General features: G+C 34.5%; 1 protein-coding gene, 2 non-coding genes and 1 pseudogene across 3 annotated transcripts; all 4 read right to left on the reverse strand.

Moving 5' to 3' along the window:
• Positions 1–241: 241 nt before the first annotated feature.
• On the reverse strand, positions 242–349 carry LOC112781034 (small nucleolar RNA R71). The gene has a single exon (XR_003191833.1). It is a non-coding gene; the product is annotated as a small nucleolar RNA R71 (small nucleolar RNA).
• Positions 350–45,075: 44,726 nt separating this feature from the next.
• Positions 45,076–45,183, reverse strand: LOC112781632 (small nucleolar RNA R71). Its single transcript, XR_003192397.1, has one exon. It is a non-coding gene; the product is annotated as a small nucleolar RNA R71 (small nucleolar RNA).
• Positions 45,184–56,820: 11,637 nt separating this feature from the next.
• LOC112776366 (respiratory burst oxidase homolog protein B) lies at positions 56,821–77,942 on the reverse strand. The gene is made up of 12 exons (XM_025820511.3): positions 77,162–77,942; positions 76,078–76,237; positions 75,272–75,320; positions 74,996–75,109; positions 74,458–74,886; positions 64,496–64,885; positions 63,763–63,858; positions 63,561–63,676; positions 63,290–63,392; positions 62,908–62,981; positions 61,882–62,381; positions 56,821–57,053 (listed from the first exon to the last, which is right to left on the reverse strand). Exons 1-12 carry the CDS (start codon positions 77,691–77,693, stop codon positions 56,944–56,946), a joined length of 2,673 nt encoding a protein of 890 aa, XP_025676296.1. The 5' UTR covers positions 77,694–77,942; the 3' UTR covers positions 56,821–56,943.
• Positions 77,943–97,610: 19,668 nt separating this feature from the next.
• Positions 97,611–100,282, reverse strand: LOC112777363 (uncharacterized; annotated as a pseudogene).
• Between the last annotated feature and the right edge of the window lie 43,897 nt (positions 100,283–144,179).

The raw sequence follows: 144,179 nt of genomic DNA on the forward strand, positions 1-144,179 counted from the left end.
TAAGTTTCATGGACTTCCATCAGAAGATCCTTTTTAGTTCTTAACTAAATTCTTGCAAATCTGTGATACTGTTAAGACCAATGGGGTTGATCCCGAGGTCTACAGGCTTATGCTTTTCCTGTTTGGTGTAAGAGACAGAGCTAGAATATGGTTGGACTCTAAACCTAAAGATAGCCTGAACTCTTGGGATAAGCTGGTCACGGCTTTCTTAGACAAGTTCTTTCCTCCTCAAAAGCTTAGTAAGCTTAGAGTGGATGTTCAAACCTTCAGACAAAAAGAAGGTGAATCCCTCTATGAAGCTTGGGAGAGATACAAGCAACTGACCAAAAAGTGTCCTTCTGACATGCTTTTAGAATGGACTATCCTGGATATATTCTATGATGGTCTGTCTGAATTATCTAAGATGTCATTGGACCATTCTGCAGGTGGATCCATTCACCTAAAGAAAATGCCTGCAGAAGCTCAGGAACTCATTGACATGGTTGCAAATAACCAGTTCATGTACACTTCTGAAAGAAATCCTGTGAGTAATGGGACGCCTCAGAGGAAGGGAGTTCTTGAAATTGATGCTCTGAATGCCATATTGGCTCAGAACAAAATATTGACTCAGCAAGTCAATATGATTTCTCAGAGTTTGAATGGATTGCAAGATGCATCCAACAGTACTAAAGAGGCCTCTTCTGAAGAAGAAGCTTATGATCCTGAGAACCCTGCAATAGCAGATGTGAATTACATAGGTGAACCCTATGGAAACACCTATAATCCATCATGGAGAAATCATCCAAATTTCTCATGGAAGGATCAACAAAAGCCTCAACAAGGCTTTAATAATGGTGGAAGAAACAGGTTTAGCAATAGCAAGCCTTTTTCATCATCCACTCAGCAACAGACAGAGAATTCTGAGCAGAATCCATCTAGCTTAGCAAATATAGTCTCTGATCTATCTAAGGCCACTCTAAGTTTTATGAATGAAACAAGGTCCTCCATTAGAAATTTAGAGGCACAAGTGGGCCAGCTGAGTAAAAGAGTCACTGAAACTCCTCCTAGTACTCTCCCAAGTAATACAGAAGAGAATCCAAAAAGAGAGTGCAAGGCCATAACCTTACTTGGTATGGACGAACCCAGAGAGGAGGAGGAGGACATGAATCCTAGTGAGGAAGACTTCCTGGGACATTCAGTGACCAATAAGGAGTTTCCCTTTGAGGAACCAAAGGAATCTGAGGCTCATGCAGAGACCATAGAGATTCCATTCAACTTGCTTCTGTCCTTCATGAGCTCTGATAAGTATTCTTCCTCTGAAGAGAATGAAGATATTATTGAAGAGCAAGCTGCTAAGTACCTTGGTGTAATCATGAAGTTGAATGCCAAATTATTTGGTAATGAGACTTGGGAAGATGAACCTCCCTTGCTCACCAATGAACTGAATGCATTGGATAGGCAGAAATTACCTCAAAAAAAATAGGATCCTGGTAAAATCTTAATACCCTGTATCATAGGCACCATGACCTTTGAGAAGGCTCTGTGTGACCTGGGATCAGGAATAAACTTAATGCCACTCTCTGTAATGGAGAAACTTGGGATCTTTGAGGTGCAAGCTACCAGAATCTCATTAGAGATGACAGACAACTCAAGAAAACAGGCTTATGGACAAGTAGAGGACGTATTAGTAAAGGTTAAAGGCCTTTACATCCCTGCTGATTTCATAATCCTAGACACTGGGAAGGATGAGGATGAATCCATCATCCTTGGAAGACCCTTCCTAGCCACAGCAAAAGTTGTGATTGATGTGGACAGAAGAGAGTTAGTCCTTCAACTGAATGAGGACTACCTTGTATTTAAGACTCAAGGTTCTCCTTCTGTAACCATGGAGAGGAAGCATAAAAAGCTTCTCTCACTGCAGAGTCAACCAAAGCCCCCACAGTCAAAATCTAAGTTTGGTGTTGGGAGGCTACAACCAAACTCTAAGTTTGGTGTTGAACCCCCACATTCAAACTCTAAGTTTGGTGTTGGGAGGTCCCAACAATGCTCTGAACATCTGTGAGGCTTCATGAGAGCTCACTGTCAAGCTATTGACATTAAAGAAGCGCTTGTTGGAAGGCAACCCAATGTTATTTAATTATATCTATTTATTTTCTATTGTTATTTTATTTTATTTTTTAGGTTGATGATCATGTGGAGTCACAAAAACTACTGAAAAATTAGAAAACAGAATGAAAAATAGCTTTAAAAACAACTCACCCTAGAGGAAGAACTTACTGGCGTTTAAACGCCAGTAAGAAACATCAAACTGGCGTTTAATGCCAGAGAGAAGCATCAAGCTAGCGTTAAATGCCAGAAACAAGCACCAGACTGGCGTTTAACGCCATAACAGAGCATGAAAATGGCGTTTAATGCCAAAAACAAGCAGCAGTCTGGCGTTAAACGCCAGGATTGCACACTAAGGGCGTTTTGCACGCCTCAATAGAGCAGGGATGTTAAGTCCTTGACCCCACTGGATCTGTGGACCCCACAGGATCCCCAAATCTTCTTCTCTCCTCTTCACACCTTTTCATAACTCTCTTCCCTAAATACCCTTCACCAATCACCTCAATCACTCTTCCCCATCACCTCTTCACCACTCACATCCATCCGCTCTTCCCCATAAACCCCACCTACCTCCAAAATTCAAATTCTTTTCCCTCCCAAACCCAACCCTAATGGCCGAACCTAAACCTCCCCACACTCCTATATAAACCCCTCATCACCCCTTTATTTTCAAACAACACAACCCTTTCTTCTTCCCATTGGCCGAATACACACCTCTCTCCCTCTCCTCCATTTTTCTTTTTCTTCTCCTTCTTTCTTTCTTTTTTTGCTCGAGGACGAGCAAATATTTTAAGTTTGGTGTGGTAAAAGCATTGCTTTTTGTTTTTTCATAACCATTAATGGCACCTAAGACTAGAGAAACCTCAAGAAAGAGGAAAGAGAAGGCAATTGCTTCCACCTCTGAGTCATGGGAGATGGAGAGATTCATCTCAAAGGTCCATCAAGAACACTTCTATGAAGTTGTGGCCAAGAAGAAAGTAATCTCTGAGGTTCCTTTCAAGCTCAAAAAGAATGAGTGTCCGGAGATCCGACTTGAGATCCAAAGAAGAGGTTGGGAAGTTCTCACCAACCCCATTCAACAAGTCGGGATCTTAATGGTTCAAGAGTTCTATGCAAATGAATGGATCACTAGGAACCATGATCAAAGTGTGAACCCGAATCCAAAGCATTGGCTTACCATGGTTCGGGGGAAATACTTAGATTTCAGTCCGGAAAATGTAAGGCTGGCGTTTAACTTGCCAATGATGGAAGAAAACGCACGCCCCTACACTAGAAGGGTCAACTTTGATCAAAGGTTGGACCAAGTCCTCATGGATATATGTCTAGAAGGAGCTCAATGGAAAGTTGACTCAAGAGGCAAGCCGGTTCAATTGAGAATACTGGACCTTAAGCCTGTAGCTAGAGGATGGTTGAAGTTCATTCAACGCTCAATTATTCCTACTAGCAACCGGTCTAAAGTTACTATAGACCGGGCCATCATGATCCATAGTATCATGATTGGGGAGGAAGTGGAAGTTCATGAGATTATACCTCAAGAACTCTACAAGGTGGCTGACAAGTCTTTCACTTTGGCAAGGTTAGCCTTTCCTCACCTTATTTGCCACTTGTGCAATTCGACTGGAATTGACATAGAGGGAGACATCCTCATTGAAGAGGACAAGCCCATTACTAAGAAAAGGATGGAGCAAACAAGAGAGCCCACTTATGGACCTCAACAAGAGCATGAGGAAATTCCTCACCATGAAATCCCTGAGATGCCTCAAGGGATGCACTTCCCTCCACAAAATTATTGGGAGCAAATCAACACTTCCCTAGGAGAATTAAGCTCCAACATGGGACAACTAAGGATGGAGCACCAAGAGCACTCCATCATCCTCCATGAAATTAGAGAAGATCAAAGAGCTATGAGGGAGGAACAACAAAGACAAGGAAGAGACATAGAGGAGCTCAAGAGCACCATTGGTTCTTCAAGAAGAGGAAGACGCCACCCTCACTAAGGTGGACCCGTTCCATAATCTCCTTATTCTTATTTTTCTATTTTTCGTTTACTATGCTTCATGTTTAATTATGTTTCTGTCTTTACTATATGATCATTAGTGTCTAAGTGTCTATGTCTTAAAGCTATGAGTGTCCTATGAATCCATCACCTCTCTTAAATGAAAAATGTTTTAATTACAAAAGAACAAGAAGTACATGGTTTTAAATTCATCCTTGAAACTGGTTTAATTATTTTGATGTGGTGACAATACATTTTGTTTTCTGAATGAATGCTTGAACAGTGCATATGTCTTTTGAAATTGTTGTTTATGAATGTTAAATATGTTGGCTCTTGAAAGAATGATGAAAAGGATAAATGTTATTAATAATCTGAAAAATCATAAAATTGATTCTTGAAGCAAGAAAAAGCAGTGAAGAACAAAGCTTGCAGAAAAAAAAAGAAAAAAAAAAGAAAAAAATGCGAAAAAAAGAGAAAGAAAAAGAAAAAAAGCAAGCAGAAAAAGTCAAAAGCTCTTAAAACCAAAAGGCAAGAGCAAAAAGCCAATAACCCTTTAAACCAAAAGGCAAGGGTAATAAAAAGGATCCAAGGCTTTGAGCATCAGTGGATAGGAGGGCCTAAAGGAATAAAATCCTGGCCTAAGCAGCTAAACCAAGCTGTCCCTAACCATGTGCTTGTGGCGTGAAGGTGTCAAGTGAAAACTTGAGACTGAGCGGTTAAAGTCGAGGTCCAAAGCAAAAACAGAGTGTGCTTAAGAACCCTGGACACCTCTAATTGGGGACTTCAGCAAAGCTGAGTCACAATTTGAAAAGGTTCACTCAGTTATGTGTCTGTGGCATTTATGTATCCGGTGGTAATACTGGAAAACAAAGTGATTAGGGCCACGGCCAAAACTCATAAAGTAGCTGTGTTCAAGAATCAACATACTGAACTAGGAGAATCAATAACACTATCTAAATTCTAAGTTCCTATAGATGCCAACCATTCTGAACTTCAATGGATAAAGTGAGATGCCAAAACTATTCAAGAGGCAAAAAGCTACTAGTCCCACTCATCTGATTGGAGCTAAGTTTCATTGATATTTTAGAATTTATAGTATATTCTCTTCTTTTTATCCAATTTGATTTTCAGTTGCTTGGGGACAAGCAACAATTTAAGTTTGGTGTTGTGATGAGCGGATAATTTATACGCTTTTTGGCATTGTTTTTACACAGTTTTTAGTATGATTTAGTTAGTTTTTAGTATATTTTTACTAGTTTTTAAATAAAATTCACATTTTTGGACTTTACTATGAGTTTTTTTTTCTTTGATTTCAGGTATTTTCTGGCTGAAATTGAGGGACTTGAGCAAAAATCAGATTCAGAGGCTGAAGAAGGACTGCATATGCTGTTGGATTCTGACCTCCCTGCACTCAAAGTGGATTTTCTAGAGCCACAAAAATCCAAATGGCGCGCTCTTAATTGCGTTGGAAAGTAGACATCCAGGGCTTTCCAGCAATATATAATAGTCCATACTTTGCCCAAGTTTAGATGACGCAAACTGGCGTTCAACGCCAGCTTTCTACCATATTCTGGCGTTAAACGCCAGAAACAAGTTGCAAAGCAGAGTTAAACGCCAGAAACAAGTTACAAACTGGCGTTCAACTCCAAGGAAGACCTCTACACGTGAAAGCTTCAATTCTCAGCCCAAGCACACACCAAGTGGGCCTCGGAAGTGGATTTCTGCATCATTTACTTATCTCTGTAAATCCTAGTAACTAGTTTAGTATAAATAGGACTTTTTACTATTGTATTCGGGGAATCTTTGATCAGTTTTATGCTATCTTAGACCTTTATGGGGGCTGGCTATTCGGCCATGCCTGAACCTTCATCACTTATGTATTTTCAACGGTAGAGTTTCTACACACCATAGATTAAGGTGTGGAGCTCTGCTGTTCCTCATGAATTAATGCAAAGTACTATTGTTTTTCTATTCAATTTAAGCCTATTTCTTATCTAAGATATACACTTGTTCTTCAACCTGAGGAAGGTGATGATCCGTGACACTCATCATCATTCTCACCTATGAACGCGTGCCTGACAACCACTTTCGTTCTACTTGCAATAGCTTAAGTGCGTATCTCTTAGCCTCCTGGTTCATGACGCATGGTTGCCTCGCCTGACAACCGAGCCTTCCATTCCATGAGATCAGAGTCTTCGTGGTATAGGCTAGAATTATTGGCGGCCATTCTTGAGATCCGGAAAGTTTAAACCTTATCTGTGATATTCCGAGTAGGATCTGGGAAGGGATGGCTGTGACGAGTTTCAAACTTGCAAGTGCTGGGCGTAGTGACAGACGCAAAAGGATTACTGAATCCTATTCCAGTATGATCGAGAACCGACAGATGAATAGCCGTGCGGTGATAGCACATTTTGGACCATTTTCACTGAGAGGACGGGAAGTAGCCATTGACAACGGTGATGCCCTACATAAAGCTTGCCATGGAAAGGAGTAGGAATGACTGGATGAAGACAGCAGGAAAGCAGAGGTTCAGGAGGAACGAAAGCATCTCTATACGCTTATCTGAAATTCTCACCAATGGATTACATAAGTATCTCTATCCCATTTTATATTTTAATTATCAATTCACTATAACCATTTGAATCCGCCTGACTAAGATTTACAAGGTGACCATAGCTTGTTTCAAGCCGACAATCTCCGTGGGATCAACCCTTACTCACGTAAGGTCTATTACTTGGACGACCCAGTACACTTGCTGGTTAGTTGTGCGAAGTTGTGACAAAGAATTAAGATTATGAACGTGCGTATTAAGTTTTCAGCACCGTTACCAAGGAATGAACGATCACGATTTTCCACACTAATAATGCTAGCCTCAAGCAATCAGATAAACTAATTATCCAATCTGCTATTTCAGAGTTTTTTTAGTTTTATTACCTTTAGCAAGGAAAAAGGATTTCACATATGGTTAATTTGCTGCATGAGAAACACTGGCAAGGAACTAAGTTTGGTGTTCACACACCAAAATAAGTTCAAAAGCCCACAATTAAGCTTTGCATATTAACCGGGTACCTAAAGGGCTTGAAAAGCAAGCAACTTTTGAGGAGTATGCAGGAAAATAGCCAATAAATTAAAGAACCTCTGCATTATGACTCAGAAGGGGCACAACAGAAGGAAGAATGGAAAGCTGCAACCCAACAGGTTGTATTTACACTTGATCCTTGTTGTTGTGAAATGTTTTAATTCAGGGATTTCTTTATGTCTGGCTAGAAGGTTCATTCAGTTGTAAGTGGAAGTACATGTTAAAGAAAGCTATCTGCATAATCTTGTCATCCTTCATTAGCTTGAGTATTTTGTCTTGTTCCCCTTGCTATTTTAATAAAAGAAAAAAAGATTTGATTTAGAAAAGTAATTGTTCAATGTTGCAAAAGTTAGGATGAAAGTTAGTGGTGGTATGTGTTTGATTCAATTGTTAGCTCACAAAATAAATGCTGCATAATGACATGTTCTTTGAAGTCTAAGCTAGTTTGCTGCTATGAAGCCTTATATTATTGAAAATCCCTTGAAAAAGAATCAAAACAAAAAGAAAAAGAAAAAGAAAAGCCAAAAAGTGGCAAAGAAATAAACAATAAGGCTAGACACCAATAGTTTGGACTCTGGGACACATGCATGTGGTGTTTTTGTACTAGGATATGCTTGGACGAGTAAGTTCTAAGGAGTATTTCAAAACTTGGCCACTTAGATCAACTGATTTGGGATTGCCAACTGAAAGTCCACAATAAAGAGCAACCTAGCTACAAAACACTTAGTTACCCAAAGAGATGCTGGGCACCAATGATCCTAGGAAGAAAAAGGTGAGCCATGTGTCTGTGGTGAAGGAATGTTGAGTACAATTAAGCCAAAGACTGCTGCAACATTTGCCACCAAGCCTTCAATAAGTAATAAGCTCTCTAAGCAAAAGAAAGAAGGAAAAAGCTAACAAGGGAAGTAAGAAGAAAGCAAGGCATTGTAACAGCAACCTTAGTGAACCCTTGAGGAAACATTGTTTATTTAGCAGCAAGTAATAAATGAGCTACCATTGATCTGCATAAAACCCCATAAACCAAGTTCAACTATCTGCTAAATAAGGGCATCCATACTTCTCTATTTCATTCTATCTTATCTTATGTTTAGTGCTTGCTTGGGGACAAGCAAGTTTTAAGTTTGGTGTTGTGATGACAAGTCATCTTATGCTAATTTTTCAAGTATTTTTTCACTTGTTTCATTAGTTTTTATGCACTTTCTTGCATTGTAAGTAAGTAATTTGGAGTGGAATTGCATGGTTTCCTTGAATCAATCAACCACCTTTAATTGATACTAAATCATGAGGTTTAAGCTAAATTTAATTGGTTTTTGGATGATTTATAAACCGTGTGAATCTGGTGATACTTTGATTGGTTGTTTTGATTACTTGTAGGTGAAGAAAAGAAGAAAACAACAAAGTGTAGCCTAAGAAGCGTGGCCCAAGGAAGAGAAAAATGTGGCAAAAGAAAGAAAGGAAGCGTGGCACAATGAAGGAGGAAAGCCACAATGCTCTCTCCAAGAGCTCAGTGCTCTCCAAGGGAGCACAATAATGAACCAAGGAAGCAAGGCTTGGATGCTACGCTCTCCTTGAGAGCTGAGCACTATTTTGAACTAAGAAAGAAAGGGGAGAAGCATAATGATCCGCTCTTGTCAAGAGCATTATTGGGCTTCACCCAAAAATAAATTCAAGGGTAATGGTTGCCATTGCTTGCCACAAGATTCGAGCCAAGCACCTAAGGAAGGAAGGAAGCGCTACTCACCAAGGAAAATAAGCCAAAATTGGCCAAATGCATTCCCCAAGTTTCGAACTCAAGGACGCCCCACTCAAGGCATGCGCTAGCTTGATTTTCTTCACAAACAAAAAGAGCCAGCAATGTTTCCCCAAGGTTTCGAACTTGAGACCTCACCAAAGCAAGGGGAGTGCTACGCTCTTGCCAAGAGCAGAGCGCTACTTTCCTTATTCCTTGATGCATGAGGCGCAAGTGTGACACGGCCAGGGAAGCATGTCACGCACAATTTGGCACGGTCAAGGAGCTTGGAGCGCACAAGACACGCCAAGGCAAGGCAATGCTGCGCTCTCACCAGGAGCAGAGCACACCACTGGGAGCAAACACCCATGGGCCACAATTGAACCAAAATTCAATTTAAATTCAATTCTTCACCAAATTAAAAGGCCCACTCCAAATTCAAAAATCCAAAAATAGGAAGTGTATAAATAGAAGCTAGTTTGATTTAGATAGAACTTTTACTTTCTTTTAGAATTTTAACTTGTAATTTTGAGAGCTTTACTTTGATTTTGGGATCTCTGAGTTTATTTTGGAGAATTGGGAAGGAGAATTGATCTCTCTTCTTCCTTGTTCTTACCTTTGCATTCCCTACTTCTTGCCTTGGATCTTGGGTGGAGAATTGAAGAAATTCTGTTTCAATCTCACCTTGGGATTTCTTTGTTTATTTTTCTGCAAAAACTTCAGCAATTGAAATTTGAATCCAAATTCTCTTTACTGCTTTCTTCTCTACTTCTCCTGCAATTTACTTTTCCACTTCTGTTGCAATTGTTCTTGGTTGGATCAAGGAAGGATTGAGATCTAGACTTGTTCTCTAGTCTCTTCTAACCCTGAGATCTTTGACTTCTCTTGAACCATTGCAATTGATAAACATTTCATTTTCTGTTTGGTTTTCAAAGTGATTTTCCTTTTCTTGTTTAAATCTGCTGCATCTTAGTTCTTCTTCTACTTCTCTGTTAATTGTCTTTTACTTCTGCTTGTTTAATTTCTGCAATTCCATCTCCCAATTCCTTTTATAATTCAAGCAATTTACATTTCTTGTACTTTAAGATTCAGTTTTTTACATTTCTTGCAATCTAAGTTTCTGCAATTTAATTTACTTGTTCTTTAAGATTCAGCACTTTTACTTTCTGTTCTCTTTAATTTACTGCAATTCTTCCCTCTCCCTTTACAATTCATGCAATTTAGCTTCTGTCAATTACAAACCACTCAAACCAATACTTGATTCGCTTGACTAAATCAACCACTAAACTAAATTTGCTCAATCCTTCAATCCCTGTGGGATCGACCTCACTCACGTGAGTTATTATTACTTGATGCGATCCGGTCCACTTGCCGGTGAGTTTTAAGGTGATTGGAAATCGTTTTCCAAAAATATCCATCACTAGCCATCAAAATTGGGCCTCCAAGACCCTCAAAACGCGAGTCACGTGCGTTTTTAATGAAGACATGTGCGGGTACTTGTGCGCACGCACACCTGGCCGAAATCTCAGGTTGTGCGCACACATACTTCGCGATACTTTGGATGATCGTGCGACGCGCAAGATGCTATGCGCTCGCACACTTCACTTTGCTTTGCTACCTGTGCGTATGCACAAGATGCTGTGCTGACACACACACCGCTTTGCTCTTCTCCTATGTTTCTTCATGCTTCCTCCTCCTTGCATGCTCCTCTTCCATTCTCACCAAGTCATTCCTACCTTATACATCTGAAATCACTCACAAACAGCATCAAGGTATCGAGTGGAAAGCAAATGGAATAAAATAGATTAAATTAAGCATAAAAGAGCATGTTTTCATGATCAAGCATAATTTAGGAGGAAAGCTCAAAAGCATGCTATTTAAGGGAATAAGTGTAGGTTTATATGATGAAATTCTCTCAATTTCAACCAAAAATTATCGTAAAATATGGACTCATCAATTCTCCCACACTTAAACACTAGCATGTCCTCATGCTAATCACATTCAAAGGAGATGAATGAAAGGGCAAACAATTTATTTAATGTACTATCTATATGCATACAACTATCCTAGATGTTACATACTAATATCTATTCTACTAAAAGTTGTTAAAAACAAACCATGAAATTCCACAATCAATCCCAAGAAAGTCTTAGGGCCAAGGCAAATAGTCAGTGCACTATGATCAATGTCCAAAGAATTGAATTGAGATTTTCAAAACTAACAAACAAACAACTTGCAAGAAGATACAATATAAGAGATAAGAACATAGAATTGAGCGATCGAACCCCTCATCGGATGTGTATTCACTCTATTCGCTCAGTGTTTAGGGCTTAATCACTCAATTCTCCTTTAATCATGTTTTTCTAAGATTTGCAAGTCATCTAACAATCAACTAATATTTGATGCATGAAAACAAATATCATGAGGTCTTTGGAGGGTTGTAATGGAGCTAGGGTTAAGGTAGGATTAATATGGTTAAGTGGACTTAGTGAATTAGATCTTTGATTAGCTCAAGTGTCCACCTAATCCTATATCATCCTATGTACACATAACAAAACAACCTAACTACCCATTTATCTCCTATCTCACATCCACTCATAGATTTTCTTTCCAAAATACAAACATATGCATCCTTTATTTACCTTTTTATTTCATATGCTATTATGCACATGATTTGATTTGATTTCTGATTTTTTTTAATTACAAAATCAAAATTTTCTTGTTTTTGTCAATAAACAAGAGAAACATATGTCTTGAACAATGAATGCATGAGTATTTGCCCATTTTCCAAATTTTCACAATCAATACCCTATGTAACTTCATCACCAATGTTTTCCAACAATTTTCTCCCACACTTTGAGTAACATACACACACTCCATCCAAGCTAATCAAAGAAGCAATCCAAGGACATCAATGGTTTTTCGCTTTAGGAAGAATAATGTGCTTAGAATTAGAACAAAAGGGGATTTAAAGGCTCAAAAAGGGGTTATAAAGGTGAATGTAAGGGTTGGCCATATGGGTTAGTGAGTTCAATATCAAAAATGGCCTCAATCATACTAAATGCATTCAAACACCAAATATAGGACATAAAAATTTAAGCAAATCTAAGATCACAATAAAAAAAGAGTATAACACACAAGAACAAACTTTATGGTTGAATATGTGCAACCATCTATTAGAGCTCAAATCTCACAAGGTATGTTGTTCTAGCTCTTTTTCTATGTTCTATGAAAAGGATACTTCAAACAAGTTGAAAAATAATTTTTTTTTCAAATTCATTCAATGGCACGCCCTAAAAAAGATTTCATGAAATTTTCTTGTTGTTTTACAAAAATTATTCACTCTATCATGCAACATGCAAATATTTACTACCATAACTATAAGCACTAAAGAAATATATATAAACAAAGCAAGCAAAGTGCAATAAAAACAAATTGCAAAAATGAAGAAAAAGACCAAAAAGTATTTCAAAGTGTCTAAGAAAGGAATTTTACCCCTTCAAAGTTGCAGATCCTCCCCCACACTTAACTAATGCACGGTCCTTCATGCATGCTCAAAATCCGGGAGAACGATAACTTGGGGGCTCCACCTTCAGTTGGTGATCACTGACATAGGTTGATGACTTCCATCATCCTCTTCCCTAACTAACTCTGATGAAGTTTTGGGAGTTGGACTGGGGTCTCTTCCTTGTAATTTTGCCGCTATCCATTCGAAACGCTTGTGCTCAAGTCGCTCCATGTCGTGGATATCATGCAATATGTCTTGAAAGAAGTCCGGAAGAGACCGGAAAAATGGTAGATGAGTTGATGAAGTTGGTGGATTTGATGATGGTGCTTGAGGTGCTTTCCTCTTGGCGGTTTTCTTCTTTGTCGATCAATCCAAATCTCCACGTGGAATGAATTGGTTGCCTTTTGGTATCTTGAACATGACGTTCGTTGGTTGCCTCTCTACTCCCGCTGCTATAGCTAGTCGCTGGTATGGGATTTATAACCCACAAACTAATCGGCAAGTGCACTGGGTCGTACCAAGTAGTACCTCAAGTGAATGAGGGTCGATCCCACGAGGATTGATGGATTAAGCAACAATGGTTAAGTGATTTACTTAGTTAGACAAACAGAAATTGGTGTTTGAAGGTTCAAAAGCATTAACAGTAAATTCAGTAAATAAGAAAGCAAGCAGTAAACAAGTTGTGAATGATATATGGAGAAACAGTTAAGGCTTCAGAGTTATCTATTTTCCGGATTGACTTTTCTTACTAACTATTTTAATCATGCAAGATTTAATTCATGGCAAACTATAAGTGACTAAACCCTAATTCCTTAGACCTTTTTAGTCTCCTCTAAAATTCATCAACCGCCAATTCCTTGGTCACTTAATTCCAATTAGAGGGTGAAGTTCAATTCTAGTTTATTTGCCACAAAAACCCTAATTACCCAAATATAAGAAGATTATATGTCACGTATCCCGTTAAGTCCAGATAATTAGAAATTTAGGAGAATATGTTTTCAAGCTGTTGTTCAAGTAAAGAGCTTTTCCAAGTTATACAAGAACTCAATTAGAACAAGGGTCATACTTCCATTCCACCGAGGTTCATAAAATAAAGAACAAAAATAATTCTTGAATTATAAATCAGTACATGAATTAAAATAGAAAAATAATAGTATCAATCCATACAATACACAGAGCTCCTAACCTTAACAGTGGAGGTTTAGTTGCTCATGGTTCAGAGAGAAAAACTAGGATTCGTTAAAACTGTAAATTTCCGAATGAGGTAGAAGAGAAGAGAGCCCGAAGGGATGATTCTTTTCTCTTTTTATATCTAATCCTAATTAATGTAAAATATATTTCCTAAAAACTAAATAATATCTTTTCCTAATTATAAATAAAATAAAAGTTTAAATCCAAATTAATTTAATCAATCCGTGGGCCTTTGGAATGAATTGGGGACCACTTGAGTTATTGAGGTCCACGCTGAACTAGGAAATTCTCAAGTTCAATGTGGATGAGGTAGTGGCTAAACTTGTGCTTTTCTTGAGTCCACGCTGAACTTGGAAATTCTCAAGTTCAGTGTGGAGTGGCGTGCAAAACTTCCTTTGGTGCGTTGATGCTAGCACTGAACTTGAATGACTTCAAGTTCAGCGTGGAGGAGGCAGTGTGAAATGGAAGAAAAGAGTATACTATTATATATCATTGGAAATCTTTGGAAGTTAGCTTTCCAATGTCACTAGAATCACATCAATTGAATCTCTGTAACTCAAGTTATTTCTGTTTGAGTGCAAGGAGGTCGGAGTTGATAGCATCATTCTCTTTCTTCCTTTTCTGCTACAAAACTCCGTCAAATCCATCTGAATGCTACCTGAAATAAACAGGAATTGCAAACAACTCAAAGTAGCATTCATAGTGGCTAAAGGTAATTAAATCTTGATTAAACTCAACAATTTGAATGCAAATTTACTAAGAAAAGATAAAGAAGATGCTCACGCATCACAACACCAAACTTGAATTGTTGCTTGTCCTCAAGCAACCAAAATTAGTACATGATAAAGATGTGAATTTGCATGAGAGGTGAGAGTTCAGTTAGGTTCATGTCTCTTCTTGAAGTGGGGTTTACTATTGTAATTCAGAACAGTTTTGGCATCTCACTCTCCTTTGAATTAGAGGAATGTCACTGTCATTCAGAATTAGGATCCAGATCATATTATGAATTTTCTGATCTTTATACTTCAATTTAATCCTTGAACACATCAAATTTCCTTTAATTCTCTTTTCTTAGGTGCTTTGCACCTTGAGCCTAACCGTGACTTTAAATATTTTGTCTTAAACTTCACTTGACACAAAAACACCACAAGCACTTAACTGGAGAACTCTCTTTAGGTTCTTATTTTTCTTTTAGTTACTCCCAGACAGTTGGGCTCAAAGCCTTTGGCATACTCTGTTAAATACACTTGATCTCAACTCTTAGTGCTCTGTCTCAAGGATTACTTGACACAATTACACCACAAGCATATGACTATGGAAACAACTCTTTGAGCTTTTAATCATGTCTGACCTTCCTAGTCATTGATGCTAAGAGCCTTGGACCTTGCTTTTATTTTTCTTTTGCTTCAAGGATTAAGCTTTTGTTTAATTCAGAAAATTCATAGTAGTTCTCTAAATTCATATTTCTTATGCACCAACATCCCTTAATTCAAATTCAACTATGCACTGTTCATATCATGCATTCAGAATCACAAATAATACCACCACATTTAAGTAAATAAGACTACTCTTAAATATAACTCAATTTCTCATGTAATACATCACTTCTTTTCTTTTCTTTTTAATTTCAAGCTCAGTGAGCAATACGTGAGACATTTTATTTTTTTTAACTAAAAGCAAATAATAGAATGAAACTAAATCCAAGAACTGAAAGTACTAAAGATCATGCAGGCAATCAAAGCAACAGAAAATAGAAGACAACAAAATAAGAACGGAAGGGAAAATAGAATGAAATGAACTCAACCACCTCAGTTATGCTGGTGGCCATCTCATTCCTCCGACTGTGCTCCTCTAACACCAAACTTTAAAGTTTGCTTGTCCCAAGCAAAGAAAAACTCCAGGGTGTCAAAAATTCTTTTTAATTGCTCCTGTTCCTGTTCTAATCACTCTGCATGACCAAAACACATGTAAAACAAGAAAAATTCTAAAAAAAGTAAGATAAAATAATTTAAAACCAGAACTAAAATAACTATAAAATTAAAACCAAAGTAACTGCAAAACCAAGGATACTAGTAGTTGGGTTGCCTCCCAATAAGCGCTTCTTTAATGTCATTAGCTGGACACTTGATTGTTGAATTTTCTTCCTCTTCTTCCAGTTGGTTAAAAGAAATGTCTCCAAGGGGGGAGATGTGAAAATTAGTGCACCCTGACATAAATTCCTCCTGACAAGCTTTCTTGTATTGTGATTAGCTTAATTCACCTTGCTTGTTGGGGTAGAGGTTGGATTATTTTTTGCTGACCTTCTCTTTTTCATGGATATTTTCTTCTATTTCTTGATCCTAATCCCCTTTTTAGTGCTTTTCTTAGTTGCTTTCACTTCTTTGATTTCAAAACATGGGTGTTGTGTGATGGTTGGAGTGTACCCTTCATCAAGAACTTCTTGAATTGGTGGTTCAATAAACTCACCCTCTATGCCACTCTCTACTTCATTGGAGTGTAGATTCCCATAATTGTTTCATCCCTTACAACCTCCTTTGTTTGTGCATCTTCCTCTTTTTCCATGCGTGAGGGTGGAAAGTTCTCTAATTCACTGGAGTATGAATTCCTTTGATTGATTTTCTCACTTTCTTCCATAGGATCTTGTATTATATCTCTTGGGAAGGAATTTGCTTGTTCTTCTTTCTGGGGTTTGATAATCATCTGCACATATTTCTCTACATTTTTGACATTCATCCTCATATCATGTATACATTCTTTCATGAGAAGCTCAAGAGCTGAAGGTTCTTGATATGAATAAGGAGATGGTGGCTCTTGATATGAATAAGAAGGAGATAATGGTTCTTGATAAGAGTAAAAAGAGGATGGTTCTTGGTATGAATAGGTAGATGGTGGCTCTTGATATGGGTAGAAAGATGATGGTTCTTGATATGGATAGGGAGATGGTGGTTCTTGGTATGAATATAGAGATGGTGGTTCTTGATAGTTGGAACATGGAGCATTAAAGTTTCTTTAGTTTTGACTTTGCCAACCAAAATTCGGGTAGTTACTCCATCCACAATAATATAGATCACTACTTGGGTGTGAGTAGTAACCCATGTGATCTCTCTCCAAATACCAAACAGAATTAAACGCACCATGTGGTAAATAGGCAAGCAAAGAAGAAAGAACATAAAGAAAAATAAAAATAAATAAAAAAATAAAAATAAAATAAAATATAAAAGAAAATAAAAATAAAAGAAAAATAAAGTAAATAAAATAAACTGAATAATTAAGAAAATAAAATAACTAATAAGCAAAAAGGAGTATAAAATTCAAACTCAATGAGTAAAATAACTAGGAAGAATAAAAACAACTAAGGGGACACCAAACATTATTTCAGAAATTAAGAGAAAAAAATTTAAATAAAATAAATCAAAATAATTTTTTTTAATTTTAAAGAAATAAGTTAAATGAAATTAAAGCAAAAATGCCTAATCTAAGAAATCAAACAACCAGTAGTTGTCAATCACAGTCAATCCCTGACAACGGTGCCAAAAACTTAGTGCGGGATTTATAACCCACAAACTAAACGACAAGTGCACCGGGTCGTACCAAGTAGTACCTCAAGTGCATGAGGGTCAATCCCACGAGGATTGATGGATTAAGCAACAATGGTTAAGTGATTTACTTAGTTAGACAAACAGAAATTGGTGTTTGAAGGTTCAAAAGCATTAACAGTAAATTCAGTAAATAAGAAAGCAAGCAGTAAACAAGTTGTGAATGATATATGGAGAAACAGTTAAGGCTTCAGAGTTATCTATTTTCCGGATTGACTTTTCTTACTAACTATTTTAATCATGCAAGATTTAATTCATGGCAAACTATAAGTGACTAAACCCTAATTCCTTAGACCTTTTTAGTCTCCTCTAAAATTCATCAACCGCCAATTCCTTGGTCACTTAATTCCAATTAGAGGGTGAAGTTCAATTCTAGTTTATATGCCACAAAAACCCTAATTACCCAAATATAAGAGGATTATATGTCACATATCCCGTTAAGTCTAGATAATTATAAATTTAGGAGAATATGTTTTCAAGCTGTTGTTCAAGTAAAGAGCTTTTCCAAGTTATACAAGAACTCAATTAGAACAAGGGTCATACTTCCGTTTCACCCAGATTCATAAAATAAAGAACGAAAATAATTCTTGAATTATAAATCAGTACATGAATTAAAATAGAAAAATAATAGTATCAATCCATACAATAGACAGAGCTCCTAATCTTAACAGTGGAGGTTTAGTTGCTCATGGTTCAGAGAGAAAAACTAAGATTCGTTAAAACTGTAAATTTTCGAATGAGGTAGAAGGGAAGAGAGCCCGAAGGGCTGATTCTTTTCCCTTTTATATCTAATTCTAATTAATGTAAAATATATTTCCTAAAAACTAAATAATATCTTTTTCTAATTATAAATAAAATAAAAGTTTAAATCAAAATTAATTTAATCAATCCGTGCGGCCTTTGGAATGAATTGGGGACCACTTGAGTTATTGAGGTCCACGCTGAACTTGGAAATTCTCAAGTTCAGCGTGGATGAGGCAGTGGCTAAACTTGTGCTTTTCTTGAGTCCACGCTGAACTTGGAAATTCTCAAGTTCAGCGTGGAGTGGCGTGCAAAACTTCCTTTGGTGCGTTGATGCTGGCGCTGAACTTGAATGACTTCAAGTTCAGCGTGGAGGAGGCAGCATGAAATAAAAGAAAAGGATATACTATTATATATCTTTGGAAAGCTTTGGAAGTTAGCTTTCCAATGCCACTGAAATCACGTCAATCGGACCTCTGTAGTTCAAGTTATTTTAGTGCAAGGAGGTCGGGGTTGACAGCATCATTCGCTTTCTTCCTTTTCTGCTGCAAAACTCCGTCAAATCCATCCGAATGCTACCTGAAATAAACAAGAATTGCAAAAAACTCAAAGTAGCATTCATAGTGGCTAAAGGTAGTTAAATCTTGATTAAACTCAACAATTTGAATACAAATTTACCAAGAAAAGATAGAGAAGATGCTCATGCATCAATCGCATCACCATCAATGGGAAAGGAATGTTGATCTTTTTCTTTTCAATGAGTTTCCAAATCGATATGCATATCAAAGGCAAAAATGGATATTTTCTTTCTTTCCAAAATAGCCCAAATTAGCAAAGTAGCTTTAAGTCTGACATGGGTAGCGTGGGTGCTAGGAATTATATAGTCGGCCACAATTTAATGCCAAATACACGCCTTGGCATTCGAATTGGAATAAGCAATGCTAGCGGGAACATATTTTCTCCCCTTGCTATATTCCCATGATGCACCGAGATGGCCAATTTTCTTAAGAACAGGAGCCAAGGACATCCTCCCCTTGAACACATCCGCTTTGATCCTTGAATAATCATCCTTCGCAGGCAGAATGTGGGGAATCTTCAGAAGAGCTTCTAGAGCCTTGTTGGAAGTATCCAACGTCTTCCTTCGGAGAAATATGTACTCTGCATCCTAAGCTTGATAGTTAGCGTAGAATTTTCGCACCATGGACTCATTTACCTCAATGGGGTCTTGCTCAGGAAATCCCCAATGAAGCGAGGCAATCCTTTCATGGATGATCACCTTGTATTTGTTTGGAACCTTTAGTGTCCTCTCTCAATGGATTGTTCTTTTCTCAATTGCTTTATATTGGGAGTCAGCTCTTCGGTTAACCAAGGCACTTGGTCTCTCACTTTGGCGATCCATTAACCAAGTATTAGGAGGGCGAGTTGTTGGTTGCACAACCGGTGATGTGACCGGTGCTTTACCTTTTACGCGCATCCTAAAAAGGAGAATTACAAACAAAATTGAAATTCTTAATTGGAAGCACAAATAAAGTGAAGAAAAATTGAAATTCTTAATTGGAAGCTTTCAAAATAGTGTGATTTGAGATGAAATAATGTGTGTATTCCAAATGTGCACGCGGTTAGAACACACACATCGGCCGGTTGAAATGGCAATCGCACTATTAAAACAATCAAAGTTCAATGCTTCTCAATCAAGTGTTTAAGTTTCAAGCATGGAGAATTAAGATCCAAGCAAACTTAAACAAGCACAACTTAACTTAATTGAATTCTTTGAAGGAAATGGGTATTGAGGTTGTGGGCATGAAAGTTCATTATTAAAAAGGGTGCACAACAACAATAACCATTCAAGCAAAGTGGAATGTCATTTGTTCATCTTGAAGGTGTGAGAATCACATAAACAATGTGCTTAAGTTAGAGCAAAAGATATTTGATCAAGACATCAAGGAAGTGAACATTTGTAATGTGATTACTCACTTCAATTGCTAGGATGAACAATGAAAATTGAATTCAACTAAGATCAATGCATTCTCAAAAAAATCACCCATTAACAAAAAATCAAAAGTCATGTAAGACATGGGTGTTTGAAACCTCAAGTTCAAGAAATAAGGGAATGCATTGGTAAATTTAAGTTGATCATCATAAAAAATCATATTTGAAGTTGCACAAATCATAGACTATGCCAAATAAGAGAATGTTGAAAGCATATGATAGCCATCTCATATGAATCAAACAAAAGTTAACTTAGGCATTTCATCAAACAATTAATGTGCATTGTGCAAACTTATCATAATTAAGCTCAAATTCAATCAAAAGCAACCCATCAATTCAGAGATCAAACTCTTGTAATACAAATATAACTAAAGAAAGTAATAAACTCAGTCTAATCAACATGAAAAGAAAATAAAAACAATTTCAAAAATTAACATGAAAAGAAAATAAACCTGAAAATCAAAGGATGAAGAAAGTAAGATGAGAAGATGAAACAATGGCACTTGTTATAGCCACTGTGAGTTCACGGCGGTTAGCTTCGCCGGAGACACACCGGAGTTCCACAGAGGGCGGAGGAGCTCTCCGGTGGAAGAGAAAGAAAAGATAAAGAGAAGAAAGAAAGCAAGAAGGAGGAAGAATAGAGAGAAAAAGGGGTGGCGGTGGCAGACGGCGGCAGGACACTGGCGGCAGGGTCGCCAGAAGAGGCTGGGCAGATGGGCGCAGCAGCGGAGCAAGGAGAAGAAAGGAAGAAGCTGCTGGCTAAATAGGGGTTTTACCTTGTTTAACGCCTAGGTCGAGGCTTGTGCATGCGCATACAGGTCCGTGCGCACGCACAAGAAGCGAAAAAGAGGGAGATGCGGACGCACATAGCATGCGAGCACTCCCAGCAAAAGGTGCGTAAAGGAGTGTACGGGCGCACAGCACTATGCGCGCGCATAGAAAGCGTGAAAAGAGGATGCGTGCGTACGCACAAGCAGGTGCGCACGCACAAGAAGCAAAACGAAGGGGGATGCGGACGCACCAGACGTGCGAACACACCCATCATAGAGGGTGTATCAAGGTGTGCGGGCGCACAAAGCTGTGCACTCACACAGATGACTGAATTTTTTTTTTACTTGGGGAAAGGTCATGTGTGCATGCGCACACAGGTCCGTGCGCACGTACAGGAGTGAAAAGTTGCAAAGGTTCATGCGCACAAGCTGTGCCAGTGCTCCTAACAGAAAGGGTGCAAGCTGGTGTGGAAACGCACAAGCCTGTGCGCTCGCACAGAGAGTGCGAAAAGAGTGAATCAAAGATTAAACCTATCTACTCAAAGATTAAACTAATCCTAAGTGAATCAACATAACAAAAAAACAATTAAGTTAAAGAACTATAAACAAAAAGAGAAGGGTTAGAACAATGTTACCATGGTGGGGTGTCTCCCACCTAGCACTTTGGTTTAAAGTCCTAAGTTGGACTTGCATGAGTTCATTGATCATCCTTTGGAACTTCTTCAAGGAGGAAAATCTCCAACTCCTTGGCATGCTTGGTTTGAGGGTCTACCTTCTCAAGTGTCTCACTTCCCTTAGGATTTATAGCATCAATGCTAGACTTGAGGGTTGATGGAGGCGGCGAAGGTGGACCACTAGGTGTCACAAGTTGTGGAGGAGCAAGGTTGTTAGTGGCAGAGGGGAGTGTTAAATGGGACAAGACGTCGGCAAGAGTTGCCATGCAATTGTCTTGTTTCCTTTGAAATTTTTGTTGTTCTTGAATGAAGGCTTGGAGAGCGTTCTCTCCATGAGGAGGGTTGAAGTGAGTGGGATGATGGTGAAGGTTAGGTTGCTCCAAGTATGGTGATCGGTAAGGTAAATGAAGAGGAGTTGGTGGTGAGAATGGCAAAGAGACTTGAGAGCATAGTGGTTGTGTATCATGTATAGGATATGGAGCATGAACATGTAGAGGGGAAAAATTATAATGATGGTGTGTTCCACTAGGTATGAGAGGTTGATAGGCATTAGGATCATAGGGTCCATGAGAAGGTCCTTGTTGCCAAGAATAGCTTGCTTGCGACCCTCCCTCAATTTGGCCTCCCATACTTTGATGCGATCCACTGTTGATATTGTCCTCCCCTACAACATGATAACAACCAAACTCCAAATCAAAGGGGTGATAGCTCATGGTGAAAAGAAAAGATAAGGTTCAATAGTATTAACAAAAGTAATGAACAAGTGAATATATGTTCTAACTATCTCTATTTACCTAAGACTAAATAAATAAAAACGTTAGTTACTAGTACTAATAGTTAGATAGAGGCGCCATCTACCAATTAGTGTCAAGTAACAAACAAAAATCAAGTATTCACACTATTCACATATTCACAACAACTGAATTTATAGCACTCATTGCACTTAGTGTCCCCGGCAACGGCGTCAAAAACTTAATGATGGCCTAAAGTGGGTTAGGAATTTTTCTCAAAAAAGAATTGGCGTTGCAAGTATAGTCCAAACCCAACAATTGACGAACCACCAAAGTTTAGAAGGACAAATTGTCACTACTCAAAACAAATATAAACCGGGAGTTTTAATTCCCGGATCGTCTCCCAAGGACTAGTGATCAATGAGTGCACAATTTCGGTTATGATAATCAAGGGGAATTTTCAATAAAGAGATGAACAATTAAAGGAATAAAAGAACACTCAAAATTGCAATTAATGAACTAATAAAGAAATTAAAGAACTAGCTATGTAATATGAACAAGTAAGATATAAAAGTGATTGATGTATGTGTGTGTGTGTGTGTGTGTGATTCAAAGCATAAATGGATTCTTGGCTTGGGATGAGCTAGGGAATCCTTTCCTTATTGCAACCACAACTATGACAATTGTAATCGATTAATCTCACTTAGTTAACTCTTACATCGATGAGTAGGTCAAGTGAGCATAGTTGTTTTTAATCCACAAATCCTAACTCACTTACTAATTTCCTTAGCAACAAGTTAGTGTTAGTGGAAACAAGAACAATTAACAATCCAAGAATTATCACTAAATGTTGGACATTCCAACTCTAGGAACCCATATGCTCTTTTTCCCCAAGTCAAGAGGTGGAAATTTAGCCCATAATCAAACTTGACATTTCCACAAACACTTGGTGGGCATAAACATTAAACATGGAAAAATTGAGAAAATGCTTGAAACTATGAGCAACAAATGATCAAAAGCAATAATACTAACTCAAACAAGCATATAAAAATCATCAATCATCAATCATCAAAATCATTAACAAGATATCAAAATTGTAAAAAGTATATATATTAACACTATGACTTTAACTATAAGAAAGAGTATCAAAATTGTAACTATAAAGAGTAGTAATTAAGAAATACTTACAATGGAGGCAAGCAAAAATTCAAGATCAAAATGGAAAATGGCACTTGAAATGTAAAGCTAATATAAACCTTAATGGTGTTGAGAGAAAACTTAAAGAAAAACTACCTAAAACCCCCCTACTACTATCTACTACTACTCCAAATGATATGCTCTCCTTCCTTAATGTTTGCCCCCTTGCAATATGAGCTTTAGCCATCAGAATTGGGCCTCCAAGCCCCTCAAAACACGAGTCACATGCATTTTTAATGAAGGCATGTATGGGTACTTGTGCGTACGCACAAACGTGTGCGCACACATACTTGGCCGAAATCTCAGGTTGTCCGTATGCACAAGAGGTTGTGCGCACGCATACTTCACCATACTTTGGATGATCGTGCGACACGCAAGATGCTGTGCGCTCGCACACTTTGCTTTGCTTTGCTACCTGTGCGTACACACAAGATGCTGTGCACATGAACACATCGCTTTGCTCTTCTCCTTTGTTTCTTCATGCTTTCTCATCCTTGCATGCTCCTCTTCCATTCTCACCAAGCCATTTCTACCTTATACATCTGAAATCACTCACAAACAGCATCAAGGTATTGAATGGAAGGCAAATGGAATAAAATAGATTAAATTAAGTATAAAAGAGCATGTTTTCATAATCAAGCATAATTTAGGAGGAAAGCTCAAAAGCATGCTATTTAAGGGAATAAGTGTAGTTTTATACCATGAAATCCTTTCAATTTCAACAAAAAATTATCGTAAAATATGGACTCATCAGTAGCCATGAATTCCCCTTACTTCTTCTGAAATTCTGCTTGCTCTTGGAGAAAATATTGAAGGTCTTGTTGTTTTTGGGGCAAGGGTTGGAGAACTTCATCTTTGGGTGAGAAAGAAGGTTCAATGGTTGGAAGAAAGGTTGTGTAGTTGGAAGGTGTGTTATGTGGGTGAGTGTATTGAGGTGGTGTGTAAGGAGGTGATGGTTCATATGGTTGGTGGCAAGGTGCATACACATTTGGATTCCATGGAGGTAGATGGTGTGGTGCTTGAAGGTTTGGTGTTTGAAGGTTGTGTAGGGGGTACCATTCATACCTTTGGATTTGGTATGCACAAGAGGAGGGTTTGGCTCGTCGTAGTATGGGAAAGGTGATTGCCATGAGTGTTGCTCACACGCAATTGGTTACTCCCTCAATTGATTCTCCCACTCCATGATGCAATCCTAATTTGAAGTCATTATACCCTACAATATGATCACAACCAAACTCCAAGCAACAAGGGTGATAAATCATAAAGAAAGTAGGAAATAAAAGTAAAAGACATCAATAAACAAGAAATACAAGAACCTAAATATTAACAAAAATAACCAAATAACCAAAAAGTAAGCTATTTACACTATGGACATATTCACAACAACCAAAAATATAACACCAATTGCATTCCCCAGCAACGACGCCAAAAACTTGATGTGAGACTTAATATTGATCTAGAATTTCATAAAATAGAATCTCTTTGTTGTAAGTATAGCCCAAATCAACAGCTAACTCCCATCAACAAAGTTTAGATTTTTCAAATACAAATATAACCAAGAGTAATTAAACCTCGGGTCGTTCTCCCTAGGAATGCAATTGAGATGTTACACTTTCGGTTGTGAGGAAAAAGGGTTTTGAAATCAAAGAACGAAAGATTAAAAGAACTAAGAAATAAAAAAACTAAGAAATGATCAAAATTGAAATCAATGCAATCAAAAAGGAAACAAGATCAAAACTAGTAAAAATGCTATAAATGCATAAAAGAGCCTTGACTTGGGGATGAGAATTAAGGAATCCTATCATCGTCATAACCACAACTATGGCAACTATGATGAGTCAATCTCACTTCGTCAACCCCTAACATTGAGGAGTAAGTCAAGCAAGCATAATTGACCTTAATCCATAAGTCCTAGCTAACTTACTAATTTCTTAGTAAAAAGCTAGCGTCAATGGAAACAAGAGCCAACTAACTACCCAAGAATTACCACTAAATATCGGATATTATGACTCTAGTATCCTAGGAACCCAATTCCCAAGCCAAGGTGTGAAAATCTACTCAAAATTACCAAGTGGCATTTTCACAAACACTTGGTGGGCATAAAACCAAAACATGGTAAATTGCAAAAGATAATGAAAACTATAACCAAACTATTCACAAAATCAACAATAAACATGAAATCAAGCAAATAGAAATCATAAAAGACAAAATTCATCAACCAAAACTTCAAGAAATCAAAATTGCATATATTAACAAGTAACTTGAACTAAGAGCAAAATGTAACAAGAGTAGTAAAATTAAAGAGGAAATTAAAGAGTACTTACAATGAGATAGCAAAAACCAAGACCAAAATTGAACTATAAAATGCTACAATGAAAACTACATAAACCCTAAGAGAGAATTTCTATCTACACTACTCCTACTCCTAATGCATTTTTCTACCCTAAAAGACTAATCTAAAACCTAATGCCTTGATATGTGATGTTGTCCCCTTCATATAGCCTTGAAATTCAGCTTCAGCATACTCAAAATTGGGCCAAAAGTCTCCCAAAATCGCGAGCCACGTGCTTCATTAATAAAGTCATGCGTGGTACCTGTGTGTACGCACACTTGCTGATTTTTCTATTTGTGCGTATGCACAGAAGTTGTGCATGGGTGAACAGCAGGCAGAAGTCGGCTAATTAAGAAATAACTTATAGAATACGTTGTGAGTACAATCCTTAATCAGCTAAGGTCCGCCTCGTCAATTTAGAAAATTTGTCACAAATTTCAGAAATAAAAATACTGGGAGTATGAGTCCCAGGTCGTCTCCCAACGAGTTGCAGGAAAGGGTGCTATTTTATTAACTAGGAATTTTCCGAAAGTTTGAGAGTTGAGTAATGATGAATAATTGAATAATTATAAATTAAAGCAATAAAAATAAACTAATAATAATTATTGATATTCCAAATAAAAAGCCTTGACTGGGAAAATGATTAATTGGAAGCTCTATCCTTGTTGGGGTCTCTTAAGTGTAGTATTAAAAAGGTTATTGTTTTCACTTAGTTAACCCTTACTAAATAAAGGAAAGTCAAGTGATTAAGCTAACCCTTATTCACAAATCCTAGTCCTCTCCCTTAGGAAGGTCTAGCGTTAGTAAATACAGAACTAGCCAACAACATTCAATTTAACTAAGCACTTAAGCCTTCCAACTCAAGTGCTCTTAATCAACCCCCATGTCAAGTAGAAAAACTACTCCATTGACATGGATATAATACTCATAAAAATATAAGAAGACATAATAAATTAAATAAAATAAAATAGAGAATTAACAATTAATTAAAAGTAAAGGTAACTCTATATATTAATAAATTCAAAATGCAACATACTTATCTGAATAGGGTCAATGATCAACTAAAGAGAGTAAAGGAATAAAGAAACAAACTAAAGTATTGTCTTCAACGGAGGTAATAACTCTTCAACATCCAAAATCCAAAGCAAAAGCATAAACTATCAATGTAAAGCTAATCTAAATTCAGATCTAAAACTAAAAATAATCCTAATATCAATGTATCTGAATGTGTGTGGATGCGTGTTGAGTCTCTGCATGTTCCTTAGCTTTAGTCTGTGTTTTTGGACCGAAAACTGGGTCAAAACGCGGCCCGAAATCGCCCCCAGCGTATTCTGTTATTTCTGCAGATCGCGCAGGTCACGCGTACGCGTCGTCCACGCGTTCGCGTCATTTAGCGATTTTCCTTGTCACGCAAGTGCGTCGTCCACGCGTTCGTGTCATACGTGCAGACTTCAATCCACGCGTTCGCATCAGGCACGCGTTCGCATCGCTGCAATTTCTTCATTTCGCGCGCTCGCGTGAGCCATGTGCTCGCATCAGTGTTCGCTGGTCATCTCCTTAGTTTCTTGTGTTCCTTCCATTTTTGCAAGCTTTCTCTCCATTCTCTGAGCCATTCCTGCCCTATGAAGCCTGAAACTCTTAACACACGGATCACGGCATCGAATGGTATAAAGGAGAGTTAAAATGTACTAATTAAAGGTTTCTAGGAAGCAAGTTTTCAACCATAAATAGTACTAGGAAGGAATTATAAAATCATGCAATTTATATGAATAAGTAGGTAATGGCTTGATAAAAACCACTCAATTAAACATAATATAAATAATAAAATAGTGGTTTATCAACCTCCCCATACTTAAACATTAGCATTTCCTCATGCTTAGCTTAAGGAGATAAAATAAATGAGTAGGGAAATGTAAGACTCATGCAATGCAATGCAACCTATATATATGAATGCAACTACATGATTCTTGTCTACTTGGTTAAAAGTAAATAGGTTCTTCAAGACAAACATAAATCAAATTCCACTAATTCAAATTATATAGCAAAAACAGGTAAAATTGTAAGAAGACAGCTCATGAAAGCAGGGAACATAGATTTAAGCATTGAACCCTCTCTGATGGTGTATATGCACTCTAGTCACTCTAGTGTATAGGTAATCACTATTTCCTTCTCTAATCATGCTTTCTAAATTTTGTTCTTCACCTAACCAATCAACAATATTTAATGTACTAATACAAACATCATGAGGTCTTTTCAAGGTTGTAATGGGGCTAAGGTAAGGGTAAGGGTATACATATGGCTAAGTGAGCTATAAATTGAATCTTTGACTAATCTAAGCTTTCACCTAATATACATACATTCTATATAACTCTAGAATCATGCCTAGCTACCCATAATTTTCACTTTTGCATTATATACTCATGTATCAACTTTTCTTTTAACTTATATCACATATGCATTGACCTTGGAGCTTATCTTTACTTAAAATTGGGGTAATTTTGTCCCCTTATTTATTTATTTATGTACTGAATATTTTTGGATTTTTTTTAAATAAACATAACATTATCAATGCACATAGATTTTCAATTTTTCTAGTTTCACATGAGTAGGTACTCAAATTCCTATTATTTTATCATGACACATTCCCTTATAAACCCTTGTTCCCACAATCTTCCCATACTCAATTAACACACAATTTCTATCTTAAGCTAGCCAAAGATTCAATTAGGATATTTAATTATTTTTCTGCTTAAGGCTAGTAATGTGGTAAAATATAGAACAAATGGGAAAAAAGCTCAAAGTGGCTAACAAAGGTGATTGAAAGGGTAGCTTATATGGGGTAAGTGAGTTAAAACAATTAATGGCCTCAATCATATGCATGCATATAACACATTAAACATTGGACATATAGGATGAAACAAAATAAAGATTACAATCATAGAGAAGTGAACACACAAGAATAAAATTTATGGTTAAATAATGTAACCATGTAGTTAGGCTCAAAATCTTACGGGTTGTGTGTTCTTATCTTTTTAAGCTATGTTCCAATTACAACTTCAAACAAATTTAACACAAAAGTTTGATTTAAATTAGTGAAATTTTCCAAAAATAGGGTCTTAAAAAGAAACTTATTATTTTTCAATCAAGTAGAACATGCATGTAAATAACATATTTCTATGCAATTTATCCTATTCTAAATAAAAGAAAAACTAACTAAATATCCTATTTTATTGGTATTTAAGGAAAAATAAATTACCTCCGGAAGTCAGGTAATGACCAACCTCCCCACACTTAAAGCTTTGCACCATCCTCGGTGCCATCTATTAGGAACAAAGGGGGCTGGTAGCAGCATCTCCACTGTTGGGACCATCATGACTCCCTGTGCTGGTAAATGAAGTGAAGTCCAGGGTGTCTGGATCTTCTTTAGGTGGGTGGTTACCAACAAGTAGCTCCTTGAGGTATGTAAATCTACGCTTGTTACGGCGCTCTCTTTGCTTTCCTTTTCGGTCAAGCCGATCTAGCCTCTCAAGTATCTGATGGAGTAGTTGGTTTGTTGAAGGTACTTGTGATGTGGAAGAAGAGGGGATATCTTCTGCTGGTTCTGTGCTCCGGTTGATAGTGGCTGCTGGAGGTCTGATATACTTCCCGTTAGGGACGTATTGATCATCTCGTGGAATCATGGCCTTGGTGTCCCCAGCTCTATAGGAGACTCCGGCTGCTGAGACTAAATCTGAAACCAAGGCGGGAAAAGGTAGGTTTCCCACAATTTGTACGTGTCCCATAGCATGCCGAATGTGTCTTGGTAAATTAAGGTGCTGGTCTGTAAGGATACACCAAAGTAAAACAGCCATGTCTGCAGTGAAAGAGGACTCGTGAGTGCTCAGAAAGACGCAATGGGACATGATCTGTGCCCATACTCGAGCCTCCAAGGTGAGTGCTGAAGCCAATATGCCCTTAGATCGGGAACGATGGTATCCGTAGATCCATATGCTTCCAGGTTGTGCGATAACTCTGAGAACGGTGTCCCAGTCGAATTGGTATGTCTGGCGCTTAAGTGAGGTTTCTTGAAATGCATCCAATCCTTCTGGAGTAGGGGGGAGATATAAAGCTCGCTGAATGGCTTCTTCTGTTATAGGGACTTGCTTCTGACGGACATAAACAGACTGCATAGTTGGCATGTGAAAATTGGAGTAAAATTCGACTACCCATGAAAGATTAACCTGCCGTGGCTGTCTCCATAGGAATCCCCATTGTCTTCGCTCAATGTGGGGCTCAACAAATTCAACAATGTTGGTCGGGAGGACGAGAAGGTATTCGTTATTATAATTCCTTTCAGCCAGGATGGGGAACATCTGCTCACAGTAGCAGTTAGTGAACCGCGCAGTGTCCTTTGCTGGAAAGGCTTTCTCTTTTTCATCGGCCTTGATGATTCTCTTGATTCGTTTTGTTGAGGGTTTCACCGTTGTTGAAGATGGTTCCGCCACTAATGCTCTTTTTGTTCCTCTCCTTGCTGGTGGTTTGGGAGTGGCTTTCTCTTTACCTTTCTTGGTGGCCATCCTGAAAAAAGAAAAAGAAAGTAATATGTAAAGCTAAGGGTTCGAGCAAGAGAGCGAATATTATGGGTGATAATCAATGCACGGTAAAGAAGGATGTCGTTAACATATGGTCTAGACTACATGTGAAAAGTTTATCAAAGGTAATATAGCAAGTGCATGTGATGGCAATTAAATGCAAGATGTTTATTGGCATGCCGGCAAAGGCATGAGTAGCATAGATTAAGCATTCAACGTCCAAGTTAGATTACCAACCCTTTCAAACTAATAACCTGTTTGTATTGACAATTATATTTAATTAATAAAATATAAAAGGGGTTTTTTGAAAAAAACAGGCATTAAAGTAGTATAATAGAATAATGTGCAATGCCATACTGGCTTTTTCACAAACACATAGCATGCATGGTAAATATGTTATTGAAAGTAGTAAATTGAACATGCAAGCAACCCTTTAAGAAGTGATATTAATTGTCAAACAATTTTACAATAGTTCACAAGAAAAATATAGAAGAATATAATCACCTAATTAAATTTCTAACACCAATTAAAGGAATAAAAAAAAGACATAGAAAAGAAAGGAAAAGAAGATATAGATAATGAAAGTGAAAAGAAAAAGGAAAAGAAAACATAAATATAAATAAAAGTAATAATGGGAAAATAAAAAGAAAGAAGGAAAAGAACCTTGAGAATGTATGTGAAAAATAAGGGAGGAGAAAGTAAAAAGTGAGAAAGAATAGAGAAGGAAGAATGGGGAAGAAAGAAATAAGAAGGGAAAAGAAAAATTAGGATTTGGAGAAGAAAAGATATAATATTTGGCTGATCTGGATAATCTGTGGGTCGCATGTGACACAGACGTGTGGTTGACGCGGTCGCATGGTGTGCGATGTTTTTCAAGTGACGCGAACGCGTGGGTCACGCGATCGTGTGACTTGATTCGTGCTACTGGCACGAAAGCAGCCTCGCGTTCGCGTGACTCTCTGTTTCAAACTCATTTTGCCAAAATTAAGGGTGACGCGTTCGCGTGGGTGACGCGATCGCGTGAATGGCCATATTTTGGAAACGACGCAGACGCGTGAGGCACGCGGTCACGTGATAGGGCTGGTGCTTCCAGCATCATTCCAGCCCCACTCCATCGTAACTTGCTGCCATACACCTCTTTTACGTCGATTTTTAAGGGCACGCGTTCGCGTGGGTGACGCGGACGCGTGGGGAGGCTAATTTTCAAAATGACGCGGCCGCATCAGCAACGCGGTCGCGTGGGTATGTTTGTGCCTAAGGCACGCCTCCAGCCACGCTTTCGCGTGACTTTCTGTTCAATTCTCTTTTCTTCCGAATGCACCTATGACGCGGACGCGTCAGCGACGCTTACGCGTCGCGTGTGTTTTTTTTTGTGCAATATGCAAATGCAAATGCAGGCTATATGCAGCTATATGCAAAAATTATGAGAAGAGTTAATAACAAAAATTAAATAGAATAAAATAAAATAAAACTAAGACTGAAACAGAACGATCATACCATGGTGGGTTGTCTCCCACCTAGCACTTTGCTTTTACGTCCTTAAGTTAGACGTTCTTCAGACTCATTCTGCTTCTGTTGGTGGGTCTTCCAAGAGGAAGACCTCTAGTTCCTTGTGATCCTTCGTCTTTTCACCATGATAGAGCTTCAGGCGATGTCCATTGACCTTTAGAAATTTGGAGCTAGAAGGATGACACAGGTGAAAAACTCTGTATGGCTCTGCCTTCTCTACTCTATAGGGACCTTCCCATCTTGATCTCAGTTTACCTGGCATAAGCCTCAGTCTAGAGTTATAAAGAAAAACTAACTCCCCTGGTCTGAATTCTCTTCTTTTTATGTGCTTGTCATGGACAGCCTTCATCTTCTCTTTGTATCACCTGAAATTGTCATATGCTTCTAGTCGAAGATTTTTCAGTTCTGCTAGTTGCAGCTTTCTTTCAACACCAACTTCCTCAAAATTCATGTTGCACTCCCTCACAGCCCAGAAAGCCTTGTGTTCCACCTCCACTGGAAGGTGGCAAGCCTTTCCGTATACTAAGCGGAAGGGGCTCATCCCAATGGGTGTTTTGTACGCTGTTCTATATGCCCAGAGTGCATCTTGTAGCCTGGCACTCCAGTCCTTCCTATGAGGTTTTACTATCTTCTCCAAAATGCACTTAATCTCTCTGTTAGAGACTTCTGCTTGCCCATTGGTCTGGGGATGGTAAGATGTTGCTACTTTGTGAACTAACCCATGCTTCTTCAGTAATCCTGTTAGTCTCCTGTTACAAAAGTGAGTGCCTTGATTGCTCACGATTGCTCGTGGTGATCCAAAGCGAAAAATAATATGGTTTCTAACAAAGGAAATGACAGTGTTAGCATCATCAGTACGGGTAGAAATTGCTTCCACCCATTTAGAAACATAATCTACGGCTAACAATATATAAAAGTAACCATTAGAATTTGGAAATGGACCCATGAAGTCAATGCCCCAAACATCAAAAATTTCACAGAAAAGCATAATCTGTTGAGGCATCTCATCCCTCTTGGATATATTACCAAACCTTTGGCAAGGGGAACAAGATTTACAAAATTCAGCAGCATCTTTAAAAAGACTAGGCCACCAGAATCCACAGTCTAGAATTTTTCTAGCTGTTCTTTGAGGCCCAAAATGTCCTCCACTCTCAGATGAGTGGCAGGCCTCTAAAATGGACTGGAATTCTGATTGAGGCACACACCGTCTAATTACCTGGTCAGCACCATACCTCCATAAATATGGATCATCCCATATATAATATTTGGACTCGCTTTTCAGCTTGTCTCTTTGATGCTTAGTAAAATTTGGAGGAAAAGTGTGGCTAACTAGATAATTAGCTACAGGTGCATACGAAGGAACTACTTCAGATACTGCATACAAGCTATCGAATGAAAAATTATCATTTATAGGAGTGGAGGCATCCTTAATGTGCTCAAGGTGACTCAAGTGGTCTGCCACTAAATTCTGGTTACCACTCCTATCCTTAATTTCTAAATCAAATTCTTGCAGCAGCAGTATCCAACGTATTAGCCTTGGTTTGGACTCCTTTTTAGCTAGTAAATATTTTAGAGCTGCATGATCTGAGTACACTACTACCTTAGTACCAAGTAAATAGGCTCAGAATTTATCCAGAGCAAAAACAATAGCTAGAAGCTCTTTTTCAGTAGTAGTGTAATTAGATTGAGCAGCATCTAAAGTCTTAGATGCATAAGCAATTACAAAAGGATCCTTACTATCGCGCTGAGCCAGCGCTGCTCCTACTGCATGGTTGGAAGCATCACACATAATTTCAAATGGCTGGCTCCAGTCTGGTCCTCTCACAATTGGAGCTTGAGTCAGGGCGATCTTCAGCTTATCAAATGCTTGCATACAACCCATACTGAACTCGAACTCAATATCTTTCTGCAGCAATCTGGATAAAGGCAATGCTACCTTACTAAAGCCCTTAATAAATCTCCTGTAAAAACCTGTATGGCCAAGGAACGAATGGACTTCCCTCACGGAGGAGGGGTAAGGTAAACTAGAGATAACATCCACCTTTGCTGGATCTACAGAAATGCCAGTATTAGACACAACATGTCCTAGTACAATTCTTTATTTTACCATAAAGTGACATTTTTTAAAATTTAATACATGGTTTGAACTAACACATCTGTCTAACACTCTAGATAAACTATCCAAGCAAAGGCTAAATGAATCACCATATACGCTAAAATCATCCATAAAAACCTCCATACAGTTCTCAATGAGATCAGAGAAAAGACTCATCATGCACCTTTGGAAAGTAGCTGGTGCATTGCATAAGCCAAAGGGCATTCTCTTATAAGCATACGTTCCAAAAGGACATGTAAAAGTAGTCTTTTCTTGATCTTTAGGAGCTATATGAATTTGAAAGTAGCCTGTATAACCATCTAAAAAGCAGTAATAGGATTTACCTGATAGGCGATCAAGCATCTGATCAATGAATGGTAAGGGGTAATGATCCTTGCCAGTGGCTTGGTTGAGACGCCTATAGTCAATGCAAACTCTCCATGAATTCTGCACTCTAGTTGTCAGGAGCTCTCCATGCTCATTTCTTATTGTTGTGACTCCAGACTTCTTGGGCACCACTTGTACTAGACTGACCCATTCACTATCTGAGATGGAATAAATGATATCTGCTTCAAGTAGTCTGGTTACTTCTTTCTTGACAACTTCTAAGATGGTGGGATTCAATCTTCTTTGAGGCTGACGGACAAGCTTTTCTCCCTCTTCTAAGAATATTCTATGCTCACAAACTTGAGGGCTAATGCCTACTATATCCACCAAGCTCCATCCAATTGCTCTCTTATGTTTTCGCAGCACATTAAGCAGTTGTTCTTCTTGTTGGGAAGTGAGTTCCCTTGCAATGATAACTAAAAACTTCTGCTTATCCTCAAGATAAGCATACTTGAGGTGTGGAGGGAGGGGCTTTAATTCCAATTTCTTTTCATGGCTAGGTTCTGGATCATTCGGGGCTAGTGATAATTGCAAAGGGTCTTCATCATGTTCAGAGGGTGTCCCCACACTTGGACCTTGCTCTATGTGCTTTTCTTCTATTTCTTCTTGGTGAACTTCAGCTACAGTTTCATCAATGATGTCCCACTGGAAGATAGAATGATCTTCCGGAGGGTGCTTCATAGCTTCATTTAAACTGAAACTCACTGTTCTGCCATCTATCTCAAAGAAGTAAGTTCCTGAGAATGCATCCAACTTGAACTTTAAAGTTTTCAGGAATGGTCTTCCAAGCAGGATTGATGATGATCTTCCTGAGTCATTAGGGGGCATTTCCAGGATATAGAATTCAATGGGAAATGTGAGCCCTTTAATGCTCACTAATACATCTTCAGCAATTCCAACTACTGTAATAATGCTTTTATCTGCTAACACAAAACGAGCTGTCGACCTTTTTAAGGGAGGGAGCCTCAAAGTATCATATATAGACACACGCTCCTAAATCACACATGCAGTCAGAAAAAATTACACCTCCAATGGTGCAGTTAACCATGCATGGACCTGGATCACTACATTTTTCAGGTATACCTCCCATTAAAGCAGATATAGAACTACCTAAAGGAATAGTTTCAAATTCATTAATTTTATCTTTATGTATGCACAAATCTTTTAGAAACTTTTCATATTTAGGTACCTGCTGAATGACATCAAAAAGGGGAACAGTTACCTCAACCTTTTTGAATATTTCTATCCTTTTGGGATCAAGTTCCATCTGCTTTCTGGGCTTCCTTACAAGTTGTGGGAATGGGATAGGAAGGGCGTTACTTGCAGCTTCTACATCCTTTGGTGTTTCATTCTGTGGTTGAGCTGCTTCTTCTTCAACTATGTTTTGTACGTCCTCTTCCTCTTCAGCATCTTCCACTTCCACCTCATCCTCAGCTGGGACGTGTTCTGGTGAGCTTGGCTCCTCCTGGTTCCTCTCCTGTAATGTGGTTCCGGACCTTAAAGTGATAGAATTGATGCCACCTTTGGGATTAGGTAGGGGTTGAGAAGGAATTCCACTGGAGCTTGAAGGTTGATTGGTGGAATTAGGTGATGAATCTAACCGGGAGACGAGAGCTTGTAAAGTGGCAGTCAGACCATTTAAAGTAGAGTTCAGCTGCGTCTGCATGTCTTGTTGTCCTTGTGCAAGAGAACGGAGCATCTCGTCATTTGATGAGGAATTGGAATAAGTGATCTGAGGAACCTGTTGTTGGTTGTGCTGGAATCCTTGAGATTGTCTTAGGTGAGGTGCTCTGTAAGGCTGGTTCTGATTCTACTGTCTGTTGTTATTATTCCACCTCTGGTTTTCATTGTTATCTCTGCCTCCTCTGTTATAGTTGTCCCTCCAACTATGGTTAGAATTATCTCTCCAACCTTGGTTGGAGTTATCTTGCCATCCTTGGTTATGATTTCCACCTTGGTTGTAATTGCCGCCTTGTTGATTGTATCCTTGATTTGGGCGGTCATAGAAGTTATGAGTAGCTGCCACAGTGTTGTCTTCTTGTTGGAGCTATGGACATTCATCAGTATAATGACTATAATCGGCACAGATTCCGCATACTCTTTGTGGAACCAACTGTTGGCTGTTTTGTGGTGGGAGAAGCTGAGCTTGTTGTGCTTGTTGTTGATTTAACTGCATCTGTTTCAGTAGGTTGGTCATTTCACATATACTCTAGGTAAGAGCAGTAGTTTCAACACCAGAGGAAACCTCTGCAACAGCTTTTGAGTGGCTGCGCCTCTGCCTGTGATTTCTAGTGGACTCAGCTAAGTCGCTGATCAGTTGCCATGCTTCATCTGCGGTCCTGTACTTTTTCATAGAACCATTACTAGCACTATCCAGTGTAGTCTTATCCTGGAGATTCATGCCTTGAGTGAAGTAGCTGATCAACACTAGTCTGTCAATCATGTGATGGGGGCATACGTCTAGAAGGTTCTTAAAATGCTCCCAGTACTCATAGAGAGTCTCCGAGTCAACTTGAACAATGCAGAAGATTTCTTTTCTCAGTCTATCTGTAACTTTAGACAGAAAGTATTTTTCCAAAAATTCTCTCCTGAGCGTATCCCAGTTAGTAAAAATGGCTTCAGGTTGAGCGTAGTACCATTCCCTCACCTTTCCCTCAAGAGAAAATGGGAAGGCGGTTAACAGAATAGAAGTTTCATCTGCACCATGACGCCTAACAGTAGAACAGGCTGTCTGGAAATCCCTAAGGTGCTTGATAGGCTCCTGAGCAGGTAAGCCATGAAACTTGGGCATCAAGTTAATTAGTGCAGTCTTCAGTTCAAAATCTGCAGCCAGATTTGGATGACGTACTTGATACGGTTGCAGTGTAAAATCTGGGGCTCCAGCTTCCTGGAGAGTAATCCTCCTAGGTTCTGCCATGTTACCTGCACGTGAATCAACTGGATCAGTAGTAAAGGAGCTTGTCTCACTCTCAGATGGCGGTTCAGATTCGCCCTCAGATGAGAATGGTGAATCAATAACAATCACTTCACCACCCTCAGAGGCTAACCGACGTCGAGCTCGCCTAATACGTGAAAGAGTTCTTTCAATTTCAGGATCAAAAGCGGCTAAGCTCGGATCAGGCAATGAACGCGTCATTCAATGAGAAAGACATATAGCTCATAGTAACAAAATAAAAATAAAATGTGCAAATAAATAAAAATATGCACACTAATTAATGATCTAGCACACTATTGCAACTCCCCGGCAACGGCGCCAAAAATTGAACAGTATGTAGAAGTCGGCTAATTAATAAATAACTTATAGAATATGTTGTGAGTACAGTCCTTAATCAGCTAAGGTCTGCCTTGTCAATTTAGAAAAGTTGTCACAAATTTCAGAAATAAAAATACTGGGAGTATGATTCCCAGGTCGTCTCCCAATAAGTTGCAGGAAAGGATGCTATTTTATTAACTAGGAATTTTCCGAAAGTTTGAGAGTTGAGTAATGATGAACAATTGAATAATTATAAATTAAAGCAATAAAAATAAACTAAGAATAATTATTGATATTCCAAATAAAAAGCCTTGACTGGGGGAATGATTAATTGGAAGCTCTATCCTTGTTGGGGTCTCTTAAGTGTAGTATTAAAAAGGTTATTGTTTTCACTTAGTTAACCCTTACTAAATAAAGGAAAGTCAAGTGATTAAGCTAACCCTTATTCGCAAATCCTAGTCATCTCCCTTAGGAAGGTCTAGCGTTAGTAAATATAGAACTAGCCAACAACATTCAATTTAACTAAGCACTTAAGCCTTCCAACTCAAGTGTCTCCTCTTAATAACCCCCATGTCAAGTAGAAAAACTACTCTATTGACATGGATATAATACTCATAAAAATATAAGAAGACATAATAAATTAAATAAAATAAAATAGAGAATTAACAATTAATTAAAAGTAAAAGTAACTCTATATATTAATAAATTCAAAATGCAACATACTTATCTGAATAGGGTCAATGATCAACTGAAGAGAGTAAAGGAATAAAGAAACAAACTAAAGTATTATCTTCAACGGAGGTAATAACTCTTCAACATCCAAAATCCAAAGCAAAAGCATAAACTATCAATGTAAAGCTAATCTAGATTCAGATCTAAAACTAAAAATAATCCTAATATCAATGTATCTGAATGTGTGCGGATGCGTGTTGAGTCTCTGCATGTTCCCTAGCTTTAGTCTGTGTTTCTGGGCCGAAAGCTGGGTCAAAATGCGGCCCAAAATTGCCCCAGCGTATTCTGTTATTTCTGCAGATCGCGCAGGTCACGCGTATGCGTGGTCAACGCGTTCGCGTCATTTAGGGATTTTCCTTGTCACGCGAGTGCGTCGTTCACGCGTTCGCTTCATTCGTGCATACTTCAATCCACGCGTTCGCGTCAGGCACGCGTTCGCGTCGCTGCGATTTCTTCATTTCGCGCGCTCACGTGAGCCATGCGCTCACGTCAGTGTTCGCTGGCCATCTCCTTAGTTTCTTGTGTTCCTTCTATTTTTGCAAGCTTCCTCTCCATTCTCTGAGCCATTCCTGCCCTATGAAGCCTAAAACACTTAACACACGGATCATGGCATCAAATGGTATAAAGGAGAGTTAAAATGTACTAATTAAAGGTTTCTAGGAAGCAAGTTTTCATCCATAAACAGTACTAGGAAGGAATTATAAAATCATGCAATTCATATGAATAAGTAGGTAATGGCTTGATAAAAACCACTCAATTAAACACAATATAAATCATAAAATAGTGATTTATCAATGGGCACACTTGCTGATTTTCATCCTGTGCGTACGCACAGAAAGTGTGCGTGGACACACTTTGAAATACTTTTCTCTTTTGTTTTCTTCATGTTTTCTCTCTTTTTGCATGCATTCTTCCACTTTTGCCTATCCATTCTTGCCTAATTGACCTGAAATCACTCACAAAATATATCACGGCATCGAATGGAATAAAAGTGGGATCAAAATGATCAATTTAGGCACAAAAACGCACGTTTTCACATTTAGGTCCAAATTAGGGAGAAATAACAAAAGTATGCTATTTTGGTGATTAAGTGTGAGTTTATATGATGAAATCCGTCCAATTTAAGCCAAAAATTATCGTCAAATATGGACTCATCAACCACCCTAGGTGATGCACTAGACTAAGGAGTTGCTGCTTGAGAGGATAGAATGTAATACCCAGAATTTTTGGAAAAAAAATCTTATTATGAGCTAATTTCAATTTATTTATCTATTAAAGACATTATTTTTAGAAATTATTTTATTAAAAGTAACTAAACCAAGTTTTGTTAATTAAACTATAAATTTTATTTAATTTTATAATTATTGAATAATTTCTATATTTAAATTATAATGCTTAGTAGTTGTAAAAGAATAAGAATTTTATATGATTTAGTTTAAATAATTTAGATTTTGGAATTTGATACTTTAACTTTTATAAACAAAGAAAATTAATTATATTGTCTCTAATTTCAAATTAGAATACTTTATTGAAAGCCAATGAGCAAATTGATAATTAAATAATATTTTTAAAGTAATTTTTAAAGAATTAAATTAGATTTTAAATTAAATACTCTATACCTCAATTTAATTAAAATTACCCAAATTTCAATTTACCCAAAAAAATCCTAATTTCATATTTTGCCCCAAAAGCAAACCATAACCTTAAATTACAAACAAAATTCTAACCCTAACCTTTTTACCCCACCACTATCCTCTTTCCAAAATTAAACAAAACACACACATATACTGAGAAATGAAAGAAAGAAAAGAGAAAGGGAAGAACAGAGAGGGAGGAGAAAGGAGAAAAGGGGGAAGGAAAAATAGAGAGAGGAATCCGACAGAGCAAAGGAGGAGGTGGAAGGGCTGCTGCCTCGCCGCCGCTCGCCACGCCATCGTGTTGCCGTCCAGCCGCGTCGAAGAAAGAGAGGCGACGCTGTCGTGAACCCACGTCGCTGTCACCATCGAATGGGCCAGCTGAAGGAGAGTGAAAATATTATTCATAGGACTGATATTCTTAAAATATTAGTGAAAATATGTATATTAAATTTAATTTTAAATTTTTTATTATTTTTTATTTTTTATTTACATAGGACTGGGTCAACCAGTGACCTACCAATTGAACCAGTGACCTAGTGACCCAGTAGCCTGATCAGTTCGATCATCAGTTCGGTTCTAACAACTATGCTTTTGACTGAAACATGTTACATTCGCATTGAGCATAGTGAGAGACAAAGTTAAACACAATGTCGTCTATGTAGACAACCTTATCAAAGAGACTAGCCTTTGCATCCTTATCCTCCAACACTTTTTGCTCCTCATCTCCCAAAATGTTTGTCTTAATAAAAAAATTGAATCAAATTATTTTTACTATAGTTATTGAAATCAAACCGGACCAATCGCTTTGACTAGAAAACTGATGAGTTGGACCTTAAACTAGTTTGATCCAGTATTCTGAGTGTTTGATGAGCGGATAATTTATACGCTTTTTGGCATTGTTTTTAGTATGTTTTTAGTAGGATCTAGTCACTTTTAGGGATGTTTTCATTAGTTTTTATGTTAAATTCACATTTCTGGACTTTACTATGAGTTTGTGTGTTTTTCTGTGATTTCAGGTATTTTCTGGCTGAAATTGAGGGACTTGAGCAGAAATCAGATTCAGAGGTTGAAAAAGGACTGCTGATGCTGTTGGATTCTGACCTCCCTGCACTCAAAGTGCATTTTCTGGAGCTACAGAACTCAAAATGGCGCGCTTCCAATTGCGTTGGAAAGTAGACATCCAGGGCTTTCCGGCAATATATAATAGTCCATATTTTGGCTAATAATTGACGACATAAACTGGCGCTCAACGCCAGCCTTCTGCCCAAATCTGGCGTCCAGCGCCAGAAAAGGAGCCAAAACCAGAGTTGAACGCCCAAACTGGCACAGAAACTGGCGTTCAACTCCACAAATGGCCTCTGCACGTGCCACACTTAAGCTCAGCCCAAACACACACCAAGTGGGCCCCGGAAGTGGATTTATGCATCAATTACTTACTCATGTAAACCCTAGTGACTAGTTTATTATAAATAGGACCTTTTACTATTGTATTAGGCATCTTTTGATCATCTTAGGATCTTAGGATCATCTTTGGACGCATAGTTCTTAGACTAAGGGGGCTGGCCATCTCGGCCATGCCTGGACCTTCACTTATGTATTTTCATACGGTAGAGTTTCTACACTCCATAGATTAAGGTGTGGAGCTCTGCTGTTCCTCAAAGATTAATGCAAAGTACTTCTGTTTTCTATTCAATTCTTCTTATTTCGCTTATAAGATATCCATTCGCACCCAAGAACGTGATGAAGGTGATGATTATGTGTGACGCTCATCATCCTTCTCCCTTATGAACGCGTGCCTGACAAACACTTCTGTTCTACATGAAATAAGCTAGAATGAGTATCTCTTAGATCTCCTAACCAGAATCTTCGTGGCGTAAGCTAGAATGATGGCGGCATTCAAGAGAATCCGGAAAGTCTAAACCTTGTCCGTGGTATTCCGAGTAGGATTCAATGATTGAATGACTGTGACGAGCTCCGAACTCGCGATTGCAGGGCGTTAGTGACAGACGCAAAAGGATAGTAAATCCTATTCCAGCATGATCGAGAACCGACAGGTGAATAGCCGTGCCGTGACAGGGTGCGTGAGCATATTATTCACTGAGAGGATAAGATGAAGCCATTGACAAGGGTGATGCCTCCAGACGATTAGCCGTGCTGTGACAGGGCATTGGATCATTTTCCCGAGAGATGACCGAAAGTAGCCATTGACAGTGGTGATGTATCACATAAAGCCAGCCATGGAAAGGAGTAAGACTGATTGGATGAAGATAGCAGGAAAGCAGAGGTTCAGAGGAACGAAAAGCATCTCCATTCGCTTATTTGAAATTCCTACCAATGAATTACATAAGTACCTCTATCCCTTTTATTGTTTATTTTAATCTAATAAAATATCATGTTTAAATCCGCCTGACTGAGATTTGCAAGGTGACCATAGCTTGCTTCATACCAACAATCTCCGTGGGATTCGACCCTTACTCACGTAAGGTATTACTTGGACGACCCAGTGCACTTGCTGGTTAGTTGTATCGAAGTTGTGACAACTATGAATTAAGATCAGAGCACCAAGCTTTGGAGCCATTACCAGGATTTGTTCGAGCCTGGAGATCACAATTTCGTGCACCAAGTTTTTGGCGCCGTTGCCGGGGATTGTTCGAGTTTTCGGCAAGCTTTTGGTCCGGTAACATCAGTGCCAAATTCTCTTTTGGTCCAGCAACAATAGTGCCCAGTTCCAAGTTTTGATCCGGCAACAACACCAAGTTTTTGGCGCCGTTGCCGGGGATTGTTTGAGTTTGGACAACTGACGGTTCATCTTGTTGCTCAGATTAGGTAATTTTCTTTTTATTTTATTTTCAAAAATTTTTCAAAAAAAAAATTTCTAAAATTCTCTCATCTGTTTTCGAAAAAAATAAAAATGTTTTCAAAAATAAATTATTCTATGGCTTCAAAATTTTTAAGAATGAATTCTAGTGTTTCATGAAATATGTTGAATCATATCTGGCTGTAAAGCCATACCCAAACTACTTTGGGATTGGTATTCAACTAATCACTCCAGCCCATGTAATTATATGTTGCAGCCTGGCTGGCTGTAAAGCCATGTCTAAATTCATTTGGACTGAGGCTTGCAATTTGTTATCAAGAGCAACTTAGTTGTTGCTCATCTACCCGCTGCTGATCCATGATCACCTGCTGAAGCTTGGCTGGCCATTGGCCATGTCTAGTGTTTTGGACTGGAGCTTTCATTGAAAGCTTGGCTGGCTAGTGAGCATGTCTAATTCCTGGACTGAAGCTTTAGACTAACATGGCAAGATTCCTGGAATTCATATTAAAAATTTTGGAATCCTTATTTTTTCTTTTTCATAATATTTTCGAAAATAAAAATCCAAAAAAATCAGAAAATCATAAAAATCAAAAATATTTTTCTATTTCTTGTTTGAGTCTTGAGTCATATCATAAGTTTGGTGTCACTTGCATATGCATCTAGCATTTTTTCGAAAGTTTCATGCATTCATAGTGTTCTTCATGATCTTCAAGTTGTTCTTGGTAAGTCTTCTTGTTTGATCTTGATGATTTTTTGTTTTGTGTCTTTTCATGTTTATCATATGCATTCTTGAATTCTTAGTGTCTAAGCATTAAAGAATTCTAAGTTTGGTGTCTTGCATGTTTTCTTTGCATTAAAAATTTTTCAAAAATATGTTCTTGATGTTCATCATGACATTCAAAGTGTTCTTGGTGTTCATCTTGACATTCATAGCATTCTTGCATGCATCACATGTTTTGATCTAAAAATTTCATGCATTGCATAATTTTCATGTTTTTCATAAAAATTTCAAAAATCAAAAAAAAATATATTTCCCTTTTTTCTCTCATCAAATTCGAAAATTTGGATTGACTTTTTCAAAAATTTTTAAAATCAAATTGTTTCTCATGAGTCAAATCAAATTTTCAATTTGAAAATCTTATCTTTTTCAAAATCTTTTTCAAAAATCAAATCTTTTTCAAAATTCTTAGTTATTTTTGAAAATTCCAAAAATATTTTTCAAAAATCTTTTTCCTATTTTTCCATCAAATTTTCGAAAATAACATAGTCAATTAATGTTTTGATTCAAAAATTTGAAGTTTGTTACTTGCTTGTTAAGAAAGATTCAAACTTTAAGTTCTAGAATCATATCTTGTGATTTCTTATGAATCAAGTCATTAATTGTGATTTTAAAAATCAAATCTTTTTCAAAACTAATTTCAATCATATCTTTTTCAAAAATATCTTTTCAAAATATCTTTTCTAACTTCCTAACTTCTTATCTTTTCAAAATTTGTTTCAACTAACTAACTAACTTTTTGTTTGTTTCTTAACTTTTTCAAAACTACCCAACTAACTCTCTCTCTCTCTAATTTTCGAAAATATCTTCCCTCTTTTTCAAAAATTTCTTTTTTATTAACTAATTATTTTTATTTTTAAATTTTAAAAATTTTTCGAAAATTTCTAACAATTTTCAAAAACCATTTTTCAAAAATCACTAACTCTTTTTCAAAATAATTTTCGAAAATTATCCCTCCCCCATCCTATTCTATTTATTCATTCATATCCTAACATCTCATCTCACATTCTCTAGCCTCCTCACAGTGTATTTCTTTCTTTACATCACATTCTTTGTCTCCCCCTTCTCTTCCACTCACAAAGGGATCCCTATACTGTGGTATAAAGGATCTCTATTATTTTTCTGGCCATTCTTCCTTGTCATATGAGCAGGAGCAAGGATAAGAACATTCTTGTGGAAGCAGATCCAGAACCTGAAAGGACTCTGAAGAAAAAATTAAGAGAAGCTAAAATACAACAATCCAGAGATAACCTTTCAGAAATTTTCGAACAGGCAGAGGAGATGGCAGCCGAAAATAATAATAATGCAAGGAGGATGCTTGGTGACTTTACTGCACCTAATTCCAATTTACATGGAAGAAGCATCTCCATTCCTGCCATTGGAGCAAACAACTTTGAGCTGAAACCTCAATTAGTTTCTCTGATGCAGCAGAACTGCAAGTTTCATGGACTTCCATCTGAAGATCCTTTTCAGTTCTTAACTGAATTCTTGCAGATATGTGATACTGTTAAGACTAATGGAGTAGATCCTGAAGTCTACAGGCTCATGCTTTTCCCTTTTGCTGTAAGAGACAGAGCTAGATTATGGTTGGATTCTCAACCTAAAGACAGCCTGAACTCTTGGGATAAGCTGGTCACGGCTTTCTTAGCCAAGTACTTTCCTCCTCAAAAGCTGAGCAAGCTTAGAGCTGATGTTCAAACCTTCAGACAGAAAGAAGGTGAATCTCTCTATGAAGCTTGGGAAAGATACAAACAGTTGACCAAAAAGTGTCCTTCTGACATGCTTTCAGAATGGACCATCCTGGATATATTCTATGATGGTTTATCTGAGCTATCAAAGATGTCACTGGACACTTCTGCAGGTGGATCCATTCACCTAAAGAAAACGCCTGCAGAAGCTCAAGAACTCATTGACATGGTTGCTAATAACCAGTTCATGTACACTTCTAAAAGGAATCCTGTAATCAATGGGACGCCTATGAAGAAGGGAGTTCTTGAGGTTGATACTCTGAATGCCATATTGGCTCAGAATAAAATATTGACTCAGCAAGTCAATATGATCTCTCAGAGTCTGCATGGAATGCAAGCTGCATCCAATAGTACTCAAGAGGCTTCTCCTGAAGAAGAAGCTTATGATCCTGAGAACCCTGCAATAGCAGAGGTAAATTACTTAGGTGAACCTTATGGAAACACCTATAACTCAACATGGAGAAATCATCCAAATTTCTCATGGAAGGATCAAAAGCCCCAACAAGGCTTTAATAATGGTGGAAGAAACAGGTTTAGCAATAGCAAGCCTTTTCCATCATCAACTCAGCAACAGACAGAGAACTCTGAACAAAATGCTTCTAATTTAGCAAATCTAGTCTCTGATCTATCTAAGGCCACAGTAAGTTTCATGAATGAAACAAGGTCTTCCATTAGAAATCTGGAAGCACAAGTGGGCCAGCTGAGTAAAAGGATCACTGAAATCCCTCATAGTACTCTCCCAAGCAATACAGAAGAGAACCCAAAAGGAGAGTGCAAGGCCATTGACATAAGTGCCATGGCCAAACCTGTGAGGAAAGAAGAGGACGTGAATCCCAAGGAGGAAGACCTCCTGGGACGTCCAGTGATCAATAAGGAGCTTCCCTCTGGGGAATCAAAGGACTCTGAGGCTCATCTAGAGACTATAGAGATCCCATTGAACCTCCTTATGCCCTTCATGAGCTCTGATGAGTATTCCTCTTCTGAAGAGAATGAGGATGTCACTGAAGAGCAAACTGCCAAGTTTCTTGGTGCAATCATGAAGCTGAATGCCAAATTGTTTGGCATTGATGCTTGGGAAGTTGAACCTCCCTTGTTCATCAATGAACTAAGTGATCTGGATCAACTGACATTGCCTCAGAAGAGACAGGATCCTGGAAAGTTCATAATACCCTGTACCATAGGCACCATGATCTTTAAGGCTCTGTGTGACCTTGGTTCAGGAATAAACCTCATGCCCCTCTCTGTAATAGAGAAACTGGGAATCTATGGGGTGCAAGCTGCTAAAATCTCACTAGAGATGGCAGACAGCTCAAGAAAACAGGCTTATGGACAAGTAGAAGATGTATTAGTAAAGGTTGAGGGCCTTTACATACCTACTGATTTCATAGTCCTGGATACTGGAAAGGAAGAGGATGAATCCATCATCCTAGGAAGACCTTTCCTGGCCACAGCAAGAGCTGTGATTGATGTTGACAGAGGTGAAATAGTCCTTCAATGGAATGAGAACTCCCTTGTATTAAAAACTCAAGGATCTCCCTCTGCAACCATGGGGAGGAAGCAGGAAAAGCTTCTCTCCAAGCAGAGTCAACCAGAGCCCCCACAGTCAAACTCTAAGTTTGGTGTTGGGAGGCCACAACCAAACTCTAAGTTTGGTGTTGAACTCCCATATCCAAACTCTAAGTTTGGTGTTGGAGAGTTTCAACAAAGCTCTGCACATCTGTGAGGCTCCATGAGAGCCCACTGTCAAGCTATTGACATTAAAGAAGCGCTTGTTGGGAGGCAACCCAATGTTTATCTAATTCTTATTTTTCATGTTTTCTTAGGTTCATGATCATGTGGAGTCACAAAATAAACAAAAAAATCAAAAACAGAATCAAAAACAGCAGAAGAAAAATCACACCCTGGAGGAGCATCTGTCTGGCGTTCAAACGCCAGAACAAAGCATAGTTCTGGCGCTGAACGCCCAGAATGGGAGCATCCTGGCGCTGAACGCCCAGAACAAGCATGGTTCTGGCGTTCAACGCCAGAAATGGCAGCAAATGGGCGTTGAACGCCCAAAATGGGCACCAACCTGGCGCTGAACGCCCAGAGTTATGTGCAAGGGCATTTTGCATGCCTAAATTGGTGCAGGGATGTAAATGCCTTGACACCTCAGGATCTGTGGACCCCACAGTATCCCCACCTACCTCATCATCTCGCTTCCCATTCATGATCATCCCTTCTATTTTCCATTTACCACTCACATCCATACACCCACCTATCTTCAAAATTCAACATCTCTTTCCCACCCAATCCCACCAATAAGGTCGAATATACACATCCCTCCTTCTCCTCCATATCTTCTTCTTCTTCTTCTATTCTTTCTTCTTTTGCTCGAGGGCGAGCAATATTCTAAGTTTGGTGTGGTAAAAGCATAGCTTTTTTGTTTTTTCCATAACCATTGATGGCACCTAAAGCCAGAGAAGCCCCTAGAAAGAGGAAAGGGAAGACAAAAAGCTTCCATCAAGGGTCTATAGCTCAGTGGTAGAACATTTGACTGCAAATCAAGAGATCCCTGAGATACCTCAGGGGATACATTTTCTTCCACACAATTATTGGAAGCAACTAAGGGTGGAATATCAAGAGCACTCCATCATGCTTCATGAAATAAGAGAAGATCAAAAAGCAATGAGGGAGGAGCAATAAAGACAAGGAAGAGACATAGAAGAGCTCAAGGACATCATTGGTTCCTCAAGAAGGAAACGCCACCATCACTAAGGTGGATTCATTCCTTGTTCTTTTTTCTTCTGTTTTTCGTTTTCTATGTTATGTGCCTATCTGTGTTTGTGTCTTCATTACATGATCATTAGTAGTTAGTAACTATGTCTTAAAGATATGAATGTCCTATGAATCCATCACCTCTCTTAAAATAAAAACTGTTTTAATTCAAAAGAACAAGAAGTACATGAGTTTTGAATTTATCCTTGAACTTAGCTTAATTATATTGATGTGGTGACAATGCTTCTTGTTTTCTGAATGTATGCTTGAACAGTGCATATGTCTTTTGAAGTTGTTGTTTAAGAATGTTAAATATGTTGGCTCTTGAAAGAATGATGACTAGGAGACATGTTATTTGATAATCTGAAAAATCATAAAAATGATTCTTGAAGCAAGAAAAAGCAGCAAAGAACAAAGCTTGCAGAAAAAAAAAAAGAAGAAAAAAAAAAGAAGAGAAAAAAATAGGCGAGAAAAAAAATAGAAAGTAAAAAGAAAAAGCAAGCAGAAAAAGCCAATAACCCTTAAAACCAAAAGGCAAGGGCAAATAAAAAGGATCCCAAGGCTTTGAGCATCAGTGGAAAGGAGGGCCTAAAGGAATAAAATCCTGGTCTAAGCGGCTAAACCAAGCTGTCCCTAACCATGTGCTTGTGGCGTGTAGGTGTCAAGTGAAAACTTGAGACTGAGCGGTTAAAGTCAAGGTCCAAAGCAAAAAAAGAGTGTGCTTAAGAACCCTGGACACCTCTAATTGGGGACTTTAGCAAAGCTGAGTCACAATCTGAAAAGGTTCACCCAATTATGTGTCTGTGGCATTTATGTATCCGGTGGTAATACTGGAAAACAAAGTGCTTAGGGCCACGGCCAAGACTCATAAAATAGCTGTGTTCAAGAATCATCATACTGAACTAGGAGAATCAATAACACTATCTGAACTCTGAGTTCCTATAGATGCCAATCATTCTGAACCTCAATGGATAAAGTGAGATGCCAAAACTATTCAAGAGGCAAAAAGCTATAAGTCCCGCTCATTTAATTGAAGCTATGTTTCATTGATAGCTTGGAATTTATAGTATATTCTCTTCTTTTTATCCTATTTTAATTTTCAGTTGCTTGGGGACAAGCAACAATTTAAGTTTGGTGTTGTGATGAGCGGATAATTTATACGCTTTTTGGCATTGTTTTTAGTATGTTTTTAGTAGGATCTAGTCACTTTTAGGGATGTTTTCATTAGTTTTTATGTTAAATTCACATTTCTGGACTTTACTATGAGTTTGTGTGTTTTTCTGTGATTTCAGGTATTTTCTGGCTGAAATTGAGGGACTTGAGCAGAAATCAGATTCAGAGGTTGAAAAAGGACTGCTAATGCTGTTGGATTCTGACCTCCCTGCACTCAAAGTGAATTTTCTGGAGCTACAGAACTCAAAATGGCGCGCTTCCAATTGCGTTGGAAAGTAGACATCCAGGGCTTTCCAGAAATATATAATAGTCTATACTTTGGCCAAGAATTGATGACGTAAATTGGCGCTCAACGCCAGCCTTCTGCCCAAATCTGGCGTCCAACGCCAGAAAAGGAGCCAAAACCAGAGTTGAACGCCCAAACTGGCACAGAAACTGGCGTTCAACTCCACAAATGGACTCTGCACGTGCCACACTTAAGCTCAGCCCAAACACACACCAAGTGGGCCCCGGAAGTGGATTTATGCATCAATTACTTACTCATGTAAACCCTAGTGACTAGTTTATTATAAATAGGACCTTTCACTATTGTATTAGGCATCTTTTGATCATCTTAGGATCTTAGGATCATCTTTGGACGCATAGTTCTTAGACTAAGGGGGCTGGCCATCTCGGCCATGCCTGGACCTTCACTTATGTATTTTCATACGGTAGAGTTTCTACACTCCATAGATTAAGGTGTGGAGCTCTGCTGTTCCTCAAAGATTAATGCAAAGTACTTCTGTTTTCTATTCAATTCTTCTTATTTCGCTTATAAGATATCCATTCGCACCCAAGAACGTGATGAAGGTGATGATTATGTGTGACGCTCATCATCCTTCTCCCTTATGAACGCGTGCCTGACAAACACTTCTGTTCTACATGAAATAAGCTAGAATGAGTATCTCTTAGATCTCCTAACCAGAATCTTCGTGGCGTAAGCTAGAATGATGGCGGCATTCAAGAGAATCCGGAAAGTCTAAACCTTGTCAGTGGTATTCCGAGTAGGATTCAATGATTGAATGACTGTGACGAGCTCCGAACTCGCGATTGCAGGGCGTTAGTGACAGACGCAAAAGGATAGTAAATCCTATTCCAGCATGATCGAGAACCGACAGGTGAATAGCCGTGCCGTGACAGGGTGCGTGAGCATATTATTCACTGAGAGGATAAGATGAAGCCATTGACAAGGGTGATGCCTCCAGACGATTAGCCGTGCCGTGACAGGGCATTGGATCATTTTCCCGAGAGATGACCGAAAGTAGCCATTGACAGTGGTGATGTATCACATAAAGCCAGCCATGGAAAGGAGTAAGACTGATTGGATGAAGATAGCAGGAAAGCAGAGGTTCAGAGGAACGAAAAGCATCTCCATTCGCTTATCTGAAATTCCTACCAATGAATTACATAAGTACCTCTATCCCTTTTATTGTTTATTTTAATCTAATAAAATATCATGTTTAAATCCGCCTGACTGAGATTTGCAAGGTGACCATAGCTTGCTTCATACCAACAATCTCCGTGGGATTCGACCCTTACTCACGTAAGGTATTACTTGGACGACCCAGTGCACTTGCTGGTTAGTTGTATCGAAGTTGTGACAACTATGAATTAAGATCAGAGCACCAAGCTTTGGAGCCATTACCAGGATTTGTTCGAGCCTGGAGATCACAATTTCGTGCACCAGTGTTTAAGGAAGAAATCAATCAAAACCAAACAAAACCGAACAAAACCAGTCAAAAACAGTACAAACCAGTCAAAACCACAAATCAACAATTAACAAAAAAAAAATCTTCCTTAGATTCAAACTTGGGTCCTTTGCATGTGCAGCAGCCAAGCTACTGCTAGACCAAATTACTTTTCATTACATGTGCCCTTTTTTTAAATATATAACATGTACAAATTAAACTATATTTAAAAATTTATATTTATTAATTATAATTTAAACAATTCATCCGTGATTTACCAGTTGAACCAGTAAACTAGTAACCTGACCGGTTCGATCACCGGTCGATTCTTACAACTATGATTTTACTGTGTAAAAACCTACCATAAAAGACGTGCATGTTTTTACTCTTTTGGTGCTCCTTATACCTACCCAAAAATCATTCTAGAAGAAATTGGGGAGCCATAACTACCGTCTATCGATTAATTTAAAGATCTACAAATATATTGATATCAACAAAGATTAATATTTTTGTTTTAAAAAATTCAAAGGAACCAACTTAACGTGCGGTCAACTTGAACAATATTTCAAAAATTTAGATTTTGAAATTCTAAAAATTAGGATTAGGGTCGAAACATGCGCCACCCAACATCAACCCCTAAGCTGACCTCCCACTCAAATTAGTCTCTCCCTCTACCTCGAAGCCACAACCTCCATCGACAATTCCTATGACTCTCCGCAGTGCCCTTGCCACCACTTCGTCACACACAATTGCGTGGTCCTTCCTCCCAGGCGTTGTCCACTCGCCACTGCGTCGTCCTTCCCCCATCCTCGTGCAAACGATGCGCCACCAATCACCCGCGTTGTGCTCTCTCTCCTCCGCCACGTCATCCGCGTAGCACCCTCCCTCCTCCACCACATTAGTGCCCTCTTTTTGTGAAGGATGTCCCACGATCACTTGCGCAGTTCTTTCTCTCCTCCGTCACAACAACGCCCCCTCTTTCGCCGTAGGAGCCGTGCAGCGCCTTCCCTTGGTCTGCCATAGGGTTGCGCTCTTTCCTCCGCCACAGCAGTGTCCTCCCTTGGTCCGCCGCAACAGCATCCTCCCTCCTCCGTTGATCACCCACGCAACGCATTTTCTTGGGAAACGCAACATCCTTTGAGCGTAAATGGATTCATCAAGTGCTGAAGGGGAATCGAATGTAGCTAGCATTTCCGAGAATTTTTAGTTGGATTGAAGAAAGTGTTGAGGTTGTGGATCTTATGCATCGTCAACATGATGATAATGTATTTTTTTTCAATTTTTAAAATATTGGTTATTTTTTCGTATATGTTTTTGCTATATGTGTTTCTTGGATTTTGAATGTTTGTTTGAGTCATGTATTTTGGATTTATGTAGCAATCATGTTGCAAAAAATGCATATTAGACCCACTATTTGATGTACATGGCGACGACATTTGATCCCCCATGCAATAATCTCTCGTTGGCACATTCGAGTATGAATTCAATGTGATGTAAAATTTGTAGCCGAAGATATGAATTCATAGTTTTAACTTTAGTTGCATTAGTTCTTTTGTTTTTAATCTGTCTTTAGTTCTGTAGCAATTCATTCTATATCATTTTTTGGACATGTAGGTCTTTCTTTAGATCCATTAATCACACTATTATCTTGTTTTTAATTAGAACATAGTGTATTCCCTGCTTAGTATGTTAGAATTGTATTATATACCATTTGAAAAAAAAAACATTTCTTCTGATAAGCATAACTTTTGGAATTTGTTCTTTTGGAAAAACCAATTCAATAACTAGAAAATAATCATTATTTTGTAGAAACTTAGATTTATTATTTTAAATTTTTCTATGACTTCTATATATAATATAACATATAAGGACAAAACTCATTTGGAATTTGTTAATTGAATTATTTGTTTTGGATTTTTTTTTTTTTTTGTAGTTTTGGATGTTCTTTTTATATGTACCAGTGGATGTTCTTTATAACTGGAGTTTTCTATTTTGAAGGGAGCAATTAATATTGAAGAAATCAACATTGCACAATATATTTTGACTGCTCAATCCTTTAATAAATTCTTTGAAAATTCTTAGTTTAATGTAATTTGGGCATATACATTTTAGTTTTTTTCATATGACACTTTCAAAGTATAGAACATGTTATTCTCATGATTGTTAGTCTTTCATATTCTTTATGAACTATAAAAACATCTGAGAATACAAAAAAAAAATCAAAACTCCATAAAAAGAAACACCAAGAAAAAATTAGTTGGATATATGGTGTTCTTTTTATTGGTAGCATCATAACATGTATAACCTATTTGTCCTTTAACGATAAATGAAATTTCATATACTAAAATCCAAAATAAAAATCTAACAGATCCTCAACAGTTAAAACCACTTAATCCTAAACCCAACTGTACATCATGAAAAATTTTGAGAATTCGAACTAAATACATCATCCTTCAACTGTACATCATAAGCACAAACAACTCCTCATAAAAAACTCATCCAAAAGCTATTTTGGGATGCCTCTTTCCTCTTGTTGTGTGCTTTTTTCTCTGCAAATGTACAATAACAAAGAAACATCCAAAATCTTTAACAAGAAACATCCAAAACACACACACAAAAAACCATCCGAAACTTAAGAAATAAAAACATTCAAAATATAAAATATCCAAAACTTTAAAAATTCCAAAACAAAAAACATCTAAATATTATTAAAGAAACACCCCAAACAATAGAAGAAGACACATCCAAAACCAAAACCAAAACAAAACATCCACAACTTAAGGAAGCTAGATTACATCATTGGATGGTGCATTTCAGTATTCAACATAGCCATTTCTTTTATGAAAAATTTTAGCAAGCATTCAAAAGTCTCAGCATAATTATAGAAAAAAACATCTAATGACTATAGAAGAAATATCCAAAATTTAACAAAAGAAATATTGAAATCATATATAATGATCTAATCAAAGAAATATCTGAAACCCTATAAGAAAAATACCAATAACTCAAAAAGAAGAATCCTGAAGCCTATAAAAAAACATTCAATAGCCCAAAAAAAAACATCTAAATCCCTATAAAGAAAATATCCAATAATTCAAAAAGAAACATCTGAAATCCTATAAAAAAAAATCTCCAGTAACTCAAAAAGAAACATACCAATTAATACAAAAGAATAACCAAATCGCCATGGAAGAAAACATCTTAATATTTCAGAAAGAAAATCCTTTTAATTATTGAAACAAACATCTAATTTCAAAAAATTCATGATAACAATATCAAATTAACGCCTTTCTCTCCAAACACAAAATCTCAGAAAAAAGAAAGGAGAAACGACAACCTTGTTGGATTTGAATACAGCAGTGATCAACGAAGTTGCGCTCGCCAAGAGGAGGGTGCTACTATAGTCGGTGGCGCTGCAAACCGCGAGGAAGGAGGGTGCTGCAGTGATCGGTGGTGATGCGAATCACGAGGCGGAGGGCGTTAAGGTTGTCGCCAGGCTGCGAATCCCAAGGGGCTCTTCGACGACATCATTCGAGAATGCGACAGCGGCACCGATGTGCTGTGGTGCGGAGGCTAATAGCACAGGAGAGGACGTGGGAGAGAAAGGGAGTGCAGCGACTGTGGTTGTTTTTTTTTTATTTCAGTGTGTATTAGTCAAAGGTGAAATTAGGGTTAGATTTGAATAAATGGAGTGAAATGTTTTTTTCTTTAGTGGGCCTTGGGATGCAACTCAAATGGGAGTTGTCTTCAGTTGGTTGCACCCCTAATTGATTACCTAGCGAGGTTATTTTCTCTCACTTTTAGATGTTTGTTATAATATGTTTTTGAATGTTTATTTTCCAATAAGTTTCAAACGTTCATGTTTACTCTTTCATTTAGATGTTCATTCGTTTGTTGTTTTTCAATAATATCAGAGATTAGGCATTCCTTACATGCTTAACACATCTTTAATAATAACTAAACTTATAAGTGTGCATAATATTATAAGAATATGTATGCATTGATAAGAAAAGTACCAGTAAGACATTTGTTGCTATCTCCACACTCTTAGCATCCATAAGGCTCTATTTGGTTTCTGTCAATGTCTATCAGAGACAAGAACACAGTAGCACGTGTTCACTATTTGTTTCTTGAGATATAAAATTAACAAGGACGCATTTACACACAAATAGAAGTTACATATTTTTTGTATCCATCCAAAATGATGAGACATAGAAAGAAAATGATGGACGCAGAACTTATATTTTTTTTACCATATTATCGTTATTAATCTTTTTAAATTTCAAATACTATTCTTCTCTCTTACAAATCCTTCCTTTCTCTTCTGAAATTAACCAGAACTCATCAAATTCAAATCATTGAAAAATTAAGCAAAAGTCATCAACTTAATTATCAATTTCAAGTATACTTAACTAATTAATCAAACAATTGATGAGAAGATACAAAAAATGAAGAAGAGGAAGCAACCACAGACAGGAAAAAAGGAGGAGAGAAAGATTGAGATATGAAAACAATTATGGAAGATGAAATTGATGAAAATGAAGCCGGAGAAGATGACAATGAGAGCACGAAGATGGAGTTTGGTGATGAAGAAGATCAACAATGAAGAGGAGACAATAATGATGTCTCTCTCACCTAGAGACTTCCATACAAATGGAAACACTCTTCCTATCTCAACAACTAAACATGGATTCCTTCCATAGAATATGCATAATTTGGGAAGAAAACTTGAGATTGGAAACAATGAGAATGAGAGCATTGACATTCAGAAAAGAAAAAAAAAAAAACAAAGCACAATGATTTTACATATAAATGACTTATTACATATCAACTTATCGTAATAGAAAAAAAGAAAATGAGAAGTGCTATGTCCTCGACAAGTTGAGAAAAAGGGAATGGAAATGGGAATGGGGACGAGGGTTCTTTTATATTTATTTTTGTTTTAAAAAATTGTTTATTTCTAAATTAAAATTAAGGATATATATGTATTATTCATATTCTATATAACCAAATACAAATTTACATACTACACTAATATTATGTCTATTATTTTTAAACATTATACACATATGTATTTTATATCTATGTTTCAAATATCTATTTCTTAATGTTTATATCTTAATTTATACATGAACTAAACCTAATTTTATACCCAAAACATCTATAGTTTCATATATATGATATTCATAATTAATATATTTTTATAATTAATATTATCCAATTTCAAATTATATATTGTCTTATTGTATATTTTCAATTATCTCACATATGTTTCAATGGTCACGATTTTAAATTAATTTATTTTTTTTAGTATTCATAAGTATGCTTATTTATTAATTTTAATATGATCAATTAATAATTATATTTAAATTTTTTTATAATTTTTTTCATATTTTATTTTATAGTTTTATTTAATAATAACTTGTATGTAAAAATATAGATTGTATAGTAAAAATTGTTAAAATATCTTTAATTTAATATCTATAATTTTATACATATAACATCTATAATTTTAAACGTATAATATTCATAATTGAAATGGATGATTTATTATTTTATTTTATAGGTCACAAACGAACCATTTTTAAATGTCTTGTTTTTAGTAAATTGATCGATACTGACCAAATTTAAAATATTTAATTTTTTTTTATAAAATGTGCTATAGTGATTTTGGGATATTATTAGGGTTAATGATATAAAAAATTTGTAACCTTTTTTTGAAAGAAAGACAGTATAATTGTAGATGTAATAATCAAGAGTATAGACGAATAGTTTTTGATAAATTTGATTCACCTAAGATTTAAAATTTATTTTTTGTATACTTAAATAAAGAAAATAATTGTAGAAAAAATTAATTGTATCATTTAAGTTAGAAAAATAATTTATATTCTCTTATAAACTAAGTACGTAAGAGTATTATTAAGTGTGTATTTTTTTTATTGTTTATATTTTTTTCTACGTAGCATTACATAAATACATACAATTCTGGTGTTGTTTAATTGTATGAGAATTCAACGTTTCATATAATAAATCATCAAATTTATTATGTACTAACCATATTATATCTCTACAACAAAAGTAGATAACCCTATATATTATGTTACAATTGAAAAACGGAACTAGAAGCATGGCATAATATTCTAGAAGTTTTCTTTGTGAAAATCAAACTTAGTAGTGGTTTTCCTTGTGAAATCTAGAGAAAGTCTCTTCAAATCCCTAACCAACGCATGCGTCCCACAGTAGAACACACCTGAAAACAGGGCAATAAATTTGAAATTATTAGACATTAGAAAAGCAACACCGCAGGTACGATAATGATTTATTTCTTTTAATGTTTTTTCTCTTAAATATGTTTTCTGTTGTCATATTTATAAAATTCATACATCAAAAAATTTAAAATATCGATAATTGTTAAAATATTATTAAAAAAATTTAGAGAATTATCATAATTTATTATTTTTAATTATTAATTTAATTTTTTTATCCAACAAGATATTTTAGCGCACACTTTTAAATATTGATGACTAATTACTGATAAAAAAATAATAAATTTTAATTGTTCCTAATATTCTTCTATTATAAACAAGGTTCTAAAGATCGATTTGAACTATCCGATTGAATCGTGAACCGGTAAAAAAAAAAATGATTCGATCAAAAACTATAACCGCCTAATTTAAAAATCGTGATTGAACTAATGAACTGGCCAAAAATCAACTGGTCAAATCGTATTGAAATCCGGCCGATTTTCGCTTTTTTTATGGAAATGACGTCATTTCGTCTTTTAGTTAAAAGAAAAGAAAGCATAATCCTAGCTCAGCACTGTCACTCCCTCACTACTCCATTTCCTTTCTTTGCCTCTCGGTTTCAAGCCCCTCCCTCACTCCCTCGCTCTATCTAGCCACCGCCGAGTCAATGTCGTCGTTGCAATGTCTCGAAGCCGCCTTCCCACTATGGTCGTCTTCGTCATTGCTTGAAGTCGCCGTTGCAACTGCTCGAAGGAGCCTTCCCCACTACGGTCGTCTCTGCCACTGCTCGAAGTTGCCGTCCCCATGCAACTACTCGAAGTCGCCTTCCTTCGTCACATAGCTGTTATCTCGCCGCACCAGCTCTGTTCCACCTATTCTCCAGTTCTGCCGTGTACGTCCAGCCTTCCGATGCTCTCTCACTTCTATTAATATGTGATTTTTTATTTTTCTTCTTTAATTATTGTTGTTTGGATTGTCAATGATGTCTTGAATCCTGATTTTGATATGCTGTGGTTTTATTGTTTTTAATTTCTTTTTTAGTTTTTAGTTTTTACAATGATTTACTAGTTTTTTTTTTTTTTTTTGTTAAGGTTAAGTTGTTAATTTTTTCTGTTATGTATCTATTTGTTGTCTTTGAGATTATTAGATTGCTATAATATTTTTCTTTTTTGCTGTTCTTTTTTTGTTTTAACTATTTTAATTGTTGTTATGGTGGTTGATCTGAGTTTATAATATTGATATTGTTAATTTGGTAATTTGATAAATTATTGTTGAAGTATTATTCTTTGACCATGTGATTGTTATGTTGCTGTAATTTTGCTCAATTGTTAATTTGAATAATTATTTTGATCTAAGTTCATGTTTTTAATCTTGTTAATTTGGTAATTTAATAAATTGTTGTTGAGGTGCATGCTGCTATTGTTAGGTTGCTGTATTTTGTCTAATTGTTAATTTGAACAATTATTTTGATTTTAGTTTATGTTCTTGATCTTGTTAATTTGATAATTTGATAAATTGTTGTTGATATGTTTTTCTTGTATTTTACATCTAATTATTAATTTTAGGGTTAAATATAGTTTTGGTCCCAAAGGTTTTTAGCCAGAATCGAAATCTTCCCTCATCTAATTTTCGATTTAGAATCATCCTTAACGTTTTTTTTCGTATTAAAATCGTCTTTTTTATTTTTTGGACAAAAATACCCTCATCACTACCAACACAATTACCTCCTCCACTACCACCAACACCAACAGCACCACCAAAACCACCACCAGCACCACCACCACCACCAACACCACCACCAACGCTGCCGCCATCCCCCTCCCCCCTTTCCTCTTCCCCCTCCCCCTCCCCGCCTCCCCTTCCCCCCACCCCCACCCCCACCCCGACGTCCCCTCCCCCTCCCCATCTCCCCTTCCCCCCACCCCGCGTCCCCTCCCCCTCCCCGTCTCCCCTTCCTCCCACCCCTCACCTCCACTTCCACACAGAGAAGCAAAAATAGAAAATCAACAAATTCAAGCACAAATTTAACACAAGCAGAAACAGAAAGCAACAAATCAAAACAAAGCCAAATCAATAAATTCAAGCACAAAGCCAAATCAACAGAGAAGCACAAAGCCAAATCAGAAATTCAAAGCACAAAGAAGCAGATGCAGAAGGCAGAGACAGCGGCGGACGGTGGTTCCTTAGGTACTGGCAGAAGGTGTTCCAATCAGAAATTCGAAGCTCCGGTTTGTTGAAGGCGGCCTCTTCTCCCTTCGCGTTTCCTTCCCCCTTTCCCTGAGGAGCAGAGCGGCGGCGGCGGTAATGAAGACCGGTGGCGGCGGCGAGGAGAGTAAAAGAAGAAGAAGAAGGAAAAGAAGAAGAAGAAGGTGGTGGTGGTGCGGTGCGGTGCCGGAGGGCGGCGGTGCGGTGGTGTGGCGGTCCCCCTTCCCTCCCCCTCCCCCCTCCCCCCTCCCCCTTTTTTCTCGTGCCCCCTGCTTTCTTTCTCTCCCCACCCCCTTCTCGTATCCTTTTCTTTCTTTTCTCTTTTTTTATTTATTTTATATGTTTTTTTTATTTTATTAAAATAGGGGTAGTTTAGGAATTAAATTAAAAATTTTATTAAAAAAGACAATTTTAATACGAAAAAAAACGTTAAGAACGATTCTAAATCGAAAATTAGATGAGGGACGGTTTCGATTTTTACGCTCAACTTTAGGGACCAAAACAGTACTTAACCATTAATTTTAATAATTTGAATAATTATTTTGATGAGTTCATATTTCTAAATTTGTTAATTTGATAAATTACTGTTGTTATGGTGTTATTTTTTATCTTGTGATTATTAATTTGTATAATTGTAATTTTTAATTGTTGTGAGTTTGTATGTAGATGAGATTATAACATTGTGATTAATATAATACTTTTGATTTAAATAATATTTTAAAATATATATTAGACTATAATTATATTTTAGTATATTTATTTATATTTTATTTATTATTTTATTATAAAATAATTATTCAGATGAAATCAAGGTTAAATTGATTGAACCAATAAACATGTGCACCAATAACTAGAACAGTTCATAATACCCAATTCAGTTTTTAGAATTTTGATTATAAACAACAGTTTAAACCAAACAATGTTATATGTATATAAAAATTCAGTTACCAAATTAGTCATTTATATAAAATATATAATAAAATATAAAATATATATTAAAATAAAATTTGATGATTGATTTTTGGTATATATATATATATATATATATATATATATATATATATATATATATATAAAATTAAAATGTGCCATATGTTATTTTTTTATTGTAATTAGAATCAAATTTTTTCTCTAAAATTAAGGAATTTTTCTCTCTTCTTTACTAATTTTACAACCAAAATGTGTCACATATCACTCACTCATTATAATTGAAATTAAATTTTTTCTCCAAAATTAAAGAATTCTTGCCTCCTCCATACTAATTTTATAACCAAAATGTGCCACATGTCACTCCTTCATTGCAATTGAAATCAAATCTTTTCCTCTAAAATTAAAGAGTTCTCCCCTCCTCCCTCATCTTTTCTCTATCTCTCACATTCTTTCAACCACTCTATCTATTTTATATATCATTATTAATATTAATATCAATGACTAATTACTAATTTGACAATTAAAATGTACAACATGACATTCTTTAATTGCATTAAAATTAAAATTAAAATATATTATGTATTATATATTACTATCTAATTTAATAATTAAATGTGTCACATGACACTCTCTTATTAAAATTGAGCGAAAATATTTTTTTCCAAAATTAACAAACTCTCTTCCTAATTCTCTCATCTACCTCTCTCCATTTTTCTATTTCTCTCTACCGTTGTTACTCTATATATAATTTATATTTTATATTAGTAATTTGACAAATCAAAATATATCATTCCATATTTTTTATTACAATTAAAATAAATTTTTTTCTTCCAAAATTAACAAACTCTCACTCTCATTCTTCATCTTTATCTTTCTCTCTCTTTTCTTTCATTTTTTATTTTTTCTACCTTTCTGTTCTACAGAAAATAAAATTAACAAAATAATATAATTCAAATAAAAATTATTATTATTATTATTATTATTATTATTATTATTATTATTATTATTATTATTATTATTATTATTATTATTATATAATTTTTAGTTTTTTATTTAGTTTTAAATTTTTACCGCTTATCTTTCTAATATATATTTTCATTTCTCTTCTTTCAAATATTTATTATATATAATTTGGAGAGAATACTAATGTTATAATTAAAAGTTAGAATCAAGATTCAATTATTTAAAAAAAAATTAGTTTTGAGTTAATTTTATAACTATCAATATAATTTTTTTATACTAATATCTAATTATATTTTTATATACATGGAGAGAAAAATAATATTATTTTTAAATAACAAGTATAAAAATTAATTATTTCTATTTGTGCAACAGACTTAACACCTAATTAAATATAAAAATATACACGTTAAATTGTTTCAAATTTTAGATAACAAATATTAAAATTAATTATTAACAAAAATTTGACTTTTTCATATGAAAATAATAACTAAAAATCTTATTATTTGTTTTTTTATCTATAGATACTTCGGTCTTCATAGTTAGATACTTTTGTCAACCTATGACTTTTTTTGGTAAAAGTATTTTATAAATCTTTTGTGTCATGTATAGTCTATACTGTCTGAACAAAGTGGACCATAATTTTAACAAATGTATATTCCCGTAATATTATTACGGGTAAAAATACTAGTATATATATATATATATATATATATATTGTTAATTATAAATACTTACCAACTCTTGAATCTGGATGTTTGATTGCCGCATGTTTAAAGACATTACGCCAATTAGGTCTAGCAAAGTGTGTCTTAACTCTTGTCCCGGAAACTATATCAACTCCACTTTTTGCATGGTGAAGTGACTGAAGCATTGTGATCAAAGCCGATCTTGCATCTCCTTCTTCATACACACTCGTGCAATAGTTATGGAGCTCAATCACACCTTCCTTGTCTTTCTCCGCAACCTCGTTCAACACCCCTTTGAACCACTCGAACGAGCCCTGCTCGCGAGTGACCCAATAGAAATAGGCTCGCTTGGTTGCAAAAGGCTTTTTTTTGTTGTTCTTCGCTCCTTGTTCTTCGTCTCGTTGTTGCTTGATGTTGTTGAGAACATCTTTTAGAATGCTAATTAATGGGGTGGCACCAATTCCTAGCCCTACAAGAAGCAGGACTTCGTAGTTTTTGTAGTCTTGTGCTGGAGCTCCATAAGGTCCATCAATCAAGAGTCTTGGCATCCTACAAATTGTTCACATGCATTAATTCTCTAGATTAATTAGAGTAACAAACCCTTTTTTGATAAAATTGTAGGCTATTATTGTTGACTTGTTGATGAAACAGTTATATGTACAATTAGAAAAGAAAATAAAAATAGTTCAACTAGAAAGTAAATTTTTTTCAGTTAACATCGACAATTTTTTTTAATTTTAAATTCTCCAAAAATAAAAGTTAAAAATTAATTTTACAGTAAAAAAATAGATAATATTAACTAATTAAAAATTAATCTTTATATTTTTTAAAATAAATATGGAATTTGATTTATTTTAAGATAATGGAGTTGTTCCGTTGATATATATGTTCTTATAAAATCTTGGGGGTATTGGTACCTCTATATTTTTTTATGTAGTTCACTATTTATCACAAATTTTACTAATTCAAGTTACTAATAAACTTTAAATGTATTTTGTGAAAAGAAAAGTATTAAAATTTTCGACTCAATCTCAAGTGTTGAGTATAAAATGAGTAGCCATACTCTATCTTATACCTTGGTATGCTGTTGCCTTGTAACATATCAGCTCGCAAGAGACCACTTTGATCATCACTCGGAGGTTGGCAAGCCTGCATCATTCATGTGGGAAAAAGTAGTAATAATTAAGCTTTAATTTGTTGATGAAATTTATGAAGGAATTGTCCAAACATAGAAGAACAGAAAAAGATCCTCTAGCATGAGAAAAAAAAGTGGAAAGTAATAAAGTAAGTGGTTAATCTTCATTGAATTTGTGATCTATCATGTCTGAGTTCTACTATCTTGATTTAAGGGTGGTTAGACCCTCACTTTCTCATTTTACCGACTTTCTCGCTTTAAAAAATTTTAATCGCAGAAGAACATATTAATTAATTGCTGTATGTGGTGGGCAAAATTTCACCTTGGCAAAAACGACCTTCAGCTGTGATGTCCAATCACCCAAAGTCCGAATGTGAATACTCAAGTAGTCATCTCCGGGAGCTGATGTAATAGAAAAGGGATGCCTACATAGAGAAAAAGAAACTTAAAATTAGGATAATAATATGTCCAACCATAAATTTCTATACATTTAGTTTAATTTATTTTCTAGAAAAGAAGTGCATTGAAACAATTTGTCTAAGTAACGTAAGGTTACAAGAATATATAGGAACTTTCTAAGATGCGATGCATACCATTGAAATGGGGAAACATCTAAGCAATTAACATAAATATATTGGCCACTAGTGTACTTGAATCCTTGTGGCTTAGACATATGCAATGCCAACACATTTCCTGGGTAAACTGCAACCTGCCGATTTTTCAATATCGATGATTTATATATGACGACATTAATTAATTAAATGATGATAGAGGAAGTGAAAATCTAATAAGTACCTTCAACATCCTCACAGATTTGTGTCCAGACCTGAAAAACCGAACTAACCTTTCGCATGCATATAGTATCATGGGAATAGCAAGATACATCCATGTCTGCACCATTGTTGAATTATGTAAATCAAGTAGATTTCTTTTATAATATTAAAGTTTTTATGATTAAAATAAGAGCTTAATTTTGATGCACTAAAAAGGTAAAATATTTTACATAGCTATACAATTATATCTGTCTTTATCGATGATTATTCACGTCATCAATAAAAATAATAGTTATTTTTATGATGTGACGTTATATAATTAAATACACACGCGTAAAATTATTTTATATTCATAGTGTATTAAAATTAAAATTTTAAAATAATTATAAGTTAGAGTAAACATCTAAATTGTTCCTTAAAAGATTTTAAATCAAACTCTTTTATTCTAAACAATTTTTTATTAATTTAAAGATTTTGGACACAGATTGGTCCATCGCTAAAAAATCTTATGTGTCATATAAAAATATTTATCGAAATCTAATTATTTTATAATAAAATTTGTTAAAAATTTATTTTTTTTAATATGCATATTAAAAATTTTATTAAAAGTGATAGAAGAACTAATCTATTTGATAAGTGTAACTTTTAGTGATATTTAAATAGTAAAAATTTATTAAAAATTAATGTGTCATCTAAAATTCATTAGGGATTAATTTGAATATACAGACTATAGTTTATTATGATCAATCACGTACCGTTTTCTTGTACCACTTGTTGGTGAGGTAGAGAAAGTAGCCATGAATGATGAAGAGCACGTAGACAATAACAAAGAGATGGTGCGAGTACCAAAAAGCATTGAAGCCAGTGAGCTTCTTGAGGGGCTTCGGTAGGTGGTTGAACCTGTTCCTACGGAACCAAGGCTGAGCAAGAACGAAGGCTATGGCCATGAGCACCACCATGACCACACCGGTCCAACCCTCCGTCCCTTTCACAAACCACCAATAGTTGTTGGGCCTCTTGTCCCCGAAGAACTGCTTCATGGGCTCGTATTCTGCGTCCGTTGCGTGTAACAACCTTGGGAAGTCACACGTTAGATGAGAAATTGCGTGTAGCCCAACTCCTATTGCTACCCCAACTGCTATCACCTGATCCAATAATTCAAGAACAGTAGGCCCATTAGTTGGAAAGAGTTGAGGCGCATACATAGATTTTCCATCAGGGAAAAAAAAAATATATATATATATCAATACATTAGCTCTTGATTTTCATTCTTAGATTGAATTAAGTGTCTCTTAATTGCTAAAATACAAATAACACAATCAAGGCCATAAAAAAATATTTGAGAAATAATAAAAAAGTATTATAAAATTACTATATTTTATTTTTTTATTACTGTTTGAATAATTGAATAATATTAAATGTAATTAATAAATTTATAATTATAGAAATTATAAATATTAAATTAAATAAAATAATTTTAAATTATTTTATTTTTAACATTATTGCAATGTCGCATACTTAGAAAAATAAATTAGTTTTTTTGAAGTAGAATCAATCAAACAATCAAAATTCAGAATATATTAGGTAATGACTATGAAGCACGGACACTTCGCTGAGTTATCGTGTCTGCGTGTCGGACACATTTTGGACACGACACTCGTCCGATACGCGTGTCTGTTGTGTTCAACTATGTCTTAAACAAAAATAAAAAATTCTTCTCCGGACACGTTTGGACACACCTAAATACCATTACGTGTCCGCGTGTCCAGTCTTATTCTTAACATATATTCTTAAAATAAATTTAGATATAGTATATATTATTATTTATTAAAACAAAAAATATTTTAAATACTTGATATAATTAAAATAAGACATTAAAAATAATTAAAAATTTTAATTTATATTTTAATATTAATAAAATATCAAAATATCATTATAATTTATCTAAAAAATATTTTATATTTTATATATATGTGTGTCCCCGTGTCATGTAAAATTTTAAAATTCGTCGGCGTGTCTAGTGTCGTGTCGTATCCCATGTCCGTGTTAGTGTCCATGCATGATAGGATAATGATGATACATAGATATGACTTTTCATTATACTTCTGTAATTATATTATAGGAAAGTTTTCACATGTTCCATTTACTTTAATGGAACAGCAGTATACCATGTACGGTCCAGTTGGAGGTAAGAGATTTGTCGTATTGCATGTAAGGAAATACCATATTTATCCTTGATTTTGTTTGAAAAGACGAAAAAGTCAGTTATCAAGAGGCAACCACAGGTGGAGCGAGCTTGGATAAAGTGGCTAAAGCCGAAATTCAAAAAGGCAACAACTTTAAGCCTTTATTTTTTCTTTCTATAACTTTCTTCACCTCTTTTTTTTTTTTTTTTGATCAGATAGATTAGCTCTAAATACTAAATATTAAAAATAAATTTAATGATGTAGTTTCTATTATATATCTTTTTTAACATGAAAAAGAACTAACGGTTGGAAAAAAAATTTGTTCACAATTTTTGAAAAGAAAAAATTTCTTTGAATAAGGACTTGTATTATCTAATAATAACTTACCATATGACAAGTTATATAAAAATAAATAATTATATAAAATTTTAATTAATTAAATAATTATATTAAATAATTATATTTTTATTTAATTAATAATTTATATTAATTATTTAATTATATTTCTATTTAATTTGGTCGAAAAGTTTAATTTTCAACGAATTTTAATTATTATTAAATCAATTACTAAACTTATTACATAAATTAATTTTCATGTTAAATTCTGTAACAAATAAACAAATCAACCTCCATTATTATTTAGAGAAATGTTAGAAAGCTATCATAATTTATTATTTTTTATCATTACTTAATTATTGGCTCAATTTTTTTAATTTAATCTTTTTAATCTAATAATCTAAGAACATATTTTATCCCAAATTTTTAGACATTAATAACTATGTGATGGTCAAAAATAATAAATTTTGGTTGTTTTTTAGTATTTTTTTATTAAATAATAAAATTTGAATATCTATATAGAACAAATAATTTAATATAAAAATTAATTTCTTTTAACAAAATAAAAGTTTAAACAATGATTTGATAATTAAAATTATTAAAAAACTAAAATAATATTTCATACAAATTTTCTTAAATATCGATACAGTCATAAATTAATTAGCAGTAACTTACTATGATTAAGACTAGTAATTTTATTCAATCTAAGACATGATGACGAATAATTTTGCATCTCAAATAAAATCAGTTTAATAAAATTTTGTTGAATCAAAGATTATGTTTCAGTAAGGTTAACTTGTTCTATCTATGGTCATCAACATGAACAATATTTACTTGTTTTGTTTTCATCAAAGGCAAGTTTTTAATTTTTTTTGTTATTAGAATCTCTTCCACCGCTAAGTAAAATAGATACCTTGGCCATAATGGTAATGAATTAGTCATGATATTAATGAATAGTAAAAAAATTATAATAGCAATAAATGACATTATAATAATCAGATAAAAATCCGTACGATACGCATAAAAAAAATTATAATATAAATTTAAAAGTGTTATATTATTTATAAATTAATATTAAATTTAAAAATATTGTACAAAGTATTAATTTTGTGATTTGTATATAATTCAATATAGTTATTTAATTAGAAGAGAATATAAAGTGAAATATTATGTATTTTAAAAACAATATATATAGGTATTTAATATTATAATTGTACAAAGTTACATATTTATTTTTTGTTTTTATTTTTATATTATTTGTAGTTAATAGATTTATTAATTTTTTTTATGTGATATTTGTTTTATTTTTTTATTTTTTTCTTCCTATCAAAGTTGTTTGTTTGTTCATTCTCTCGTATGTTTTTGTAGAAATTAGATTTTTTAAAATATTAACTTGTTTGAATTTTGTATTATATATTCTTTTTATTTTATCTTTGTATATAAATTTTTCATTTGAAGATATCTTTTAGATTTTTTATATTTTTTTTTTTTGTAGTATCTTTGATTAATATGAGATTTTCGTCTAAAATTATTAGTATTTGTGTTAGTTTTTATACTTTTTTTTTAGAAATAGAAACTTTATTTAAATAAACAATATAAATAATATTTTGAATAAGAGAACTTTTTTAGTATTATTTATTTTATTTATCAAAATAAAGTAACGGATCTTTTTATTACATAATAAATATAAAAATAGTAACCAATCTTTTTATTTTGTAAAATGAATAAAAAATATTTCAAATAAAAACAGAAGGATTAAAAAGTAAGAGTATATACCTATTTTGATCCTCAGACACTTTAGTCTCCAACTAAAATTAATTATTCGATTGGTCCCTAACAATTAATTATGTTAGTCACTTAGATCCTTAGCTCCGTCAACTCTAACGGAAGACAAAATGGTCCTTGACAACTCTAACAGGGGATAAAATGATCCCTGACAACTCTAACAAGGGACAAAATGATCCATGACCCCTTTATTCGAAAACGACATTATTCTTCCCCCAATTTTTATCATATCTCGCATAACTCTAATATTCATACTCACCTTCTTCACCTTCACAGTCTTCTTTTCCATCTTTCTCTTTAGCTCCAAGATTAAGTTATGGTGTAATTGTCACACGTGTCACACCTATCTCAACATGTCATAGACCACACACTTCCTAAATCTCTGTGACTGGTACATCTGCCTCCTCTGCACTTCACTCACCAGAAGCATCCACTTACACATCCTCGATAATATCACCTCCAACCTCGACAATGTCCACAACATTCTCAAGATCAAGTTCCACAATTACTCCAAGGGCACACCTTTCTCCACTATCGGACAAGCAATATAAATTGTTGGACATTAGGATATCATAAGAAAATTCTCCTTCGACATCATATGCAAATTCTCAATTAAAATATATACCAAGTGCTTCATTCCTTCTTTCTCGGATTCCAAGTTGGTAGACAACTTCGACCTCACATCCAAGCTATCAGTACAACAAGCAATGTCGCCGTTGCCGCTCATATGAAAACTGAAGTGATTATTGAAGTTCGGAAAAGAAACTGAAGGAAGCGATTGGAGTGGTGGACAATGTGGTCATGGAGATGATAGGGTAGAGAAGGAGGGAGATGGCAACGATGATGACGGATCTTAACAAATCAGACTTGCTGTCTATATTCGTAGGATCCATCGAAGACGACAAGAAGTTGAGAGATATAGTTATTAGTTTCCTGAATTTGAATTGGTTGAGAACAAGTTGAGAATTTTTTTCTTGTGAACATTAAAGTTATAGAGTATGCATTGTGTAGTTTGAAGTTACTGTGTTAGACTATTAGTGTTATGCGAGATATGATGGAAATTGGGAAAGAATAGTATAATTTTCAAACAGAAGAGATCAGGGACCATTTTGTCTCCTGTTAGAGTTGTCAGGAACTATTTTATCCTCCGTTAGAGTTGACGGAGTAAAGAACTTAAGTGACTGACGGAATTAATTATTAGGGACCAATCGAGTAATTAATTTTAGTTGTGGACTAAAATGTCTGGTCTGAAATTTTTTGAGGACCAAAATGAGTATATACTCAAAAGGTAATTTAATTAGATAATATGTATTAATTAACTATTAAAACTGACGTAGCATATTATTAAAAAAATTAGAAAACTAACAATACATTTAAAAATTACCTTAAACTCTGTTTTAATACATTATTAATAAATAGATAGATAGATAAACTAGTGAAGAGTAAAATATCATTTTTGTCCCCAACGTTTAAGGGTGTGTTTGGGAAACCCGTTGGAAGGAAAGAAGCACGTTTAAGTTTCTTGAAAGCTTCAACTTTTGGTTTGGAAAATTTTTTTCTCTTGAACGCAAAAGTAATTTTGCTACCAAAATCACGTTTACAAGAAGCAACTATTTTTAGCTTCTGCGTTTGTTTAACGGGCTTTTGGCCATAGATACTAACCATTTATTTACCTTTTACTAACTTTATCATTTATATATGTTATTGTATTATTTATAAAATTCTTGTTATTTCTATTTATATGAGCTCTGTTTTTCTATTATTTATTATTTTTATTTTTTTTTCAACTGTTTGTTTGACATTATACACTTTTATAATTGCGATTTTTGTGTATTATGTTTGTTATTATCTTTTTATAATATGATTTATTGATTCTATTAGATAAAGTAAATTAAATAAAAAGTTTATTGATTCTATTAGATAAAGTAAATTAAATAAAAAATTAACGGTAAATAATAATAATAATAATAGTAAAAAATTATAACATACTAAAAAAAGAGTACTAAAAATATTAAAAATATATTATATAAAAAGATCATCAAGAACTTTTAAATTTGTTTCAATTACTATAAAGTAAATATTTAATTTTTTTTATTATTTTCAGTACTCTCTTTTATAATTGTAATTCTCATATACTATGTTTTAGTGTAATTTTTATAATATAGATTATAATTCCATTAAAAAAGATAAATTAAATAAAAAATTAATCATAGATAATAATAAAATTATAAACGTTGGATTCCAAATTAATATTAAGAATAAGATTATTGAGAGTACTAGAATAAGAGTACGATGTAAAAAAATACTAAAGTAACATTTAATACTTAAAAAATGTAACATATTTGATTAAATATTCTTTTATATATATATATATATTTAAAAATATATTTTGTCTATTTTTATATGTTATTTTTATTTTAGTAAGTAGATATTAATTTTATTATAAAATTAACTAATAAGATCTATTTAAATATCTAAATTAAAATAATAGGATAATATAAAAAAAATTTTAAGTTGATGTCCATTTTAGTAAATTTTTATCTAAAAGTGATTTTGAATGGTATAAGCCAAACAATATTTATTTTACTATAATCCATTTTGATACCAAAATTACCAAACATAAATCACTTTAACACAAACTTACTTTTGATCAAAATCAAGTTTACAAAATCAATTTTATGTAAACTCTCGTTTGCAAACTGTAATCTAAACACACACTAAATCGTCCTATTTATATCCCTAACGTTTGTAAAAGTGATTCAATGTTATCCTGCCGTCAATTACACATCATGAACACTTTAGTTTGAGTTTTAAAAATCTCTTCTTGAAGTTAGAATACAAATGTCTGTGATAGAATCGATGATCCACTCTGAAAAATAGCTCATCAATAGTTGAAACTAATTCCTACAATATTTACATAATTCACTTTTCTAGGGACACAATTGAATCTAAACACAAATAGTGGGTATAATATTAAAATCGAATACATCCAAGTGAGACCTAATTGAGAATGAATACATTCAAGTAAAAATAATTAAAAAATATAATCTGATTTGTTAGTATAATTGATAGTAGGATAACATTGAATCACTTTTATAAACGTTAAGGATACGAATAGGACGATTTAAACGTTAGGGACACAAATAGGACTTACCCCAAACGTTGAGGACAAAAATGATACTTTACTCGAGTTAAACCCCAAAAGGGTCCCTGGGATTGGCGTCGTGCATTAAAATCGTCCCTGAGATTTCAATTGCATCAATTACGTCCCTGAGATTGAAAAAAGTACACCGTATTAGTCTCTGACCTATTTTCCATTAACGACGTGATGACATGGCATAATGATGTGGACTGTAAGTGACACGTGTCACTTCATGATTTGGCCACGTGTAATGGTATGGTGATGTGGTGACTGTGACACGTGGCATGCTGACGTGGATGACTGTGCCATGTGTCACAATGTTATTTGGCCACGTGTCCGTTTGTGCCACGTGTCGCAACAGTATTCGTTCACGTGTCATCCATTATGTCATCGTTGTATATGCACTAAATTAGTCTCTTATTTTGCATTAAATGACTCATTTTAGTCCCTGAAATTGAATGTTGTGCACCAAATTAGTCCCTTCACCAGTTTTTTTCTCATTTTTTCTATAAATTCAAAATTCTCAATATTTTTGAATGCATTAATTTTAATTCTATTTTTTCACATGTTCTTCAAATAAAATTGTTTTTATAAAATATTTTTTCTCTTGCGAATACCCTAACCGCCGACTTAGAGTTGACGTGAAGGCTTCTCAAGTACCTTCACTACCATCTCCGACCTCTTTCAGTACTTTTATAAAATATTTTTTTCTTGCAGATACCCCTAATAACCGCTGTCTTGGAGTTAACGTGAAGGCATTTCAAGCTTCCCTCATTACCATCTCCGATCTCTTTCGTCTAGACTGCAGAGGTCAAAGATGGTAGTGATGGTACTTGAAGTTCCTTCAATGTAGCTCATTTACACATAACGAAAACGTGTATTTCATAAGAAAAAAATATTTATTTTAGTCATTAATTTATTGTTAAAAATACATATTTTTGTATAAAAAAATGTGTCTAATCAATCATATAATTATTTTTTTATAATAGCATACTTATATATTACAAAATTTACCAATGTTAAATTATTAAAAAAATTATATAATTAAAACTAAAAAGTAAAATCTTAAAAATTTTTATGAAAGTACTTGTATTTAAACGATATATGAAAAATAGAATTGAAATTAGTGTATCCAAGATATTAAAATTGTATATTTAAAAAATGTAAAAAAATTGGTAAAGGGACTAGTTTGGTGTACGACATTCAATTTCAGGGACTAAAATAAGTCACTTAATGAAAAGTGAGGGAATAATTTGGTGCATATACAACGATGACATAATGGATGACACGTGGACAAATACTGTTGCGACACGTGACACAAACGGACACGTGGCCAAATAACATTATGACACGTGGCACAACCATCCACGTCAGCATGCCACGTATCACTGGTCACCACATCATCATACCATTACACGTGTCACTTACAGTCCACGTCATCATGCCATGTCATCACATCGTTAATGGAAAAATAGGCCAGGGACTAATATAATGCATTTTTTTAATCTCAGGGACGTAATTGGTACAATTGGAATTTCAAGAACGATTTTAGTGCATGATGCTAATCTCAGAGACCATTTTAGGATTTAACTCTACTTTACTCACTAGTGAATTAGTAGATATAAAAGTACCTTTTAATTTCTTTTATTTATTAGATATATATAATTATTACAATGCAAGATTAATAAAGATGATAAGTATATGAATATCTTATTCTTTAATTAAGAAATTTTGGGTTTAAGTTTTGTAAATGGAAAAAAAGAATATGTTTTTTATCCATATACATACGATGAAGACTATTTTAGAAATAAAATAAAAAATATTATGGGTTATCAGAATTTATTATCTTAGTATTATTTAGTTATTAACTCAATTTTTTAGTTTAATACTCTAACAATATATTTTATCTCATAATTTTAAATATTTATGACTAATTAATGAATAATAAACTCTAATGACTCTCTAATACTTTTTATAAAAAAATATTAAATCTATCTTTTTTCAATTTCTTTTATTATATCAGATAATACTTTTTATATTATTAAAAATATTATTTGGTTCAATGTCACTTTTCAATTTTATCGATACAATTACTTATTTTTTTTAATCTCAAAACCAAAAATTTTATTTATAATCTATTATATATAATACTTGTGTAATACTTGAAATAATAATGATAATTTTAATGGTTAATAACATTAGACTAGTCTAATGACAATTATTTTTTTAATTAGACATATATATTTTAACTATTTTTCTTAATTTAAACACTAATATATATATATTTCATCACAAAATCTAAATTAAACCACTACACTAGTCTAATGATAAAATCACATCCCTATTTACCGAGGACCATTTTTTTTTTTTTTCAGAAAAAGAAATCCATAAAAGACCATTAGTTCTAAGTCCTAATATAGCTAAGCTAGCTGAATCAAAAGCCATTTATAAGCCATCAACGCTACAATAGTACAACCCACCAAGAAGAGGGACATAAAATTTTTCTGCAACATCCATGCACAACCGACAAAACAGGTCTATTACACACCAAATTCTAAATATTCTAGAAAGCATTTTAGTTATTTCCTCTAACATCTCAACCGTTTCTATTTTTTTATTAGTATCTGGATGGCTATTATTTATTGTATAGCAGTGTACCAGTCAAGTACACTGGTATATGTGAAAGTCTTCCTATATTATATGTATATAAAAGATTAATTATTCGTATAAAATATATATTAAAATATAAAATACACACAAAAAAATTAAACAAATAATGGATTCATATAATGTAATGATTGATTTAGTAATTAATCTTTACAGTGCTCATAATTTTTTTAGAATTTTATTAAGTAGACAATGACTTTTGTAAATAATGTGAATAATAGGTTCTAAAATTAATCCAATAAAATAAAAAAACAATCCACATCCAAATTATCTCATAAACCTTAGGATAACCAATTTGCACACCTAATGAATTGAACATCCAGTTATTTTTAATTGTGCATGAGTAAATCAAATCAAAAGAAATAATCATCCAATTAAATACAACGAACATAATTATCTACATACCTATTAAATTGAACATCAAATATATTTATTATTCACATTGTTTAATATTCTAATTATTTACCTATACTTTTCCTATTTTTTATACCTCTCACACTAACATGTTGATGGTTAGCACTTAGCACAAATATTAAGGATTACGTAAAATTAGAGGGAAAAATATAGAATAGGAAAAGTGAGGAATAATAGGAATTAGTACCTTGTGAAAGTTGATGTTGTCATCAAAGGGAACAGCAACACCAAGCTTGGTCTTACTCCGAAGCCAAGTGATGGTATTTCTACAAACAGGGAGCAAGATGAGGGCCATGTTGAACTTGAGGGTCTCGGCGCCGCCCTTGGCGGTGGTGACGCAGTATCCCATGACGTGGAAGATGGCGCGGTGTTTGTACTGAATGAACTTCCAGGTGAAGAGGGCGGAGCAGATGGCTAGCCAGAGGGCCAAGATCCACACACGCTTCCAATTGTCCTCAATGAAGTATTGGAGGGCTCTTAGGGTGCGCTTCACGGGGTTTTGCTCTTTGGTGGGCACCAACTTCTGGCTTAGCATTTGGCTTAGGACCCTGCTGTCTGTTTTTATGTGCGCTGATTCTGCTGGTGCTTCTAGAAGAAGCATTTCTAAGTTGTTTAGCTGCATGCATTATGCCACACATTCTTAGCACTTAGCCCCATTTTTGTATATAAATGGCCAATCAGTTTATTTTGTTTTGAATTTTGGAGATAGAAAATAAAATACAAACCTCAATGTATCCAAAGTTTTCCGGATCCAACTCCTCCATTATAAGGGCAGCGTATTCCTCAGTACTATCTTGTATTTTTAACAGCTTATTTGCTGAAGCACTTAATGCAATAATCTGCACAATAACAATATAATGTTCACACCTCAACACAAACAAGTAGTAGCTAGTCTCTTGTGATATAAATCTAGGAAGCATATTATATATAAACTATGATTTAAATTTGTAACGAGTACTCATTCAAAAAATGATAATTATAAACTCTTTTTTTTCTTTTACCTCTTTTACTTCCTCTTCAGTAATTCGTCCATCAGCATTCTTGTCCACCCTGTATGAATTATTTGGATTATTAATATTTAGCTAAGCTAGAGAAATACAAGAAGCTACGTAACGAAAAGAGCATGTAGACCAAATCTAATTCAATTTTTTTGACACTTGACTTATAAAAATGATATATTTTGACTTACAACTATATAGACAAGTAAGCATACGTAATTGTAATTTTCTTCAAGCATATGATGCATAATTTAATGAGAAATGGTAGGGGCTAGCAATTTTTGTGATTTATAACCATCAAATAGCCATCAATGATGGTTTTAATGGTGTGAGATTTCATCCAATAACTCACTTTTTTTTGTTGGTTATATGCTGGACAGAATTTAACAAAGTTGCTGGCTCCTATACTTTTCCTAATTCAAATGCTTTTATTGGCCTTTTCTTAAAGCCAATAAAACCACTCTTTCGTGCTGTCAAACTATAAACTATAAATAAAATATAAATAAGAAATTAATTAGCATAAATACATTATTAAATTATCTAAATAACTGTTAATATATTATTTATAATTCTTATAATAACTATGTGATGAAAATTATAACAATAATTCCTTAAAGTTATATATAGTAAAGTATATAAAATAAAATAAATTGTGCCACATTAAAAAATATATATTTTTCTGAGCCATTTCTGTTATTTAAGAGAATAAGCACCTGCACCTTTATTAGTACAAAGCGAAAAGATTTAATAAATTTTCTAGTTGAAAAAAATGAAATGAAACTAAAATAAATGAAATGAATAATGCTTACATGTCAAAGAAGGTTTGAAGCCTTGAATCAAAGCTCTGATCTGTAATTTGGTCCCAAAATTCACGCAACTCGTTCTTGGTTATGGAGGCTGATGTTATTCCTCGACGACGAGCCAACGCATCAAATAACTCACCAACAAACTCTCTTGACTCTTGCATTCCTAGTTATCCAATGCAAATTGAAAATCAACACTTTTGTTAGTTTCAGGAACAGTCCTATTTTTCTTAATTACTACTGGAGTAGAACAAGTGTAATGTGTATGTAAACTACTAATAAGTCACAAGTATTTCTGTTATAATATAACATCATGCATGTAAAGATGGAATAATAATACATTGACTGATATATAACAACGACTTTTCATACTCAATTACATATAAGAAACTTAATTTTTGTCGCCTATATATTAGAACAACTCTATACAGTTCGAAAGAGCTGCTTTTATGTTTTAGAAAATAAAGATAGTTGATAGATAAAAGAAAATAATATTATATATACTCGGATTCACTTTTTCATTCAGAGAACCAACAAGCATACCATGCCATTTTAAAAACAAACTTTGAAACAAAAAAAAATTTTTCTAACCTATTAGTATTTTTCATATTTATAAATATATAATGCTAAGAACTAATATATACTTTTAGTAAAAGAAAAAAAATGAAAAATTAACTTGGTCTTTAGAATATTATCATGAAACTAGCTTTTAAGTGTGTGTCTTGCTGTAGAGTTAAAATGAAGAGCTGATTTTGAATAACATTCCTAAAGCACTGTCCTCTCCAATTTTTTTAACACTTGAGAAAATGAAATATAATCTTTTACTATTAATTTTATAAGTAAAACAAAAAATATATATAAAAAAAATAAAAAATAAAAAATCACAATTAATACCATCCAATTTAATTTTTTTTATCGGAGAGAATCCGGTCCCTAATAATTAAGAAAAAACATTCAAACTTTTTACTTTATATGTAAAATTCATCTAAATTTTTATCCCAATTCCCGAATGCAAATCCAACTAGAGCATTATTAATGATTCATGTATACTAATTACCACTAAACAAACATGCATGTTAGGTGTATCTACCTATGCACTGGCTGAACCGCGTCTTTGGCAGCTTCCCATCAATACTCAACTCCTCGAACCTCTTCTCAACCTGTAACCAACCCTCATCACTCCCAACAACACCACTCTTGCTCATGAATTTGAGGCCTTGAAGCGCACGCGCCGCTCCCGACTTACTTCTATCGATTTTGTCGAAGGCTTTGGGGGCGGATGTCATGCGCTTCAGCTCCTGGGACACCTGCCTCAGCCGCTGCCCGAGCGACGATGGTCGCTTCTCGAGCCGGCTTGCCAGATACGTGGTCTCCGAGTCGCCACGTCGGACGTTTTGGACGATCACAGAGTCATTCCGGACGTCCAAGGTAATCTCCACCAGCTCGTTGCCTTCGTCGGAGAATCTCTCGCTCTTGTTCTTGTTGCTGCTGCCACTTTTCTTGTGGTTCGTCATTATTGGGCCGCTCAGAGGTCCACTGAAGCCCACTCGGGTTCCCCGGTGGCTTCCCGTGCTCTCTGTCTCCGACAATATTTCTTGTTGCTGCTTCTCTTGGACATGCATATTGGAGTTATTAGTTAGTAATTGTTGATGTTGTTTTGATGTTGATGATATGATGAAGAAAATGTGAATAAAATAAAAAAAAATAAATAAAAGTCTGTGGTACGGTCTATTATTGGAAGGGGAGGATTATTGGAGTTTACATAAGTTAATGATTAATGATGTGTGTTGTACTATGAAATTGGAGAGTGAAGAGGAAGTGTTGATTAATGTGCGTATATATAAGGGGAGGGTAGAAATTAAAGTGGATATGCTTTTTTTTGGAAAAGTCTACTGCAGCAATTTTATTAAATTCGCGAGCATCTAACTAACAAAGAAAAATGAGTATTGGATAAAATTTTATACCAATTTTATACTATTAAAATTATTATTGATGACTATTTAATAATTATAAATCACAAAAATTGCTGTCTTCCTAACATTTTTTTTTTCTGTATATATTGGATAATTTTAATCTAAAGTATCACATATGGATAGGATAATTTCTAATTTTAGGTACCACACAGTTTTACACACTATATATTTATCATGGAAAAGTATATGGAACCAACTCCAAATCAGTCAAGAATGGAACAACTTAATTAATTATAAATATAGTAATTAGTTTTATTTATTTATAATTTAAAATATTAGTTATTAAATGTTTCACCACATTCAAATTAGAAGGATATACGTTCAGTATCATTCAACGTGAATCACGGAAACTGATTCAATTAGCTTCCGTTTTTTCATCATCATTTTCTCTCTAAATGCCTAAAATATGATAAATCAAAAAATAGATTCAAAATCATCCAATTTACAAAGAAAAAAATATCCTAATACCTAGCATAAGCATTATCCACATAGAGATTTTGAATTCACCCAAAAATATTTGACTGATTTTTTACTGAAATCATCTTGATTCCCAAATATTATTGATTTATCATACGTTACAACAATAGTTAGGAGTTTTTTTTTTCAATTGATTATAACCAATAAGACTCGAATCCAATATCTCAAGATAAAAAAAAAAAAAAGAAATTATGGTATTTGAACTCTAATTAGTTGGTAAATGAATGTGTTTATGATGGTCTGGTAGATGATTGGTTGGTTAGCTATCATTAAACTTATTTTTTTTATTAAAATTATGTAATTTTATTACTGAAAATTGATTCAATTTAGACTACAAATAAAAAAATATAATAAAGAGAATAAAAAATTCGAACTTTAATAAAATAATTTTAACATAAAAATAAAAAATAAAAACTCAGGAGTTATTATTTCTGTTTGAGATTTTTTCTAACCATCTCCACCATAGTTAAAAATAATTTTTAATATGTAAATTTCTATTTACAAATAATTTCTTTTAAAAATATTATACAAAATTTGCCTAAAATTTATTATACTATTAGATAAATCCATATAAGTAAGACATATAAATTAATTTTGTTAGATAAAATTATATTTATATAAAATTAAATGAAGTTTTCTGACCATTAATTAACTGGACTAAATGTTGTAATTACAGGTTAATTATTAATGTGTTATGTCATTAATTAACAAAATTTTTTTACTACAAAAATTAAAATAAAAAAAATTTAAATTTTGTTGAATTAAAAAAGTTTAAAGACTAAAATAATTTATTAAAAAAAAGAATAATTTGAATTGGTAGAGTATGCAATATAAAAATGGTGGTGGGAGAAATAGCCACAAGGGTGAAAAAGAAAAAAAAAGAAAAAAAGAAAAGAAAAGAAGGGGGCGATGAATCGAGGGGCGCAAGTGGATTTGTGGGGATGGAATACGTGGTTTCTTTGTGAGAGAGCGCGTTCGTTGATCAACGGGGGAGTGGTTGGGATTCAACGGCTTATCCTCTTCAAACTTCACACCACGTACATTATCATATCTTACAGCCTGTTCTTACGTATGGAAGCAGCCAAGCAGTTACAAAAGCAAAACGCCTATATGTTTAAACAAATATTTTCACTTATTTAAACAAACAATAAAGTTAATTAATTATTTGTGTAAACATTCACATCTGTAGTCCGCTCTTTTAGTTACCATTGAAAAGGTTTAATGAATTGCTGCTAACTAATGAGATTATGTTGAACCCTAAAGTAACATGCAACACACAACAACTCAAGCCAAAAGTACAAGTTTATGGTGGGTTACTACTTGGGTTTATGGTTGGTTTTAAGGATTCCTATAAGCTACTGCAATTTATATATATGTAAAGTAATAAATTATACTTAACTGTTGTGATTTACTAATAATAAAATTAGAACATAAATATTAATAATTTTTTAGATTGAGATACACAAATAAAATTAATTTTAACATTTTAAATAAATTAAATAAAAATGTTATATATATGACTCTGTGTTTTTAGTAACCAAATATAACTAAATTAGACTAATATTACACTATTATTATGCATCCTATTTTCTTATATGTTTTCTTCTTATATTATCTATCTTCTTTCATGGTTTGTTTGTATATTTTTTAAAAGTTTTATGAAAAGAAAAAAATAAAGGAGAGAAACAAAAAAATAAAATGAAGAAGGAAAAACACAACTAAAAAAAAGAAAGAAAATAGGATAAGCATAGAAATTTATTGACGATAAATACAAAGATTTTATGATAAAAATATAGAAAATTTTTTAATGACAAAACTTTTTGGTGAAAAATATAAGAAGAAAATACATAAATAATTTATTAATGATAAATAGATAATGTAAACATAAATTTTTAAGGAAAAACAAAGGAAGAAATTAAAACATTGGGACAAGTTACATAAATAAATTATTTGGATATTAAATTTACGCAAATGTCATTTTTAAAAACAGGTTAATTATATTTTTGTCCTAAATTCATTCTATGTAAATCGCTGCGTCCTATCACGATTCACTGTTTATACATAATCTAAGTGCTACGGAGTATTGCAAATTATACTCAAAATATACACAATAATAATTTGCTACACTCTATCATGGATCATGAATGAAAAATGCAAAGGCATAAACCACTATATTTTCTTGCAATTTATGACTACATGATGAAGCATAATATGCTAGATGCTGCTACAGATTACGTGCTGCATCCTTATAAACCATTACTCATGTATTGAATTTTTTTGAATAAATTAAATTTTTAAGTTAAATAATTTTATAATTTTATATTAAATTTTTTATAATAAAAATTTAAAATTTAATTTTTTGTTATCTAAGTAAAATTTAAGATAAATAAAAATAAAAAATTTATATATAATTTATGTAAAATAACATGTGATATTGATATATATATAATAATAATATATAGATATATAGTATGTATTAACTATGTTGAATTACCTATAATTCTATTTAAATCACTTGATTAAAATTTATTTAATCTAAAATTTCATACACATGTCTTATCCATTTTTAAAAAATGTTAAGACGATTCTCAAAAATAATTTTATAAGTTATTTTAGATGTAATTATTTAATGTTACGAAATTATTATAGTATAGCATTTTTATATAGTTTTTAGAGTACATTATGCAACTATAAAAATTTTAAGTGTAGGAATTTATAAATATTTAGAGTTGTCTTCTAACTATAAGTAAGAAAAATTGAAATATATCTCCTAAAGTTCTTTATTGAATATAGGTAAAATGACATAAAGAAACCAAATGGAGTACAATATTTCATGAATATTCTAAATAGATCTACCTTATATATATGTATATCCTGAAACTAATTTTTCTATGTAAATCGAAGCTATTAAGATTGATTTGGATTCAATTTACGTAAAATATTAGCTTCGATTTATTAGGAGCAGCTTTTATAAATATAATCGAAGCTATAGAATCGAACCACGCACAAAGTAAATTGAATCTATTGGTTTCCATTTAATAGTTCTGATGTCTATAGTAAATCGAAACCACATAATTTGATTTATTGTATTTTGATATACGAACAAGTAAATCGATAAAAATTTTTAAAGCTTTATAAAAATGTGTAATTTGAACGTGTGCACATAGCATCTTCCTTGCCACTATGCCAACTTGTTTCATACTATTATATATGTCAAAAAATATATATATAACAAAACATGAATGAATTTTTATTTTTTATTTTTGTTTATTTTTTTAAGCATGGATTCACATGGATATTAAACAAGTAACAATATATGGTATACAAATATATTGATATATTAATATTAATTGTGTTATCTTTTATTTTTCTTATTCATTTAAATTGAGAAAATATTTTGTATTAGTGACTAATTTATTGTCTCTTTTTGCAGTATAAATTATATCTAAGAATTGATATTTAATTGTTATTAATATATTTTGAAAATATGCATTTAACTTTTAATTTTAAATTTATTTTTATAATTTTATATTTTTATTTAATTATGACCGGATCAACAGGATAAATCAGTGACTCACCGGTTGAACCAGTAACCCATTCGTATGACCAGGTCAATTACCGGTTCAGTTCTGATAAGAGGCTTCAAAGACAAGCAGAATAGCATAAAGCCGATCTATAGCTCGGAAGAGTATCCTTGATGGAACATTTGGCGCCCACTGTGAGGCCAGAACTTAAATAACCTCACGATAATTTTATCTTACTTTCTTTTGCAAGACCATGGCCGATGATGCCACTCCTCAACCCTTTTCCCCGACTATATGCCTCCTGGAGATGCACAGAAGAGAAACGATATTCGGGTTAGCTACCAGATGTATGTCGGGTCCTGGTAGTTTAACCGACACGTGAGCTCATGGCTAGTATGACAGGCATGCATCATATGCATCTATTGACATTTTTTGGGTGTGCATATTGTATTTGGTTTGCCTATGTGAATACTTCTGTTTAACTGCTAATCGTCATACTTGTTGTAATTGCTCCTGATTGTGTTTGAACTTTATTAGTTGTGATTGTGTCTGGTTGATTGGATTGTGGTGGATGAGTGTTGATTGAGTTGCTTGGGCCGAAAACTGTGATTGATTACGTGATCGGCCGGAGACCATGATTAATTTGTGTTGAGGTTTAGTAAAGTATAAAAAATCTAACTAGTTCAACATAGATTTAGTGAACCTATGTTTGGAAGAGGATGATCATTCATACAATTTAGGTCACTTTTAAGATTTTTATAAGAAAAATATGAATTAGAATTTTAGGTGATTAACTGTGGATTTTTGAAAAGGTTCATAAGATGAACAATTATCATTGCTGTCGAAAACAACTTTTTTTATATATATCTTTTTATGACAATTTTAAAACTCCTCTGTTGAGACCGCGTGGTTAGGTTCTCACCTCCCTAGAGTCTTACCTTTTTAGGAAACTGTCAAAGAAGCTTATGAAGAGATTAATATGTTTTTGGTTATGGGATATTGCTATATTAGCTTAGTCATTATTTTTTTCCCGAGCCATTAATATTATGTTTTTGTAAAGAGGGATAGGAGACGTTGATTGTAATGTTTGTAAGTTATTTGTATAAGAAACTCTTCTTCTTTTTCTTATTATTATTATTATTATATTTGAAGTGTTGTGATTGGTTTGTATGTATGTATGTATGTATATTTTCAAGAAAAAGTATTTCTGGCTTTTTGCTAATGAAAAGTTTACTTGGTTTCGAGTTAAAGGCTCTTATCTTATTATTAAATATATGGATGTCGTCGTAATATTCTCGCTATCAGAGTAGCGCAACCGGAAGCGTGACATTTTATTTGGTGATAAAGGTGTTACAATTCTAAACGATTGATGATTGATTCTAGAATTTGGAGTTTTGTATAAGAAGAAGGACGAGAATATGAAGTGTTAAAAAAATATTTTGGTTATGCTTATCTAACACATTGAAATAAAAAGATATAATTTATCTAAAAACGTTGTTAATATCTACCTTACTCCGTTAAGTGTTCGTGTCAAATTTAACAGCGGAACAATATTGAATTTATTTGAAACTGTTGAGTTAAGAAATTAACTAAATTAAATAGTGATGACAAACATTATTTTTGGGCAAAATAAATAATTAGTGTTGAGTGTTAATAATTATATGTTGCTAATTATTTATAAATTGTTGCAGGCCAAAATTTAATCAAGCAGCCCAAATTGAAATGAAAATAAAAACATCAAGGCTAATGGGCTGGTTAATCAAGTGGAGCCCAAAAGAAACAAAGCCAAAGAAACCAACGGGCTGAATATGAAGAAAGCCAACCCAAGCCCGAGTTGCTTACCCAAGTGGATCCCACCAAGCTTCTAATACAAGATTGAAGACTTCACTCTCTCTTATTGCTTCGGTCAGCAACAAAACAAAAGAAAGAGAGCTGTGTTCCTCCTGCTACTTTTATCAGAGAAAAGAAAGAGAAAGCTTAATCATAAAGCAAAGATCTAATCACCCATCAAGTTGAGTTGGAAATTAAAAGGTGATTTATTTTCATTTGCATGCAACTTACTTTCTTCACTTCATCTCAAATCTTCTGCTTTACCATTTTTGGATAAATGGAAAAAGTGTTCTTTGATCTTCACTGCTGTGCATCTACGGTCATATATGTGTCTTGGGGACCAAGTTATTTTTCAATGGCCAAGATCTGGGATTACCATTGAAAATATTTGTTTCTACTGCTCTGTGTCTTCGGTCAAACAAAAAGGAGACAGCTTGGAAATCCCTAATTTAGGATAAATGAAGAAAGCAATATCTGTTTACACTGCTGTACATCAATGGTCAAGATTGTTTCTTGGGGACCAAGAAGTATCTCAAGGATTCAGATCTGGGTTCACCATTAAAAATAATTTTCTTTGCTTCCTTGAGACTTTCGGTCATGAAAGAAGGTCAGACTCAAACTTCCAATTTGGGGATTAACTGGGAAAAAGGTGATGTGGTGTGTGAGTGAAGCACACAGCTCGAGGGTTGACCTCAGAGAGAGAAACTCAGCAACAACATGCAAGGAGATAAAAGAAGATTTTCTGTTCATTAAGAGGCAATGAGAGAAAACCAGAGTTGTGAGAGTAGTGTTCTGGAAAGAAGTTCCTCTACTTGGATAATGCTTTCTTTCAAAGAAGCATTCGGCCAATACTGAAGAACTGTATCTGAGGTTTGCAAATCTGGTTTTGCACATAGCAAAGAGGCTACTGATGACGTCAATCTCCTTCATGTTTTACAGATTGTAATGTACTTTTTTATGTTTATCTTTCTGTAATTTCTTGAGAGAAAAGGTATTGTGAGAAAGCTCAAGTAAAAGCCATGAGTGGAAAAAGGCTGAGTGATACACTTGAGAGAAAAGCCTAGAGTTATTTTCAGATTTCTTTAGGTATGTTTATGTCTTGTATCTTGTACCTGTGAGGTATCCCTTTCTTAGTTGGGTAGCACTAAGAGTGAATAGTTAGGTATTAGCATAGCCAATGTCAAGTTAGGTTAGAACTTGAGTGTGAAAGGATTGGGTCAATCCTATGAAATTGGTATATGTAATACTGTTAACTATAGTGAAATTCTTCCATAGTTGTGGAGGAGACTGGATGTAGGTTGCATAGCACAAGACAACCGAACCAGGATACATGCTGGTGTTAGCTTTTCTCTTCTCTGCTGAGTTCTGTTTTTTGATATTCATGAGACAAAAATAAATTGTCTCATAAATTTCCGCTGCTTAGTTTAAATAGAACCTGAATTGAAAGTTTGTTTAAAAAGGGTAATAACAGCAACTAAAAGGAAGGCATAGATTCAACCCCCCTTCTCTAAGCCTACCACAACCTTCAATTGGTATCAGGAGCTAAGGTCTCAAGAATCAAGCTTAACCGCTTGGAGCAAAGATCCAATGGCGAATAACTTAGGCACAACCACAGTTGCCTACACCCTCACTGAAGGCCAGTCAAACAATCGGCCACCTTTCTTCAACGGGAAGAACTACTCCTACTGGAAAGAAAGGATAAGGATTTTCATCCAATCCATTGACTACAACATATGGAAGATTGTTGTGAGCGGTCCAAAGATCCCAATAAAGACAAGTGCTGATGGAGTGGTGACTCCAAAAGAAGAAGCTGAATGGAATGAAGATGATAAGAAGAAGATAGAGCTGAATGCCAAAGCAATCAACCTTCTTCACTGTGCTATCAGCTTTGAAGAGTACCGGAAGGTGTCTAGATGCAAGACAGCCAAAGAAATTTGGGAAAAACTCCAGGTTACACACGAAGGCACCAAACAAGTAAAAGAAACGAGGATTGATATGCTGCGAAAAGAGTACGAGATGTTTAGCATGAAGGATGGAGAAAGCATTGATGAAGCGTTTGAGAGATTCTCAATCATAATCAACAACCTTGATGCTATGGGTACAAACTATGCAGAACAAACCTTGGTGAGAAAACTCCTTAGAAGTCTCACAAAAGAATGGAAAAACACTGCCACTGTCCTAACCAAGAGCAACAACATAAGTCCCATAACATATGATGAGCTGAGAGGAAAACTCCTTGCCTATGAAGCCACACACACAAACACAGACTCAAAGAAAAAGGGAATAGCCCTCAAGTCACAAATAGAACCAAAAAAGAGTGAGTCTAGTGATGGTATTTCAGATGACGAGCTTTTGTTTTTTGCTAGAAGATTTAGAAGGATGATGAAGAACAAGGGCAAATACAAGGGTTCAAGCTCAAAGGAGCACAAGATCAACTTAAGCAAGGTGACGTGCCATCACTGCAAGGAGGCTGGACATTTCAAGCTAAACTGTCCAAAGCTCAAGAAGGAGGACAAAGGCAAGAAAGAAAGGAAGAGAGTACTCATGGCAGCTTGGGAGGATCTTGAGAATGACTCAAATGAAGAAGAAGAATCTGAAGGAGATGACAAAGACTGCTTCATGGCTGAAAACAACAATCTTGATGAGGTAAATTATTATGATTTGACCATTGAGGATTTACATGCTATTATTGATGATCTTACTTTAAATACCTCAAAACTGCTTGACAAGTACAATGAATGTAGATATGAAAGAGATGTGTTAAGAGCTAAAAATGATTTTTTAAAAGAAAAGGTGAAGAAAACGAATGTGCTTTGGACATCATTGAAGAAAACAGATTTCTAAAATCTGAACTTGAAAAATTAAAAGGAAAGCACATTGTGGATCCTTCTCATGAGTTAATTGCTGAAAATGAAAGATTAAATGATATGATTAAAAGGCTGAATGGTGACTTAGCAAAATTTGCTCAAGGTTCTAGCAACTTGGACAAAATTACTTGCAAGTCAAAGACCATTGTTTGAAAAATCTGGTTTAGGCTACATAGCCAAGGAAGATGCAGTTTCTAATACTTCCTCTATAAAATTTGTGGCTTCTTCATCAAATACCAAATCCATACCAAACAAATCGGATATTGGATATGTTTCAACTTTTGAAAAAAAAATTTGATGAAGTATACACAAGTGAAACTGAGCCTTCACCAAGAACTGATCCGAGTTCAAACCGGCCAGGTTTGGGTTACATTTCGAAAAATGAGGCTGTTTTCAAGAAACCACCATTTTACAACAAAACCTCATATTTGAAAGGTAAAAATGTTCAAAGAAATTCTGGTGAAAATGCTTTTGCAAAGAGGAAAAACTTTAACAAAAATCAATTTGTCAAAAGAAATGTATCTCCTCCAAAAAATAGAAAATTTCAACACTTTAATCATTTTAAGCAATTTAACTCACCTAAATTTCAGCGACACACATCAGAAAATCATTGTGTTAATTGCAAGAAAGTTGGTCACTCATATGAACAATGCTTCATTGAAAAGAGAGTTGTAGGAAACAAAGTCTACAATGTTGTTTGTGATTTCAATGCACTTGAGCAACCAAGATGGATTAACTTCAAAGGATCCAAATTAATTTGGATACCTAAGGCTACTTGAAACTCATCATGCAGATTTTCCTAGCATCCAAGAAAAAAAATGACATGTGGTACATGGATAGTGGATGTTCAAGGCATATGACTGGAAGGTCAACCTACTTCATCAAACTAAACAAGTATGATGGAGGTTTTGTGACCTTTGGAGATGATGGTAAAGGTAAAATCATTGCTGTTGGAAAAGTAGGCAATGAGCAATCTACTTTCATTGATGATGTACTTTTGGTATGTGGTTTGAAGCACAATCTTTTGAGTATAAGTCAGCTGTGTGATTTATGATATTTAGTGATTTTCAAAAGATTTGAATACTGTGTTGTTAATGAAAAAACAAATGAAGTGATGTTTGTTGCCAAGCGTTTTAATAATATGTATGGACTTACTCTTGATGAACTAAAGGATCAAAATGTAGCTTGTCTTCATTCTAAAGAATCTGAAAAGTGGTTATGACACAAGAGATTGGGCCATGCAAGTATGTTTCAAATAAACAAACTTGTAAAGAAAGAATTAGTAAGAGGTCTTCCTTTGATAAAGTTTGACAAAGATATCACTTGTGATGCTTGCCAAATGGGAAAACAAACAAAAAGTTCTTTTAAACCAAAGGAAGACATCTCTACTAAAAGACCACTTGAGTTGCTACACATTGATTTATTTGGTCCAACAAGAACTCAAAGCCTAGGTGGTAAACATTATGGTTTAGTAATTGTGGATGACTACACTAGGTTTGGTTGGGTTTTATTTCTTGCACACAAAAATGAAGCCTTTTCGGCCTTTGAACCTTTTTGCAAGAAAATTCAAAATGAAAAGGATTTAAAAATCTCTTCTATAAGAAGTAATCATGGAACTAAATTTGAAAACAATTTGTTTGAATCCTTTTGTGAGGAATTTGGAATATCTCACAACTTCTCTTGTCCAAGAACACCACAACAAAATGGTGTTGTGGAAAGAAGAAATAGAAGCATACAAGAGATGACAAGAGCTATGCTTTGTGAGAGTAATGTTCCAAAATTCCTTTGGGCTGAAGCGGTTAACACGGCTTGCCACATTTTGAATAGAACAATCATAAGAAAATTTTTGAAGAAAACCCCTTATGAACTTTGGAAAGGCTACCCACCAAACTTAGAATACTTGCACATCTTTGGATGCAAATGTGTTTTAAATAACAAGGATAATTTGGAAAAATTTGATCCAAAGGCGTATGAGTGTTTATTTGTAGGTTATTCCACAACTAGTAAAGCATATAGAGTTTATCATTAAGATGCTAGGATTATTGAAGAGTCCATACATGTTACGTTTTGTGATACTAACTTGGTACAAAGTATTTTGGAAGATTGTCATGCAGGAAATCAAGCTCAAAAGGAAGATGAAACTACTCAGAATCATGACAAAGAAAATTCTGTTCAAGATGAACCAGAAACTGCTGTTGCTGAAAATTTAAGAGACAATTCCATTTTGTCTCATGAATCTGAAGGAAATCCTAAAGCCAACAGCATCCAGAATCCCTTAGTATCTGAATCTGCCTCCAAATCCACCAGACCTCGTGAATGGAGATTCTTGAAGAATTATCCTAGGAATTTGTCATTGGGGATGTCTCTCATGGAGTGCAAACTTGGTCTTCCACTAGAAAGGCAAATGAAGGATCTAATATTGCCCTTATTTCACAAATAGAGCCACAAAACGTCAAAGAGGCCCTTAGTGACCCCTCTTGAGTTAAAGCTATGGAGGATGAGCTTCTTGAGTTTGAAAAGAACCAAGTGTGGACTTTGGTTCCAAGACCAAGTGGAAAGAAAGTGACCGACACCAAGTGGATATTTTGGAACAAGTTGGGAGAAGATGGTAGCATTGCAAGAAATAAGGCAAGGCTAGTGGCACAAGGATATGACCAAGAAGAAGGAATAGACTTTGATGAATCCTTTGCCCCTGTTGCCCGAATGGAAGCCATAAGACTTCTCTTAGCTTATGCTGCACATTGTGGTTTTAAATTATATCAAATGGATGTGAAATGTGCATTTTTGAATGGAGTGATAGATAGAGAAGTGTATGTGGAGCAGCCTCCTGGTTTTGAAAATAAAGAGCATTTTGATCATGTTTTCAAATTATCTAAAGCTCTCTATGGTTTAAGACAAGCTCCTAGAGCTTGGTATGAGAGACTTAGCTCTTTTCTTTTGAAAAATGGTTTTCAAAGAGGCACCACTGACACAACTCTATTTATCAAGAACTCTAATGATTCTTTTATTCTAGTCCAAATATATGTTGATGACATTATTTTTGGATCAGCCAATGAATCCCTTTGTTCTGAATTTGGAAAACTCATGACAAGTGAATTTGACATGAGTATGATGGGTGAACTTAATTTCTTCCTTGGGCTGCAAATTAAACAAACTGAAAAAGGTATTTTCATCCACCAAGAAAAGTATGCCAAGGAATTAGTTAAGAAATTTGGTATGGAAAATGCCAAACCCATGGGAACTCCCATGCATCCTAGTTCTAAATTAGATAAGGGAGAAACTGAGAAAAATGTTGATGAGACTATGTATAGAGGAATGATTGGTTCTCTTATGTACTTAACTTCCTCTAGACCCGATATTGTGCAAAGTGTTGGATTGTGTTCTAGGTTCCAATCCAAACCTAAAGAGTCACATCTTTCTGCAGTTAAAAGGATCATTAGATATGTTTATGGCACATCCAATTTTGGTCTATGGTATCCTAAGATTGATGATTTTTCTGCAGTTGGTTATTGTGATGCAGATTTTGCTGGTGATAGAGTTGATAGAAGGAGCACTTCTGGCTTATGCTGCTTTTTTGGAAAGTCCTTAAATGTATTGTCAAGTAAGAAGCAACCAACAGTGGCCCTATCCACTGTAGAGGCTGAGTATATAGCTGCTTCTTCTTGTTGTCCTCAGCTTTTATGGTTAAAAACACAGCTTGCTGATTACAAATTAAATGCTGAAAATATTCCCTTGATGAGTGATAATATGAGTGCCATTAATATTTCTAAAAATTAAGTTTTGCACTCTAGGACTAAGCATATTGAAGTGAAATTTCACTCAATAAGAGAACATGTCCAAAAAAGGGGATATTTACATTCAATTTGTTAAATCAGAAGAGCAATTCGCAGATATTTTTACAAAACCACTTGCTGAGGACAGATTCTGCATGCTTAGGACTAGCCTAGAAATTTTAAGCTATGATTCATTGTTTGAAAATTACTGATGTGTTTGTTGAAGTCTTTGTCTCATAGGTTCGGATGAGACAATTCTGGGCAGAAGAAGAACCATCACTCTGAATTTTATCTTCTGAGCTCTGAACTTTTTTGGAATAGGGTTCTAAACTTTCTTTTTCCAAGAACACTCTTAACTTGCTGCAATTGCAAACCTATTCATGTATTGTGCATGTCTTTTAACATTTTTCATTATCATCATTTCAATTTTTGGAAAACTACAACTTTTGTTTTAATTGTGCTAATGTCTTGTTTGAGAATTCTATTTTGCAGGTTCTGTTTTGTTTTATTTTTCTCACCTTGATGACAAAAAGGGGGAGAAAATGCATATATGAGGCTTGATAAGACATAAGACTCACTGAGATTATTGGATATTAGTTTTGATTAGTCTTGTGTTTGTTAATTGACTTGTGTTTATGAATTGAAATCTGTTTGACTTGTTTGTGAACTAAACTTGGATGACTTTAAGTCATTTGAACTTTATGTTGTGCTGGTGAATTGTTTGTTACATGCTACCATAGTTTGCAATATGTGCTTGTATAGATTCTTAGACTTTTGTGCAACCATAGAATTCTAGATAAGCATGTATATACATTAGATTGTTGTATTGGCATTATTGTTTGTGTCCTCAGGTTAAGCGACATTGATATCTCTACTGGCCAGAAATCTGCCCTGTTGAATGTTGTCAAGGATGTTGTTCAGAAGTTTGTCTCCCAATCAATTCACTTGATTGCTATGAGCAACGAGCAAAGGAAGCTAGCAAGCAAGCGCGAAAATTTCCTCCATAAGTCAAGAGATAGAGTGGATGTGTTCATGACTTCCATTGATAACCTTCAAAAGGATGAAGACCCTGCCACTGATGCTGATGAAGAAGTTGATTCGGAGGTAAATGGTTCGGATGCCTAAGAATTATTTCATGAAGCTGCTGTTGAACTGTTTTGTTCTCTTGGATGACTGTAATAACTTTGGATAACATTGCACCTTTGTTAATTCATTAGGACTGTGCACTAACTATCTTTTGCAGGTTATAAGGTGTTGTTTTTGTTGATCTTGCATATTATCCGCCCTTGATGATAAAAGGGGGAGTAATAGCAATAGGATGCTAAATGGTAAATGTGTCCTATGATTTTTTTTGGCATTGCTGTAAGCTACTAGTATTTCTTTTGGGATTTTTATCTGATTGCTGCATTAAAACTTGAAATAACATGTTGAATCTTCTGGCTACTGATATTAGCTTGATGTTGGGCTGATAATGTGGTGTTGCTTGTGTGATATCCCTTAGGCAAAATAAATGTGTGTAGCTCTCTATTGTGCTCTCTTTAAGTACAATGTAAAACAGGAACAAAGAGAAAAGCATAAATCCAGGGGGAGATAATCCTGAAAAGGAAAGGGGGAGCAACATAAAAGCAAATGACAAAAATCAAAGGGAGTTTTTAAACCTTACTCAAATTCATTTCCTTTTGACTATTGCTTAAATCATGTTTGTCATCAAGGGGGAGATTGTTGAGTTAAGAAATTAACTAAATTAAATAGTGATGACAAATATTATTTTTGGGCAAAATAAATAATTAGTGTTGAGTGTTAATAATTATATGTTGCTAATTATTTATAAATTGTTGCAGGCCAAAATTTAATCAAGCAGCCCAAATTGAAATGAAAAAAAAAAACATCAAGGCTAATGGGCTGGTTAATCAAGTGGAGCCCAAAAGAAACAAAGCCAAAGAAACCAACGGGCTAAATATGAAGAAAGCCAACCCAAGCCCGAGTTGCTTACCCAAGTGGATCCCACCAAGCTTCTAATACAAGATTGAAGACTTCACTCTCTCTTATTGCTTCGGTCAGCAACAAAACAAAAGAAAGAGAGCTGTGTTCCTTCTGCTACTTTTATCAGAGAAGAAAGAAAGAGAAAGCTTAATCATAAAGCAAAGATCTAATCACCCATCAAGTTGAGTTAGAAATTAAAAGATGATTTATTTTCATTTGCATGCAACTTACTTTCTTCACTTCATCTCAAATCTTCTGCTTTACCATTTTTGGATAAATGGAAAAGTGTTCTTTGATCTTCACTGCTGTGCATCTACGGTCATATATGTGTCTTGGGGACCAAGTTATTTTTCAATGGCCAAGATCTGAGATTACCATTGAAAATATTTGTTTCTACTGCTCTGTGTCTTTGGTCAAGCAAAAAGGAGACAGCTTGGAAATCCCTAATTTGGGATAAATGAAGAAAGCAATCTCTGTTTACACTATTGTACATCAATGGTCAAGATTATTTCTTGGGGACCAAGAAGTATCTCAAGGGTTTAGATCTGGGTTCACCATTGAAAATAATTTTCTTTGCTTCCCTGAGACTTTCGGTCATGAAAGAAGGTCAGACTCAAACTTCCAATTTGGGGATTAACTAGGAAAAAGGTGATGTGGTGTGTGAGTGAAGCACACAGCTCGAGGGTTGACCTCAGAGAGAGAAACTCAGCAACAACATGCAAGGAGATAAAAGAAGATTTTCTGTTCATTCAGAGGCAAGGAGAGAAAACCATAGTTGTGAGAGTAGTGTTCTGGAAAGAAGTTCCTCTACTTGGATAATGCTTTCTTTCAAAGAAGCATTCGGCCAATACTGAAGAACTGTATCTGAGGTTTGCAAATCTGGTTTTGCACATAGCAAAGAAGCTGCTGATGACGTCAATCTCCTTCATGTTTTACAGATTGTAATGTACTTTTCTATGTTTATCTTTCTGTAATTTCTTGAGAGAAAAGGCATTGTGAGAAAGCTCAAGTAAAAGCCATGAGTGAAAAAAGGCTGAGTGATACACTTGAGAGAAAAGCCTAGAGTTATTTTCAGATTTCTTTAGGTATGTTTATGTCTTGTATCTTGTACCTGTGAGGTATCCCTTTCTTAGTTGGGTTAGCACTAAGAGTGAATAGTTAGGTATTAGCATAGCCAATGTCAAGTTAGGTTAGAACTTGAGTGTGAAAGGATTGGGTCAATCATGTGAAATTGGTGTATGTAATACTGTTAACTATAGTGAAATTCTTCCATAGTTGTGGAGGAGACTGGATGTAGGTTGCATAGCACAAGGCAACCGAACCAGGATACATGCTGGTGTTAGCTTTTCTCTTCTCTGCTGAGTTCTGTTTTCTGATATTCATGAGACAAAAATAAATTATCTCATAAATTTCCGCTGCTTAGTTCAAACAGAACCTGAATTGAAAGTTTGTTTAAAAAGGGTAATAACAACAACTAAAAAGAAGATATAGATTCAACCCCCTTCTCTAAGCCTACCACAACCTTCAGAAACTTTTTGAAATTGAAATAAAATATTTAAAATATTAGAGATCAAATTAAGATTTAGTCCAAACGTTAGGAATCAAAATAATATTTTACTCTTCTATATAAGTATCACATAAGAGTTGAATAAGAAAAAAATAATAGCTAAATATCAAAATTTATATATGTATGAAATTCATGATATATTTAATATATATTTAGCTAAATCTTATCAAATTAGATATTTAGCTAAATCTTATCAAAATTGGATATTTAGGCCCATTAAATATAAAAATCTTATTTATGCATGAGTAGTAGATGATTTTTATAATATCTACTTTGATAAGATTTTTATAGAGGCGAGTGATAATTTATTTATTATTGATAATTTTTTATGCATAAGTAGTAGATGATTTTTTTCTCATTGTTGAAAAAGTATTCCAATGTTTAAGTGGTTGATGATCTGTAATTGATACTTGGAATAATGAAGAGAAATAGTGAATTATTCTCCAAGTCAGGTGGGGCATGGATTGTACTACTGGCACTCCAAACAAGTCGGATAGGCTGACCTGTATTTTCTTAAAGCACACATTAGTGAGTATCGATTGCTCTTTTCAATTAGAGTGGGCCCAGTTTTAGTAGACTAATTTATTTGAGTTATGGCTTTTATTATTTGGGTCATAATTTGAATAGTATTTAGATTAGCAATAAATAATCCTTTATCTAATTGTGTTTTTTTCATTGATAAATAATCCTTCTAAGGGAAGGTTATTGCAATTAGATGGAACTTCCCTCCTCCTAATTGAATAACTTAAACATTGATAAATCAGCAAATGGGAGATTAAAGAGAGCTGGATGTAGAGGTTTATTAAGGGATAGAAGAGGGAATTGGATAATGGTAGGGGTGGTCATGGCCCGGCTTGACTCGAAGATCCAGCTCGATTTCGAACTTTTTAGGAACTAATTTGGTGTGATTTCACCAGGTTTAGAGTCGGGTAAGGGTTTCAAAAATAGACCCGACTATTATTTCGGGTCGAGTTCGCGGCATAGCTTGGGTCGAGTCCGCGGCATAGTTTGGGTCACCCGAACTCGACCCGGTGGCCCGGTCATCATATACAATTAATATTTTGAGTTATTAGTGATGGATGATGGCTATTCTTATGTGGAATTTAAGTATTGTAAATCTCAATATTTTATGTTATTAGTCATTATAAGATTATAAGTTAATATTTTATATTTAAAATGCATAAGACTTTAGACTAATGCATAATATTGTGTTATTTGTATTGATTTAAATATTTGGTATTATTAGACAATATTAATATTGATTGTGGTTATACTTTAATTCTAGGGAAATGTTAGTTCTTGTTATATTTTTCTACGTGAATTTTACCATGTCAAATAATGGTTGGAGTCTTGAAAATTTGGATATTTTCACATGTTACAAGAAGGTAATGTTAACGGCCCAGTTTTTACTCTGTATAATTGTGACCCGAAAGTGTGTAAATTTCATCGGGTCTAGGATCGGGTTCGGGTCTAACAAATAGGTCCGATATATATTTTGGGTCGAATCTGAATCACATCAAACTCGATTTTACCCTATTTATGAACACTCCTAGATAGTGGATTTCTCCTTTTTCATTAGTGACTGCTCAGCATTTAAAATTGAATTATGAAAAATAATAAAAGAATTAGAAATTGTCTGGATTATGGGAATTAGAAGACTGCGGTGGAAAGTAACTTTCAAGCTGTTATTTGCATTATTAATGGCCAGAAAGATATCAACAACTATCCAAATGCCCTTATTAAAAACATCAATCACTGAAAAAATAGAAATTGAAAAATACATTTTGTTAACATATATAGAGAAGACAATATGCGTGTTTATTTTCTTGACGTAAAAATTTAAATCTTAATTAAGGCCTTTACTTTTGAAATACACTTTCTGCAGAGGTGATTAGTCTTTTAGCTAATGATAAACAAAAAGTGTTTATCCTCTCCATAGTTTGTACTTAATTTTCTTTGGGCACTAATCCTTCCATTATATCAAAAAAAATAAATCTTTCAAACTATGTGATTCTTTATTGATTAATGTTTGTACTATGCTGTGTTAGGTGGTTGTAATTTTCATTGTCTACCCAAAAAAAATATTGTTGTAAAAAGTGTGACTTGAGAGTACATCTGAAAGTCCATTCCAATTCTGATAATGCATTGTTTTGTGGTATTTTTGTGGTTGTGAGTAGGGTTGGAAGTGAGTCAAGCCATCTCATAAGTCAGCTCGAACTTGACTCATTAACAATTCGATAAGCTGAACTCGTGAGTTGGTGAGTCGAGCTTGAGCGAAGCTCGTAAATTAAATGAGTCGAGTTTAAGTTTGGATAAGCTCAGCTCATTAGCTCGTAAGCTGGCTCGGTTATATATATATATATAATTTATACTTTTAATATTATATATATACATATGAAATAGTAATATATAATTATATATATATTAATCTTAATTATTTAAAATTTTATATTTATTTTTTATATATAATTTTGATGTAAAATATAAATAAAAAATTTATAATTTATTGATAGATAGACAATATATAAAATTGATTTTTTTAAATATTTTTTAAAATATGCAAGTTATAATTTATTGATATAGAATTATAGATTATGTTCCTATTACTTGAGCTAGTTGTGAACTTTCGATGAGTCGAGCTTGAATTTAAGAAATAAGTTCAATTGGTAAGTCAAACTCAATTTTCGTGAGTCAAGTTTGAGCTTGGTCTAACTCGACTCACTTCCAGCCCTAGTTGTGAGAGACTGAGGATGCATGGTTGTAATTGAAGAACAGAAGAAAATAAAAAAAGTTACAAGCAATGAAACAAGAACAAAAAAGCGGCACAAAGTTGTGTCAGTTACCATGGGCATGGTATCCGGCGGTGGTGCGGGAAAGAAGATGAGCGCCTGAGAGGGGAAAAAAGAAGATAATAGAATTCTTCTGTTTTCTAATTCTCCTACCTCCCCCTCCACTTCGTTTTCCTTTTTTTGTGGCTCTGCAGACCAACGTGCAGTTTTGATGAAATTTTAAAATCGGCCAATTTTTAATTCGGTTTGAACCAATTTTCAGAATATTGAGTAAATTCTTTTTTCTTCTATACCGTTATGTTACCATTTTTTTTCTTGGTTTGTGGCGATAAACTCAAATAAATCTATTAAGGTACCTAATTGCAGTTCGCAATAAGATCCTAAGGACTTTCTTCAAACTAGCCTTTCATATCACCAAGATTTGGATTCCAAATTATTTCAAGAACAATCTCCAATTTCAAAATTTTCTTAAGTTACTCCGCACAATAAAAACAGATCGATGCCTCAGTTTATTTCCTAAAATTAGAAACTCGAGAAGTCCAACATGCTCCAAAGGTAATAAATCCATTATGCATTATTCACTTCTTGCAAATAGTCAAATACTTGGTTTCTAATACTTAGATGCGGTAAAAATTCAGGGGAGTACAGGATACTACTACTCATGTAGGAGCAAGAAAAAAATAATTCAGTCAATGCATTGAAGAAAGTGCTCGGAAAATAGAAGCGAGGATAACACATAATTCAAGGCTTTCAATGTAAGTATTCGAAATGAACTTTCATATTTTGCATAAAGGTCGCGAAAACTAAAGGATACAATACATAATATTAGGAATGTTAACGTTGGACTGTTAAAATCCTAAATATGAGATGTGCTTCTCAGTATTTTACTATTTTTAAAGACCTCAGGCTCAGCCGATCGATTCCTTTAAATAAGCAAACAAAAATTAATTACAAAGTAACACGCTTTGAGGTAAAAGGTGCAATACAACAAAAACCAATAGAAACCAGAGGAAGATTGCACCATCCTAAAGGAAAATTTGAACTATTCTTCATCTAATTTTTTCTAACCTTATTTTTTTTCTTTGAAACTACAACCCATCCATCCTCTGCTTCACCTGCATCCTTTTTGAGAGGCTCATCATCAATCCGCATGTTACCTGAACTCATGTTTGATTCAGATTTTGGAATGTCCACATCCATGTTTGAAGAAGTAGCTTGCCTAGCACTGCTTTCACCATTTTGACCACCTTGGACATCATCATCTTCCTCATCCTCATCATCATCCTTATCATTCACAATCTATTTCAAAAAAAAAAAAAATCATAAAAAAAAAACTACTACTACTACTTCAAAATTCAAGTAATGTGGATGAGCTTCCAGTTGTATCTTAGCAAAGATGTAAACAAGAGAAAATGTTCACGTGTCAGCCAACAAAACACTTTTTTCATTATATGTGGGGTTGAGTACATGAACCAAAATGACACCATGATGCGCTATTATGAATCATGTTTGAACATTTAAGCTCATTTAGAAATTAGAAGTTATAGAATTAAAATATTAATGTTTCTCCTCCTATAATATGACCTAAATATAGTATGGGCAAAGCAAACTCATGCATCACATTCCCATCAAATAATATACTTTAACGTTGCTCCCTCCTAAAAATATCCAGTCATATAGGACAAGGAAAAGCCTCAATCAACCATATACACAAGTGTAAATGCAAATTTATAGAATAGCAATATAACACAAGGTTCATACTCATTCCAAAATATTATGCTGTCATTTACCTGTGGCACTGCACGAGGATGCGCAGCTTGGTTAACAATGGCCTGCCTATAACGCTCAATGGTCACAAAGTTTCCTTCTAAGCATTCCTCATGCATATCCATTAGATTTTTAGCTACCTACATTAGTTCGTAATAGTAACATGAACATGGAAAAAATGAGAATCACAAATAAACACTGCAAATACACAGATACATCACAAAGGAGTCATTAGCAGTGGCATACACAGCTTTAATTTCTTTTAAGTTTGAAGAAAAGACCTTAGGACACAGTTCACATTAAGTTTAATCTATGCTGCAAATGGATATGGACACCAGAGCCCTACTTAACTGCTTCTTTTCGAATAAAAATACATACAAAACAAAAGGTATATCAAGATTTTAAAATACAAAATAGAAACATATGACATGTACATGAAAATTGGTGACTAATGATATGTTCATTCCAAAAACTAAAGACTAAATAGAGTACCATTAATTATGCCTATGATGGCCAAATATTAAGTTTTCAGTTTCCAACTATGAATAAAAAGACAGGGAAGACTGATGTTGTGATCGAGGTGGTAAAAAAATTCAACCCTCTCCAAAGAGAGTTTCCTAAGATTCAAACCCTCAACCTTGTAGTTAAAGTTCAACTAACATTCAACCCACTTCCATTGGGCTTAACAAATTAGATAACTTTACTTTCAAACACTATGGTAAACTAACAATAACAACTACATTTAACCCTTAATTATTGCAAACAAGCAACATGAGCAAAATTCAACAACAAATAATATGTATTAATCCAATACAAAAAAGAAAGATGCACCTCTTTAATGCTGCCATAGTCAACCTCTAACATTGAGCGAAAACATGCCATCATCGAGTTTAACCTCCAAGTCATCAATATCAAGCGGCTCTGCGAATCATTCAAAAAATAAAAAAATTAAGGATCTAAAACAAAATAACAATAATTGAAGCAGTGTAATAGCGAGCAACCTCTGGATTGAGTGAACCAGGAGAGGATATCGGTGGCGAGGTTATCGGCCTTGAGGCGGGAGTCAGGGCCACCCCACTGGTTCTCGACGGCGTCACGAAGAGTGGACCAACGCAACAAAACAAAGCCGATGCCTTCACTGAAAAGTGATAATGAGTTTCCTTGTAACCGTTTCGCACCCTCCATTCTTCTTCTCTTCTTTCTGGATGGAACCCTGCACACAAAAGGATCAAACCCGTATCTGCTCTTCTCTAGCGAGAGCAACCAACTGCAAGACAGGGAAGGAAGTCTGCGAACTGCCTGCTCCAAGAAAGGAAGAGCGTCGTCGTGAAGAGGGCAGCAAAGGACGAGAGAGGGTGGGCAGAGTCGGGGCAAAGAGGCGAGCAGAGACATGGCCGGAGAGGAGAGCAGAGAGGCGAATAGAGACGCGGATGACAGAGATGCTGGTGGCAACGACGCGGGCAGGCAGAGAAGCGGACGACGACGCAGGAGTCGAACCGATTAGCAGCACAGGAAGAGAGATGGAAAACAGACCAATGATGCCGGCGGCGACCACTCTTGCGGTGTTGGAAGACAGAGACGGAGGAGGAAGGAGAGAAGAGGAAGGTAGGCAGCAGCAGTAGCCAAGGGTGATTTAGGGTTTCTTTCTTTTTTTTTTTTTTTAAGATGTAACCTAAGGACAGCAAATGCATAGTTAACAAAAAAACCCGTTAACCAGTAGGAAATAGAGTGTTCACGGTGCGGTTTGGATCGGTTTTGAGTCAAAAACTCATCTGATTCGAACATTATGTTACTTGCGGTGCGATTTGGATTGGATGATCTTTTTAAAAAAATTCGATCCGATCTGATCTAATTTCGAGCGGTTTGGATTGGACTGGATTTGGGGTTTTGTAAATTAAAAAAATTAAATATATATAATAAGTTTCATCATCAAATTTCAAATAATCAACAATGACATAACAAGTCTTAACAATATTTTAAAAAACCAACGATAACATAACAATAGAAATAAAATTATAGGTTAGTTAAAATAAATAAATAAATCACATTTTGAACATAAAACATCTATTAAATAATAATAATACATGAAAAATATAAAAATGTATAACAAATTGAATATGTTATAAGTATAATTATAAAGATAATAATAAAATAATAATATTATAACACATTGTGCGGTTTGGATTGGATTGAATCAGTTGTGAAAAGTAGATCCGAAATCCGATCCGATCCAGCGGTTTGCAAAAAATAAGATCCAATCAAATCCGAATTAGTGCGGTTTTAATCGATTTTCGATTTAAATTGGATTGAATGAGCAGTTTAATTTAGATCGGTTTGAATTTGAACACCCTAGTAGGAAATGCATATCCACGTTGCACCTTTTTTTTCTGAATTCAAAAAATGAACCTGAGAAGGTTCGAACCTTGCACATTCCTGGGATTTCGGAAGATATGCTCCTTTTAGTCTTTTACTAACCCAGATACATCGTCCTTTTATAGATCACCAATAATAATAAATTTGAATAATTGACCATTTGTACCCATGATAGTTCAGAACGCTGACAAATGTACCCATCGTAGAAGGAAACTGACTTTGTAACCATGAGAGATTGGCTCCGTGTGACAAAAATAGCCTGGCTTGGGTTGGCACCTGCTTCGGGTTTGTATAGTCCTACATGGCAATCCAAACCTCCCAAAGCCCAATCCACGTGGATCTGAACGTTGTATATGTAGGTAATGGTTGAAATGAAAACCCTAGAAAGCTCTCTTCCCCAATTCGAACCATAACCCCAAATCTAAAATTTTGTTGCAATTCGAACCATAACCTAGAGTGATCTCAGAACCCAGCGATGTCATCACACAGATTTAACTCAGATGGAAATTACGAACCCTAACAGATGGTTCATCAGATGTCTTCTATGGGCGGTAAGGGACAGCTGCTGTTGTTGTTGAGGTTAGATAATGATTTCTGAGTTTTAGTTGACAAATTTGGTTTTTTTTTTCTCTCAGACAAGAGATTGCAGATACTTTGTTTTGGTGGATGAACTCGAACAAGGATGGGAGGGCGTGGCAAGATGTTTAGCCAAGAGGAAGTTCGAGCATTGTTATGCAACGCCTGATGATGGATTGACTCTGAATTCAAGGGGGAAAATCTGCAAGCATCCTCAATTATGGCTAAGAAGATAGACAAATTTAGGGTTGAAATTAGGGGTGAAATTAGGGGAATTAGAGTGATGATTATTACTGTTGCACTGGGGTAGCATTTTGTCTGTTTTGTGAGTTGTATTTGGTTATGAAATTATAAGACTTGTAAAAAGAGAGGTCTTTGTTCTGTCATAGTTAAAATTTTTGAATGATATTGGCATAATATGGATTGTTCCTAATTTATACTGGTTTACTTTTCATGTGATACATTGATGTAGATACACAATGTTTGAACTTGTTGCTGCAATCTAAAATGACTCTGATAACATTAAGGATCAAACAGTAAGCTGGAAATTAGCAACCTAATAATTTTGCTTTTCAATATATGAGTAAGGAACAAATTGGATGACGAAAGTGTTGTAATAATAACAATAGTGATATCAAAAAGAGGCAAAAGAAGGCAAGTATATAATTGCTTTAAGAAGTAAATTGTTCATTATATATATATGGATGCTGGAGGTTCCAAACATTCTGATATTAGACAAAAAAGTCAAGTACTGGCCACTGAATTTACACCCTCAAAAAAAGCCTTACTAAGTCAGAACTAAGCAATAGGATGAAAATGCATCAGAAAACACTAGAGTTATGTATCTCACAAGTGTAACCTAACAACAAAAAGCCAGATTCCAAATTTTGCAGTATTAGTCTATGATATTGGGGTCGAGTTACTGCTCCCGCTTGATAAACCATTTTTTCCTCTGCTTGATCCCCGTATCCTGCCTCGACCTCTACCTTGACCTCTCCTTCTATCAGATGTGCCTGAACCTATAGCTGTTGGAGTCACAACTCCAAGTGTGGGCATGAACTGCATGAACCGGGTGCTTGTTCCTGTACTAGCACCTTGCAGTGGATGTGGTGTAGTTTGAGAGTTGTGTGTGGAGGGAGTTGTTGCTGGCTGGTTGGCAGCTGGTGTACTTGGCTGCTGTCTTTGTCCGGTCGGAGGCGGGCGTTTAACACTTCTCCTTTTAACCTGTTTTCTGGTTGTTGCATTGGTTGGTTGTGGCTGTGGCTGTGCAGTTGGTGGGGGAGGCATTTGGTGAGGCTGCTGCAAACCATAGAACAACTCAGTTATTATCACACAAGGTTTGCTAGGCAGCTTAGTTAAATGATTAAAACAATGCACTTACTTGTTGAGTGTTTGTTCTTGCAGATTCGTTTCCTTCTTCAATGGCCTCCTGTTCAGCCTGTGCAGATTCTAATGTCTCCTCATAGTACATTTCAGCCAGTAAATCCTCATCCTCATCATCTGCTGGTGCTTGTGGGGCAGAACTCCCTTCACCTGCAGCTTCCTTACGCTTTTTACAACTTCTCTTATTGTGACCAGCCTAATGATAAACGTATTAGTCATAATTTGAACTAAAAATCACATTTATCAATAACTATAGAACATGACAAAATTTCAACTATAATTGGTTTAACATACCTGGAGGCAATACTTGCAGATAATAGTCCCAATCCTCCTCGTTGTTCTATGAGGGTCACTATTCTCCTTAGGGCCATCATTTCTCTTGTCTCTCTTGAGTGTAGGTCGACCAATTGGTTTTCTATACCGTGGTGGCAGAATGGGGAGGGTATCAACATCGTGCTCCCAGTACTCTTGGCTTGGAACTGGACGCATAGAAATCTGATAGGCTGCATTGTATGCACCCATGGTGAGCCAGTTGTGGGCATATTCTTCTGGCCTTCTGTTCTGGTAAGCCAAAGCAGCATAGGCATGTCTACATGGTAAACCTGTGATTTGCCATAGTTGACAGCTGCATGTATCTTTGCCAAGATCCACACTTACCTTCGTTGGCAAGCAATGCACCTCATACACATTCCCTGCGTCATCTCCAGTAGGCAGAGGCATCCATTTGTTGCTCTCTCGCTTTTTCCTCTCTAATCTGCTCTGTTGGGTTGGTGCTAGTCTTCCGTTGTACCCAACCAAATCTTTTTTGTTTCTAGCCATAATCCTCATTACGTAGCACCTGACTTCCTCCAACATTGTAATTATTGGCTTACCCCTCATCTTCTTAACTTTGGCATTAAACACCTCGCAGTTGTTGTTGGTGTAGTTGTCCAACTTAGGGTATTCACTAAAATGAGCTCTGCTCCATTGTTTAGGACTAATCTTATGCAGGTACTCCCAAGCCCCAGCATTGATGCTTTTCAGTCTCTCCATGGCAGCATTGAAGTCTTGTGTTGTGGTTGCCTTGGCACAAGACCACATGCACATTTTCAGCTGTAAGTCACTCCATTTCTTGCGAAAGTTTTGCCATATATGCATTGCACAGAATCTGTGGTTGGCATTTAGGTAAATCTCTTGTATGGCTGGGATTAGTCCCTATAGTAATTCATTTAAGTAAACACATCTCAGATTTCAAACAAACCAGAAACAAATTTAAGTATTTAGCTAGACAATTTCCCAGCATTCCAATATCAGTCTCAAAACAAAACAGAGTTGTTTATCATCCTAAACCAGATTCCAAATTCCCAGTAACAGTCTCAGCACAAACCATACATAACTAAAACTAAACCAGATTCCAATAATAACTCACAAGTCTCATTGACTATTTAGCTAATCCAACAATCCAAACACATCAATGTTAAATTCCGAAACAGAATTCAGTATTAATCTACTAATGATTAAGCAATGAGATTCCAATTAACTTCTAAAACATACCTAAACAAGACACAAAACAAATAATCAGCCATACATTATTATACATATATTAGGAGAAAACATCAAAGTCACTAAACACATGAATCAGCCATACATGATTATAAGTAAATATGCACAAGTACCTTCTGCATATCTGACATGAAGTTAAACCCATTAGCTTGAAAATCTCCCACATCCTCCTTGAGTATCTCCAAAAACCACTTCCAACTGTCTTTGTTCTCAGATTCAACAACTGCATAGGCAATAGGATAGATATGATTATTTGCGTCCTGTCCTATTGCAGTCAGCAACTGCCCCCCATAGTATCCTCTTATGAATGTCCCATCCAACCCTATAAAAGGTCGACATCCTCCCACAAACCCCTTCTTGCACGCTTCAAAGCAAACATAGATCCTCAGAAAAACTGGATTTGAGTCAGGCATGGGATTCGTTTGGATCCTTACTGTCGAACCTGGATTAGTCTTCAGTATCTGGTTACCATAATCACGAAGTCGTGCATATTGTGCAATCTCAGAACCTTCAATCCACTCTTTTGCTTTCTTCATAGATCTATAAATTTTTCTTTCATTGATTAGTACATCATACTTGCTTCTGAAGTATTGGTCAGCCTCTCTAACTGTCAAATTTGGCTACACTCGTATCCTCTCCTCCAACTCATCTATGACCCACTTTCCATCTGCTGACTTACAGCGATTGTCCCTACTACATGTATGTTCATTTACAAATGTCTTTACCTGAAAACTTGCTGGAAATGTTCTCTTGGCACAGTATATTTGCCAAGGACAGTCCTCATCATAGCATATAGCCTTCGATCTTGTAGAATCACAACGAGCAAAGAATATGCTCCTTCCAATATTGATATTAAACTTTCTGACAGCCTTCCTAAAGTGGCTTAGAGTTTCAAACTCCATCCCAACCTCCAACCGAACCTGGTTAACTGGAGCATCAGCATTGCTCTGAGGAAAAACTGGAGTCTGTTCAGTATCATCGTCACTTGCTATGCTATGCAATTCCTATGATTCATAGCAATGATGACCAGGATTTTCATCAGAGAAATCATCATCATCAACGGGGACGTAGAAGGTTGGAGGCTTGTCTGGATCGGGGTTTGGAATGAAAGACTGGCCTGTAGGGGGCCTCTTAGTTGATCTCCTTTTATTCACCTTTGGCCTTCCCTGAACCTCCTCTGAAGGATTGCTCTGATCATTTTGGGGAGTTCTATTGGTGTCAGAGGGTGGGACTGTCTGAGGGATTGATTGTGAGAGTAGATTCTCATATGGATGTGGGGTGTATTGGGTTAGTTGTTCTGGTTCAAGAGGTGCAGAGACATTGGGTTCAGAAGAAGGGACTGAGTCTGAACAAACAGTGTGTGTTGGTTACTGATCTTGTTCAATAGGTGGCTGGGAAGGTTGGGACTGACTTGATGGTTGTTTATCTGGTATGCCAGGTGTTGGGGGAGGCTGAGAAACCTGTCCTGCCTCAACAGAAACTGAAAGTTGTGGGTCTGCTGTCTCCTGGGCCATAGTGATATTGTCCTCTTTTTAGGCCTCCAAACCAGCCTGTGTATGTGCCTCATAGGCCTCTTCCCTGCTCTGGGCCTCACTCCTTTTTTGGTCATCCATCCCAACTTGCAGATTACTTACAATTTCAGCATCATCCTCATCTTCCACTACTATCAACCTTCTTTTTGGACTCTTTTTCGGAGTTGGAACCCTTTTAGCTCAACGCTTTACTCTCATCTTTGATGGAGTCATGTTGTTCTCCTCAACTAACACGGGCTCATCCACCGGATGCTCTGTATATACATTTATTCTGTTACTGTTCTTCACAGTTGCCTCATACATCCTAACTATATCCATGTCAACCTTGAGGTCCCTCAACCCATCATCAAACCCTTTCCCAGGTTCCAGCCAGAAAAAATTAGAAACAGATGTATATCCTATGTCCTTCACCAAATCAGAAACGAAAAAACCATTCAAGGTATCAACATTAACCCTCTCTATCTCTGTGACTTCACCACCAACGTAACTAAGCTTCCCACACGGCCCTCTCTCAAACCGTCCTCTATGATTAATACACAGTGTTATATGGATGGTGGCCATTCCTGAAACTGAAATAAACCAACACATTCTAAGAAAACAATGCATGTTACTACACCTAACACAAACCATAAATCAACTACTTCAGCACCTAACACAAACCCTAAATCAATTAATCAACTAATTTAGCAATTCTCAGCCACGATTTCATATGGTAATGTAATCTGTCTAACTAGTCTCATTCAAATTTGAAATAAATTAACACTGGCAATGACATACCTCAGCTCTCTGCCGACCAAAGGGGGTGACCTCTACACCGTCGGCGACGAAATCCCAGGGTTCGAGCTCTGCTGCCTATTCCTTGCAAGTTTCTCTTCCACGTTCTCGTTTTGATGGCTCTGTACTGCTCCCAATGCCTTTTCCGACTTTGGAATGACAACGTTGAAAGCCGTAGCTTCAGGGTGATGGTTTGGGAGTGTTCCCGGCGTCTTCTCCGGCTTGGAAACAAAAGGACGTTCTCTGCTAGGGCATCAGCAAAGTCCCGCGAATTTTCCTTCAATGTTTAATTGTTTAATGTTAAATTCCACGTGGATTGGGCTTTGGGAGGTTCGGATTGCCATGTAGGACTATACAAACCCGAAGCAGGTGCCAACCCAAGCCAGGCTATTTTTGTCACACGGAGCCCATCTCTCATGGTTACAAAGTCAGTTTCCTTCTACGATGGGTACATTTGTCAGCGTTCTGAACTATCATGGATACAAATGGTCAATTATTCTAATAAATTTTTATTTTTATTTTTATAGTAATACAAGGAACTTATATGCTGACGTGGCGTTTATACGTTGAATCTGAGAGTTTATTTGTTTAGGTGTCGTCACTAAAAAATTTTCGATTTATATTTATAAATTATAAATTATTATTTGTTTAGGTTATTATTTTCAAATTTTAAATTATTTTATTTGTTTGGATTATTTTACTTAGGTTATTATTTTTTAAATTTTAAATTATTTTATTTAGGTTGTTATTTTTTAAATTTTAACACTATTTTTTAAAAAATTATTAATTCTTTTTAGCATTATTTTTAAAATTTTGTTGATTTTTTAAAAAAAATTACAGCTACATACATTCTTTTAAAGAAATTTAGAGTTTTAAAAAAATTTACGTTAATTGTACTTTCGATTGTTACATATTAATATTACTATAAAGATTTACGTTAATTTAGAGTTTTAAAAATTGTCAATTTATTTACTTTGTCTGTAAATTTTATTTAAATTCAAATTAAAATCAATCAAATTTTATAAATGGAGAGTTTATATGTTAACGTGGCGTTCATACGTTGAATCTGAGAGTGTATTTGCTTAAGTGTTGTCATTAAAAATTTTTCAATTTATATTTATAAATTATAAATTATTATTTGCTTGGATTGTTATTTTCAAATTTTAAATTATTTGTTTGGGTTGTTTTACTTAAGTTGTTATTTTTTAAATTTTAAATTATTTTATTTGTTTAGATTATTTTACTTAGGTTGTTATTTTTTAAATTTTAAATTATTTTATTTAGGTTGTTATTTTTTAAATTTTAGATTGTTATACTTGGATTGTTATTTTTTAAATTTTAAATTATTTTACCTAAATTGTTATTTTTTAAATTTTAACACTATTTTTTAAAAATTTGTTAATTCTTTTTAGCATTATTTTTTAAAATTTTGTTAATTGTATTTTAAAAATTACAGTGTTCTTTTAAAGAAATTTAGAGTTTTAAAAAGATTTACGTTAATCGTACTTCGATTGTTACATATTAATATTACTATACAGATTTACGTTAATTTAGAGTTTTAAAAATTGTCAATTTATAAAGATTTATATTATTGGATATCTTGCTGAAATTTAAAACAAAAAAATTCTTGAAAATAATAGCAAATCCATCAAGTACAATATTATTAAATTAAAGATTAATGATGGATAATTATACATTTATTTTTATAAATATAAAAATTTTGATAATATCATCTTTTTAAATTGTTATTTTAACTTATTCTATCATATATAAATATTTTTATTAATATTATTAATAGGTAACAAATGTATCTTAGTTATAATTTTTTAGATTCAAAAGCACCATTTTTAAACGTCAACTATTTAAATTTTTTGAAAAAATCGTTTCGGATTGATTTTGAAAAAATATATTTAAATTTAAAAAAAATTAATAAAAAGCATTCTTTCCGTGATTTATTTCTTACGAATTTAAAATAATTAATTAATTAATTATTAATTTTTTTAATTGTATTTGATATTTTTATTTTATTATTAATTTTTAAATTTTAAAAATATAAAATATATATATATATATATAATTTGATATTATTTTATTGGCAGTTACTTTTTTAGTTATAATTATTTTTTGTTTATTTTGTTATAAAAAATATATTTAACATTAAATATTTTATTTGATATAAAAAAATAATGGAGTGTATACTTTTTGGCAATTATGCACATGAATTAAATGCTTTTTTGGGATCCGGCAATAAGAATGAAGCTATTGTCGTCTTACAATTTGTTAGAGTGAAGTTATATAACGCTAATATTTATCCATAATTTTTTAACAATATATTTTTATACGTGAGCTTTTACTCATTTTTTATATGAATTTTTACTCATTTTGTATTAAATTATATTTTTCAAGAAAAATTGTTTTACAAAATTCCATGTATGGCACAAAGATATTCTTCAATTTTGAAGATGCAAATGTCATCCAATTTAAAAATAGGTGGGTATATTTTTTGTCTAATTCTTTAGTTTCATACTATGTGTGTTATCTAACATAGTTTTTTTTTTTTGCTTTATTTATCTAACTTTGTAAGATTTGAAGAACCTAGGGATAACATCGGCGGAATTCCAAATGAGGCTGCATTCTTAAAAATTTATCAACGCAAAATCATTGAACAGTTAAAAGAATTAGATACGGTAATTTTCTTTTTTTGAAAAAAGTTGAGAAAAAATAATGGAAATTCGTTGTACATAGATTATTTTTGTTTATTCATCTTATTTATTTAGGTATATCTTTTAGATTTAAAAACTCACCAAATTCAAGAAATTTAAATCATTAAGTTTTTTTTTTTTTCAGAATTTTGTTTGTGTTATCTTAACTACTATAAGTCATATTATGGATACTCTCCAGACTAGTGGTACGGCCAATGTGAATGCAACAGGTCCACATATACTTTTACAAAAACTTTCAAATGTTCAAGTTGTGGTCGTCTCCTTTTATCCATAACTACAATGTTATTTATTTATTTTTTTAAATTAAAATCTATGCACATTGGATTAGATATTGAATAAGTCTATATTTAACTTTTTTTTATGTTACCTTTTTTTAAGCAGGTACCGAATAAAGCTTGGTGTCATTGATGATTCTGACTGTGCATGTTTCGTAGTCTTTGACAATGAGGTAAAACAAATTTTGGGAAAGAACTGTGTAGAGATACTTGATCCACTCTTATTGGTAAGTTCTAACCAATATTTATTTTTAAAAACATTAGTGAAGATATTTTTAATAGAAATTTTTATATTATTTATTATTAATATATTATGTAATACCCTGTAGAAAGGAGATCTATCGGATATACCTACACTTTTGTTCAACCTAATTGATAAGACATTTCTCTTTATCATTGAAGTTCAAATATCTGATAATCCACATTTTTCACTTTCTTAAAAAGTTAAGAAGATGACTGATAATGTGAACCTCATAAATAAATTCAAAGAGACTCACCCTATTCAAATTGTGAGTATAATTATAAGTGTACTTTCTATTAAAAATCAGTTTATTTTTTGCTTCCTTAGTCATTAGTAGTATCTAATTTATAAATAATAATTAATAATTAACTATAATTTTAGGATGTTGACTACACTGGTAGTTTGCTTCTAATTTCAAAGGCATCCTCAATCATTGAAGGAAAAAAGTAGAAGGTGCTAAGGTATTTGTTCAAAAAATAAATTTTATGTTTGTTTATTCTTTCAAAATTGGATCTTAATTTTATTCAAAAAATATTATTGAGATAAAATCAAAGGTTAGAAAGAAGTCTTTAATTTAACGTGGTATTTTGTACAGAATTTGTTGCTTGAATTCTCTAATGAAGTTGCGGCCAATAATGAATCCGAAGTGTTGGAAAATGCTATTACAACAACTAAGCGATTATCCTCGGAGTCGGAAGATTCGAAGGTGGAAGGAGATACCTCAACTTGCAAGAAGATCAAGATTGAAAATTAAACTTGAGAATTTGGATGCACATATTTTGGAATCCCTTTTAGAGTCTATCTAATAGAATAATGCCAAGTATATATTTGTTTTGGTAAAAACATTGTCTTTTTTTGAGTTGTTATTTTTCTTTTGGTTCTTTTCAATTTTTATGTTTGAAATTTAGAATTTTTTAAATATAAATTGAAGTTATTTGATTATTACTTGTGGTTTTATTTTTAATTTGTTTCACACCGTTGATATTCTGATAATTTCTAATTTAATATTTAATGTCATAAAGTTATAAATTCCTTCTTTGAATTATTGTTGATACAATTAAGTTAGTTAATAATTTTTAATGTGTACTTATTTAAAAAAATTAATTATAATTTTTAATTAAAGTATTATGTTTAGAATTTTAAATTTAAATTTAAATATATTTTTTTTTTGAATTTTTAAGTAAGCAATTAGGTTTGAGAATATTTTTTAAAAATTTATATAATTTATAAGCTACTATGCTAATTACAAAGGATTATAATAAAGTAAATAGAATTACTAGTCTTATTAAGATGTAAGGTTATTTATACTATTTAAAAAAAATTTAATTTGACATTCTTCTATACTTAATTCTATTTTTAATGTTGTTCCGACAAAATTGAATTAATTTAGTATTTTAAAAAAATTTAAATATTTTTTCTAAATTTACGTAATTTATAAGGTTATTAATTTTTAGATTGTAGTTAATTTAGTTTATTTTTACCAGCAAATAATAAAATTGATACTATTTATGATGAAACTAAAAAATATTATTTTTAAATTAACAAATTTCTATATTCCTAATGGACAACGAACGTTTGATTAGAAAATTGTATTTAAAAATTTAAAATTTGTACTAGCTAATTAGGAAATTCTATCTAAAAAATTTGAAATTTAAAATTCTAATACTAATTTCTAATTAAGTGAATTCTTAATCGTTTCGATTTTTAAATTTAAATTTTTTTACTTGTCACATTTATAAATTTTTATTGTTATCTTTTAGAGTGTTTCTCCACAATAGAAGTACTTTCATCTTTTTCTCTCTTTTTAAATATATTTTTTTTCTAAATTTAAGTAATTTATAAGGTTATTAGTTTTTAGATTGTATTTAATTTTATTTATTTTTATTGATAAATAATAGGATTGATACTATTTATGACTAAACTAATAAAATTATTTTTAAATTAACAAATTCCTATATTCCTAACGAACAACGAACATTTAATTAAAAAATTTTATTTAAAAATTTAAAATTTGCACTAGCTAATAAGGAAACTCTATTTAAAAATTTAAATACTAATTCTTAATTAAGTGACTTTTTAACTATTTTGATTTTTAAATTTAAATTTTTTTATTTGTCACATTTATAAATTTTTCTGTTTACTTTGTTTACATAGTTATTTTTTAGATTATCTCTGCACAACAATAGAGGTACTTTCATCTTTTTCTCTCTTTTTACTTATAAGCTATTAATTTTCAATCTCTTTATTTAAGAAAATGAAAAAAATTAACTATAAGTTGAATTTATTGATCGTGAGATTAAACTTATATTTATAAAAAAAAAACTTTTGTAAAAAAAATATATATTATTTTTCGTAAAATATGTTTACTTAACTAAATAAATGAGAATGAAAAGGAAATTAAAGCAGTCATTGAATTTACGTAACTAATATTGTTGGTGATGAATCAGAAATTAAAATTTCAGATGATTTATTGATTACAACTACTGATGACCCTCTCTTTCATTTAGTAGACTTTGCATATCCAAATTTGTTGCAAAACATATCAGATTATAGATATTTTTAGAGTAGGGCAATTTTTGCACCCACGCTTGAGAGTGTCGAGAAGGTAAACAATTTTTTCTTGACAATATTTCCAGGGATGGGAAAGGAGTATTTGAGTTCTGACACAACATGCAAGCTGATGAGAATGAAGATGTACAACAAGAGTGGTTCACACTAGAGTTTCTAAATGACATCAAATATTCGGGACTACTCAATCACAAGTTGATTTTGAAGCCAAGAATCGCTGTAATGCTACTGTGAAACATAGACTAGAGTTCAGGTTTATGCAACGGAACAAGATTAATAGTTAACGAACTTGGCAGCAATGAAATTGGAGCGACTGTAGTGATCGGTAGAAATATTGGAGATAAAGTGTATATTCCAAGAATGAACTTGATCCCTTCAGATTCAGGGTTGCCATTTATGTTCCAATGGAGGCAATTTCCATTAACAGTATATTTTGCAATGACCATTAATAAGAGTCAGGGTCAATCATTATTACATGTAGGACTTTACTTGCCAAAATCAGTGTTCACCCATGGACAACTTTATGTTGCTTTGTCAAGAGTTAAGAGTCGTAGTGGCCTCAAGGTTTTAATTCTAGACAAAGACGGCAATCTAAACTCATCAACAACAAATGTCGTATTCAAAGAAGTTTTTAATAATATTTAGGTAAGAATAATATTATTTTCATTTTAATAGCATGTTATGATTTACACTTTTGTATAAATATTTACTGTAGATATAACTAATTTATCTATATAACTCTATTTTCAGATTTGAGATGAAATGTGTAACAAGGAGCACAACATCATATGCCAATTGCTTTTCTAATGAAGTTAGTAAGATACTAGGTCGTCGATAAATTTTTATTAGCCTTTTGATATAAAATTTAGTGTAAAATTGACATGTTATTATTACAGTTATATATGTTCTTATTTTTTTCATATCTCCCTCCTTATGGTTCAAGAATATTATAGACTTTAAACTCTTCTATTTACTTTTTACTTTGAATAAAGATAAAACAGTATATTCAGTACGTTTATTATATAATGACAATGATCGTGTTCTACTAAACTAAAAAAATTTATAATTATAAAATATTATTTTTAATTTAACATGTCAAATTTAAATATAAGCCTGTGTATCACACAAATTTAACACTAGTATTATATATTTATATAACAATTAAGTGCTAATTTCCATTCACCAAAAGTTTTTTCTTTAAAATTCAGTATTGCTGGTATTTGTACTTCATCTTACTTTTAATTTATTTTATTTTACTTATTTTTGTTTTGATTATTACAATAATTTTATCATTTACTTTACTTTCTTTTAAGTCTTTTTAAATTTATTTTTTCTTTGTTGATACAGTTGTAGTAATAGTATTAATTTAATATTTTTTATTAGATTTTTCTCTTCATATTAAAATTATTGGTTAAATTAAAATTTATATATAATTTAATTAAATTTAAGTTATTTAAAATATTTTTTAGTGTATTATAATTTTATATATTTATTTAATTATTGTTAAGTCAAACGATTTGATCAGTGATCCACCGATTGAATCACTGATCCAGTGACCCAATAACTTGACTGGATTAATTACTGATTTGATTTTAATAACTATGAGCAAATGGGTCGAAATTTGTTGGGTGAGTTCGCATAACTCATCAAATAAGATAGATCGAACGAGAAATTTGCATGACAAAAAAAATTAGAAATTTGAAACCGTTATAATCAAGTTGGGTTGGTCTAGTGGTTAGTTCACTAGTCCGTTTAAGCAAGTGTTGGGGTTCGAATTTCGCCTTGTGTATGCAGCAATCTATTAGCCAGTAGCAAATTTTTAAATAGAGCTCACTGCGGTAGATTAGTCCTTAGCTTGCCGGACTGAGAGATACCGTGAATAAAAAAAGAAGTCTGCCTAATCCACAAATATTGGCGGGACGAGCTTGCTCAGCAGGCTTTTGGCTTTTAAAATGATAATTGAATTTGGAATATTACTTTTGTGCTTGTATTTGGAATGTTTGTTCATTTTATTTAAGTTATAATTTGGATTATGTTTGATTGATTAGAAACTTGTACAATGTTTAACTATATATTCGGATAATATTTATTTTACTTTGAACAATGTTACTTTTATTATTTTGATTTAAAATACTTGGTTAATGATGATGTTTATTAGATATTTAGAATTATAAAGACTTTAGTGTTTATGAATTTAGAAATTATAATTTTTTTGTCTTTAAAAATTATAAATTTGTTAAAATATTTGTGAAATTATATATTTTTTAATATTTAATAAATTTAATAAATTTTTTTTAAAAAAAGAGAGAATTGGCGACCCGTCAATCCACCGTTAGGCGGGACGGGGTAGAAATTTGGGACTGCCTCAATAGATAGGGTAAGGCAGGCTAATCAGCCAAAATGATGGCCTTTTGAGGGCGGGTTATAAACAATGTCATTTAAGCTTTTATTAAAAAAATGTAAGAAAAAAATTTAAAAAAAAAAGTACAAACCATTTGAGCTTAACCTCGACTAGTTCAATCGGTGTGCCAACTTTCCACTAATTCTAGCAATTTCTTGATCGATTCAATATAAATTTATTTTCATAAGTGTTAGATTGATTAGAAGATCGATTTTCAGTTAACTCAATCAAACTAATTGATCTTTCAAACTATATAAGAAGTAGGGGTAAAATTAGGCCGAACTACTTGATGGGGACTTGTGGCTAGACTCATTTTAGACTCGTCTCAACTCATTATTAAATAGGCCTGGTTTGAACTTTTTGAAAAACTTATTAATTAAAAAAGCTAGGTCATAGGCTTAAAAAAAAGCCTAAGGAGCTCATTGGACTGGCTCGTCAAAATATTTTTTTATAAAAATGAATTATTCTTAGTTTAGGCTTTCAACTATTTGCTCATATAAAACAAAATAAAAAAGAATCAATAGTTAGGATTAGTTAACTTTTGTAACTTTTTTTTAAAAGAAACTGTTTATGATTATGGACGATAAATATGATCATGATATGTCACTAACGATTAATATATAAATAAATTTTTACAAATTATAAATTATAAATTCTAAACTGCATTTAATGTCAATTTAGATTTTTTAAATTTATTATTTTGAGTTATAATTAATGAAATAGACTTTTTAAATAGACTCATAAACTTGTCAAGCTTTTAAACAGGTCAAATTTGAGCATTAAAAAAGTCTATAAAAAATAACAGGTCTAGATTTAAAATATTTATTTGTAACATAAGCCAAACTTGTTTAAGTCGAAACTCGAGTCAGCTTAACCTTTTTCTACCCCTATCAAAAAGAAAAAGTGAAAAATAACTTGTGGTTGGAGTTGTGATCCGCAACATTACTTGCTTTAGCCAAGTCTCAAATCGGATTTATTTATTATAAAGTAAAAATTTATGTTATAAAGCAAAGATTTTTACCATTAAATCTAAGACCTTCGTGCTAATTAAAGTTGGTTTGTCTATTTTGTTATTTACTTTTAGGATATGAAATTATATTGTTTTAGTGTATAAGTCTGTTTTGTTAAAAAAAATCCAAGAATATTTTGAGTTTCAACTAACGAGTTTTTAAAACAAATTTTACATGAAATTAGCAATTATTTCTCTTAATTAAATGGTAAAAATGACCATTTTACTTTTTTTTTCTACTGAACTGACTAGAACGATCCAATTTTTAGAATAATACAAGTTTAAAACACGTGCAATATACAGATAGCATCCATCTACATACGAATATATTTAGTATTATTTATAGGTAATACGCGATTAAAAAATGATAAAAAAATATGAGATATTAAAAATTTGTATGATGTATAGTTAATTCTAATTAAAAAATAATGTAAAAATTGACACTACAAATTTATATCAAAATCAAACTTTTAAAAAATATCAACGCAAAAAGTAAAAGAAATAGCAAAAGCATCACAACAATCAGGTGCAATAATTTAATCTATAAAATTTATCTATAAACAATATTTAATGTATGAAACTATGGGGTCAAATAGTTATATTATTTTAGTACTAAAAATTATATTTTTTTTTTGTGACTACTAAAAATTATATTTAAATGTAGGTTAAATATGATTATTGTGTTTGTGACTGAGGAATATTCTAGTATGAAAAATATCATGATAAAATAATGATGAGCTGAGGTGTACAAAAATTTGTTAGAATTTTATTAGAATATGTAGTTGGTATATTTCTTTCGTAAAGGTGTAATAACTAATAAGTGTTACTCTGAGCGCATATATATTATGCACATATAATAGAATAAAGTGAAATTTTCACCACTATATTCCTCTCTTTTTTCTGAACTTTGCCTATTTATACGTAGTTTACTTTACTCACCATTATATTTTGCTAAAGAACAGAATTTTTTCATAATGCGGTCAGCGTGGAAGGTAGCAAAAAAAGTGAATTATTCACCACGTATGAGGCATACTTCTGCGTAAAGTTCGTGAGATAAGAGCTTGTCAATTCGTTCATCTACGACGACTGAGAATGAAGGAGTGACAAATCCAGAACATCAAATTTTTACCGCTGCTGATTTTCAAAAATTTGTTAAGATGATGGCTCAATTCTCCAAGCGACCACTACAAAACCAAGCTCACAAGATCCATCAAGCTGCTTTTACCTACATCCCAGTAAAACTCCAGAACTCTCATTCACAAGTCACAACTACTTCATTAACAACCCTAAATTATCACAGTTGGTTCAAATCCATTTGGATTTTCTTGAAGTCAAAGAATAAAATTAAATTTGTAGATGGCACTCTCTTAAAACCCAATAAAGATGATGACACTTATGAAGCATGGGATCGATCTAATTTCTTTGTCTTGTCATGGTTGCATGGCTTACTGAATTCTGAAATTCTGCAAAGCATTTTTTGGTGTGGCATATGAGCTTTGGAAGGACCTAAAGCACAGGTTCTATGAGAAAGATTTATTTTAAATTGCCGAGCTGAAAGAAGATTTGTTCACCACAAAGTAAGATGAGTTGTCCACCACCTTTTATTATAAAAAATTGAAAGCTATTTGGGAAGAATTAGATGAATTTCGACCTATACCCACTTGTCTTTGTGAAAGCACTTGTAGTTGTGGTTTGGATATAATGCACCAGTATAGACATCAGTCATATGTGATTCGATTCAGAGGTCTTAATGACTAATATGTAAATGTACACTCTCAAATAATACTCGTGAAGTCTTCCAAATGTTACAATAACTTTTTCTCTTCTTCTCCAACAAGAAAGACAACAAGTGCACAATATTGAGCCTAATTCTAAGGCATTAGTAAATTCTGCTGCCATTAATATTTTTGAAATAAAACCAAATGGTCAATGAAATTGTGAATTTTGAGCCACACCCTCTAATATTCATGGTTGAGGAAAGAAGCGTAGTGTGCGTGGAAGAGGTAACGAAAGAGGTGCATTTTGACTATGTTCATACTGTGACAAAATAGGACATTTGGTAGACACTTGATACCATACACATGACTTTGCACCACACATGCAAAAAAATCAAGTTAAGGCAGTGAATCGCATTATGACTTCTATTAATATTATCAATGCGATAGAGAATGAAGAAGTCAGCATCACTCCTCCTAAAAAGGATGAGAACATCAATTTAGATAGCTTGTTTTCACCTAAGCAAAAGAAAGCATTAATAGCACTCTTTTAATAACATCAAGAATTTTTTAATAATGAAAATTTGACAACAATTCACGTACCATCAATAGATATATATCATATCCTTTTTTTTTCACTCATGTTTTAAGTTCACATGATTAAATTTTAGACACAGGAGCCACTTCCCATATTTCTTTTACTCTCAAACATTTTTAGTCAATTAAATATATCAATCCAGTCTTATGTCAAATAGTTTCAAAATTGTTATAACCATATGTAGAATAGTTTTTTTTTTTCCAGAAAATTTCTACTTGACTGAAGTTCTATATGTATCTACGTTTAAATGCAATCTAATTTCAGTTTCAAAAGCAACTAATGTACTATCTTACTGATTTATGTTCAATGCTCATGACTGTGAACTATAGATGTGGCTTATCTCAAAGATGATTGGAGTTACTAATTAGAAAGGGAATTGTATACAATGAAATTCCAAGCTATAGTGGGTGCTACCATAACTGCATCTGCAAAAGAAAAATCAGAAAAATCATATATATACTTCACAAAGTATTTTTTGGCATCCTAAATTAGGATATATTTTTCATTTTATAGATTTTAACAATTACAAAAAACTCATCCATTCATTACATATCCTAAGAATGATATACCATGTGATTCATGTCATTTGGCTAAACAAGAAAGATTACCTTTTTCAATCACTTTTAGTAAATCTAAATCTTTGTTTTATTTGATCCGTGTTAATATTTGGGATCCCATTTTTAGTCTAACTACTTCCGTCAATAAATATTTTCTCACTACTATTAAAGATAAAAGTATATTCATTTGATTATTTTTCATGAAAAATAAATTTAAAATCAGTAATTTGTTTAAAAATTTTATTCAAATGATTCATACACAAAGGGGTCATAGTTAAAGTTGTAAGATCTAACAATGGACCAAAATTCTTGATGAAATCTTTCTACAAAAAAATTAATTTTGCATCAAACAAGTTGTCCTAAATGATCAGCACAGCAAAATAGTAGGATAGAAAGAAAATATTAAGCTATCTGGCAAGAGCGCTTCTCTTCACTGCTAACATACCAAACTACTTTTGACACTATACAATGACACAAGCTATTTATATTATTAATAGAGTATCTCCTGTCACAATTAATAATTTTAATCTATTAAATTCTCAACAATTCAATTCCAAATTTAAGTTATTTAAAAGACTTCGCATGCTTGGCTTTTGCTTTTACTTTACAAGCACATACAAAGAAATTAGATCATATATAAAAAAGTGTATTTTTCTTGGATATAAAAGTGGTACAAAAGAATATATTTTACTTAGACATTTAAACTAGAAAAATATTTATATCAAGAAATGTTATTTTTTATGAAAGTTACTTCTCTTTTCATAAGGATACATCACAAATTAGTTAATCTCAAAGCAAAAGTAAAAGCTCTGAAACGAATATTCAACATGGAATAAAAATGTTAATTAATCTATTTGATGATTTTACTTTAAACAATGGCTTCAATCCAAATGTTATTGGTGATAAAATTTTTACTAACCTGATTTTTTCACTAAATACTAATTTAGGAACAAATTATAATTCTTCTACATCTAACATGCTACCTTATTCATAGGAGACAAGACATAAATGATACATCAAACACCGATTTACAAAAAAATATTATAAATTCGTCATCTTCTTCTCATAATATACATTTATGTCTACCATCTCAAAACTTACATCCATCTCATATCACACAGTAACAAAACACTAATTTGAGAAAATCTTATAGAGAAAGAAAACAACCAACTTTTTTAAAAGAGTATCATTATATGCAACTCACAGTTTCTACTCATTAAGCTTCATCATCTTCCTACATCAAGCACCCAATATTCAAGTATGTGTCCTATGACATACTATTAGCATGACATAAGGCATTTTCAATTGTTATCTCCTTTATCATAGAATCAAAAAATTATGAAGAAGCTATTCTTCATGACTGATGGAAAAATGCTATTAGAAAATAATTGAAAGCTTTAGAGAAAAATAAGACATGGAGATTGACTCCTCTACCTATTGGGAAGAAGACTATCAACTATCAATGGGTACTCAGAACAAAATTCTAAATAAATGGTGAAGTCAAAAGACACAAAGCAAGGCTAGTTGCAAGAAGTTTTACCCAAATAATTAGTTTTGACTACTTTGATATTTTTAGTTCAATGATAAAACTCATTATATTGAGGATGCTATTAGCCATTGCAGCAATGAAAAATTGATATGTGTACCAGATAGACATAAATTTAACTTTCTTGCATGGTGATTTATTTAAGAAAGTTTATATGAAGCCTCCTTTTGGATTACAAACTTCAAATAGTTTGGTTTGCAAGTTGAAAAGATCTTTATATGGCTTGAAACAAGCCAGCAAAAAATGGTACCAAAAACTATGCTGTATTTTTATATAAATTAGTTACACTCAATCTAAATTAAATTAGATAGTTACTTATTTACTAAAAATCTGATGCAGATTTTACATGTATTTTGGTTTATGTTGATAATCTTGTGCTGAGTGACAATGATTGGACTGAAATTGTGAGAATTAAAAGATTTTTTGATGATAGGTTTAAAATTAAAGACCTTGGTGATTTGAAATTATTTCTTAGACTTGAAATTGTTAGAAGTAAGCAAGGCATATCTATGTACCAAAAAAAATGCTTTGGATCTTCTTGATGAATTCGAGTTAATCAATGCAAAGCTAATAGCTACACCAATTGACTATACAATGCAGCTTTCCAGGAATCAAGGATCCCTCTTGATGATGTGAGACCTTACAGAGGATTGATAGGTCGTTTAGTCTGTCTAACAAATACCCATTCAAATATATGTCTTGCAGCGATTAAACTAAGTCAATTTCTAAATTATGCTTCCACTAAGAGTTTTCAAGCTGCCCTCCATATCCTTTGATATCTTAAAGAAGTTCTAGCAAAAAACATGTTGCTTTCTACTTTAAATGATCTCACATTTACTGCTTTTTCTTATTCTGATTGGGGATGATGTTCTGACACTTGCCGTTTTGTCTTAGGTTTTTGTTTCTTTCTTGGCAAGTCATTGATATGCTAGCGTAGTAAAAACTAACACAGTCGCACGTTTCTCAGCTGAAACTGAGTATAGATCAATGACACTTGCTACTTGTGAAGGAGTTTGGCTCTCCTATCTATTACAAGACTTCAAGCTATCACTCCAATGTCTAATTACATTCTATTGTGATAATCAATTAGCCTTGCATATTGCCACGAACCCAGTCTTTCATGAACGAACCAAAAATATCAAAATTGATTGTCATACTGTGCGTGATAAAGTCCTATAAGGAGTATTAAAACTTCTTCCAATTTTTTCGACCAATCAAGTAATCGATATTTTTACAAAATCTCTAACTCTTGCTCTTTTTTCTTCTTGCACTTTTAAAATAGGAATGATTAATTTTCATGCTCCCAAACTAGAGGGGGTGTGACTAAGGAATATTCTAGTGTGAGAAAATATCATGATAAAATGATGATGAGCTGAAGTGTATAAATATACGAACATTTGTTAGGATTTTATTAACTCTGGTACTATTACTCTTCTTGCTTGTGAGTGATTTCTTCAATGGCAGGCCGTATGTGATTGACACTGGTTTGAGTAGCTGCCAATACTCTTCTGGATCTGAATCCCAGGTTTAGTGTGGATCCATCTCTACTTGAGGGTGAAGTACGTACAGTCCATTCTTCTTTATGATCCTACTCAAAACGCCACAGACAAGGTCGGTTCTTCCGAATCAGAGAACGCTGCATCTTTGGGTTCTAGCCTCTACCACAGAGACCCTAATCTCCCCAGAAATCGGCTGAACTGATGTCTCGAGAAGTTCCTAACGAAGTCTTGGATTAGCCATCTGAGAGATGTTTATTCAAGCTGTTGGTTCGTCATTGTCCGGTGAAAGACGCACTCTGAACCCAAGTAGACGCGGGTGTTTGTTAGGCACGTTCATCTTAATGTGATGAACAGAGCTAATTTGTTAGATTATCCTATTCACCACGATGAAGTACGAATATACATCTTAGAATTATCAAACACAGATCGAAGAGAAACAGTAGTACTTTTATTAATTCATAGGACTCAGTAGGGATCCTCCCCTAAACCTAGGAGGTTTAGAAACTCATACTGAGGTGAAAAACAATAGTAAAACGTGTATGATGGTAAAAATGATGTAAAAGTCTCGAATAACATGAATAAAATCCCTTAAATACTAAACAATGACTAGTAAGGGTAAAATAGTCTTTCTAGTACTAAAATCCGCTTCTGGGGCCTACTTGGTGAGTGTTTAGGCTAAACTTTGATGAGATTCACGTGCTATGAAGTCTCTTGGGCATGGAATGCCAGCTAGGGGGTCCTCTCTGGGCGTCTGGACATTGGGCTCTGCTCCTTGGGCGCTGGACGCCAAAAAGAGGCCAGGAAGCTGGCGTTGGATGCCAGTTTTGGACCTTCTAATCCAAAACAATGTATGAACTATTATATATTGCTGGAAATCTCTGGAAGTCAGCTTTCCATAGCCATTGAAAACACTCCATTTGGACTTCTGTAGCACCAGAAAATTTCTTCCGAGTGCAAGGAGGTCAAATCTGGACAACATCTGCAGTGCTTTCTCTGTCTCTGGATCAGACTTTTGCTCCAGCTCCTCAAATTCAGTAAGAAAATACCTGAAATGGTACAAAAATACACAAACTCAAAGTGGAATCCAAAAATGTGAATTTATCACTAAAACCTGTAAAAATTTAATAAAAACTGAATAAAACTTATTAAAAACTACATGAAAACTAAGCCAAAAAGCGTATAAAATATCCGCTTATCACAACACCAAAATTAAAATATTGCTTGTCTCCAAGCAACTAAAAATAAAGTAGGATGAAAAGAAGAGTAGGATGCAATAAATTTCTGAGTTTCCAATGAAACTCAGTCAATTAGATGAGCAGAACTTAGTAGCTTTTTGTTTCTGAATAGTTTTGGCATCTCACCATCCATTGAAAATCAGAATGGCTGGCATCTTTAGGAACTTTGAATCCAGATAATATTATTGACTCTCCTAGTTTGGCTCTTTTTTTATCCTTGAACACAGCTTTCAGAGTCTTGGCCGTGACCCTAAGCACTCTACTTTCCAGTATTACCACCAGACACATTCATGCCACAAACACTTTAACTGGGTGAACCTTTTCAGATTGTGATTCAGCTTTGCTAGAGTCCCCAGATAGAGGTGTCCAGAGTTCTTAACCACACTCTTTTTGCTTTGGATCACGACTTTAACCGCTCAGTCTCAAACTTTTCACTTGACACCTTCACGCCACAAGCACATGGTTAGGGAGTAGAGACAACTTGTTTGAGCCGCTTAGGCTAGGATTTTATTCCTTTGGGCCCTCTTAACCATTGATGCTCAAAGTCTTGGGCCATTTTTCCCTTGTCTTTTGGTTTAAAGGGTTATTGGCTTTTTCTGCTTTTTTTTCGCATGCTTTTCTTTTTCTTTTTCTTTTGTAGATGCTTTCTCCTTTTGCTGCTTTTTCTTGCTTCAAGAATCAATTTTTGGATTTTTCAGATCATCAATAATATTTTTCTTTTTTCTTCATTCTTTCAAGAGCCAACATCATAAAATTCAACTTCAGATATGCACTGTTTATTCATACATTTAGAAAACTAAAGCAATGACACCACATCAAAATAATTTAACTATTCTTTATTGGAAAGCTCAAAAATTTATGCATCTTTATTTCTTCTAAAAAATCTACTATTTTATTCATGTTTAATGATGATAAGAGGAATAATTTATAGCTAATTGGAAAAATAAAAATTCATTAATTACTACTAATACTTAAGTAATCCTAAAAATTAAAAGACATAAAATAAAAATAAAAATAAAGACTTAAATACTACTAGTGATCATGCAACTCTAAATTAAGATGGAAATACTTGAAACAGAAATTAGAATAAGCACAGAGTTGAAACTCAACAACCTTCATCTTGGGGGATGCTAGTTTCTTCAGGCTGTGGGACGCATGGCTCTTCAATTTGAGGGGCGCATGGTTCTTCAGCTTGAGGGGTGATAAGAACTGGAAGATTGATGGTTCAGAAGTTATAGTAAACTCTCTTTGCAAGTATAGTTACTAAACCAAGCAATCAACCTTTCTTACAAACGTTTTGGTTGTCACAAGTAACAAACCCCTTAAAAATTGATAACCGAAGTATTTAAACCTCGGGTCGTCTTCTCAAGGAACTACAGGGAAGTATGTTCTTATTATTGGTTATGGAGATTGTAAATCGGGGTTTTGAAGATAAGGAACAAGTAATTTAAATTGCAATTAAAATAAGTAAATGATTGTAAAATAAATAAATAACTGTAAAATAAACTTTTGGCAAGGTATGAGAAATTGGAAGTCCTATCCTAGTTACCCTTATCAATGATGATGAAAATTGAATCTTAATTCCACTCAGTTAAGCTTTGCTAGAGCAAGGGAAGGTCAAGTGACTAATTAGTTAGATCCTCAAATCCTAGTTAATCCCTAAGGAAAGATTGGGATTATTGAAGTTCAATTCAATTAGCAAAGATAACGATTATCAATCATGTTGAGTTTGATAACTCCTGAGTTACTGATTTCTTAACCAAGACCAAAAGGAGAAAAATAAATCTACTGGAATAAAAATAATTTGGATAAATCGAAAGCATTCATAGCATAAATAAAATAATCATAAACTGAAATACCTCAAATAACATTAATTAAGAAAATCATATGTAACATAGAAGAGTTCATAAATTAAATTGAAAATAAATAAAAGGAACTTTGAACCTGTGATGAAGAAGAAATAATCCTAAATCCTAAAACTAAATCCTAAGAGAGAGGAGAGAACCTCTCTCTCTAAAAACTACATCTAAATTATGAAGAGTGAATTATGAGAGCCTGCTTATGAATGGATGCATTCCCCCACTTTATAGCCTCTAATCTATGTGTTCTGGGCCGAAAATTGGGTCAGAAACACCCCAGAAATCGCTAGTTGCGAAATTTGCCACGCTGGTTTTTTGTCACTGCGACGCGTCCACGTGGAGCACGCGTTCGCATCGCCTAACGTCAGAGCAACTATGGAATATTATATATCAAATTGAAGCCCTAGATGTTAGCTTTCCAACACAACTGAAACCGTGTCGTTTGGACCTTTGTAGCTAAAGTTATAGTCGTTTGAGTGCGAGAGGGTCAGGCTGACAGCTTTGCAGTTTCTTTAGTTTCTTGTATTCCTTCCACTTTTGCATGCTTCCTTTCCAACCTCTAAGCCATTCCTGTCTTGTAATCTCTGAAAACATTTAACACACATATCAAGGCATCGAATGGTAATAAGAGAGGATTAAAATTAGCTAAATTAAGATCAAAGAAGCATGTTTTCAATCATAGCACAAAATCAGGAAGGAAAATATAAAACATGCGAATTGTATGAATAAGTGGGTGAAAGATTGATAAAATCCACTCAATTGAGCACAAGATAAACCATAAAATAGTGGTTTATCAACCTCCCCACACTTAAACATTAGCATGTCCTCATGCTAAGCTCAAGAGAAACTATAAAGAAGTGAAGGGGAATGGTAAAATGTATAAAATGCAATCCTATCTATATGAATGTAACTACATACAAAATGTTTCTACCTACTTGGTTAAAAGTAAATAAATCTTTTAAGAATAAATATGAACTGGATTTCACTAATTCAAATCACAAAAATGAAGTACAAGTAAACTTGCAAGAAGAAAATAGCTCATGAAAGCCGGGAACAAGGAATTGAGTATCGAACCCTCACTGATAGTGTATACACTCTAATCACTCAAGTGTTTAAGGTTCGATTCTCTCAATTCTCTACTAACCTTGCTTTCTAAGGCTTGCTTTTCTTCTACCAATCAACAAAAATTTAATGCACAAATACACAAATCAAGAGGTCTTTTAAGGGTTGTAATGGGGTTAGGGTCAAGGTAGGATTGTATTTGGTCAAGTGGACTAAAATCTGAATCCTTAATTAACTTAAACTTTTCCCACCTAACTTAAGACAATCCATGTATCAAAGTACAAAACCTAACTGTCCATTAACCATGTTTTCCACATATTCATGCATTCTAATTTCAAGTACAGTACATATGCATTGCTTTTACCACTTATTTTGGGGCATTTTGTCCCCTTTTTGCTTAATTGCTCTTTTTTTCTTTTCTTTTTCTCACTTTTTTTTATATATATATTTTTTTCTTTTCTTTTTATTTTTTTTCAATGCATCTGATTAAATTATTAGATGCATGAATCATGTCCTAAACATTTCTTTCACATTTTCAGAAAATTCTAACATACTCAATTCTCAAACCAAATGTTTCCAAACCCAATTTTTCCACACTTAAATCATAAGCACTTTCACTAGTCTAAGCTAACTAAGGATTCAAATTAAGGACAATATTGTTTTCCGCTTAGAGTTAATGATGTGCTAAAGTAAAGAATAAAAGGGATAAAATAGGCTCAAAATTGGTTTGCAATAGATAATGAAAAGGTTAAGGCCATATGGGTATGTAAGCTCAGTGAAATAAGGCCTCAATCATGTAAGTGTATGCATACATCAAATAATGGAAATATAGAATTAAGCAAGACAAAGATCACAATTTTAGAGAGAAAAATACACACAAAAATAAAATATTGGTTGATAAAATGCAACCAATCAAATAGGTTCAAAATCTCACTGGTTTTGTGTGTTCGAGCTCTAAACCATGTTCCAGTATAATATTTCTTCAAACAAGTTTAACATTAAATTTTATTCAAATTAGTAAAATGCTCTAAAAGGTTTCTTGAAAAAGAAAATATTACTTCAACCAAGTGGTAAAATATGCAAAAAAAAAAAAATCAAACAAATATGCAATTGCAACAACTAATTACAAAGAAAATTTAAACATTGGTGTTGAGACAAGAAAGTACTAACCCATGGAGATCGGTATCGACCTCCCCACACTTAAAGATTGCACCGTCCTCAGTGCATGCTGAGATGTGCAGGTGGACGGGTTGTTCCAACTGATGCTTTTCTTCAAGGATTGTGCATATGGACTTGTTTGTCTTCCTTTTTAGAAGTTTCTCCCTTTTTCCGTCTTTGGTGGCCATCCTGAAAGAAGAGAAAAAGAAGAACAGTAACTCAGAGATAAAGATAAGAAAATAAATGAAGTATGGGTGGGTTAATGCCAACTGATAAGGGTCTCATTTACATGGAAGCTTCAACATGTACGTGAGAAAACAATAGAAGCACATGGCATACCAGTGGTGCAAAATTTGCAACAAAGGGGAGGAGTGTGGGTAATGAAAATATCAATATAAGTTCATGTCAATGCAAATGAAGTGCAAATATCATAAAAGATTGGCATTGGCAGATAATTAATATCATGCCACAGTGTAAAATAAGTCACTAAAAATAATTCAAGAAAAGATGCAACAGTTGTCTAAGAACATTTAACACCAATGGTAAAATAATAAATTTAGAAAATAAAAATATGCACAAAATTAAAATGCAATGAATGAAAATATGCAAATAAATTAAGTAAAATAGAATGAAGGTGAAAAGGAATGAGAAGTGAAAGAAATAAAGTGAGAAAGAAAGGAGAAAAGATAGAAGAAATTAGGATTTAGAGAAGAAAAGATAAGATAATTGGCGCTGATCTGGATAAGTTGTGCGGCGCAGGCGATGCAGACGCGTGAGTGACGCGGTCGCGTGATGCGCGATAAGGTCAGGTGACGCGGACGCGTGGGTCATGTGATCGTGTGGCCTGATTTGTGCAATTAGCGCGAGTGCAGCCTCGCGTTCGCGCAACTCTCTGTTCGAAACTCTTTTGCCAAATTTTGGGTGACGCGGTTGCGTGGTTGGCGCGAACGCATCAATGGCCATTTTCTTAATATGACGCGACCGCATGCGACATGCGGTCGCGTGGTAGGGCTTGGGCTTCCAGCACGAGTCCAGCCCAATTCCAGCTCAACTTTCGGCCATACACCTTTTTACGTCGATTTACAGGGCCACGCGGTCGCGTGCGATTTTTTTTTGATGCAGTATGCAGAATACAAAATGACATGGATGTGGATGGTATGAATAAATCTAGGTTCAATAAAAATAGGATAAAATAAAATGAAAAACAAACAAAACGAAATAAAATTAAAATTGAGAAAGGAACGATTATACCATGGTGGGTTGTCTCCCACCTAGCACTTTTAGTTAGAGTCCTTAAGTTGGACATTTGATGAGCTTCCTGTTATGGTGGCTTATGCTTGAACTCATCCAGGAATCTCCACTAATGTTTGTGATTCCAATATCCTCCGGGATCCCAAACTAGGCACGTAAAGCCCTTGAGCAGTTTTAAACAGGGTCTCAGGCTTCCAGTATGCTGAATGTCAGAACAGACTCCAGGATCCCAAACTTTGCTTTTACACCCGTCTTTGTGTTGATCATCATGATTCCATCCGGGTAGTAAGCAATCTGAATTCTCATTAAAGCGGCCAAACAACTTCCTAGACCCATTCAGTTGAGCTCTACACCAACCTTTGCGTTTAAACTTCGAGCATACAACCATATTGAGCCTTGCTTGACAACTCCAACCACTAACCATCTTCCTCTTACTCTTAATGCCACAAAGAGCTCTAAGTTGACCATTCGTCTCCAGTAGCCCATATTCAAGTGGAATTAGAAAGCTAAGGGATATGAATTTTACCCACTTGAATGTTGTGAAGGATGATGGCAACTTAGGGGGAGGTATTGTTAACGAATTTGCAAGCTCCACTCCCTTGTGCTCTTCTCTGACAACTTCCACCTCTTTGCAAGTTTCTTCAATATCAACCTCTTCCTCTTGGTAGCTTTCTTCCAATTCAATCTTTTCTTCATTGCTCACCAAGGGCATGGGAGGCTGTGCTTCTTCTTCTTTAATCTCCATCTCTTGACCAACCTCTTCCAAGTCTTCAACTATGATATGCCTTGGAGGTTGTACACCCTCCTCAACATCAAATGCAACCGTCTTGGAAGGAGGCTCTTTGTCTTGACTTTCCCATGGAGGTTCAGCATCTCGCAAGTCTTCAACCACTTTTTTCTCTTCAATAATTACTGCTTTGTCCAGTAGTTTTAATATAAAATCGTACTCATCCTTGATGATTTTCTTTCCATGACAACTCCTTTCAACTATTCTTTCATCTTCAAGGGTCTTTACTACCTCCACCTTTAGGGCCTCCTCTAGCTCCTTATGAAGTATGGATTCGCAAAGATGATCCCTTCTCTCTTGTTCCATGTCAATAGCATCATTGGGATCATGTTGCTCTTGGATTGATGGATGTGGGTGCTCTTCCATGGTTGGTGGTGATGGGATGGAGAGATCATTCTGTGGTTGAAAAGGAAGTGCACTAGAGCTTGAGGGTTGATTGTTGAAGGTGTTTGGTGGTCCGATTTGGGCGACGAGAGCTTGTATAATAGAGTTTAGATCAGTAAGTGCTTTTTCCATGGAGGTTTGGGGTGGATATGAGGGTTCATTTGGCTCATAAGATGGTTGGTATGGTGGATACGGGTTAGGGTCATATGGAGGTGAATGGTGAAAAGGGGCTTGTGAGTATGGTGGTCCAAAGTTATGTTGAGGAAAGGGTTTATAGGCACATGGTGGTGGTTGTTGATAGTCCATTGGAGGTGGTTGTTGCTATGAGGGTTGATCAAATCCTTTTGGCTCCTCCCATCTTTGATTGTTCCAATCTTGATGCCTGTTCTCATTGTAATTTCTTCTTCCTGCAACATAATTGTAACTAGACTCATAGCGATGGGGTGAGAGTTCATAGTAGCAAATAAAATTAAAAATGAAAATAAAAACAAATTGAAATTTAAATTTTAAATTTAATATTTGAAATTGAAATTTTAAATTTTGAATTTTAAATTTTTGAAATTTGAATTTTGAAATTTGAAATTTGAATTTTTGAAATTTAAATATTGAAATTTGATTTTTGAAATAAGATAAGATAAGATTTTGAAAAAGATATGATTTTTTTGAAAAAGATTTAAATTTTAAAATTTAAATTTTGAAATTTGAAATTTGAATTTTAAATTTTTAAATTTGAATTTTGAAAATTGAAATTTAAAATTTTGAAATTTGAGTTTTAAATTTTGAATATTTTGAATTTAATGAGGAAAGAGAAAAACAATAAAATGACACCAAACTTAAAAATTTTTAGATCAAAACGAAGAAAACAACTAAGAACAACTTGAAGGTCAAGATGAATACGAAGAACAATTTTTTGAAAAAATTTTTAATAACTAAATAAAAACCAATAACCTCTTAATTTATGAAAAAACAAAAATAAAAATAAAAATAAAAACAAATAAACAAGTAAAAAGTAAATATTTACAATAACCAATAATAAGGCACACGTTTGCAATTCCCCGGCAACGGTGCCATTTTGATAAGAACTGGAAGATTGATGGTTCAGAAGTTATAGTAAACTCTCGTTGCAAGTATAGTTACTAAACCAAGCAATCAACCTTTCTTACAAACGTTTTGGTTGTCACAAGTAACAAACCCCTTAAAAATTGATAACCGAAGTATTTAAACTTCGGGTCGTCTTCTCAAGGAACTACAGGGAAGTATGTTCTTATTATTGGTTATGGAGATTGTAAATCGGGGTTTTGAAGATAAGGAACAAGTAATTTAAATTGCAATTAAAATAAGTAAATGACTGTAAATAAATAAATAACTGTAAAATAAACTTTTGGCAAGGTATGAGAAATTGGAAGTCCTATCCTAGTTACCCTTATCAATGATGATGAAAATTGAATCTTAATTCCACTCAGTTAACCTTTGCTAGAGCAAGGGAAGGTCAAGTGACTAATTAGTTAGATCCTCAAATCCTAGTTAATCCCTAAGGAAAGATTGGGATTATTGAAGTTCAATTCAATTAGCAAAGATAACGATTATCAATCATGTTGAGTTTGATAACTCCTGAGTTACTGATTTCTTAACCAAGACCAAAAGGAGAAAAATAAATCTACTGGAATAAAAATAATTTGGATAAATCAAAAGCATTCATAGCATAAATAAAACAATCATAAACTGAAATACCTCAAATAACATTAATTAAGAAAATTATATGTAACATAGAAGAGTTCATAAATTAAATTGAAAATAAATAAAAGAAACTTTGAACCTGTGATGAAGAAGAAATAATCCTAAATCCTAAAACTAAATCCTAAGAGAGAGGAGAGAACCTCTCTCTCTAAAAACTACATCTAAATCATGAAAAGTGAATTATGAGAGCCTGCTTATGAATGGATGCATTCTCCCACTTTATAGCCTCTAATCTGTGTGTTCTGGGCCGAAAACTGGGTCAGAAGGAAAGAGAGGGGAGAATTCGAATGAAAGGTGATGAGTGAGGGAGAGAGGCACGGGCACTCATATATATAGGGAGGGGGGGAGGGATTTTCGAAAATAATCATGAATAAAAGATAAAGATTTTTGAAAAAGATAAAAAAAGATAAGTTGTTAAATTGAAAAGATAGGAAAAGATTTAAAGAGGATAGAAAAGGCATTAAAGACAAGATATGAAGTATGAAAAAGATTTGAAAAAATATGAACAAGATAAGAAAAGATTTGAAAGATTTTGAAAACAAGTTGTAAAAGATTGAAATTTTGAAAAGGATTTGAAAAATTTTGAAAAAATGTTTTAATTTTGAAATTAAATTGAAATTGAGGTATTTGAACAAGATTTGATATAAAAATTAAAGAATTTTTTAAATTAAATTGGATGAAGATGAGTTGAATCAAGAAAAGATTGAAAATTTGAAGTTACCTCCATGCTGCCATGCTGGTGTTTAAACGTCAAGAATGCTAGCATTCTGGCATTTAACGCAAAGAGTAGTCCTCCCTATGGGGCGTTAAACGCCCAGCCAGAGCCTCCTGGCTAGCGTTTAAACGCCAGGCTTGTGCTCCCTTCATGGTGTTAAACGCCCAGCCAAGGCCTCTTGGTTGGCGTTTAACGCCAGGCCTGCTGCCTCCATGGGCATGTAAATGCCCAATAGCCTACCCTTTCTGGTGTTTAACGCTAGCAAGATCCTTATTCCAGGTTATTCTGTTTGCTGTTCTGCTTCATTCTGTCTCTGTTTAAGCACTGTACATGATCACTAACATTAAAATTAACTTAAAACACAATGAAAAACTAATTAAAAGGAGAACTATATAAAATGAAAGTAACTAGAAAATTAATAAAGTATGAGTGATTATTGGGTTGCCTCCCAACAAGTGCTTCTTTAATGTCTTAACCTGGACTTTACTGTGCTTAACTTAGCAGCAGTGTTGAGCCTCCTGGCTCTATATCGCCTTCAAGGTAATGCTTAACCCTTTGTCCATTGACAGTGAACCGGTTTTCAGGATCTTTTCCTTGAAGTTCTATGTGTCCGTAAGGTGATACTCTTGTAATCACATACGGTCCCTGCCAGCGGGATTTGAGTTTCCCTGGGAACAATTTGAGCCTTGAGTTGAAGAATAAGACTTTCTGTCCTGGTTCAAAGACTCTGAAAGATAACTTCTTGTCATGCCACCTTTTTGCCTTTTCCTTATAAATTTTTGCATTTTCAAATGCATTCAGGCGGAATTCGTCCAACTCATTTAGTTGGAGAAGCCGTTTCTCTCCCGCTGCTTTAGCATCAAGGTTGAGGAATCTAGTAGCCCAGTAGGCTTTGTGTTCTAGTTCCACTGGCAAATGACAAGACTTCCCATATACTAACTGATATGGTGAAGTTCCGATGGGGGTTTTGAAAGTTGTTCTATATGCCCACAGAGCATCATCAAGCTTTCTAGCCCAATCCTTTCTAGAGGCACTTATTGTCCTCTCTAGGATTTGCTTTAGTTCTCTATTTGAGACTTCAACTTGTCCATTTATTTGGGGATGATACGGTGTCATTACTTTATGGCGAACACCGTATCAGCTTAAGACAGAATCCAGCTGTCTGTTGTAGAAATGAGTTCTTCCATCACTAATTAGTGTCCTAGGGACACCAAATCTGCTGAAAATGTTCTTTTGGAGGAACTTCATTACTACTTTAGTGTCATTAGTGGGTATTGCTATTGCTTCAACCCATTTAGACACATAATCTACTGCCACAAGGATGTAGACGTTTGAGTATGAAGGCGGGAAGGGTCCCATAAAATCTATGCCCAATACATTGAACAACTCAATTTCTAGGATTCCTTGCTGAGGCATGCTGTGACCATGGGAGAGATTGCCAGTCCTCTGACAACTGTCACAGTTACGGACAAACTCTCTAGAATCCTTAAAGAGAGTAGGCCAGTAAAAGCCACTTTGGAGTACCTTAGTGGCTGTCCGCTCACCTCCAAAGTGTCCTCCATAGTTCGAACCATGGCAATACCATAGAATTCTCTGTGCCTCTTCTTCAGATACATGATAAACCCCCTTTGTAGGATTTATCTTGTGTTGTATTTAGAGCATTTTGATAACCTTTCCTCACATTTATTCAAGGAAATAGCATGATTTTGTGATTGCCTCCGTACTTGTGCTTAGATGTGAAAATATGCTTTTTAGATCTTTAATTTGATAATTTTGATTTGCCTTTGATTCCACTAGATGCCTTGATGTGTTTGCTAGGTGATTTCAGGTTAAAAAGGGCTAGGAAGAGATCAAAGGAGTGAAAGGAAAGCATACAAAATGGAGAAATCATGAAAAGCAAAAAGTTTAGAAAACTCCATGGGCACGCACGCGCACTACGCGCTTACGCGCAGATCGCAAAATTCTCCAGGGGCGCGTGCGCGCACTGTGCGCGCACGCACCGATGACCGCACGTGATTTTTAAAGAGGAAAACGTGCCTGGTGATTTTAGAGGGTTTCCAGCCCCATTTGGAGCTGAGTTTTTGGCGGGAAAAAGACTAAAAAGACCAAGGAATGAAAGGAAAGAGCATGGAGAATCATACACACACATTAGGCTAGTTTTAGTTAGTTTTAGAGAGAGAAGCTCTCACTTCTCTCTAGAATTAGGATTAGGATTAGGTTTAGTTCTTAGATCTAGGTTTCAATGCTCTCTTCTACCTCTCCTTCTTAATTCCATATTGTTACATTTATCATTCTTCTATTGTTGTTATTACTTTCTTCTACTTTGTTTGTAGATCTATTCTTGTTCACTCTATTTTCTTTCAATGCAATTTGAGGTAATTCATAATAATTGTGTTTCCTTTTATTGTTGTTGTTGATTTCTTACATTCTATTGTTGTTAGATTCTATTTTTGTTATCAATTTACTATGCTTCTTTTTTTGCCTTCCAAGTGTTTGATGAAATGCTTGGTTGGATTTTAGCATAGACTTTTCTCCTCTTGGCTTTGGTAGAGTAATTAGTGATGCTTGAGTTATCTAATTCCTTTGTAGATTGATAATTAGAAATTGCTAATTGATTTGGATACAACTAAACCTAGTCTTTCCCTTGGGAGTTGGCTAGGACTTGTGGAATTAAGTTAATTCATCCACTTGACTTTCTTCCATTGTAGAGGTTAACTAAGTGGTAGCAATGGATAATTGTGGTCATAATTGAGGAAGATAACTAGGATAGGACTTCTAGTTCTCATAACCTTGCCAAGAGCTTTCATAGTTATTAGTTTACTTTCATTACCATTTATGTTTCTTGTCTAAAACCTCAAAACCCCAAAACATACTTCATAACCAATAACAAGGACACTTTATTGCAATTCCTAGGGAGAACGACCCGAGGTTAAATACTTCAGTTTATAAATTTAGGGGTTTGTTACTTGTGACAAACACAAATTTTTGTATGAAAGGATTATTGCTTGGTTTAGAAACTATACTTGCAACGAGAATTCATTTGTGAATTCTAAACCGTCAAGAATCTAATCATCAAAATGGCGCCGTTGCCGGGAAATTGCAATGGTGTTATGTTATTGGTTTATTGTATATATGTGAATATTGTGAATAGCTTGATTTTTGGATTACTTGTTAGTTTTTGCTAATTTTAGGACTTTGTTTCTTTATTTCCTATTGGCTTTTGTTTCTTATTTTCTCTTGCTATCATGAATTCTCACTTTGGCTATGAGTTTGGCTCCAACTATATTGTAGGAAACGTGGACTTTAATGATAACATGTACCAAGGATAGAAAACTTCAAGATGGGAGGAGCCTCAAGGAATTGATCACTCCTATTGGCAACAACCTCCGGATACATATAGGTATAATCACCATCCTAATGCATGTCAATTCAATGGCTATGGTGAATCCTTTTTGGATAATCAATCAACACCATTATGTGCCTATGACTTTTATCCTCAACATGAACCTCAACCATACTCACAAGCCTTTCCATACCAATCACCCATACCATATTCTTATGACCATTATGAGCAAGAACCTCTAGAACCACCACAACCTTATCATGACTATTACCATGAACCACCTCAATGCACGCCATCTCCATACCCTTACCAAGAAGAATCACTTTCCTACTATGAACCCTCTCTCCAAATTGATGAACCTCTCTACCCACTCCAAACCCCAATAGATGACTCATTCACCTTGCTACTTCAAGGACAAGCGGATATGCAAAGGAACACCCTAGAGTTTGTGACTAATTTGACTAAGGTAGTACATACTTTAGCCTACCAATGCTTGAACACTCAAGGTGCTTCCATAGTCACATGTGAAAAATCAAAAGAGGAGCAAAGTATGAAAGAGAGATTGGAAAATTCGGTGGAGAAGAAGGAAGAGTCAAGCTTTGTGTTAGAGCAATTGGAGAAACCTAGAGTCATTGAAGAAAGGGGAGAAGTGGTTTAAGATTTAGGAGATGCGGAACCACCATGTGAACCCCAACAACCTCCGGAGCATATCAAAATTGAAGAATATGAAAAGGTTGATCAAGAGATGGATTCAATCATCAATGAATTTTTATCAAAAGTGGAATCCTCTCCTTTGGGGCATGAAAATGTAGCTATTGAAGGCAACTCCACACCAAGCACTATTGGTAACCTTGTTGAAGACCCTCTCAATGAGTGTGAAGTTGATGCGGAAGAAGATCTCACACGACCTCCCGAGTTTGATTTGAATGATGATAAGGAGGAATTGGAAGAGGTCAACAAGCAAGAAGAAGTTGAAAAGAATTGTCACGAGGTAGAAATACACAAAGAAGAGAAAAAGGAAACCGACCTTGCATTGTCTAAGTGTGGGGAGGTTCCCCTCCCTAAGTTACCATCCAACACACCATTCAAGTGGGTAAAACCCCTACCCTTAGGCTTCACTTTCTCACTTGAATATGGCTTGATTGAAAATGATGGACAACTTAGAACTCTTAGTGAAATTAAGAGTAGAAAGGATTGTGTAGAGGTTGGAAGTTTGGAATTAGGCTCATTGAGGTCAAAGCTTCAAAATGTGGAAAGTATGATTGGAAGCATGCTATTTTGTGTTGGTCTGGGAAGAAGGCTTGGTATGCTAGAGAGAATTCTGCTTGTTCTTCTTATCAACCACCCGAACGGAAAGTCCATGAAGCTCAACTAGAAGATGGGTACGAAAATAAGATATGGGATCCCGGATCGCAGTACGAAGACCAACTAAGGGAGCTCATATCTTGGGTGGAACTCCATCCAAACTTGGTGAAGAAGGTTGGAATTTCTGTCAACCATTTGAGGCACAAAGATCTTTGGAGAATCAAGGATGAGTACAAGCATAAGCCACCATGACAAGAGCTTCCCAAATCTCCAACTTAAGGACTTAAACCAAAAGTGCTAGGTGGGAGACACCCCACCATGGTATACTCTTTCCACCCTCTTGCAGATTTCATCAATAAGTGATTTGAGCTACCATTTTAGGTAGTTTTCTATGTCATTTTAGTTGTTTTAATGAATTGATTGTTAGCATTTTAACATGTATGTTATGCTTGTTAGTAGTTGAAGGAAAAATCCTTGTAAATGGTGTACTTTTTGATTAGTTAGAAGTTGTAAGTGTTGCTAGGGAGTTTTTGGGCATTGTGAGCCTTTAGCTTTTCTAAAAAAAAGGGGGGGGGGGGGAGGACGCACGCGCACGCGTCCATGAGCGGATGCAACCTCATAGATTTTCCAGAGAGTTGGGCCTCTCTTGTGCGAACGTTAAGTTGTTAGCCCAACTCGTCCCACGCGGACGCGCACCGTACGCGTGCGCGTCCATATAGCATTGAGGGGAGACACGTAAGCGTGCACATCGCGCTTGCGCGCCTCTAGACTAGGTGGCCATGCACGCGGACGCACACGTTACGCGTACGCGTCCCTAAGCGGCTGGTACCAGCCCATACATTTGTCCAGAGAGTTATGCTGGCGCTAGGCCAGCACTAAGCCTTCAGCCCAACTCATAGTACGCAGACGCGTACTGTACGCGAGCGCGTCCTTGCCAATTCTTCCAGTCACGCATGAGTGCACGGGACGCTCTCGCGTCTATCCCTAAATTCATCAATGCACGCGGACACGCGCTGTGCCCGCCCGCGTCGATTCTAAAATCAGGATAACCCTAGGGCGTGACGAACACTCGCGCAAAAGCACCCCCTTCACACCCCCCTCTTCTCCAACACCTCTCCTACCCCCTTCTTCATCTCCGTCGCACCTCCGACCACCACGCCGACCGCGCCGCTGCCGTCGCCCTTCCTCTCTCTCACCCCCGTTTTCTCTCTTTCTCTTTCTCTCTCTCTCTCTCTCTCTCTCTTTCTCACTCATCCCTCCTTTCTCACTCTCACGCCTTCCCTGTTCTCACCATCGCGGCCTCAACCGAGCGCCGCCACCCTCCACCACCGGTGAGTGCAGTTATCTGCCCTCTCCTCCGTTCCTTTCTCAATTCCCCCCATTCCATCCCTAGTCTGCTTCCAGGTTCATCCCCTGTTTCTGTTCCTTGCATTTTATTTTATTTTCATTAGTTTACTGTTAGTCTTTTAGTTGGAATTTAATTTTTGCATGTTAGGATAGATAGAGATGTCTGCTGTTAGGTAGTTAGGTTCTGGATAGAGGATTCTAGGCCTGATAATTACTCCATTCGTGTTTATCTGTTTGAAATGCATATTCTCTTTTTGCTGAGTGATGGTTCATGGGTTGTTCTGTTTCCATATTAATACTGCTTTGCTGCTATTTCATTGCTGCCTGCTAAACTCTGTTTGTGACCTTCGGTTTGCTGCTGCATATATGCAATCCTTGCTTGATCATGTTGTTGTAATTTCCTTTGGATTCATATACTTGCATTTTTTCCTGCTGTTTACTATCCGGGAACGTCCATTTTACTGCCGGGATGCTGTCCAAATTTTTATAAATTCCTTGATTCCAACCTATTACCTGGAATTGAACTTGCAATTTCCTCAATTAAGGTTGCCCAACCTCGCCAAGTTCAATTCTTAGGTTACTTGGGTTAACATTCCTGCATCCAATTTAATTTCCGTTCGTATGCATTGGAAAAGTGTAGTGAGGAATTATTTGACGGTTTTCTATGTCAACTAACCTCACATCGCTCATTAGTTTGGACCCTTTTGAGGCTTCGCTTTTCAAAAATAAGTCAAATACCTTTTGATTTGAATTCAACTTTACATTTGACTATACCCTACAATTTCTCTAAAGGATTCATTCATTTCCAATATTGGTGATTTTCACTAGTTTGACTTTCTTGGTCTAAATTTTTTCAATTTGCTTTTCGTTATACTTAGTGCATGTTCCATACACTTCCACCAATTACTGCAATCCAGTGATCACGACATTGATTGATGACTTGCTTCCAAGTAATTGCTTCTTTTGCAATTTCATATTTCATCATCAATGACTGCACTTTTCTCATGATTGTGAGCATGCTTGTTTTCTTTGCTTTGTAAATCTCATTTGATTGAAACAATGTCCATCATATCCCTAACTTTTGAATAGAATTTTCTAACTTCTGACTTATTTTACCTTACGCACCTTCCTTTTTGTTTTAATCTAATCCATTGACCATTCTTTTGGGTATGATGCTCATTGAACTTAATCAACAAGCATGATGTGTTTGATGTTGGAATTTTTGGTTTGTGACCTTATCTTTCTCTTTTATAGTTACTTGCATTCCAAGTTTTCTTCATTTTTAACTCACTTCATGACTATCCCATTACTTGCTTTCTATCTCTCTACTTGGCTAAGTGCTTATATATCATATTTGATTTTCAGGATGGCCGATAGAGGAATAGAAAAGGCCACTACCTCCAAAAAGAGGAAGAAATCTCAAGATCTTACCCTTTCCCCTTATGTCCATTATGCCAAGAATCCAATTACTAAGGTGGATAAGGAGAATCAGCTAAAGCCGCCCACCGATACATACATGTTCCCAAATCTCTACTGTGAGCTCCATTTTCCCACCTATCGGAAGACGAACTTGAATATTGAGAAGAAATTGGCCTTACCCGACGATCTGAAGGAACCCATTGAGGCCCGTATTCAGGGATTAGGCTTGGCTTTATTGATAGGGATTTGGGACGGATCAACACTTCCTGGGTCAAGGAGTTTTATTGTAACTTCTTTCGAGAGACTCTGGATTCAGTGCACCTACGGGGTGGGCAGATCTCGATCATTGAGGCAGCTATTGAAAGTGTTTTATAGTGCCTACCTCGGACTGGTGATATTTGTGCATATCAGGAGGCAGAGACTACAATAAACACTATGACTTTTGATTATGAGGCGCTGAAGAGCGTTATTGCCACGCCGGACGCCCCTTGGGTGATGGAGTCTACCAACACAAGGCCCAAGGGGATGCTATTCACCTATCTGACTAAGGAGGCTAGGACCTGGCAGCAGATATTCGCGTACTATGTCCTGCTTACTACACACTTTTTTGAGATTCTGGTGGATATGCTTCTTCTGATTGGCTGTGTCATGGAGGGGAAGGAGGTATATTTCCCCCGGCTGATCAGGAGAAGCATGTGGCGCTCTCACATCCGTGGCCTTCTGCCATTTTCCACCATGGTCACTAGGATGGTTGAGTTGGCTAGCGCCCCATGGAGGGATGATGATGCGATTCCACCACCCCCGGACGAGGATGAGAAGGAAGTTACTATCCCGTGGGGTGGGTGGGTACACGAGAAGCCCCCTTCCAGGCGCCGCTCTCGAGCTAGAGCAGTAGTCGAGGTAGCTAGACCCTCATCTTCCACAGCAGCAGTAGGACCATCTTCTTCTACAGCACCAGCAGCAGTATCACCGCCACCACCAGCACCCGAGCCAACTTACATGCTGGTCCAGCGCCTGTTTCGCTTTATGGAGCCCAGCAAGCGTCGTATTCTGCGACGTCTCGACAGAATCAACCAGGTGTTTGTTTTCCAGGGCATTGAGCTATCCCCTTTTCCAGAGTCCTCCGGTTCAGATGAGGAGGCCCACGAGGGACGGCATGAGGATACGCATGCGGAGGAGCACGGGGCAGAGCATGAGACCGAGCATGTTGAGGAGTCGATTCGTCAGGAAGCACCTCTAGAGACTCAGGCTACCAGGATACTCAACAGCATGCTGAGGAGCCCGTGCCCCATTCTGAGATCCAGCAGGACGTAGATGTGACCATTGACCCTCACTATGTACCCGATCAGTAGCATCGAGGACAATGCTTTTCCTTTTTTTTGGGGAGGTCACCGTCGTCATCGGTGAATGTGATGAACACTTTTTGGACATTATCACTTAGTTCCTCTTATTTTACTTTATTTTGCACTATTTTAAAATTATTGTATATACTTTCTAGCATGGATACTTTTTATTTTGACTGTTGTACACTTTTATTGTATATATATTGCATTTTAGCCTTGTGGTTGTGATTTTGAAAATGTTTTGAATTGTTAAAAACTTAGTTAAACCCTTTGTACATAAAATAAATTATTTTGATTAGGAAAGAGGGTACACTAAGGGATTTTTGAAATTCTTAGTCACAACATTGCATTTAGGATATGCTTAGTCAAAATGATAGAATTCCCAAAAGAATTTATCTAAAAAGGCACCACCCCAATTGATTGGAAAAAAATTTTTTGGAACTTGCTTGAATTCATAATTTTGTGGATCATATTTTTGAGCTAAAAATACAAGCTTGTGAGATTTGAGCCTAATGGTGTGGTTACATCTTATAACCACTTACTTTCCATTCTTGTGTGTGATTGTCTCTTTCTATAATTGTGATCTTTGATTTGTTTGATTCTTTATGTCCATTATTTTGTGTATTCATGCATTTATATGATTGAGGCCATCATTTCATTTAGCTCACTTACCCAAATAGCCTTACCTTTTATCTTCCTTTGTTAGCCAAATTTGAGCCTACGATTAACCCACTTTGTTCTTAATTTAGCACATTACAAGCCTTAAGGCGGAAAACAATAAAAGTCCTTATTTGGATCTTTGATTGGCTTAGACTAGTGAGTGTGTAACATTTAAGTGTGGAAAATCTTGGGACAATGGGTGAATAAAAGGGTAGTTTTGTATTTTTATTGTAAACATTAGAAATTGGGTACATGCTCATGTGTAATGAATGTAAAACATTATGCATTGATGATCTTGTATATAGAAAAAAATGAGAAAAAGGAAAAGAAAAAAATAGAAAAAGAAAGAAACAAATAAAAAGAAAGGAATAAAAAGGGGACAAAATACCCCAAAGCAAAGCTCAATAAGGGTCAATGCATAAGTGTTGTGAAATGAAAAGGAATACATGAGTATGTGAAAAAGTGAGAAAAATGGGTAGTTAGGTTAGCTTTGAAATTGTATAGGATGTCATAGGTTAGGTGGGAAGTTTAAGCTTATCAAAGATTCAATTTTCAAGCTCACTTGACCAAATATGCATCCTTACCTTGACCCTAGCCCCATTACAACCTAAAGAAAAGACCTCATGATACTTGTATGCATACATAAAATAAATGTTGATTGTTAGAAGAAAAACAAATTTTGAAAAACATGATTAGGAGAGAATTGAGTAAATCAACCCCTAAACACTTGAGTGAATAGAGCGGATACACATCCGGTGAGGGTTCGATTGCTCAAATTACATGTATTCACCACTATCATCTATGTTATGCAAGTTTGTAAATTCCTATGATAATTCAATACAATTGTGGGTTGGATTCAATTTCCATTGTTTGAGCCCCTTGTGCTTACATGTATTCTCTTAGAATTTGATTTGTTTTGACCAAGCATTAGCATTCATATAATTAGTTGCATTCATTTAGATAGTTGCATATAGGTATTTTAATTTCATTGAATAAATGTCATACCCTTTGCTTCATTCTTGGTTAAGCATGAGGACATGCTTAGTTTAAGTGTGGGGAGGTTGATAACCCCCTTTGTAGGATTTATCTTGTGTTGTATTTAGAGCATTTTGATAACCTTTCCTCACATTTATTCAAGGAAATAGCATGATTTTGTGATTGTCTCCGTACTTGTGCTTAGATGTGAAAATATGCTTTTTAGATCTTTAATTTGATAATTTTGATTTGCCTTTGATTCCACTAGATGCCTTGATGTGTTTGCTAAGTGATTTCAGGTTGAAAAGGGCTAGGAAGAGATTAAAGGAGTGAAAGAAAAGCATACAAAATGAAAAATCATGAAAAGCCAAAAGTTTAGAAAACTCCATGGGCGCGCACGCGCACTACGCGCTTACGTGCAGATCGCGAAATTCTCCAGGGGCGCGCGCGCGCACTGTGCGCATACGCGCCGATGACCGCACGTGATTTTTAAAGAGAAAAACGTGCCTGGAGATTTTGGAGGATTTCCAGCCCCATTTGGAGCTGAGTTTTTGGCGGAAAAAAGACTAAAAAGACCAAGGAATGAAGGGGAAGAGCATGGAGAATCATACACACACATTAGGCTAGTTTTAGTTAGTTTTAGAGAGAGCAGCTCTCACTTCTCTCTAGAATTATAATAGGATTAGGTTTAGTTCTTAGATCTAGGTTTCAATGCTCTCTTCTACCTCTCCTTCTTAATTCCTTGTTGTTACATTCATCATTCTTCTATTGTTGTTATTACTTTCTTCTACTTTGTTTGTAGATCTATTCTTGTTCACTCTATTTTCTTTCAATGCAATTTGAGGTAATTCATAATAATTGTGTTTCCTTTTATTGTTGTTGTTGATTTCTTACATTTTATTGTTGTTAAATTCTATTTTTGTTATCAATTTACTATGCTTCTTTTTTTTTTTGCCTTCCAAGTGTTTGATGAAATGCTTGGTTGGATTTTAGCATAGACTTTTCTCCTCTTGGCTTTGGTAGAGTAATTAGTGATGCCTGAGTTATCTAATTCCTTTGTAGATTGATAATTAGAAATTGCTAATTGATTTGGATACCACTAAAGCTAGTATTTTCCTTGGGAGTTGGCTAGGACTTGTGGAATCAAGTTAATTGATCCACTTGAGTTTTCTCCATTGTAGAGGTTAACTAAGTAGTAGCAATGGACAATTGTGGTCACAATTGAGGAGGATAACTAGGATAGGACTTCTAGTTCTCATAACCTTGCCAAGAGCTTTCATAGTTATTAGTTTACTTTCATTACCATTTATGTTTCTTGTCTAAAACCTCAAAACCCCAAAACATACTTCATAACCAATAACAAGGACACTTTATTGCAATTCCTAGGGAGAACGACCCGAGGTTAAATACTTAGATTTATAAATTTAGGGGTTTGTTACTTGTGACAAACACAAATTTTTGTATGAAATGATTATTGCTTGGTTTAGAAACTATACTTGCAACGAGAATTCATTTGTGAATTCTAAACCATCATGAATCCAATCATCAATACACCGTGTCGGATTATTCCATCCGAGCATCTCTTAAAGAGATATGGCTCATCCCATAGGTAATATTTTGCATCATGCATGAGTTTCCGGGCTTGCTGCCTGGTAAACTCCTTGGG

Source organism: Arachis hypogaea, chromosome 19 (genome assembly GCF_003086295.3).
Source record: "Arachis hypogaea cultivar Tifrunner chromosome 19, arahy.Tifrunner.gnm2.J5K5, whole genome shotgun sequence".
Classification (NCBI taxonomy): Eukaryota; Viridiplantae; Streptophyta; class Magnoliopsida; order Fabales; family Fabaceae; genus Arachis; species Arachis hypogaea.

Coding starts and splice junctions, on each gene's coding strand:
- LOC112776366 (XM_025820511.3), bottom strand. CDS start 77,693: ATGCATGTCCAAGAGAAGCAGCAACAAGAAATATTGTCGGAGACAGAG. Junction 62,382..62,907: donor CAAGGCAACAGCATACCAAG/GTATAAGATAGA, acceptor AACAATTTGTAG/GATGCCAAGACTCTTGATTG. Junction 57,054..61,881: donor ACATCCAGATTCAAGAGTTG/GTAAGTATTTAT, acceptor CCCTGTTTTCAG/GTGTGTTCTACTGTGGGACG.